This window comes from Corapipo altera, unplaced genomic scaffold (genome assembly GCF_003945725.1).
Source record: "Corapipo altera isolate COAL_440 unplaced genomic scaffold, ASM394572v1 55, whole genome shotgun sequence".
Taxonomy (NCBI): domain Eukaryota; kingdom Metazoa; phylum Chordata; class Aves; order Passeriformes; family Pipridae; genus Corapipo; species Corapipo altera.
In genome coordinates, this window is record NW_020884882.1 from 5,425,459 (window position 1) to 5,565,515 (window position 140,057).

The 140,057-nt window shown below is 47.8% G+C and overlaps 3 protein-coding genes and 1 long non-coding RNA gene across 11 annotated transcripts; 3 read left to right on the forward strand and 1 right to left on the reverse strand.

Moving 5' to 3' along the window:
* The first annotated feature begins 11,040 nt into the window (after positions 1 to 11,040).
* On the forward strand, positions 11,041 to 29,715 carry LOC113945878. The gene is made up of 3 exons (XR_003527210.1): positions 11,041 to 11,441; positions 14,389 to 14,450; positions 28,864 to 29,715. It is a non-coding gene; the product is annotated as an uncharacterized LOC113945878 (long non-coding RNA).
* Positions 29,716 to 29,991: 276 nt separating this feature from the next.
* FLNB (filamin B) lies at positions 29,992 to 101,821 on the forward strand. Of its 4 annotated transcripts, XM_027640559.1 has the most exons (46): positions 29,992 to 30,481; positions 54,246 to 54,494; positions 55,497 to 55,594; positions 56,481 to 56,628; positions 59,060 to 59,178; positions 59,934 to 60,011; positions 60,777 to 60,939; positions 62,211 to 62,408; positions 64,102 to 64,239; positions 65,425 to 65,551; positions 66,109 to 66,245; positions 66,627 to 66,820; positions 67,141 to 67,254; positions 67,771 to 67,914; positions 68,252 to 68,375; positions 68,639 to 68,799; positions 69,389 to 69,479; positions 69,732 to 69,901; positions 72,090 to 72,207; positions 72,913 to 73,175; positions 73,780 to 74,377; positions 74,605 to 74,778; positions 75,174 to 75,336; positions 75,731 to 75,891; positions 76,588 to 76,755; positions 78,266 to 78,389; positions 78,659 to 78,815; positions 80,362 to 80,551; positions 82,412 to 82,659; positions 84,414 to 84,488; positions 85,203 to 85,305; positions 86,194 to 86,334; positions 87,835 to 87,963; positions 88,453 to 88,626; positions 88,780 to 88,938; positions 89,313 to 89,516; positions 90,110 to 90,262; positions 90,575 to 90,697; positions 91,292 to 91,558; positions 92,003 to 92,140; positions 92,231 to 92,346; positions 94,168 to 94,300; positions 95,337 to 95,513; positions 97,911 to 98,129; positions 99,081 to 99,284; positions 100,019 to 101,821. In XM_027640559.1, exons 1-46 carry the CDS (start codon positions 30,133 to 30,135, stop codon positions 100,204 to 100,206), a joined length of 7,869 nt encoding a protein of 2,622 aa, XP_027496360.1. In that variant the 5' UTR covers positions 29,992 to 30,132; the 3' UTR covers positions 100,207 to 101,821. The 4 variants fall into 4 exon arrangements, with proteins under 4 accessions (XP_027496360.1, XP_027496362.1, XP_027496361.1 ...); XM_027640561.1 differs by lacking the exon at positions 97,911 to 98,129; XM_027640560.1 differs by lacking the exon at positions 84,414 to 84,488 and having other exon boundaries at positions 29,993 to 30,481.
* Positions 101,822 to 109,627: 7,806 nt separating this feature from the next.
* On the reverse strand, positions 109,628 to 116,874 carry DNASE1L3 (deoxyribonuclease 1 like 3). Its single transcript, XM_027640569.1, has 8 exons — positions 116,673 to 116,874; positions 115,154 to 115,242; positions 114,432 to 114,524; positions 114,024 to 114,136; positions 113,429 to 113,541; positions 112,911 to 113,068; positions 111,988 to 112,084; positions 109,628 to 111,771 (listed from the first exon to the last, which is right to left on the reverse strand). Exons 1-8 carry the CDS (start codon positions 116,802 to 116,804, stop codon positions 111,643 to 111,645), a joined length of 924 nt encoding a protein of 307 aa, XP_027496370.1. The 5' UTR covers positions 116,805 to 116,874; the 3' UTR covers positions 109,628 to 111,642.
* Positions 116,875 to 124,049: 7,175 nt separating this feature from the next.
* ABHD6 (abhydrolase domain containing 6) lies at positions 124,050 to 139,085 on the forward strand. Of its 5 annotated transcripts, none has more exons than XM_027640563.1 (11): positions 124,054 to 124,143; positions 125,405 to 125,513; positions 127,449 to 127,518; positions 129,237 to 129,384; positions 132,691 to 132,847; positions 133,258 to 133,371; positions 133,605 to 133,737; positions 135,032 to 135,189; positions 135,985 to 136,039; positions 136,496 to 136,596; positions 137,289 to 139,085. In XM_027640563.1, exons 4-11 carry the CDS (start codon positions 129,266 to 129,268, stop codon positions 137,463 to 137,465), a joined length of 1,014 nt encoding a protein of 337 aa, XP_027496364.1. In that variant the 5' UTR covers positions 124,054 to 124,143; positions 125,405 to 125,513; positions 127,449 to 127,518; positions 129,237 to 129,265; the 3' UTR covers positions 137,466 to 139,085. The 5 variants fall into 5 exon arrangements, with proteins under 5 accessions (XP_027496369.1, XP_027496364.1, XP_027496366.1 ...); XM_027640565.1 differs by having other exon boundaries at positions 124,094 to 124,143; positions 125,448 to 125,513; XM_027640568.1 differs by lacking the exon at positions 125,405 to 125,513 and having other exon boundaries at positions 124,050 to 124,143.
* Positions 139,086 to 140,057: the final 972 nt, after the last annotated feature.

Genomic DNA, 140,057 nt, shown 5'->3' on the forward strand with positions numbered 1-140,057 from the left:
GCGTGAGATCCTAGGAAATTAAGCTTTGCCATGCAATCTATTTTGCTGCAGTAGAATTAAATAATGTTTTCATTAGGAAGATGTGCTCAAGATTGCTTTAAAAAGTACTGATCCAGTTAAAGTGAGGGGGGTAAAGCAAAAAGAATAATCTAAGCTAACTGGTGCCATGCTAGACTCTTAATTTTTTTCCCTTTTTTTGGTGTCTTGCCCACTAGCACTTGTTTACCCACCAAAATAACTTGTCTATGAAGTTCGCTTTGTGCATCTTAACTGCTTTATGGAGGCAGCAGCATCTGGCAGGTAGGAATCGATCCTGTGTGCAGGAAAGGCTGGTTGATAGAGTGCCCTCAACATCAGGGGAGTTTAGGAGGGTCTGTGCTGTGATCTTGCCTTTTACCATGGCCCTGTGTTCCTGCAAGAACATAAAGCCCCAGGCAGAGGTTCAGAGAAACTCGCTGGAGGAGATGTGCAGGACATCTCCTCCAAGGCAGGAGCGTGCCAGTGTGATGGAGAGGGCAGGAAGGTGTCTTTTTGTGTGCAGCCCACAGCAGTGGGCTCACTGCAAGTCCACAGTGCTTCCAGGTTTGTTGGCATCTGTGTCTTTGTGGGAGTGGGCCCTGGGCCACATGTACTCCTTGTGCACTTGCAGAGCATCCTTCTACAAGTCAGGAGCAAAATAGGGAGAGCTGCCTCCCTTTTCTCTCTTGTTAAGGAAGGATTCTCAAGAAATGCTTTTCTTGGGAACAACAGGAAAGCTTGACTTAATTGCTGCTCTAAATATATGCCTATGGCCCCTGAAAGGCCCAGCAGGATATAAAGCCACCAGTTACCAGTTCTCATTTTGCCAGAACTTCAAAGTGTTTCCTTTTATGCAGTAATCTTAAAACTAGTCCAAGAAAACGCTCACGCGATTACTTAGATATTCCAGTTATGCCACCAATATGGAAACTTAAATTAGGATATTTTCCACAGGCAAAGCTTCCATTGTTAGTTAAACATGATGGTCTCCTTCTTGCTTGTGGGGAAGATACAACCTCCTCTCCATGGCCTGAGAAATGGTTGCAGCTCAAAGCTGAGCCAAGTGTGATGACTGAGGACTAAGAAAATGGTGCCTAAACCTAGTCACCTAAGTCCTATTCAGACTTTAAAAGCTTTTTAATCATAGATATATCCTTCTCTGGAAGAGAAGCTTCATGGACCAGCCAGTATTAATTTAATACACACTCTGTTATTTTAGTGTTTGAGATTACAGTTCCCATTGTTATCAGTCGTGCATTGTGTCCAGACTTTATCGGTAGAGATAAAAGCTCGTGTACCTCCATTGATTAAAAGTAAAATTATTCAGGCAGGGCCTGATCCTATCCCCTAAGTCTTAGTCACTTTTTGAAAGCATTGTGAGTTGTGGTTTCCCCTGTCTCTGCCCGTGTGGCCCGTGTGATCTGGCAATGCCTTTATTTTGTTAGTGAGGCCATTGCTCGGGCTTGATTCACGTGTACTCAACGAGCCCCAGCTGCTGTGCTCCAGAGGTTGTAACTGTATAATATCAATATGTTATAAAATTGAGAGGGACGTGGGGGTTTTTTGGTCAGGTTATTTTGGGACTTTCTTGGTAAGTGCAGTTATGGGGCAGGGTCTGACATATTTAATATTTGCTGCTGGAATGACCTCACAGTAGCACTTGACTTTGCGGTCAAGCCAAGGTAGGTTTGTCCCTTGGCTGCTGGGCCCGGGAGAGCCACAGCAGATGCACCAGGTCCTGGTCAGGAGGAAGTCCTGGAACACCAAACAACAGCCACCAGGGCCAGCAGAGACCTGTCCCACTTGAAGTGGTTTCAAGGACTGCGGGATGCATGGTCAGAAATGAAGAGATCATTCAAGGATGGTTTAGACGTAGAGAATTCCTCCTGGTTAAGCAAATATCCTGCTGAGTTTCTCCTGGAAAATAGTTCGACGTGTAAGGCTGTATCTTTTCCAGATTATAAGGGATGGGATGTAAAAGAGGAAAACTTGTAGTTCTCCAAACTTAGAAAGCATGTGGGCCTCAAACTCTTTTCCCAGTTGGAAAATTTGCTGTTAAGAAAAGGAAATAGATTTTTGTAAAGCAATATTTAATTCAAGCATTTGGCTAATTCTCCTGCTGCAACGTTTTTAAGTCAAAGTCTGATTCATTGATGTGAATCTGGAATGAAAGGGATTACGAGAGGAAGTAGACTCTGAAGTTAGAAAAGCTGGTTTCTTGTCCACTAAGCACTTTTTTCCTACTCATCAAATGTATATTTGACCTGTGTTTCTATTTTAAGTGTTGTAGGGAAACTTACTCCTACACGTCTGCCTTTGCTCTTTCTCTGCCCATTGTCATCAGCTCTGCCATGGGTGTGTTCCATTTTACTCTTGCAGAAAGGGATCCTGATCTTTCCACATTTGGAGAAGTTTCTGGACATGATGTTGTTGTACAGATGCTGGGAATTTATACATTTAGTCCATTAGGTTAGAGAATGGAAAACGGGTGGTTTGTTATTCTTATTACTCATTAAAAGCCTTTGTTACAGCAGCGCCCTGTTCACTCTGGGATGATCTGCAGTGGTGCTGGCGCTGGGGGAGCCGTGGCCAGTACCTTACTTTTGTTGTGTGTGGTCGTGTATCCTCTCAGGTGTGTGTTGTGTTCAGGATTCCTACAGGGATCTCTTTGGGGATCCATCTGAAAACTTTTATTTTGGCAGTAAGGGCAGTCTCCCTCTGTCCTTGCCTTGTCCCTGTTGTGTGTGTGACCCCCAGCTCCTGCTGTCCACCATCCCACTCCCTTCCAGCCTCCAAAGCCTTCCTTTTTCCCCATGTCAGTACTCCCATTCCTAGGTCTTGGAGACCTGGCAGCCATCAATGTAATGTCACTTAAAGCATCCCATAACATCATGAGTGGTGGCTGTGAGTGCTTTTCCTTGCTATGTCCATAAAGCAGCTACGAAGAGACTACTGGAGGAGGCAGGTCTGCATCCCACCCCGGCTCTGTTACTGTGGAGCTGTGATGGATTTACTGCTCCCATAAATGTAGCAGATGGCATTGCCAAACCCAGTGGTTTATCTGAGGCCACCCTTGTGCTCTGCAAAAGATAGCTCATCCTTGGAGGAAAGAATAATGGGGGGTTTCCCTGAGTTTGCAGTAATTACTTTGGGAGTAATTATGTTGCTCAAAAGAAAGAGAGCTGCTGCTTGGTTTGTGAGAAAACGGAGATAAGAACAAGGGGGGTTAAATGTGACAAGTCTTCAGGCAGACAAGGGTGGGGGCAGTGGGACACCAGCCCTGCCCCTACTCTGGAGAGCTCAGAGAACATTGGTGATGGGCCATGTTCACCTTGGGGCCAGTGATTAGCCAGGTGGGAGTTTCCCACTAGAATTGAGGATGTCCTGGGAGGTCTCCTGGAATAGGGAGAAAAGAGGGGGTTTTGGCAGTGCAAAGGACCTTCTTCATTTTTCTCCCAGTTTTCACGATGTAATTCATGCTTTGCTCTGTAAAGCACTGTGATATAGTTTGTATACATTATGTAAAATAAGTTGTATTCTATTACATTGAAGAAATACAAATATAAAATAAAGTCAAAGGATGGAGTAAAGTAGCTGTGTGGTAACTGGACCCCCAGTCCCCAGTTGCACTGTTTGTCCCCTTCCCTAGGACTGTGGTTGCAGGACTCTGTCATCCCTGGAATGATTTAGGAGTTTTCCACATGACGATACAATGTTAAATACAGACTGTCCCGGATGAAAAGGGAAGCACAGATCAAGTTCTGTCGCACATCACTCACCAGCAAAGCCTGTCTCCACGATCCCAGGCTCCCCTGCTGTTTGTGGCACTGAGCGACTCTTGTGTCTCAGGGATTTTCAGAAACAATTTTCAACTGTGCTTCAGCTTTTGAGGCTGGAAAAGCTCTATTACATCTCCAGGCACAACTGCTACGAGGGCCCTTTAGGGGTGCTACCTTGCACGTGGCAATTTGTAATCTAGGGAAAGCGAAACCCTGAATCTCCAGAGTTTGGCTGGAGGGAGGCTGGGAGGGCGGTGAGGAGGGCTGAGAGCACTTCACATGGGCAACTTGCTGTTCAGAAAGTGGAATCTGCCCAAAAATGCCAAGGTGAATATTTTATGGGAAAAAGATGTCGTTGTGAGCTGCCTGGCACCAGGGAGAGACCCTGCTTCTGCATGTCATCCCCGAGACGGGAGTTGCAGCCCGAACCCCCGTCACGTGTCGTGGGCCAGCCACCCTCCCAGCGCAGGCAGGAGGAAGAGCCATAAATCCCAGCGGCTCCTGAGCGCGGCTGACAGGGCGGAGGAGTCGGACTTTTGGCTCTGTGAGGGCTGCCAAGGAGGTCAGCACAGGGGGCTCCCAGCACAAATCCTTCTGCTCTGTGGGAATTTCCCTCTTGAGCAACTGCTGCACTTTTTAACCCGAAGATTAATGGAAGGGGCCGTGGAAAGGGCCAGAGTGCCGGGTATTAGTTCATTACTCTCCAAGCAAACATGCAGCCGGTGAGTCACCAGCGCTGCTTCCTGCACGCTGATGCTGTGCCTGGAGCTCTCCCAGAGCCGAGGGATCCGGCCCAGCCCTGCAAAGGCTGGGAACTCATGGGACCAGATCACCGCATGCTGCGACTGCGGGCTGCTAATGCTATAAAATGAAAACTAATCTAGATTAATTACACTGCACATGTTATTCATCTATAATCCTGCTGCTTGGCCTCTTTCCCTCCCAGCATAGCTGCCCATTGTTTTCTTTTCCTCTCTTAAAGTGTCTTTGACTTCCTTTCCATGTCTTCCAAGGGCTGGGAAGCTGAAGGTGCCCGCTCTACCCATTCTGCTGGGGCAGACCCCTATCTGAGTATGTGGAGGCATAAATAGCCAGTTGGAGCTGTCCTTTGGCTTTGGTGGGTCACCAGCTGCAGCAGTGGCTTGAGATGGCAGTGAGGTGCTGCAGCACAACGGGGTGGGTGTCTGGAAGTGCTCCTAGTCATAGAATCAAGGAATATCCTGCGTTGGAAGAGGCCCACAAGGATCATTGAGTCTAACTCCTGACCCTGCACAGGGCAACCTCAAGACACTAGAAGTGATGGTCCTGTAAGGGGATGCACACGTGATGTGTGTTCCATGATGTTACTCTGAAACAGAACATCCTGTCAAACCAGTTGTCTTCCTCACATGAAATATCTGCAAACTCAGGTGCAGTCCCAGACACAACATTCTGAGGAGAGCCAGCCCCTCACTGCACTGCAAAGGCCTGGAGGGAGAGAAGTAGAGCTGGGGCAAAATGCTGGAATTTTTCATTCCTGAAACACAGCTCTCACCTGCAGTGCTGCCCCATGGCCAGGGAAGAGAAGCTCCAACCTCAGGTCCAGGGCTGGAGGGCTGGGGGCAGGTGGCCCCAGCCGGCCAGGGGGCCCCTCCAGCTCATCCTCGACTGCAGGGTCCCAGCACAGGGTTTGTTTAGCAGCAGGTCAGGGGTTGAGCTCGGAGGGACCTGCAGCCATCGAGACTGAGCATCATCACCTGCTTGTGCAGCTGTAGAAGGCTGTTGTCTTTCCCACTGCTCTGCTTGGAACAGTCTCAGCTCTAGTAAATCTATTGCTGTGATAGGTGCTAGGAAATGAAAAGGTGTCAGTTCGACGGAGCAGTGTGTAGGATAAGATCTGGTTGCCGTCTGGTGCCTGTGGCAGCATTCCCAATGACTCAAGTGGGAGAAGCATCAAGACCCTGATCTCCTGAGATGATGAAGATCTAAGACTTGCTAAATCTGGACAAAATAAGCTGTACTTTTGTTTAGCTGTGAGTTGTTTCAGGCAAGAAGAGACTTTGAAAGAGTCTTACTACCTCACAAAGGATTGTTTCACTTTCATGTGATGCCAGTGGGATCAGCAGACGCTCTGGTGGGGTCCCAGAGTGAAGTGCTCAGAGGTCCCCAGCCCTCCCAGGAGCAGCAGTGGTTTATGGGCATCATTCAGATATTTTCCAAAATGTTCCGAACTATTTTCTCTTGCAGTCGCTTCCAGCAGGTGTCTTTAAGTGTGGTGACCATTCGTTCTTTTCCCAGCCCTTGTTTTTCTCCCCTTTTCACCTGTTTGAACACTGTTGCCACAGGGGAATGGATCAGGAGAGTTCGACCATTGGGCTGGATTTTTTTTTCTTTTTTTTTTCTTTTTTTTTTTTAACAACTGCATTTTTAAATGGCATGTTTATAAGTATGGACCTAGTTTTCAAAACAAAGTGCACCACTAACTTTGCAAACAGCTGTTGCAAAAGAGCCCAGACCAGAGACCTTTTGCATCTGTATCTCTGACTGTGTCCCTGCAAAAGTGGTGTGAGCACAGAGGGTTCCTGGGCTAAGTACAGGAGGGGCTCATGACTCTGTGGGGCAGTAAACAGCTGTGCTTTGAACTGTTGTTTTATCCCAATGTCCCCAGGCAAGCTGGGCCCTAACTTGAGCAGTCACTTGACTTGAAATTGGTGAAAATGCTGAACCCCTGGGGAGGACCCCCTTGGAGGCCAGGGACCCTCTTAGCAGGGAAGAGGATCCATGGTAGAAGAACTGACAGCACTGGGCAGTAGTTGGGGTTTTGAGGGACAACATGGAATGGATATCTTGGCATTACTGAATGCCAGAGATGTTCCCTGCCACCGATTGCAGAGAAGGTCTCTGCTTATCATCCCTTTGTGGGGTCAAGCTCTTCTACCAGCTCAGACGTGCCCAGCAACACTCTTCCTTGAAAAAATATGCAATTTCTTAAAGGGTTTGAATACAGTAACTTGGGGAATTGTTGTCTTGGTGAAATGGACCCTGTCCACATGTGAACCCCTTCCCCCTGCACCTGCTCCCCAGCGAGCCCCAGCCTGGGGAAGTCATGGCATTTACCAGCAAAACCAACACATCCTCAGGTATGTTTTCAGTGGCACTTTGTGCATCTGCTTTAAATTATAGCAAGGGGTCAGCTGTGTTTAAATGGACTCAGAGGTGAGACCAAAGAAATGAGGCTTAAAATTCAAAGCAATCCGACCTGCCCTGCCATGGTGTAATGGTCTGAGTAACGTGCTGGCCTGGAGCCACCTCCCTGACTCCTGGGAGAGATGCTTTAAAAGCTCCTCACATGGGCAGTTCAAATGATGTGCACATGGGGGGAAAAGAAAATAGTGTTTAATTGAAACTCTGCACATGTATATATGTTTTTAGGATAAACAAAACAGACTGGGCAAATATTTATTTCTGCCCCTACTGCTACAAAGCAAACTTTCCCACAGCTTTTGACAGAGATAATCTGGTTTTTAGCCATGATGGTGAATTTGTAACGACAAGTTTTCGTTCTGAATGTTTCAGGATTTCCTGATTGGTTCTCACGCAATTATTTTGATTAACAATGAGGTTTTCAGACCAACTTGAAAGGGTCTCGAAGGCTTAAGAATAACCTGGCTCTTGGTTATTCCTCTCACTGGGATTATTTTCTGCAGCTTTCTAACACTTGAATCAGATTCTTTGGAAATCAAAGAAAACTACATCTTAAAAATATTTCATATCTCCACCCCCTTCTGAGAAGGGTTTCTTTAAGTTTAGAAAAATGCTTGTACCCATACCAAAAAAAGAAAAACATAGGACTGTAATAGGGATGAAAACCAAATGTATTTTTTTTAATGAAAAGATGTATTTTTAATAAAAGAGATTAATGCCTTAGATGGTCATTTCTGTGAGAAGGCAACATCTGAAAACAGAGACTGAGAAGTATTTAGGGCATTTCTGATTAACAAAGAAATGAAACCTCATACTTGGAACCTCTGGATGTTTCTCTTTCATTTATAAACGTAGGAGGCAGCTTAAGGAATTAGGAAACATCCATTAGTGCTGTTTGCTCAGATATCATAGTTCTTATCATTTATATTTTTTACCCTTTTTTTAAGATGATGTGGAAATCTCAGACTACCTTTAGAGTCTGAATGCCAGCACATCCCCTCCTCACCACCTGTCTCTGTACAGGAAACAGCCCTCAGGAGTTCCCATTCCCGACAGAAAATGCCTTCAACAGCAAGTGTCCTTAAGTAAAAGGGATGTATAATGTGCTTGGACCCATTGTATCCTGGGCAGGGTCCAAATCAGCAGGGACTGCACCTCCTTGAGCTGCCTCCACAAATATCCACAGACCACCAGGCTCCGGCTCATGGACAAGTGAAAAATAGGAGCTCTGGCTTCTGCTCGCAGGAGATGCATGTGGGGTAACCCAACCACTCTGTTTTCAGCTGAGAAGTCACCTTTAATGCAACTGCTTAACTGACATCAAGAGGGGCTATGGCCAGGCTGGTCTGAGTGCTGGAGCTGCCCTGTGCTTCACGCTGTCCATCCCAGCACTGGCATTGCCATCCTTCAGAGAACCAGAGGGGAAGGTGGAAGGTTGGTATCAACCAGGTGAGCCTAAAATTTTACAATGTGAGACACCTGCTGGGACAGGTCTTGCATTCACCATACACGTCCTATATTAATTTGTCACCTTATAATAAATTAAGGATAATAGCGGCTTTAAGCATCATAGTGGCAGAACCCAGTGAGGACGGAGAAGAGTGGTTTGATACAAGCTGAGAAGCCTATAAATTTAAAAAAAAACCCAAACAAACAGTTTTTGCTTTCCCTGACAGTGAAACTTTCTGAGTTCAAGCAGTTACCCAACCAAACTGTCCAAGTTTAGCAAACACACCAGCTGAAGGTAAGTACGTAGCAGCGTATTTGCTTTCACACTGCAGAAAGTGGAAACATAAGCCATGTGTCTGATGTCATCTCCATACAGAGGGGTTTGAAACACTGGCTCCGGTCTGAAATACCATTACTTTTACAGTGGACTTTTGAAAAGTCTATTATTGCTGCTAGTATTATGTGTATGTATTTTAAAAGTAATTTCCCTGGACTCCAATAAAACGTTCTAACAGAGTTTTGTTCTCTAAACAATTTTAACCCTTGTTTTGCCTTTTGGGGAGTACTTTTGGCCCCCAGGCAATGCAGAAGAAAAATTGCTGGCTAAGTAACACCAGATGCAGGAGAGACTGCTGGCCACTAGAGAGCTCCCAGATGAGAAGGTCTTTCAGGCTGAAATACAAATATGTTTTGTAATGAAAGCAGAAACCCTTTTTTACTTTAGGGCACAGGGACCAGCCATGAAACACAGAAAGGTTTCTTGCTTGCACTGCAGCAAGAGGCATCATTATCCATAATTACACTTTTCATACTTGAAATCAAAAGCCCCAAAGCTGCTCTCCCTCCAGAGCAAGGTTTGGAAAATTATCTTAAATGCTGGTTTTGCTGATCTCAGGGATGAATGAAAAGCTGCTGCAGCCTATCAGTAAGGGTGTCTGCACAGGGATTATGTGTCAGCCACCATCTCGTGCGCCATTGATGGTGGAGCCCCAGGGATGCTGTGCCTCACCTGGAATTACAATGCTGCAGTCAGAGCCTCCTGCTCTGGGGAAAAGGGGCAGAGGGGCACCTCTCCCCTCCCTCTCCCTCACTCAGGCTCCTATTATTTGGGACAAAAGTCACCTTTTGTGTAACTCGTGGTGCCTGGGAACTGAAGGGGGCTGGCTGTGGCATGCACCAATGGTCCTTGGAGAATCACCTGGACAGGAAGAGGCTCTGATGGGGCACCCACTCTGGAGGGGCTGGCTGAGGGTCATCTGATTTATATGAGGCTAAAATGCATTGGATTGACTCAGAGGTCTCAGCAAAGCTCATGCCTGGGGAGCTCTCAAGTGGAGCCCAGACGCTGGGGGCAGGGTGGGACATGCTGGCATCAGAGCCATGAGTTACAGGAGTGTTTGTTTGCTCTGAGCACTTTGTCACCAGTGGTGAGGACCCATATGGATTCCTGTGGATGCACGGGCTGGTGCACTGGAGAGGCCATGGAGGCTGAGCAGGGGTGGGCAGCAGGCGGGCTCAGCACAGCGGGTGCCAGCGTGCCCGGGGCAGCGTGCACTGTGCCCACAGGGCACTGCAGAGCCCTTGGGTGCATTAGGGCCATTAGAAAACCTCCAGTGCAGCTTGGCCCTGCTGCCTGAAATGAAATGCTCCTGTCCCTGCCATGTGTGGCCTTCCCTGTGAGTCCCTGCAGCCTCCCCACCCAGCACATCCTCCTTCTTCAGAGGAGGCTGGTAAGTGTTCACACCTGCCCTGTTCCTGCAGCCAGGCAAGAGGGCAGCCCACATGTGGCAGCAGCTCGGAGAGCAGAGTTTTGTTTTGAGTCATGATTTCACACCTAACAAGTGGTGTTTGAAGAACCCTTGCAGAGAGCCAGACTTAGCTTAGTTTCCTGGGGGGCAGGAGCTTAAAAATTCCCATCTGCCAGCACTGAACAGGCTGCAGGGGACAGTGTGGTGGCTGAAGGTGAGAGTGAGCCTGCAGCTGGGGGTGGGGGGACAGAACACAGGCACTTGAAACGCAGGAAGTGTTTCCATTGCTAAACGGTCGGTGCAGCAGAGGAGTGCCGGAGGAACATGGAGGTCAGGACTGACATCATCATGTAAGCATTTTATGCATCTTTCTGGAAATAGCAGTATTTTGAGTCCCTGGTGGCTGGCCCTATGCATTATGGTAGTACCACGTGCAGGGGCCAGGGTTGATGCACAGGGAGCTGGAAACCCGGTGGCTTGCGAGGGCAAAACAGAGGCATCTTCTTCCCTCTGCTCTTGTTCAGGCATCTTGACAGCTGAACCTCAAAATCCCAACTCCAGGAACCCTTCTCTGATCAAAGCAAGGAGGTAGGTGGGTGCCCAGGCATGGGCATGGCCAGACTAGGGTTGTCTGGGGCTTCCTGGCAGCAGGCCTGGGGCTGGGATGTTTTAGGGCCGCTCCCCAGTGCGCCCTTGCAGATCTGGGTTTCTCCTCTGCCAGAAGTGATTTCCACCCCCTTCAATTTCCCAGGGGCTTGGTGAGAAAGGGAAGAAAGTACTGTCAAAGGTTTTCCCCTTCCCTTCCAAAGTGTAAGCCCTTGGGGTCCCTGGCAGGGATTTGGCAGCCACAGGAATGCGTGGGAATATGGGAGACTTCAGGACGAGGCTTAATGGGTGTAAGTCGTTAAGAGGAAAATCTCACCGAGGGCTTCTCTACATCTCACTCACCCCGAAGTCTCAGAGCAAAACTGTCTATGCCGACCCCCCACATCCTGGTTTGCCTCACGTGGGTGTCCTTGTTCTCAGCAGCCTGGGGCAAGGGTGTGCTCAGCGTCCCTGTCAAGGGACAAGCACAGTGCCACAGTATTTCCTGATATTTTGCCTTCCAGGGCGTGAAGGAGTTAAACTTTTCAGATGGAAAGCGAACTGAAGATCAGACCAGCAGCCTGGTGACCTCCCGCTGCTGGGACAGCAGCAGCTCTCAGCCAAGCCCGGCAGTTCCATCCATCCACCGGCTTGGTGGGGCCACGGGGAGCAGTGGACGGTAGGTGGGTGCGAGGGGCTGCGTGGTTGGGCACCATGTGGGACCTGCCCTCGGCTCCGGCAGGACCCCCGGGGCTGGGACTGGAGGGCGATGGCAGGGTGAGAGGGTCCGTGGGATGGAGGGAGCACCGGGAGGGCTGTCCCTGATCTGCTTTCAGAAAAGGGGTTGCTCAAAGTGAGCTTGTCCTGACACTGCCAGGGGAACTGTGATTTCTTGCCTTTTGGGACACCCAGTCGGCTGATACTGAGGGTTTTGGAACAGCATAGTTTTGTAACTGAACTGCTTGCATGCAGCAAGGGAGGATACTGTGGGTTTATTTCTCCCTGATGAGGAAGGAATGATGGCCACATTATTTAATCCTGTCCTCCTGTGATGATCAGCTATTTACCAATAAATGAAAAAATTGTTTTAGAGTTTCTAAACAATGAAAGATTTTGATATAAATGGAAATTGTGGACTTTTTTTCCCTTGCACTGAAAACACTGTGATCTGACTCTAAGTAGTGTCAGGCATAGCCTGTTAAGTCTGTGTTGTCTCCCTGGCTCTTCATTTTATTGAGCGATAGCAAAGACTCTCTGGTTCAAAGACACAGTGTCAGCATATTGTCAGTGTCAGCATCAGAATGTTTATTTTGCAGTAATAAAGTGGTATAGTCCTACCTAAGGATTTGCATAAACATTTATCATATTTATGTTATCAAATGTAATCATTTTGTGTCATAGAAACAATTCTTCTTGTTCAGAAATCATAGCTGAATCAAAAGTCATGATAATTTCTGGTGTAGAAACAAGGTTTACGCTTACTTAAAAGAAAACCAAGTAGAACCACAACCCTTTAAAATTAAAACTAAAGTAGTGTATCATTCCCTGCGCCACAAGAATATACTCAACCCTTACGGTGCTGTATGTTTTTCCTTAGAAAGAAACCAGAAAATGTATTTCCCTAAAATTTGAGGCTTTTTTTTTTTTAACTGAAATGCTCTTGAGATGGTGTCTGAAGGAGGTTGCCAGGTGGATGGCTGCTAAGCGGTAGTTTCTAACCAGGCAAATGGAACTGCAATCACCATGTTACAGAGTCAGAACAGCTCAAATTGCTCTTTACTGGCCTCCCAGTTGCTAGAACTCGATTCCCCCAAGGTACTTTCTGGCCAGAGATGAGGCTTTTGATTGCAGAAATGCAGATTTCCTGGTAATTGCACTTGATTTATTCTTCCGTATCACAGAGAACAAGCCAGTGTTATTCTTTGGAAGCATGAACACTTAAAAATGCTAACATGTAGGGAGAAAGAAAACAGCAATTTTTATTATCTTAACAACAGCCCATGAGAATGTGCTCTGCAGTGAGTGCAGCCTGTGAGTCCTCCTGCCTCAGCTCCAGCACCTTTCCTGGGGGCTGCCGGCACAGCCAGAGACCCCTCCACCGATTGGCCAAAAGCCCAGCAGGGGAAGCAATAATCCAAGTGGAAGGAAAGGAGGCTGTGGGATGTTAAGAGAGGAGCTCTGAAAAGTCATTAGTAGAAATGCAGTGGGAAGCCCCACTCCCGAGGGCACCCCAGAGACAGTCTGTGGCTGCTCAGCAAGGTCCATGGGGAATCTGAGGGCACCTCCTCTGGCCAGGCAGCATCTGTTGTAGGTGACACCAGATGGGGCCCTGGTGATTTGTTTCTTAGGACTGCTGGGAAGGGATGTTGGATGCTGTGGCTTTTGGCATGAGGCTCATGGGCTTAACACCTTCCTACAGTGGTGGGGTTTGCCCTGCAGACATCTCTGTCTGCCCCTTATTGTCCGTAACTGATGTCACAGAGAAAAATATCCATACGTGTATGGCAATTTGTCCGAGGGGAGCAGAACCTGCCCAGGCAGGTGGGGTTTATTCAGTAGGGCCTTAATGGTACTCCCATTCAAGTGGGTAATAAAACTCCCATTGATGTTTTTCATTTACTTATGACTTTCCATGGACTCTGGATTACCACTGCAGCCGTGCCCGGAGTGTGCGAGTGTGCGGGGGGTGCACAGCGCAGAGGAGTCTGCTGTATCCTGTTTTTGTAAAGGCTTTTCCTCTTAGTAGTTGTAGTGAAAACAAACATGGGAGAGAACAATGGGATTTTTTTTTCTGTTTTCCTCTACATTTTTAAATACAATAAAAAAGCCTATTAAAATTAAATAAAGCATGATAACAAAAAAAAGGGATTCCTATATGTTAACGAGGAAAATAAGTGTAACTACGTGAACAAAGGTCATTTGCCTTCTTGATGTCAGCCTGTATTTTTGCAGTTGAAATCCTATTCATTGAAAACCTTGTGAAAACAGGCACTGGTAGAGCAGAACAATGCCTGTGCCATAAAGCTGTTATCTGTAATGGAGGAGGGTCAGCTTCACACCCCAGAGAAACACCCTCGTGTGCTGCTGCAGCATTCTGCAGACTTCTGAATCGTCATCTCAGCGGGGAGCAAAGGGGAGTCCACAGAAAGGATTTCCTTTCTTCAGATAAACACAGAGATATTGTATTTGTTGTGTCTAAATTGTTTTGCTGTGGTCATATATGGATAGTTCTAGTTGCTGTAAAAATGGAAGTGATACTAAAATGTTAATTCTTTCTAGGAATTAGAAACTAGGAGTAAAACTTGGCATCACTGTTCATAGGACAAATGGAAACAGGGACTGGGATGAGGTATAATATCAAAGGTGGTGCAACCACCTTAAACTGTTCTTATTTAAATAACATGTGTTTTAGAGAAACATCTGACACTGATTCTTCCATATGAGAGGTGGAGGATCTACCATAAGAGATGGCTAAGGGTACAGTTAGTTGTTCACAAGGTCAAGTTGCTGCTATTTGAATATATATTTCTCTGTTGCATGGCTGCTTAGCTGCAGCTTTCTGCCATGAGTCCTTTTCCCCCAGGAAGTGGGAAACCCTCACCTCTGACATTGCTCTCTCCATGCAGGTGCTGCAGCTCGTGATCACTTCTCAGCAGCAGATCAGGCTCCTGAAGCCCTTCGCTACAAGGTGGGTTTCCTGTGTCATAGCCATCATCCTCCTTGCTGGTCTCCCTTTTCTCACTGTCCTTTCTGAGTGGCACATACCACATGAGGATGCACTTTTCCAGTGTGTTTCTATGGGATGAGATTATTCATGCCACTGACAAAGTCCAATATTCTTCTGACAGAGGAACTTGCACTTTACTTTTAGAAGAGAACACATCCAGGGCTCTCCAGATATCACAGACTTAGTTTCACTTTGTGTTTGGGTATCACCTGTTTATTAAATAATGGCCGCTTGTCACTGCTGCCTCGAGTGTGGCCATGTGTGGACACAAGATGGGGACATTTTCCAGGCCCCATCCGTCAGTGGGGAGGTGAGAAAGGCTGAGGACATACTGGTGGGACCAGATTTCATCCCAGTGTGTTTCGTTTCTGTTGAGATCAAAGTGCTTCGTGAAATCAATATGAATTTGAAGAGATTATGTTAAGAGTGGGAGAAAGGTGCAGTAATGTCAAAGTACCACATTCAGTGTTATTTGGGGTGTAAGATTTTGGATTTATTTTGAAACAATGTATCCTTTCGAGAATTGGTTTGCTTCTATTCTGTTCTAACACAAAATACAGTCAAAAAGAACAGTTTTGAAGTGCATGAAACTAAGGGGAGCAGCTTTTTGCCATCCTCCTCCTGAGAACTGTATGAACTGGGGCTTTGGCTCTGAGTCATAGTGATGCTAAATTTAAAAAGCCTTTCAAAGTAGGGCTCAGCCTTTCTCACAACTCTCTTCATAAGAAGCTCAATGTTGAAGCGATAATGTTCAGAACAAAGAACACTTAGGATAAACATTTAGCTTGTACTAAATAAATTACATTTGGTCTTACAGTCACGTTATTGGTGACAGCTTGTACAGCCTGCACCCTTCCCCTGTAATGCACCAGAGCGAAGCAAATATACATTGTTGGGAAAAATTCCTTGTCTTTTGTCGAAGAGCCCAACTGCTGTCAGCAAACATATTGTGGGAATATGAATCTGGAAACAAACAGATCATTAGAGGGTGAATTAAGGTTTTGTGATTTAATTCTAAACATATTGAGTGAGGGAACCAGAGATGTGCAATGCCAGAAAAACTACACACCAAAAGGGTTTTTTTCTTTAATGAAAGCTGGTATTTTTATTGAATACAAAGTGATTTGGGTGACAAAGATGGTTACATATGGAAAAAATGAATTTCTGCTTGTTCTGGAGAATTATGAAGGTCGCTTGATTAGAAATAACATTATGCCGATGCAAGTCTTACATTCTTTCCTTTGTAGAAAATATTCATCCATTTACAGAATTTTATTAACAGAGTACAGTAATTTTCCAATGTTAAAAGAGAATGTATATAGAGGACCTCTGCTTACAAAGAAAACAGTGACCTGGGCTTGTGCAGTCACATCTCTGGTTGGATTTCATCTGTGCTTTGCCCTGTTGCAACAGTAACAGGGTTGAGAAAATAAAACAACTTCCCTGATCAGAGGGTCCCTGGTGGGAAGAGCCTGAGCTGGGGTCATGGTACTGCCCAGCCTGCTCTGACTGCTGGAGCCACTTGGGTCAAGGATTGTCAGGAAGGCAGGGAGCCAGAGGAGCTCTTTGGAGGTCTCCTGAGAGGACTTAGAAATCATCTGTGGAATCCTAGAGGGCACAACTGTTCTCAGCCTTTTACAGAAATGCAGTCACAGCAGGGCAGGAGGAAGGGAGCCAGGCCCCATTCCTCAGCATGAAACCCTGCATCCCCTGGGATGGACTGTGACCAGGCTTGTCCCTCTTCTGGGCTTTGGCTCTTGGGACACATCTCAAAGCCCTCCCCCATGTCTGGACACATTACTGTGGAACGGATATCCCAATCTGCCTCTGCAGGGACAGCCGCAAGACAGTCTGTGCCCTTGTGTATTTTGGCAGATGCTGGAGCTTGCACTCTCAGGGAGAAGCTGCTTTGGTCTCTTCCCTTGCTATAGCCAGACAGCTACTGTCTTGGCCCTACTGCTATCCTAGTGGCAGCCTGAGCTTGCTCCACTGTGCTTGAGAGAAGGTTAGGGCAAGGAAGCAGCAGGACATCTCCACATCAGAGTGCCCCACCAAGCCCATGCAAACCTGGAAGCCTTCAAAGGCAGCTCCTCCTGTCTGGCACCTTTCCCTGGAGCACTTTCTTCAGGCAATAGCAGCTCTGCCATTAGGGGTTACATCTAATGATGGTCTGAGGTGGTCAACCTTGTTTACCCTCTAGCACATCCAAGCACATCCTGGTTTCCCTAAAATTCAAGGATTTGCTTCCTGCAGTGTTCAGAGTATCCCACCTGCTCAATTAACCCAAATACAAATAGGATATTAGAAAGTGGAGAAAAACATTCATTTCTGAAAGTCTTTGACAAGATAGCAAAACATTCCTCTTCCTCAGGAGCAGAAAGATGTTTTTATTGAAGTAAATCACCCTGGAAAGCTGGCTGCAGCCCCATGAGTTGCTTGTGGCTGGGGAGACCCTCCCTGGGGGGACAGAGGAGCTCAAACTTGGAGGTGGCTTCAGCTGCCCCTGCCTGCTACATGCCAGAGTCTTTCTCAGTGCCGTTAGCACATCTTCTCTTGCCTGGCCCTTCTGCTGTGCTGTTTGCAGTGTGGTCAGGCTCCCAGTTACTTCAATGCTGAGTTTTATACGCTGTTAATTTTATAGCGAGGCAGAGATTCATCAATACTTTCTGCTATTTCCTGACTTCTCTCACAACACTGGTTCAAACAAACCAAAAACCCCAGCCAGCTCTGTGAATCCAGCCCCAGTACTCAGGGTATAGTCATGGGGGATGCACAGAATGTTGCGATACTCATCCCAGGGTGAAGGAACGGCTTCTTGCTGCCCTTCATTTCCACCTGGGAGAGAGCACTGAGGCAGGGGCAGGCTGTGAGAACAAAGGAGCACTGCCTGGAGATGTTGGGCTGTCACAAGAAGATACCAGATGACAGTTTCAGAAAATATGCCCATCGGGATCTGAGGTTCAGAAGCGCTAATGGCAGAGATAGTGTGTTATTTATTGCAAACAGGCATTTGCAGTGGCCTCAAAGGTCTGGGTGTCTGACTGCCCTACTACATGTATCAAAACCCTTCTTAAGAGTTTCAGCCTCAAATTTAGCCTCCAAATCTAAATGGTGATGGTATCACATTCGCTTTTCATTTCTGTGTGGGCACTGTGCCCATGCAGTTACAACACAGCTGAGTCTGATTTTCGTATAGTTCATTGTTTACTTATGACTTACTATAAAGTTGAGCTTGTCTTATTTATGAGCAGCCATGAAGATATGGGATTTCATCCACTGGGTGATGACTCATTCATTGGGTTGGACTCTTTAGCTCTTAATACGTGACATATTTTGGACTATTGGACGAACAGCCATTTCTGCATGAGCCCAAATTAAATGAGGTGAATGGAAATAATTAGTTGTTTGTTTTTAAAATCATGTTTGTAGCTGGGTTTGTGCTGGTTCAGCTCCCAGCTCGTTCTACCAATGTACACAAGGGCAGGATGAGTTGCTATTTGGATATGGTGGAGGTGATGTACAGCATTTCAGAGTCAGATGTCTAAACATGTCAGGACTTACTTTGCTTTGTTTCTGTTGCACAGGGAAAGCTTTGTGGCACTGGAGCATTTGGTACTTTCTATGAACTTCAATGACTGCAACATTTCTTGTGCTGCTGCAAACAATTTGAGAAACTAATTTGTTAAATCACTCATAAAAATCTCGTGTTCTTTCTGTGATAATAAAGCTCCTCATCTGGAAAAAGAAATACAAATCCTCAGAAAAAGCAGCTCAGCAGGAGTGTACTTCAGCCACTCTTGTCTCGGGCATGCTCTCCCCTCCAGTGGGTGCGTCATGCCCCATGAGTTCACAGGAAGGATTCATGCACAGTCAGAAATATCACGCCTGGTAATGTTCAGCTATGTAAGGATAATCAAAAGTTTTTAAAACCTTTTCCCCCTCTTCCTGCCCTCGGTTCTGCGGAATGGGACTGGGACCATGGGAAATGTCGGAGTGACTTTGTCGCAGTGAGCGGTTGTTACGGCTTACAAGTTTTCACAGCCAGGAGCCCTGCCAGCAGAAATTTATGCCTCTATTTCAGCAGTAACGATCCTTCCCAGAGCTGTCGGCCGGCGGCCGGCTGGGAGGCTGCGGCGGGGCGTGTGGGGGACTCGCCATGACATAACCACATTCCTGAGGCATGAGGAGATACTCCCAGGCCTCGGCAGGGGCAGCACAGCCCCTTCCCTGCTTCCACCCCACTGCTGCAGTTCCCAAGACTTGGGGTGAGATCAAGTGAACCCGTCAGCTGCAATGGCTTTGGGTGATTTTGGGGCAGAGTGGCTGGAAAGTTGCCCATTGGAAAAGGCCTGGGGGTGCTTATCGATAGTGGCTGAACATGAGCCAGCGCATATCCAGATGGCCAAGAAGGCCAATGGCAACCTGGCCTGTATCAGCAATAGTGTGGCCAGCAGGACCAGGGCAGTGATTGTACCCCTGTATTCCTCGTGAGATACCTCAAATCCTGGGGTCAGTTTTGGGCCCCTTACTACAAGACACACATTGAGGTGTGTCCAGAGAAGGGCAATGGAGCTGGGGAAGGGGCTGGAGCACGAATTTGATGAGTGGCTGAGAGAGCTAAGGGGTGATGTCTCTGAGATTAACTCAGTTGATTAGAACATGGTGCTAATAACACCAAGGTTGTGGGTTTGATTCCTGTATGGGCCATTCAATCAATGTGGGTCCCTTCTAACCCAGAATATTCTGTGTTTGCCCAGGAGAAGAGGAAACTCGAGGGATCTTATGACTCTACAACTACTTGAAAGGAGGGTGTAGCCAGGTGGGGTCGGCCCCTTCTCCCATATTACAAGTGGAAACAGCCTCATGTTGCACCAGGGGAGGTTTAGATCGGATATTATGGAAAATTTCTTCACCAAAAGCACTATCAAGCACTGGAACGGGCTGTCCAGGGCCGTGGTGGAATCACTGTTCCTGGAGGAGTTTAAAAGACTTGTAGATGTGGCACTGAGGGACACGGGTTAGCGGTGCCTTGGCAGTGATGGGTTAATGGTGGGCCTTGGTGATATTAGAGGGCTTTTCCAACCTAAACGATTCTATGACTCTATGATTTCACCGCCGCATTTTTTTTTTGTTTGTTTGTTGGGTTTTTTTCCGGGGATTTTGATCAAATTAAACCTATCAAGGCGTTTCGCTGGGACTTGTCCGGCGACGGGAGCGGCGAGGCCGCCGTGAGGGCCGGGCGGGGCCGCCAGGGGGCAGCAGTGACAAGGGTTTGGGGGGGCGGTTCGTGCTTCGCGGCGGGGACGGAGCCGGGCTGTGCCCAGAGACCCTCGGGGTGTGCCCTCAGAGACCACGGACTGTGCCCAGAGACCCAAGAGTGTGCTCTCAGAGATCCCGGGCTGTGCCCAGAGAGGCCCCGGCTGTGCCCAGAGACCCAGGAGTGTGCTCTCAGAGACCCCGGGCTGTGCCCAGAGACCCCAGGGTGTGCCCACGGAGACCCCGGGCTGTGCCCACAGAGACCCTCGGGGTATGCCCTCAGAGACCACAGGCTGTGCCCAGAGACCCAGGAGTGTGCTCTCAGAGACCCCGGGCTGTGCCCAGAGACCCCGGGGTGTGCCCACAGAGACCCCGGGCCGTGCCCACAGAGACCCTCGGGGTATGCCCTCAGAGACCACAGGCTGTGCCCAGAGACGCAGGGGTGTGCCCTCAGACACCCCGGGCCGTGCCCTCAGACATCCCGGGCTGTGCCTACAGACGCCCTGGGCTGTGCCCCCAGAGACCCGGGGCTGTGCCCTCAAGGACCTTGGGCTGTGCCCGCAGGGACCCTCCCTGCCCTTTTCCACTTCATTAGTGAAACTGTCAGAGGGGCTGGATCTGCCAGGATCTGCCTGCCTGCCCCAGCCGCTGCCCTGCTGCCCTTACCCTTCTGGGCCCTGCTATAGACAAGGAAGCCATTTTCCACTTGCACTAAACTGGTTTGCAACCACTTCGTCACCCCCCAGCACTCCACTACTGGAAATTTGCTGCTGTCAAGGAACCTCAGAGGGCATTTCTGCTTTGCAGAAGGAAAATTTGCAGCTTCTACGAGAGCACAGAAAACACAGAAGACACTGCTGAGGCTGGCAAAGGAGCGGGAGGAAGGCTCCTGTAGGGCCAAACCAGCCTGTCATGGGACAGGGAATGGCTTGTCTGTCTGCATGGAGCTTCCAGGCCCTGGGCTGTGGCTGCACCACAGTACCTGTGCCAGCTGGGCACCAGCAGCACCCGTGTGTTAACAGCCAGATTGGCGCTTTCCTCACAAGAGTGAAGGCTGTCACTGCAGAATCTTCCCACTTGCTGCTCCCAGAGAGATGGAGATAACACAGGTGTGCTGGCATGTGCCCCACTTAGCCCCATGCTTTAAGACACAGTCATATCAGCTGCTTGCCAGCCAGTGATGGCTGTGCCAAAGGGACTAAAGTCCATGCAGAAAGAAGAAAGAATTTTACGTACGAAGTTTAACAAAAAGGAGATATATGCAGAAGACTGTTGCCATGCAGAAAGCAGAAGGGGGCTTCTTGTGGGTGCGCCTGGCCCTCCTGGTGTGTGTTGCAAGCTAGAAAGTGTTTCTGATCCCTAGAAGACCATCTCCCTCCCTAGGCTCAAGCCTCAAAGAAACCAAAGGCAAACAAGGGCCCTTGGAGGCACCTGGGCGGCCACCCTGCTGTGCCTGTGCAAACAGCCAGTGCCTCTGAGAGGGCAGCAGTGACAGCACAGAGCTTTGCAGGGCCCCTGCTTGGGCACGGGTGGTGTTGCAAATGCCAGGCTCCTGTGGGGCTCCCACAGAGAACGACTGGCCCCAGCTGGACTGGATCACCTTCATCCTGCTGCAACCCATGTTATCACCATGGCTGTAAAGATAAAACTACACACCTGAGGCTGTTGTATCTGTAACTCACTCTTCCCCCCCCCCCTTCTCTAACACCACTACTGCAGCAATGGGGCAGCTGGAACTAAGGCACAGTGTCCACCCTCAAAAAAGGGTCTCAAGCCATGCCCCAACCCTGCTCCCCTGTTCCATTTTGTTCTTGCTCGCTCTGATTAATAGGATTGGGCTTGGTAGGGCTCTGTTTTTACCCTCTGTGTCATATCAGACTCTTGGTTGGTGTTTTAACCTGTAGGGAAATGACAATGCTTACAAAGACAGGGTTCCTTGCTGCGAGCGCTGTACCAGATGGGTGATGTGAAGTGCAGTGCTAACTGCTGCAGTATGACTGAACTGCCCTTTGAAATACACTGTTCTTTCATTGAAAAGGATCTATTTTTACTTTTCGGTCCTTTCCAATCAGACAATGTGTAACTGGACTTGTTTCTGATGTTATCTCCCGTTTCAGATCTCTGTCAGGCACATGGAGCAAGGCACCAGCTGTCCAGCCTAGCTCCACCAGTAAGATGCCATCTTCTCCCAGTAGCATACCTTTTATTGCCTTTTTTTTTTCCTGGTGATTTTGGATCTGCTTTGCAAAATCGAGGAACCACCATTTCGACACAAGCAGGAACATGGGAATTGCAGGTTTTGCCCTACAAAATAAGGACTGAGTCAGAGCAGAGCCAGGATCCCCGCAGGGAAATCTCACATTTTTTTAGGAAATATTTACACCCAGAGAAGTTCCTAGGAATAGGTAAGGCACTGATTGTTCTGTGGCTATGGGTGATCTGCTCAGCTTTCTTCCTGCCCTGTTTTCTCCCATCTGGGAACTCCAGTTTCTCTGGACGAACCCCTGCCAAGCCACCCCTGGATACCCAGCTGCCTAGTTCCTGCTGGAAGCTGTGCCAGCACACACAGCCCAGGGTTTCCCAAGCTGCCACCTTCCTCCTGCCCACCCTGGAGTGGCATGTCCCATTTTTTCTGGGACAGTGGCAACACCCTGCCCTTTGCCCCCGGCTGGTGCTTCTTGCACCCGCACACCCGCCTCCGCCTTCCGTCCTCACAGGGTGTTGCTGGGCAGAGCTCAGCTGCAGGATATTGTTATGCTGCAGTATATTAACGGCAGAACTGACTAACAGCTACGCAGGGGGAACGGTGATTTGAGGCTGCTGACTGCTGGCCAGGTCCAAGTGCTTTTCTTCTACCCTTTATTATTCTTAATTCTCACTCATATCAATGTCATGCTGTCCACAGAGGCCTCTACCATTCCTTCTGCAACACATTCAAAATGTTAGCTTCCTTTCTAGTAGAGAAATGCCCCCAAATACACAGTCTTACATGTACAAGCATTTATGGAGGAAGTTAAATTCTCTAATTGCTTGGCTGGATCAAGCCCAGGCTGCTAGCACTCCACCAGGCTGAGCAGCAGAACAATGCACAGCCCTTGTGTCCTTATGCACCAGGCAAGGCTTATCAGCCCATGTAGGGGCTAATAAAGCAGCTTTCAAAACGAGTCAGTAGACTTAGGGCTTCTTATGCAAGATTTCTGTCTGGGAATATTTTACTGAGAAATGTTTAAAATAGAGAAAGGAGCGTGACTTCAGAAAGCAAATCCACTTAAAGTGCAACCAACTTTTTGAGTTGGTTGCTGCTCACCATGAGAACGCTGTGATGGGGATGGTGGCTGTAAGTACTGTGCAGCATCGTGCCTTTCCTCTGAAATAGCCGGGAAGTGCGTGTTTTCACTCACCCTGTGCCCTGGCATTCTCATCCGCACGGCTGCCGCATCCCGGGGCGTGTGCCAGGAGAACCGAACGACCTCCCCCTTTGGCTGCACATAGGTCAACAATTTTGTTTATGTCACGCAGAAGAGTTTTGGTTTGTTTAAAAAAATATAGGCTGTTGCCCTGGAAAGCGTTCCTTCCTACGCTACCTCCAGCTGTCCCAAGGAGGAGCTTGGCCGCTCCTCTGCAGTCAAACACAACTATTCATCTCCATCTCAGGTTAAAACAGCTCCTGAAGAGTAATTGGGGAACACTTGGAATTCTGTGCAGTTGATGAGCTCTGGCAGATGTGAGATGTTTAATTCTGATCTTACACTGCCACTCCTATGAATTCCAACACACAGAGTAAAAGCACAAGGAAAGAAATTCAAATCCTGAGAAAAATGGGTGTATCATCTTAGGAAGAGAGCTCTGGTTACTCTGAATGCAAACACAAGCAGTAGGTAAGGCTGGAAGTAAGCACAGAAATGTTTAATGAGGCCCGTGCCTGTGGTATCTGCTAGGGGCAGGAAGCTGTGATTAGCTGCACACTGGAGCATTGTGTGGGTTTGTATAGGATCTGACTTCCCAGGTCATGAAATCAGATCCTGAGTTATTTTAAAAATGAGCTGCTATTTCAAATTATTTTTCAACCTCGTGTTTGATATGTCAAGTCACATTTATTTGGGTAAGCTATGTTTCGCTCGGACACCCACAGAGCGACCATCGCCGCATTCCTGGTGCTCAGTGGGGGTTCTGGCTGAGAGCAGGCACTGCCTTGGGGATGTTTGCACTGCCAGGCATCGTCCTCAGGTACAAACACAACTTCTTTTGGATTTTGGAAAGATACATACTTATCCATGGCCGTGAGTGTATGTTTTTTCATTTAAAACCACCTTTACAAATTAGAAATTAAACACCCTGCAGCAGTTTATCAATCAGAAAAATAGATGAACCAAGAAAAATAGATGAACTTCACAGCATTTTCATGAGAACAAGCAGCAAGGGTATTTTGGACAAATAAATGAGGTGAATTCCTGCATGAGACACTCCCAGGGAATGCCCTGTCCTTGCTCTTCCAGTATGTGCTAAACGGATTTCAGTTTGGTTGTCTCCTCTGATTTCAGGATAGCAAAAAGCCTAAGCAGCCTTGCTCTTGGGCTGTTTACAGCCTGTGTCAAAAGCAGAGCTTTAAATTCCATCTGCAAGTCTCCCTGAAACCCAAAGCAAGAGCAGCACTGTAAGTTCTGGCAAAGCACCGTGTTTGCCAGATGGATGGCTGCTTTTGGCACCAGTTTCAGCTTCTGGATACATATATAATGCAACAAGACATATATAAACACATATATAATGCAGCAAGAACTCTGCACAGAAGAAAAATCCTACTCTTTCAGACACAGAGAGATGAAAAAATGCCCCAGACACAACTGCTACTACAAGCAACTGTTGCCTAAATAGACTTTCAAAAGATTAGTTTCAATACAAATTCCAGAGCAAGTCATATTTTTCAGCACATTTCTAAAGATTTCTCTACCTAAAGACATCCCTCTGTCCGATTCGGACCAAACTTTTGCTGCATACCCTCACATTGCTGTCTTCCCTGGGTAACAGAGGTAGGAGGAAAAAGAAGATGGAAAAACTCAGAACAAGTTGTATCAAATGCCCCAGCCAGTATTTGTATAATGCAGAGCTTCTTTGCCTTCCATATAGCTGAATAAGGAAAATGCAATCCATGACGCAATCCATGGGATTCATGCTTTGACTTGAATGGCTTGTCTCGGTTTTGCTTCGCTTGGTAGAGATCATGGTAACGAAAGGAGAGGCTTAATGACTGCCTCATCAATCGAGAAGAAACACCTCTATTGTCTTTCAGAACCCAGTAAATAGTGTAACGGGTGAAGAAAATGTGCAGAGTGTTTGGAAACCTCTGACGCGGCAGGCTGGGTGCTGCTCCCGGGGACCCGGCTGTGGTGCTGAGCCAGGAGCGGTGCTGCCAGCTGTGCGGCACTGCCATTTATGGTCACTTAGTCATGAAATCCCATCGCGTTACAGTGCCTGCGGCTTCTGAAAAAGCAAACCTTTAACTACTGTGAGCCTCAGCTGCTCTGTCTTTAGCGTTACTGGCTGGGTGCTGGGTTAGCGGATGAGCTGCCCCGCAGGCTGTGAGGATTAGCATCTGCACACTGGTTTGAATGTGGTACAATTTATTTTATGGCATTTGTTGTGCATGGCTTTTGTTTTAATGCACAATGCTGTCCTGTGTTTGGATAAGGCTATTATGTGCCAAAAAATTATAAATATTTAAAATCTCCTGATAAATTTCTAAAGCTACCCGGGTGCTATAGCACATGGCCCAGTTATCCTTTTTCCAAGCCAGTGCCCTGACAATTCCCAAGTTTTGTCAGCCCCAGGGTATGAACCCTCAGTGTGCTGTGGTTTTGACAGAAACCTTTGGAAAGGATGGAGGCATCTTGCTGGTTTTTCACCACACATTTCTGCTGAGACATGATGCATCTTCCAAGTCATTTGTATGGGGTTACTTGTAGTGTGGGGGAAAAATTCATTGTTCCTCGTGTATTAGCAGCTCCACTGAAATCTCTAAAAGATAACCTTTCTAGTTGCACAGATCCTCAGAGAGGTGATAACTGAACCACGATCTGCCAATGGCAGAGAAAAGCCCTTCCATCTGTGAAAACTCAGCCTGAATGCTCAGCCATGGCTGATTCTGCTCAGAGAAAACTGTGCAGATTGGGTTGATATTAATTCCGATTCTTGTCCTCTTACAATCAAAGCAGGCTGTTGCTGAACAATGCGTCAAGCAGAGAGCATGTACAACGTCCCAAATGGCCAGGATCTTTCATATATGGCCCATGACTTGGAAGAATCCAAGAACAAATCATCACATGAGACTGTGACAAGTTAATTACCCTGAAGCAGTCCCGACTTCATTAGTCACCCCATCTGCGCTGCCTGTCCACTGATGTCAGCGGGGGCCTGCTCCCCACACCCTTCTGCTTTTGCAAGCCAGGCTTCAACAGACCTTTCCTCAGTGAAAGAGCCAGAGTCAGGGCTGCCATTTCCCTCTGCTATTAGGATGCTCCAAAAAACGAATGGCAAATGTCCACTCTGGAGTCCCATGCTACAATCCCAGAGCCTCAGATGATATGATAAATAATCTGTGCTGAGATTAAATTTTTATTAAGGATTATCACAGATCCCAGTAAGAGCAGCAGCAGACCTGTAAAGGCCAACCAACTTTTATTTACCTTTACAGTTTAAACTATGCTCCTAATTTTTTTTACTCCTGCCAACAAAGCAACTTCCTGTAAATTCAGGGAGCCTAATGCCATATTCTGGTTTGAGAAACATTCTGAAGTGTCTTTTTGCTAAAAACAGAGCATGCAATAATTAATTGCCCTTGCAATTCATTCCCTTTGTTAAGGCTGTATTTTCAAACACAGCATATATTCTGAGCAGTTCCATGATAAAACTGTGAGTGTGTGGCAGTGGAAGCCCTCTGCTGCTGAATTAAACAGGGTCTTTTTAAACCCAGCCTTGCAGTGAATGACCATAGAGGAAGAGTATTTTTAAAACAGTGGAAAAAATTCATTGCTGTGTTTTTGCAAGTGCTTAAGCAGAACCAAAAAAGCAATGACAGTGTTCTTCCTTCCTTATATCTGCATCTAGTGAACAAAGGAAGAGTGGGATGGAAAGATCCTTGTCATAGAAGACAAATCAAATGAAAAAAGTATCCACTCCAGACTGCAGTGTTGAAATCTCCCTCCCTTTCTGCCTATATACATACATCCACACAAACATCTACTCATATAAATAAACATATAAGGTATTTCTGCAAGGCATACATTAGTTCATTTGTAATAATATACAGTACCGAGACGTTATTCCAGCAAGTACAGATTCATGGCTTAGCTTGTTTTTACTTCTCTGCCTCCTGATGAAACTTGAAACACAGGTTCACTTGTGTTAAAGTGTCTTCCAACTTCATTTGAAAGGAAATGCGGCTTTTCAGGTTGAATGTGACCCCAAGAAGAATTCGATCACAGAGCAGTACAGTCAGACTCTCTCATTGGTGGGTGAGGACAAGGCATTGATGCCCAGCACAGCAGTTGCTGCCACCACTGGGTATCACACTTGGGGCCTGGCAGGTCCCAGACAGGGCACCTCTCCTGATCTCAGACAGCCAGGCAGGTGATGGGGTGCACACAGGGGCTGCCTCTCTCCGCTGCCTGTCAACCAGAAATATTGATCAGACCATAGCTGTGAGGGTCGTCTGTGAGTGGAAAGGAAGGAAGGAAACAAGATATGTTCCTCAGAGCAGAAATTATTCTGCTTTTTTTCATTCTCTTCCCATAAAGCAGTCTTTGTTCCCAATAATCCTGAAAGCAATCAGGATGCAAAAGGCTGAATTCTGTTCAAAAGCCCTGTGATGTGCAGGGAAGGGCAGATGTGACATGGGCTGCTGTGACGTGGGCTGCTGCATCCAGACCACCAGTATCCCACCCACCTCATGCTGTCCCAAGCAGCAACAGTCCTGACTGTGCCACTGCCCTTCTCCGAAGGCTGGCAGGGTGAGCTGGGCTTGCATGTTTATGCCAGAACTTTGCTAGCACTTCACATCTGTTTTTGTGCCTTAGTGCTTCTGATGGGATGGATGGAAAGAAACTGCTGTCCCTATACGTGCACAGCATGTTGTTGCACAATACATAGGATGAAAATTTTCTTTGCTGAATCTATGGAAAAAATTACCTTTATTGAAAATTTTAACTAAATATTTAAGTTAAAAATAGAGGTCCTGATACTAATTCTGTCTTCTCCCTGTTTAATGTCTACTCACTTCTTTTCTTACAGAAAAAAAATGTCTGAAGCTTCCAATTTCAGTGTGGCATGGGCACAAAATGATATTAAAGAGTGTGCATTACTAGGTGTGGGAGTGGAAAGGAACAGAAATTAAAATGTTATAAGCAATCAGCTAATCCGGATGTGGAACGGTTGCTAAGGAGTCCCAACCCAGGCCAAAGTCAATAAGCAATTAGCACCAATTAAAGATGAAGTATAGGATGATGGGAGAAAAACCCTTGAGAAAAGACTCAGCTCCATGTTTCCAGGCTGCTTTCCCCTGGGCTGGACCAGCCTGTGCTGACAGCAGAGAGCTGCTCATAGAGGCACAGCCTGCCCTGGCTGCAGCATCTCTATGCCCTGTCCCTGGTTTTGCTCTGTAAAAACAATCCCTCAGTTCAAGTCAGTTTTTATTTGAATCCTTCCTGCTGCTTGGCTCAGTAATTTGAGGAAAGGGCAGTGGCTGCTGTGACATGAGATACACCTCAATATTTCAGTGTAATAAATCTGATCTCCAATATCTTTGATAGTTTTAAAACAGGAGGCAATGCTGGTTGGGGAACAATGGAAGTTTAGGCATAACTCTCACTTTACCTCACCTTCATATTTTCTTCTTTCTTATTTTATTGTCAACAAATGAAACTAATATAACTTAGTCTAGGGGAAGGACCTGTTAGATCACTGGAGAGAAACCACAGTGTCATGCTTTAGGGGATGCATTAGAATAAAACTCTTGAAAGAAAATAATTAGAAATCTGTATTCCAATTTTAGCTGAGAGTGGTTATAGTAATACAATTAAATTAGACTCTATTGACTATGTCTTAATGGATTTGTTTTCTCTGACAGAATCCTGCACTTTTCAGTGTGGCAGCCTTGATGTAAGTAGATACACACGTCGCTTGAATTCGTGGAGCAGCTCCTGGTAGCAAAGCCAAGACTGTAAGTGTGTGCAGGATCGGACCCCAAGGAGAGGGTGAGCGGGTGGGCACAGGCTTCCCTCGGGGCAGGGGCACGGAGGGACACCTCACCACAGCTTTCACTGCCCCAGTAAATGTCATGAGATGTCCCGGCGGCCTGCACAAACCCAGCATGTAGCAACGGCAGCTGGAGTGGTTCTGTTGACTCTGCTGTCGTTAAATGAGTCAGCGGCAGTCACAGTCTTGTAGGTCAGCAGGGAGTGGCGCGCCAGGAAATCAGTCACAAAAGTGGGGGAGAACCCCCAAGAATTCAAGTCTTAACTGACTGCTTTTAGAAGTTTTTATTTTCTTCAAATGGCCCACAGAATCGTGTGTGTCGGCACAGCGGTTGCTCTTCTTTCGCAGAACCGCATCTCGTGCGAGCACCCTCGGCCTCCCCTCGCCGGGAGTGTGCAGAATGGAATCCCCCCAGCCCAGAGCCCGGGATCCGCCGACCCCGGCGCTGGGTCACCCACCCACGGCTGCCTCTACCCCCGGCCGTCACCCGGCCGGCGGCCTGACCTGCCCGAGAGAGGCTGTGGTGGGGGTGCGCGCTCCTGGGGTCGGGGGCTGCGCTCCTGTTCCCACTGCGGGGCTTGGTTGTGTCTGTGGGGCGAGGGGGCTGTACCCCGGCCGGGCACTAGCGCCAGGCCAGCTGCGCTCCCGCCCGTGCCCCGGTGCCAGGGGGTCGCGCTCCCGCCCGTGCCGCGGTGCCGGTCGTGCAACGGTGCCCCGGGGCCGCCCCCCGACCCCGCCCGGCGCCTCGGCCAGGTGAGGGTCGGCGCAGCGGGGGCCCTGTTCCGCCAAAGGCTCTTCCAACCCAGCCCAACCCAGCCCACAGCCCAGCCCTGCCCGGCGCGGCGGGGCGCGGGAGGCTGATGCGGCCGAGGGCGTGCCGCTCCCGGCGGATAAAGCCGGGCGGCGGCGCGGGGCCGCGCAGAGCCGGGGAGCGGCGGTGCAGCGCGGAGCGGGCGGGCCGGGGCAGCGGGGGCGGCGGCAGCAGGAGGAGCGGTCGCAGCATCCAGCAGCGGGGCGGCCGCGGAGCGCCGCACTCCCTCACTCCTTCACTCCCTTCCCTCCCTCCCCGCAGGCGGGCGGGCGCGGCCGGGCGGGGCGCGGGCGGAGCGCAGCGGGCCGAGGAGGCGGAGCGGGGCCGGCCATGAGCACGCAGGCGCGGGGCCAGGGCGGGCGCAGAGCGGCCGATCCCGACGGCGAGATGCCGGCCACCGAGAAGGACCTGGCGGAGGACGCGCCGTGGAAGCGGATCCAGCAGAACACCTTTACCCGCTGGTGCAACGAGCACCTGCGCTGCGTCAACAAGCGCATCGGGAACCTGCAGCATGACCTGAGCGACGGGCTGCGGCTGATTGCGCTGCTGGAGGTGCTCAGCCAGAAGCGCATGTACCGCAAGTACCACCAGCGGCCCACTTTCCGCCAGATGCAGCTGGAGAACGTCTCGGTGGCCCTCGAGTTCCTGGAGCGGGAGAGCATCAAGCTGGTCTCCATCGGTGAGTGCGTCTCCGGCGGGCGGCTTTTGTTGTTTTCTCATTTTATTGTGGTTTTTTTTCCTGCGCCGGACCTTTGCCTGGGGAGCCGTGACGGGCTCAGGGTGGTGGGGGCTCGGAAGCTGAGGGGTTGCTGCAGCTTCTGTCCTTAAAGAGCTGCGTTTGCCGTGAGGTTGTCCCACAGCCCGGCTGTCGGGGCTGGCAGTGCTGTGTGTGCCGTGGGGCTGCACAGCCCGGCTGCCGGAGCTAGCAATGCGCTCCTGTGCTCCTCGGCGTCTCTCTTGGTCACTACTTCATAGGTGAGGCTTTGCTTTCTGGTCTTTCCTGAAGAAAGCCAGTGCTAGAGCATGTTCTCTCCTTGTGTAGCCAGTTTCCCCAGGCACTGACTCCTCCAGCAGCCCGGCAGGATACGGGACTGGGGCGATGCCTGCCTTAGCCGGGCGTACCTGGGCTCTGGCAGAGTGCTGGAGCCGGACTAATTGCGGAGATAGCTGCTGCCGTAGGTAGTACAGGAGAGTGAGGAGACTTTTCTTGCTCACCGCAGCCCAGTAGATGATGCCAGTGTTCAGATTAGCATTGATGCTTGCCTAAGCACAGTTGCAGCTTTTGAACAGGATTGCACTTTCTCCTCAATCTTTCTGCTGCGGTAGGTTAGGGTAGGAAATGTACAAGGAACCCTGCTGACCCCAGGCAATGGGTGCTCTGAGGTACCGCCACCCTGGCTGGCATGAGATTTGCCCGTCTGTGCCATACTGGTAGATAACTGGTGGCTTGCACAGGAAACGAAAGCTGCTGGCATGCACGTCAGATTTCAGATCCCTCAGGAATGCATGCGGTGACCGTTTTGGGAATAGCTCAGGTGTGGCCACAACGTAGTCTGTAAAGCAGTAGTTTGAATGCCTGAGAGATCTCTGGGAAGGAATGTGACTGTCTTTTCTAGCTCTTTGCCAGATAATTCTAACTACTACCTCCTGATGACTTTGGCCTCGATGAATTGCACAGCTGAGTTTGGGTGAGTGCAGCTCTGCTCAGTTGTCTAAAACTCTTGGCCAAGGTGAAAGCTGTTTCCCTTCAAAGGATTCAGCAACAATAACAAGAAAATAGAAACTTCTGCAGTTTTGGGGAGACCTACCCCCCTCTGGAAACCCGTGGCTAGGTGGAGTAGCTGGGTACTCTACTAATGTGTAAAAGCAGCTTTGGACAAGTAGAAGTGAGTACTGTTTGTGTCCCGAGTGGCTGATTATCCTCCCAGGGCAGAACAGTGAACGTACTTGCAGCTGGGAATGGAGCTGGTGCTAATTATTTACTTAGAGATGAATTCCCTTCTCACACGGTGGGGTTCGAGTTGCAGCTGCTGACTCCTGGGCTGAGCTTTTGCTAACATCAGAGCTCACCTTTCTGTGGCAGCTGCTGGACTGGCTCCTTACAGCCACAACACAAACACCAGGCCAGCGCTCCTCTCTTATTATATTGTTTACTCTAGAAGAATGTTGCTGCTCCAACTGCCTTCCTATTTGTCTGTGGGACTTCCCGACGGCTGCGGGTTTGGGAGATCAAGGTTAGTTCAGCCAGGTCTGGCTTCCAGTGACTTCCTTTCTAGAAACACTGCTGCAGCAGCACAGCTCCCTTACAGGATTAGGCTGCGCTGCAGGGTGGCTGTAATCATTTAAGACACATCTGATTGTTTTGCAGCTTACTTGCATTGTGTTGGCTATTAAAAAAAACCCAGAAACCTAAACAAACCCTGAGAAAACTTGAAACTTTGGCAGAATGGAATGATTGTGACTAGTAACACCTTTACCATGTCCCAGCCTCTGCATGAAGGGATATACAGCCCTATCCATGCTCTGCTACCTGTGCTGGAGCCAGGAGGTAGCACAGGAGCTCTACTGTGCAGTCCGTCCTGGATAAACTGAGCCAGTCCTGAAAAAACATCCTGAATGTCCTTTCCAAAATGATATTCCAAGTGAGCCTTGCAGTGGTCCATTGGGTTGAAGGGCTGAAGCTCTCAGCATCTTTCCTGCAGACACAGCATCTGCTGGGATCACTACCTGTTCCTGCTGTGATTATCCCTGCAGGTTCTGAAGAACTTGGAGCTTTCTTTTTGTTTCTACTGTTTAGTCTCTTTTGTATTGCTGAACAAAACCAGGACCATTGCAGGTCCTGGAGCTAAAGTGAAAAAAAGAAACCAGTAAAGGCTTTAGGTGGAGAACTTTTATGACCATGTTGGTGTTAGGGCCAACTCTGGGCCAAATCAACAGGGAAAACCTGACAGCTGTGCTTGCTGGATTTCTGGCATTAATAATGCCATCAGACCTCTGCTAAGTGGATGCAGTGCCTGTTCCAGTTATTATTTAACTTCCAGGAACATTTTGGAACCCATGTATTATGGCTCAGCTACTGCTGCTATACTACAACCACACTAAACCTTTTCAGTAGCAAGCTTTTGGCGTTCAATGTTTGTCTGTTTAAAATAAGTCTGCTTATACACAGAGAACTCGGTTTAATTTACGGTGTTTGACCACAATCCTTTCTGGATGCACATTAGCAGCCCAACCTCTCCTGCTCTTGTTACCCCTTGTTTAGTGTCTGCTCAGAGTCTTTTGGTAGTTTCAGGAAGCTTTTCTTCTAGGCATGAAGTTCCTTCAGTGCAAGTTTGACTGCACGTGTGATCTACTGTAAAAAAGGCCATGAAAGACATGGGTGCTTTGTGCCATCCAGCAAGGATGGGACTGAACACTGAAAAAGTTGCTCCTGGGGGCAGGTGACTTCATGGAACCTTCTACTCAACATGAGGTGGCTGCTGTGCTGCTGAAGTGCTAACAAATGTTAAGTCTAGCTTTTTTCCTTGTCTGCTAGACTGAGATAATTGCAGATTCCTGGGTGCTGAGTGGCATGTGGCATGACAGGCACTGAGAGTAGGATGCCAGGAATGTGGAGCACAAGGGCTTTGCTCTTGGCTGAAGGGGGTGATCGACTCCACAGATTGCTTAGCAGAGAAGGGAGAGGGGTGAAGCTTATTTGGCACTGAGCGTGTCCCTAGAAATCCTGATAACTGGCAGTAGGAGTCAACTGATTTAGCTTAGAAACAGAGGAGTTGGGTGTCTGAAGCCTAGCAAGAGGTTTTGAGCTGTGACCTCTGCCAAGTTACCCACAAGCTTGCAGCCAGCACGTCCTAGGTGTGTACTCTGATGCTGCTCAGTGCCTGTTGACAGTGTTCTCTTGGCTGCTGCTTGCCCAGCAGCCTCATGTCACTGGCAGAGGTGGGATGGGTGCCAAGCTGGTTTGTTCGATAAAACTGCAGTCTTGAGCTGCCAGAATCAGACTCATCAAACTGAAAAACGTGGTTTCTCTGCTAGATTGCACATTCACCAGGTAAGTGAGCTGATCTGGCTTGCCTTGCAACAGCAGGATGTCAAGTGGTGATGCAAGTAAGTGGATGGGCAGTGGCAGGTCTGCTGCCTTGGCTCTAGGATCTGGTACTGGCCTTGGCTACAGCTGTGTGGTTTGTTTTCAGGTTTGTCTTTGTGGTAGTCCTGAGAGCCATGGCAGTACCTGCAGGGAGTTGAGCTATGCCGGGAAGGCGATGGATGAGGAGACGATGGGGTTATAATCATGGTCTGTTGGTACTGTACTTGCCTCATGGATACTTTGGTGGTCTTGGCATGTCTCAGCTGCAGGAGTATTTCTGGAAGGGCTGACTCTGACCAAGCCTAACCTGTGTGCGGGGTGGGGTTTTGGTTAATGACCAAGTACTCGATGCACTCAGTGTGGTCTGTAGTGCAGACCTCCAGCATGCACTAGAAGTGAAAGTATCTTGACCTGTGAGTCTGAGTACCTTATGGAAATCTTGTTTTAGGAAAATGATTGAAAACCAACTTTCTTTCCTAGATTGTTGATACACTAAAGGATGATAAACCAAACTTTACATTTCTAGAGGAAAACTAGTGTCTCCTAAAACTTGGTGAATGTGTTGTCCTGTAACACCTAGAGCTAGGTCCTTGAAAACTGGAAGAAAAAAAAGGTGTTTTCAACCTGTGTATATTTAGGGACCCTTCTGTCTCACTCCATGTTCTATTAACACATCATAAGGAGGCAGTCAAAATACACTTGCATTTTGTCTGCCACTTATCTGTGACTTCCCTGGAGGCTGTTTTCTGGAAAATATCCAGTGTATCTTGGAAGCAGATTTGTGCTTCTTGGAAATGTGACACTTAATCCTTCCCCTTGAAAATAATTTTTGACGAGAGTCAAAAATTTTGACAAGACTGGCAGTGGACATCACTGCTGGAGACTGGAGGGGGCTTCAGTGGGTGCTTGGTCTCCTCAGGACCTTCTGTTTCAGTTAGACTGCTGGTCTAATGAAAAAGTGCCTTTGCCTGAAGTATTAGTTCCAAGTTACAGGAAACTTTAAGGTAGCTTACACTGGCTGTTCTTGCATTCTTTTACATGAGGGGAAACTTGTAAAGTGATCAAACTTCGGTAAAATTACTTGGGACCAGTTAGACTAATGTGCTAAACAGCTTTTTATTTAAGGCACTGAAAGCTATGCCAGCTATTCAAGAAGGACTGAAGTCTTAACTGCTCCACTTTCTAATGCCACGTCCTGTATTGACTTACATGGGGATGTTTAAATCTAAATGGGTTACGATAACTCTTTTCTAGCCTGCAACTGGAATCTAAGAAGGTGGTTAGCCCTGTGTGTGGCCGTGCTGCTATGTTGCCAGCATTGTTCTGTGTCTGCTTCAAGCAATGGGAAGTAAAACAATGGTCTCTGAATCCCCCAGGCTGCAGAGGAATTCTGTTTTCTCTCTGCCCCTCAGAAACAGACTTTGATGTGCAGCTAGTTTGGGCTCTGAACAAGGGTTTGCTGAGTTTAGACCACTAATGCATGCAAGCTCACCAGAGTGAGAGTGTGTTGCAGGTAATGCTGGTGTGAACAAACCTCTGCTGTACTGTGACACCAGGTCCCAGCTGCCAGCATCAGTTGGATCTGTGTTCCTTTACTGCCTGGCATGATAGTCAGCTCATGAATGTGGCACCTGACCTGTAAGTCGTTGCAGTAAAAGAGATGCAGAGCTCAGTGACCTGGGGTTTGGCTCTATTAGGGCTTGGTACAGTGTGCCTGAGGAGCCTGTCACAGTAGCTCTTGCTTACAGAGCATTAAGCCTGACTCTGGCTGTTGGTGAGATAGCCAGGCTTTCTGTAGAGAAACCTGTAGGTGCCTGTGGGTGGAAGTATGTGAGGATTGGTAGCTGCAGTCTGCTTGGATGTGGCAAGAAAAACAGAATCAGATATCAGACCAAGTGTGTCTCTTATGGAGGAAGGAAATGCTTTGTAGCTGAATGTTAACTGTTAGAGGAAGAATCCAAAAAAAATATATGAAGAAAAGGCTAGGGGAAGACACTGCCCACCCTTGTAAGGAGATCTGAGCAGTCTGCTACAGCCTTCAAGGTATGGCGCTGCTTTGTTTTGTTGCAGGTTGAATTAATCTTAATAGTGGTAGTGTTTGGGGAAATAAGCGTAGTAGTTTTCATGAAAATACTGTATCTGCGAAACTTGTGCTATCTGCTTCTGTATCTGTTCTTGACTGCTGTAGGGGTGTGTGTGTGGTAGAGGTGGATACTCACCCACCCTCTTGAAACCACCCACCGGGTGGGGTGAGTGAAGCTACCCTTGCTTTTCCTAGGAACTTGACCTCAGGTTCAGAGTTGTCAGCTGAGATTTGAGGTTCTGTGCAATGGGCTAAGTGACCTCTGCCTGTTGATTTGGATTAATGCAATGAAGCTCTAATGAGGTTTTTCCCCCAGGCCTTGCTTCTGGGGACTTGGTCCTGATTTTTTTCCCCACAAGGCAAAAGTTTTTGTAGCTTGCAATCTGCCTGTTTGTGTTCCTCCTGAGGAGGAACCAGTGCTCTGTAATCTAATAGGGAGGACTTTCTTCAAGGTCATCATTAGGAGATAAATCCTAGTCCTGTACTCAAAAGCTTTGCAGTAAGTGTATGTTGTGTCTTAACCAGATGGTTTTCTGGACTGTGATGTGGTCGCTAACCTGGCTGTTAGATTGGCTTTCTGTCCCTCCTGCAACTAACTTTGAGTTTTGAAGGTGTCTACATAGTGTCTGGTACATCATAGCGAGAATTGTATCTGCTGTGGTGAGCTTCGGCTTCAGCTGATGGATTGCAATTCCTTGTGTAAGCACCATTCTGCTGTAAGCAGTTAAGTCTAACATCTGTAGTGAGATGTATGCAATGTCTAGTTCCTACTGTGGTGGTACATGGCAACGGTAATACGACCACTGCAAGAATAAACCGGATTTTTCGTGTTAGTGAGAACAAGCTAGGCCACTTCAAACAGCAGCTGAACAAAGCTTTGCTCAAGTTCCTGGGGAAGCAAGGGTTGCCTGACACATCCTCCCTTGTGCTGAGTAATCCAGCAGACACTGCCCTGGGCTGCCTGAGGGTGGGCAGAGGGTGGAGTGGCTGAATCCTGTCTCCCCTGGTGTGATGGGTTGGGGTTGCTTGGACCACCTGCTGATACTGCCCTTGGAAGAAACCGTGTCTCTTTAAACTGTATGAAAAGAGTGGCCACATACAGCTACACTGTCTGGTTGCTAGTGAGATGCTTCCCCTGAGTCAGAGAGGTGATGGTCCTCCTTCCTTACAACCCGTAGAAGTAGACAACTAATCTAATGGGAAGGAATCAGTAAATACAGAAGGCAGTCTCTAACTTTATAAAGCATAAATTCAGCAGTTACCTTCAGAGTTAATTTCTCTGGGTCACTGAAATATAGCAAGTTTTACTGATCAGGCTGGTATGTTGGTAGTGGCAGAATTTTGCAAGAAAGGCCCCAGCCTGGATGACCAAAGGGACAAGCTGTTTTCATCTAACAGCAGCAGCAGGTTGGATGAACTCTTCTGCCAATGTTACCCAGTAACAGCACAAAAATCACTGTGGGCTGCAATGACATCATGGGCTGTGGCTCCTTCTCCGTTGCTTCAGGCCATGCCATAAATCATGACGCATTTATTTGTCAGTGCATTGAGTTACTCCAGCATGAGCTGGCCAGGCTGCGTGGCAGCACAGCTCCCAAACCATGGGTCCTCTGGGGGCGAGGTGGGCACAAGCTGCCATGCTGACACCCAGGCTGCCTGCTGAGAAGGACAAATTGGGCAAGGGCTGTCTCAGCAGCACGTCCCAGTGTCGCCCACGCTCATTGCTGCGGGTGGTGCTGGCATGGTGTGGGTGCTGTGCTGAGCAGCCAGGGAGAGGCTGTTAGCTGCCCTCTGCTCTCCCCATGCTGCTGGGGTGGCTCTTGCTGCCTCCTGCTTGCCTGGGTGGGGTGCAGGCACTTGTGACATTGACCACATCCCTCTGCACAGCCGCTCTGCTGCAGAGCAGCAGCTGAAAGCAGTGGAGCCACCCTTCCTGCTAGCCCATGGGCAATGTGCTTCCATCCGCTTTTTGTGCCGAAATCTGGGATTTCAGCTCTCTGTACTGAAACCTGTGCAATGAGCTCTGGGCTGAGCTGTTAAAAGCTGCTCTGAAATGCCAACTCCTGCGCTTTGCATGGGTGCTGTGAGCACATCTGGACCTGGGGGCTGCCCAAGCCTGACCTGGGAGTAGAATGCTGGTGGCTGCTCTCCTCCATGGCTTGCAGCCCACGGCAATTTTGGGCTATCCTGTATGCTTGTGGCTGCCTACTGCTTTTGATTAGTCTGTGGTTGCTCTTGGGAGGAGACAATGTATGTGTCTGTATTTCTGAGCCTATATGAAAGGGCACTCTCGTGGTTGGTGGGCCCAAAATCAGCTGTAGGTGGCAACTGGTGAGCTGTGTTGTATACACAGCTTTGAAAGTCTGCTCTGGAGCCCTGCAGCAGAAGGCAGGGCATACAGAGCTGTGCTGAGCAAACACTCATGATATGTGCATCTGAAGGTTATTCAAACACAGAAGAGGAAATACTATTCCCCTTGGCTAGATACTAACATGCTCTATCTATGCTTCCTTTAATTGGTGTAATTAACTGTTTTGCATTCCCTTTTCTCACAACAGCCTTGCAGTAGTAGGTGCAGCAGTTTTAGTGGACTTCCCATAGGCAAATACTGGCAAGCCAGGTCTTGGTTTAGGTCTTGGTGCTAAAACACTGACAGATACATCTTGGAGGTGAACTTTACCTTTTTGCAGATCCTCCCCTTGTTATAAAGTGAGTGATAGGAGCAGATTGCCCTGGTCTTGGACTGCAGAAGTGAAGAGCCTGAGCTGACGGGTGTGTGCAGGATTCTGCAATTGTCTTTGCATTTTTCTTACTGGGAACTGGCAGTATAACAAATACACCTTGTATCTGTCATAGTGTGAGACACAAATCTTGGATTAATCTGTCTGCTTTTGATCCTTGCTACAGAACAGGAAACGCTGGCTTGCTAAACAAAATTGGTGTCTAACTGTCGTTTTGATGGTGCAAGATATCAAGTGTTACCTCACCATCACAGCTAGACGGTGAATTTCTGCAGGGTTTCCTTTTCTCTGCAAGACTGTAAGTAATTCTGCTTGTCAGTCTTCCAAATAATCTGAAGCCCTGACACCTGTGAGCCTGCTCCAGCACCTGGGTACTCCTGCACAGCTACTGTTTGCTGGTGTCACTCCAGTTGCGGTGGCTCTCTGAGCAGTTGTTGCTTGCTCAAACATGGCTTGTTATCAAATTCCCTTGTGGGAGAAGAATTGGTGTCTGAGCAAACTTAACATACAGACTGTGGGAAGACTGGGGATGCTAATCATGTTGTTTCAGCTTTGTTCCGGCTGTTGATTAACAGTGTGGCTGCATGCAAATATCCGATAGCTCATGTAACCGCTGGAGCAAGATCAATGATCTAATTAAAAGTCAAATAGAAACAGCTTTAGTAGTCTCTGGGGATTATTTCTTTTGGTAACTCTTTTAGGCATGTGGTAAAAATGCTATGAAGAAGTAGAAACACTAGACTGGTGACTGCCAGGAAAATTTGTGGTAGTACTTGAGAGGGCAGTGACTTCCAGTGCCACAGCCCAGGCTCAGCAGTGCTGGACATTGCGGCTGTCATAAGTCAGGACATGTAGACTTTTAAAGTGGGACCATGGGATTCCCTATAGTCATGCCATCTTAATGCTCTCAATGCTTTGTGATCATGTAGCCCTGTGCTATCCTTGTGCTGGCTGAAGTGAGTTTATTGCTCTTAACAGAGGATGCAGCATATAGGCTGGACAACTGAGCAGCCACATCAAACATGGGTGGCCAAAGGGAGGAGGGTGACTTGTGACCACTCAGTGCAGCTGCTGTTGGAGAAGACCCTGACTGGCAAAGCTTGGCCGAATGTTGATAAACCAGCTCCTATAATAATAGTACTTCCCTGGCCTCACCTGAGTGCTGAGCAAGAGCAAGGATTGTCAGCTCCATCAAGTCACCAAAGACCAAGTGAGATGACCACTTGAGAGGCCACGAAGTCAGGCTGCCCAGGAGTGCCTGCAGATCCCCATGGCCCTGAGCTGCAGTGTACCCTGGGGCTCCCCAGAGCCATGCAGAAGCAGGCGCAGCTCCCAGGTAGCCAGTTATATTTTGTGCATCCAAAAAAGTTAGAAGAGCCTGAGATGGTCTTCCAGTGGTTCAGGCTCTCCCCAAAACCATGAGTGAAGAATCCCTGATTGCATTCAGCTCACAGCCACTGTACAGTGGGGCGGCTCAGCACTGCCCTTGGTGCTGTCACACCGGATGATCCGTGGCTGCTCAGTCAGCATTGCTGAGCATGCTAATGACTTGCAGACATCTGCAGTTATAGGGATAGGAGCATGTGGAACTCCAGGACAAGGGTATTGCAATGCCCTTGTCCCAGAGAATTAACCACATTGCCATCAGGATCCTCACCTGAGTATATCCCTGTGTCCTGATTTCTGGAAGGAAGAAGTTTGGAGCTGCTCTGTGAGGGTCATCTCATGGAGGTGGTTTGCTCTGCTGTGAAAGCAGTATGAGCAGCAGACTTCAGTGAGGAGCTGCTAGTTCAGGCCCTGGAAACAGTGGAAATGTCTGGCGTGTCCTGGGTGAAAAGCTCTGCTGAACAACATTGGACTCAACTAGGGAAGCCCCCTGAAGTTAGTGGCATAAAACCCTGCTTCAACAAATCCACTTGAAATTTTGCTGTGGTTTTGTAGCCTAGCTCGCAGTTCAGTGTTTAAGAGTGAAGAAATACTTCTTCTGATATAGATAAATAAGAAAACTATGTCCCTTTGACAAGTTTTAATTGCGAAGAGAAAAAATGAACTGCTTCATGCTAAGTGCTGCAGCTATTGGTCGAAAGCACTGCCTAAGGTAGAGGAAGCTCAAATATTTTAATTAACCAGCTTTATTACTTAAACATGGGCTCTAACAAGCTGCACAATATTTCTTACTCTACCTGTAAGAAAAGTAACTCAGGCTCCTGAAGCAGTACCTGGACAGCAAGAATATTCAAGCTCAAATGTAGAAGCTGAAAGAAGCAGCCCAGTATTCATCTAGGAGCAAGATAAACACCTATGGGCCTCTTGTTCTGTCTGGGTATAGGTAATAGCATGCTACTAAACATTTTTTCAATGCAGCATTGCTAACAAATGAGGTGACCTAATGCTGTACCAAACCTGGTAGGCAACTGGAAGAGGTATGGGAGATGAGGCGGAGCAGTGTAGCTTGCGATGTTACTGCAATTATTCCAACTCTAGAAAAATTGCCCCTAGAGCGAGTGCTTTATTTTTGTGTGCTGTGTTAAAAATGTGAAATACAATAGGCTTGCAAATGTGAACAATGTGAGACTGCAGATTAAAAATGAGATCTTGCAGCTGGTGAGGATTTGGGTAATTGCCTGCACCCTGCTTGGTCAGCATATGTGTGGTGGAGTGCTGTCCCTGAAGACTAGGGAGAGCTGCAAGCTTGTGAAGTTTGGAAAGACTCATGTGAAGCCTTTAGTTGGAAGATTTGAAGTCCAGCCTCTGGACAGGAAAGGGGGTATCCCTCTGAGTGCTGGCTAGTTTGGAAATGCTGTTAGCATCCAGAGCCTGTTACGGCTGAGCAGCTCCCAACAAAGTTGGATTAGGCTGATGGTGTCAAATGAGTGGAGCTGCTTCTGCCTCTTGCTAAGAGCAACCTGTGGGGGAATAGAGGGGGAGGATGGCCACTGAACAGAGCCCTTGCATGGCACAGGACCTACGGGGCAGGAGGGTAGCTCTGGGGGCTGGGGCCAGCCAGCCCATGGCAGCTGAGGTGAGACGAGGGGGTCCGCTGGACTACTCAGGGCGATGCAAAACCCCCACATTGGAAGCAAAGCTTTTCTGTGCAGTGACTGAGTGGGAGGAGGGGGTACATGGTCTCGTGAACTCACATTGCACAGCTGGGGCTAATGTGTGCTCAAGCTGTACCATTAATCCCATATGGTCCTCTTTAAGGTGCTTAGAGACCACCCGTGCAGACTGTGCCTCTGCAGATTCACCACCACTCTCCCGCTCATGAAAGCTCCTCTCAAAAGAGGTCTGTCTGATAGTGGCTGCCACCGTTGGATGAATTACCTGGGCCTCAAGCCAAGCGTCTATTCCTTATGTTAACGGCTTGTAGCTGAAACTGTATAAACACAGGGCTGTCGTGTGTGGGATGTTAAACACACAGGGCTGAAATCGCCACCGTGCAGGGGCCAGCCTTGTGTGATCTGCAGATGGAAGTGTGTTTACTGCTGGTTTGCATAAGTATACAAAAAGGTGTTCAAACAACTTCACTGTTTCCCCAGAAAGAGGGGAAAGCTTCCTCCTTCAAGAAGCGGCTGCACAACACTGAATATTTTTTTATTTAAGAATTTACATTCTAGGAAGAAAATTACCTTCTTCCTTCTTGCACAGGGATGGTCATGGTTTCCTGTGGAGGGAAGAATAGGTGTCTGTGTGTGAAAGCTCGTGAAGGGTTAAATCTATCTGGCTTACCCACAGAAACATTAAGACATCTTCATAGCGGTCTGAGAAAAGCAACAGTGCTTTCCTGGCCCATGCATGCGTTTGTAGTGACTGTGTCCTGAGCATCCTCACTTGATGTGTGGCTGCAGAAAGCAGCCTGGATGTGCAGATGTGTCACCCCCTCCTGATGGACCGTCCCATGGCAATGCTGTGGCAGTGGCTGCAGCTCTGAGGCAGGATGATGGCTGGTGTTAGTGAGTGCAGGCTTCTGGTGCTGTGTGTTTGTGTTAGGAGGGTGTGCTATGTCTGAATGTCAAAATGAACTGGTGAAATGGTTCAGATGTTGGAGGGGTGTCTCCAAAGCGGCTGTTCCTATCTGCAGTGGGGGTATGGCAGTTTGTTGTGGTTTAAACCCAGCCAGCAGCTCTGCCCTGTGCCACCACTCACGCCCCTCCGGTAGGATGGGGGAGAGAATTGAAAGAGTAGAAGTGAGAAAACTCATGGGTTGAGATGAAGACAGTTTAATAAGCAAAGCAAAACAAGGCATTCATTCACCACTTCCCATGGGTAGGCAGATGTTCAGCCATTCCCAGGAAAGCCAGGCTCCATCACACGTAGTGGTTACTGGGGAAGACAGGCAACATCATTCCAAACATCCGACCCTTCCTTCTTCTGGCTTTGTGCTGAGCGTGACTCCATATGGTATGGGATATCTCTGGTGTCAGTGGGGGTCTGCTCTCCCCTCCCAACTTCTTATGCACCCCCAGCCAACTTAACTGTTGGGGTGAGAGGTAGAAAATGCCTTGACTCTGTGTAGGTGCTGCTCAGCAGTAACGAAAACATCCCTGTGTTATCAGCACGGTTTTCAGCACAAATCCAAAACACATCCCCATACCAGCTACTGTGAAGAAAATTAACTCTAGCCCAGCCAAACCCAGCACAGGGAAGTGGTTGGACTGAGATAGCTGACCTGCTGATATATTCTGGAATAACTGTCATTAAGCTTCAGAGCACCTGTAACGTTGTACCTGGGTTTATATGCTTCAGAACAAGCCTGCATAGAGCAGTGCTGTTAGGTGCTCAGAATCAGAGACTATCAAAACTGAGACAAACCACAAATCTTTTGCATAGCTAAAGTAATTGACAGGGTGCTTTCTGATGTGTTACCAACCCCAGACCACAAAGTGTGCTCCAGTCCTGTGCTTTGGTGCTGCAGTGTGGAGATGGGTTGAGCTGTGCAGGGCTGCATGAATGGGGATTTCCTTTGAACAGCCCTGTGCACAGTGAATCACAGTCTCTACCGCAATTCTGGTTTCAAATGGAAAAACTGAATCTTAGTGTCTGTTGCGGCCAAGGATTTCCCCAAACAGTAATCACTTCTGATAATTTCTAATGTGTTGGTTTTGGCTTCAGAAAGTCCATCCATTGCAGCTTTTGTGCCCGGTGTCTGTTGCACATAAGATGTTAGACAGCCCTATCTGAATGGGCTCATTTATCTGAGCAAGATTTTACATGCTGTTTCATATAACTATCTTGACCTACTCCCAGTGTGAGTAAACACACTGTTAGCAACACAGGGGTCACTGCTGTCTGGAAACCTCTGGATTATTCATTGCTTCTTTGGTCTCACAGAGGCGTCTTTTTTTTTTTTGTCCCCCCCAGCTGTATCTCTTGCAACTTTTTCATCTCCAGTGCATTCTGGTGGCTGAGGGTGGACCTTCCCTTTGTCCTCTGCACCGAAGCTTGGTAACCTTCCTTCAGTAATGTGAGATAAGGCAAAGTGCTAATGGCTTGTCACCTAATGCTTCTGCCAGCCCCTGGGAGGCCTTTGCAAGAACTAGACCTTGGTGAGACCTGAAGTAACTTGTGAGATTTAGGATTACCTTAATCCTGCTGAGATGGTTACAGCACTCTCACACTTCAGAGACAATTCGTTGCTTCGTTGTGTCACTTGTCGAATTCTGACTCTACAGTTGTTTTTATCAGTTCAGCCTTGCTGATCAAGAGTTGGCTTTCTAGTTATGTAAGCACGATGTGTTATGAGGAGGTACTTTTTTGTTTGCATGCCTGAATGAAATAATAACCTTGAGTTGATCAGACTCCTAGACAAGTATTTCATGTGAGGCTTAGACAATTCTGCATTTGACTAAAATTTTAATGTCTTATTTAAAGTGAAACTAATTTCCTGTGAATTGACCAGTGGTGTTGCCGACTAAAGTGTAGCTGCCCACTGATGGGAAGGTGAAGCCTTCCTGTGTCATGGCAGCAAATGTACTGACCCATGGGGAGCACAGACCTTGTGGAGGATCATTCCCCTTTCACTCCTGTCTCATGCCTAGAGAAGGGATGTGTAGTTTGTGTCGAATCACTTGGTTTCAAAAGCTGAGCCAAGTGTTTCTCAACAGAGTGTGTCAAAGGCAGGAGGATCCCTTTTCTTCCCCATCCCTCCATCATTTAACAGAAATCCACTCTCTGGCATGTTTGAGCCCCACTGCAGGGACTTTCCTTCCTGACCCATTCCTGGATGATTAATTGGCACTTGAGTGCCTTGTGTTACCCTGTCCTCACTGCTTTCTGGAATTTCCCTTCTCCAGGCTGTGACCCTGGGGCGGTGTTGGTTGTGTGTCTGTGTGAGTGCTATCCTATCCTGCAGCCTTTCTTACAACCCCATCCCACTGTGCCAGGTGCTGTCTGGGGCCTTTCCCAATCCACTTGTTGTCCAAGAGGTTGATGCAGTGGGTCTTGGCATGATGCCAGCCATGCTGTCCTGGAGGATGGGGGTCTTCTGCATCACCCTGAGCCCCTGGGGAGCAGGAATGTCCCTTGTGGGCTCAGGCTCTCTTGGCACAGCAAAGCATGAAGGGTCTGCTGTCCTGCCACACAACTGCCACTCATTCGTCACTGGAAATGCGGATCTTTGCCATCGAGGGGATTGAACATCAACTGCTGGTTCAGTGCCGGTGCAGGGCGCTTCCACCGCCCGCCCCTGGCATAGGCAAGTGGGAGCCGCGGTGTCTCAGCCGCTCCTGGGGCCGGCAGCAGCACCGAGGGGCGTTGGGATGAGCTCAGCAGTGGGGAATGCGCTTTGCTGGGTGCAGGGACTGTGCTCGCGGGGCCCATTGTCGGTGGTTTTGGCAATGATGCCATGGCCGGCGTCGTGCCGAGGCAGGCCCGGAGCGCGCTGTGCTGCCAGCCGTGTGCTGGGCAGGAGCTGCAGGTGAGGTGTGGGGGTTCCTGGCGATGTGTCCTGCCCCACGGCCGCCGGCACTTGGCCATGCTGGTTCACGAGCTGAGCCGGGTTTTGGGGTCAGTGTGGCGGTGGTGTGCTGGCAGGCTGCCCCGCCAAGCTGGCGAGGGGCTGGTTGGCTGTGGACAAAGCAGCACTCATGGCAACTTGCTGCTGTACAAAGGCTGAACATTCAGGCTCCCTCTTCCCCCGCCCCCCACCTTCCCCCAAATAAGAATCTCAAATAATTAGCACAGCATTCCTGTGTGCCAGCTTGACTGGGTATCTCTGCTGCGGTCCTGCATCTGTGAGTGGGGACCTGCTTGGCAGGGAGCAGCTGAGTCTGAAATAACCAGTGTGAATGGCAGTTTTTATTCTTCTCTGTTGCATCCCTGCTCACTGCTAATCCCATCCCAGCAGCACGCAGGCAGTGCGGAGCCCTCCTGGTGCTCACAGGGGAGATGCTCCCTAGGACCACTCATGGCAAAGGTTGGACATGCACTAACACCTGCCTGCAACTCTTCCTGAACATGAGAGTAACGCATTTACCTTCTCGTATTGTAACTTGGTATATGTCTCTTATGGCAGCAGAAACCTTAGGTGTGTTCAGATTGAAAGTATTAAGGAATTTGATCATCAGCCACCCGCAGTTTGACTTTTTTCCCCACCCACCCTAACAGTTCCTAACTTTGAAATTCTTGACTTCTCTTTCCCACCCCCTTGGGTGATTTGAGTTTCTCTTGGAGAAGCTGGATTGGTTTCTGTTGCTGTTACATTGCTGGCTTAAACTTGTTTTGTGTTATGCCTTTCTCTTCTGGATGTGAGACATGAGTGGTCTCTGGGTACCTATTACGAAGTTGGGCAGAGCTATTTTAATCTGTGTTTTGCTTCTGTGAGCTCCACTGTTTGATTATTTTTATTCTTTACTATATTAAAAGTCTGTATGATTTTTTTTTCTTGTGAAACCTACACTGAAAGGACTGGATTTGAACTTATTTTTTCAGTTTTCAGTTCCACCTCATGAGATCCTTTCCAGAGGCCCAACATGCACCAGTAGACAGTACAGGGTGATAGATGCAACAGTGGCCTGAAGTTCTCTGACATAAGTAGTTTCAAATCCGGTTAAAGTAAAAACTATTTTAGTAGTTTAAAACCTCTGAATTGTAATGTTTAATGTTTCGAATCCTTAAATGTGTCTCTCAAAGACATCTTTTTTTTTTTTTTTTTTTTTTTTAAATAACCAGACACCCTGGTAAGCATAGAGGAAAATGGTTTCCATCTCCTTGTAAAAAAATAAAAACCCAAATTTTTTTTCCATCCTTCTGTCTGTGCCCAGATCATCACTCTGTTACTATTCTTACAGCCCTCCAGTGAAAAGTCATTCCTCCTCTGGAAAACCTACCTTGTAAAAAGCTTAGTGGGTCTCTAAGTGTACATGGTGTATCACTTAGGCTTCCTGAAGATACACTTCCTCAGGTGACAGAGTCCCTGAAGCTGAGTGCTGGCTGCGCCTCCACACAGGGCAGGAGTAGAGCTGGGAGCAGATGAGCTGAAAGCCCACAGGTATTCAGGTAATCACAGGTAAGCTGGATGCTGAGGACCAGCTCTCCTAGGGGTCATAGCACCAGCTGCACACGCTGCTGAGAAGCAGAGGTGCAATGAGGCTGGAGCATGTGGCTGTTAGAGGCTGGCAGGTTACAGCCAGGAACCCACAGAACCAGCCCAAGTTCCACCAGCCTGGTGCCAGCTCTGGGCAGGAGGCACAGCTGTGCTTCTGGGGGGTGAGGGCTGCACGTGGCTGGGCAACAAGCGATGGGCTGAGCCCTGGGGAGCTGAGAGGTGGACCTGGGCTTAAGGGTCACTGGAGGAAATGGTTGCAGTACGTTCTCAAAGCACAGAGGAACCCCTGTAATTGATTTAAAGACATATTATCCCTACAGAGGATGTCACTAATGTCTTTAGCAGGCACAGTAAGCCTGTGAACACATACTGTATGCTTCAGCAAAGAATTTCTTTAGGCAACTTGCTCAGCTCCCTCTCATCTGTGTACTTCTGTTTGGCATGCAGGAGCCAGGTTTCTGAAGAACTCCGTTCAATGTGGAGTTTTCTTTGTTCTGGAAGATTAAGCCCTAATGAGTCCTTAATTTTTCATTCCCCCAACTGCTATAGTTGTTTAACTATATGTATAACTATATGTAAGGTGAGAATAATTAAAGGTAGGGAAATGCTCAAGACTTAGACACCAAGGGTTAAAATTCTTACAGTCTCTACATAAATGATCCATAATTGAGATGAACTTTGTGTGCTATACAAAGTTCCTTCCATGTCTGAAAATAAGGATAAGGGCTGCTGGTAATACTGCTCCTTTGTTTTGTTTTAAGGACCATGCATCTTGGATTCTCCCCGTAGAACAAAAATTAAAGTAGGGAAGACATAAAAATTGAAGAGGGTGACCTCTTTTTAGAGAAGCTGGATGAAAAGATCAGTACTGGTTGTGGTTTAACCTCCACATGTGAAAATCAACAGGAAAGCTTCTGAGATGACTTTGCTGAGACAGTGAACAGGCTGTGTTGACTGCAGCCTCAGCCAAACACTATTTAAATAAAATAAAATTCACTACTCAAAAGTTACTCTTTCAGTCCTTCATTTGTTTTGCAAGACTTCCACAGTCTGTATGACTAGCTCGACTTAGTAAGGAAGCTGTCTGCTTCAGTAGCTTATCTTGTTTCCACTAATTGTCCAACAGAGAATGACTTGCAGCTCTGCTGTGGGGCAGAGTTTAAGGAACACTGCTGTAGTTTGGGTAGTGCTTAATCTGAACGCAGAGCAGACTTGCACATGAACAAAAAATACCAGTCACAAACTTGTTTGTAACACTGGTTTTGGTTTGGATTATTTATTTTTTTTTTAATTGTAGAATTATAGACCTAATGAAAGTCATATAATTCAAGAGCCGTGTGCTCCAGGTAGAGTTTAGGGATCTCTACTGGAGCAAACAAATGTGCAAATCTCAAACCAATGCCAGGTTTCAGTTCTGGCACTTGCTCCTGGGGCAGCTGCAAGCACTAATGTGGAGGACCCAGCACTGGCAGTTTTCCACTTGGTAGGTTGGGTTGGGAAGTTTTTTGTGGCCCAAGCCACAAAAATGACACACATTTGTCTCAAAGTGGTCACGTTGCTGGCTCAGACTAGTCATGCTGCTGGCTGAAGCCATGGCACTTTAACATCTTTCTTTGTGCTTTGAGAAGTGTGATTTTAAGAGTCCAAGTGTAACATATCGTATTAATATTTAGTATAGAGCAACAATTATAAATCAGTTTGAGCAGTTGAAACTTGGTTCCTTTTCAAGACTTGAGACTGGTGGTATGTACTGCTGGCCTATGGAATTGCCATAATCCATTTTTTGGGCTGGTTGCCACTTAATTAATAGGATAATAAAAGGGTAAGAATTACAATCTAGACTTAGAGGTGTGATGGGGGAAGAAAATGAGCTCTGGTTGAGTCTGTTTTCCTCTTCACCCTACCAGGCAGCCACTTAAATCCTAATAGCTGACTAGGAAGCAGGATACTTCTACATAAAACTTAATGTTGTAGGCTATATATAGGCTTTTTTTTTTTTTTTTTTTGTGGATAGTTTTTTTAAGAAGAATGAGTGCTCTCTTGTTCAATGCTGGTGTTGATTCTGCAGAACAGCTTAAATTTGGCTGGCAGGTTTTCCCCAGCAGTCAGCATGTCAAGATGTATCCCGATAGCAGGACCTCGGCAGTGGGCTGACAGCAGCCCTTCCCTGCAGAGGCTCCTGCCTGCCTGCAGCTGAACGGGGGCTGTGTCTGGTGTGATGCCTGCTGCTATTTTGTTGACCTTGGATTGCCATCGGGTACTTTTAGAGGAGGAAAGCAAGTTGCAGTTGGAGAGTTGAAGCTAAAATGCACGTTGAACAGTGTAAGTGGGAATAAAGGTTTGTGTTAAATCCAAACTTGAGCGTTTCTGCTTTTTCTGCTTCTTGCTGGTTCAGGACAGCATGTCTAGCCATGAGGACTTGCAGAATTCTGAAAGTGTTCACCTTACAGCATTCAAAATATCAGAGTCCACAGCAGAGGGTCAGGAGGACTTGCATGTAACACCACCAAATTTCTTAGTTCTAATGGAAAAAAAACCCAACAAACCAAAAGAAAAAAAACCAAAACAAAACCAAAAAACAACAACAGCACAAAAAAACCCTCTCCAAACCCTTCACCCACTGGCTCTTCTAGATGGCACCTCTAAAGTTGTCTGTTTCCGGTTGAGCCAAAGTCCTCCCAGTTGCTGATCTGAGGCAGGCAAGACATCCTGTGGCATGGGTTCCTGCTTCGTGCCTGGGCTTCCAGAAAAAAGGTGTTTTTAGAAAGCAGAAGTCCAGTGGCTGTCATCATGTATGAGTCAGCTGTGCAGGGACTTTGATCTCCAAAGCACACATCTCCTACCGGGAACAGGGGAACAGTGTGCTCTGGCACGCCTGTAAGTGCATCTTGCAGATGTTAACATAAGCACTGTGACGTGAATAAAGCAAATTATGCAGATGACCACGCTTTCTCCAAAAAAGGTTATATTGAATCTGTCTACAATGATGCTGTAAAGAGTAGGTTCAGCCCCATTAAATTATCTTGGCGGATGAGGTGTGACAGCTCAGTTCCTCCGAGCCCCGGGAAGGTGGGAGCTGCGTGGAGAGGGCTCCTTTAATCTGCAGAAACTCAGAGTAAACACTCTCTCCGTTTCAGCAGAAAGCAGGCGATTTGTTCCCATCCACCTAACTCAATGAAGCTGAAAGCCAAATGCAGCTGGGAGTGGTAGAGGTGAATTGTCAAGGGGCCAGGCTGCTGCCCTGTGGTTCTGAAACACTGACCACAAGTGTACATCCCTATGTTGTAAATTTAGTATGAACTTCAGAGGAGCAATTGAGAAACATGGCTTTGAAGGCTCTGTAAAGTATTGATTGTACGAGAAATAGGTATGCTTAAAAGTAATTTTCCTAGTAGGAAAGCAGTGGTGCAAGTCTGCTTTTTATGTAATCCATTTTCCAATCTGGAATGGCCAGAAAGTGTCTTGAATAAACCATGAAATAGGGGGGAATTCAGTGGAAAGCCAGCTGAGCTGGGGTACACAGCAATGCCTGCAGTAATGATTGTTGGTCTTAAGTGTCATTGGAAACATTTTTTTCCACCTTGGCGGTATTGCACTAGCAATGTGCACTCAGAGCTGGTGAGGGATGCCTGCAAATTTGGTGTTACTAAAAGTGTTCTCAGGGCCAGCTCTGTGCTCCCTGTGCAGGACCTGTGAACTGATGCGTGTCTTCCTGGATGTCACTTACATCTTAAAGCCCAAGAGACCTCGAGGAGAATGCACTGAATATTTTTAGTCAGTTAATGAAAAAGGCAGCACTAATGTGGAAGCTTTTCTAGGGAGGCTGAATGCTCAGGTGGAGTTAAGATTTACAGCAGTGCTTGGAAGCCAAGTCTGCTTTGAGCTGAACTTTAGTCTTCTCTTGAGTGTGGAAGGTCCTTTTATATTGTGATAGAGATTGTGCTCCAGCGTTGAGCTGCTGGTGAGGTCCCCCATAGCTGGGAGCGGGGTGCCTGCGGTAAGGGCATGTGGGCAGCTCTGCTGGGTGCTGATAAGGTCTCCTGTCCTGCCCATGAGTTCTTCTCCCTCCCTTCTCCCCACCCCAAATGAAAGCAGACAAGCCCTCTTGAAAGCAGGCTTGGAAAAAATTACGTCATGAGATCCCTATGCCTGTCAGGAAGCCGGGAGGCTGTAGAGCTTGCTAACTTGCTAACAAAGTGCAGTCGTGGCGATGGCATCAGCCCCAGAGAGGAAGAGCCGTCCCATTCCTGCGGTGACCTTTTCCTGTCATCAGGGCAACAGCTCTGTGCCCGGCCTCTCTGGAAGAGGCTGATGAGATGTGATATTCTTGCTGTCAAATGTGAAGCTGTTTTCTGTACAGGCTGCTTTTTCCTAGGTCAAGGACCACAGCCCAGCTGTGCCTATGGGTGGTGGAGGAAGCTCTGAGCATGCAGCTGGTTGCTGCAGTAACCACAGTGCATCCACATATAGACATTATTTATGTGCTATAAATATAGAATCATAGAATCAGCCGGTTAGAAAAGACCTTTGAGATCATCAGGTCCAACCCTTGATCCACTACCACTGCAATTAGTAGACCATGGCACTAAGTGACCACAGCACTCATCTTAAAAACCTCCAGGGATGGAGAATCCACCACTTATCTGGGCAGCCCATTCCAATGCCTGATTACCCTCTCTGTAAAAAATTTCTTCCTAATATCTAACCTAAACCTCCCCTGGCAGAGCTTAAGACCATGCCCCCTTTGTCTTACTGATAGTTGCCGGGGAGAAGAGACCAACCCTCACCTGGCTACAATGTCCTTTCAGGTAGTTGAAAGGAGCCATTCTTTATCTTGAGTTGTATGTGTGTGTCAATATAAATCTGAAACCAAAGCTTGGCCAGTGTTATGCTCCAGCAACACAGTGTGCCAGGGGGTGGGATGGAGGGGCTGCAGGCACAGGGAGCAAGTGGACAGTGGGGCCTTGCTCCAGCAGTCTGGTGTAAGGGAACATCTTCCCGCCACTGAGCAGTTTGCAGCTCAGCTGGAAAGGGGATGGAAATGGGTGACAGCAAGGACTCTTTAGTTGTCACTAGGAGACACACTGCTTACATGATGTAGACTTTTACCTTGGAACCTGTAATTAAAACTCAGTAGGGCTTAATCACCTCGTAGCTATCTATTGTGCATCTCGGACTGGATGTACAATTAGCAGTGAGCAGGCAAGTGGCAGACACTTATCATAATCCTGTAAGATTATTGGATTTCTTTAACATCAGTTTTGACTACAACTAAAATTGGAATAGAAACCAGACAGTAACTATCCAGTAAGTCCAATCACCATGCAAGGTCTGAAGTTACAGTATTATCTGTTCAGGACATACCGCTCTGTTGTGAAACCATGTAAATATTAACTGCTTTGCCTGAGCATTGGGTTAAAGGGAACATGCTGGTGCTTAATGTTCTTGGTCACTATTCTGTATAATCACTTGTTTTGAAAGTCAGTAGATCTTTTTGTATTGATAAGTTGGTACTGGGTTGCTGCTGTGATCTCTGTACCTGAAGAGGAGCAGGTAAGACATGCCCAGTGGGTGTTGGGCACTGGGAGGATTCTACCTGTTAGCACTCTGGATTTGAACTGGAGGATGCAATCTCACTGCTGAACACTTTTACTTTTCTAGCTAGGACTCTTGAAATAGCCCTGTACAATTATTCTGGTGGCACGAGAGGGGGTTTATACAGCTGTAGTTGTCTTTACTCTAACATCTGCTCCAGGAGCTGGAGAACAGACAAAAGTTTCCAGGTAACTTGTAACTTCTGTTGACTAATAAGGGATTTCTATAACAATTTTCACTGAAATGGAGGAAAAAACAGAAAAATGCTGTGCTATAACATGCTACTGTGAATGAAAGGAACTGTCAGGCTGAGGGAATCCCGAAACATTACCGAAGAATTCTGGTTCTGGTGAAAACGTGGAAAAACTGGAGCTATTACAAGTGTAATGCAACCTGAGTAGCAACTACAAACTCAAAGGGAGGGAGGGTATCCAGTCTGTGACTCATTAAAGCCAAAGTAATTAGCACAACTATTTGCAAAACTGTAGTGGTCACTTCACAAGGCCGAACTGATGCAGAAAAGTATCCTGCCCCTGCAGACAGGTGCTTACTGATCTTGATACCCAGCAGCCTTAGACTTAGCTCCATGGTGTGTCTTACAGCAGAGCTGCAGCATGTGGTGATAAATTTTTGCTAGGCTCGAGTGTGACATGGAAAAGCCAGAGCTGGCCTTTCTTTTCTGTAACTCTGAATTTGTAGCATAAATGGATGACTTCTTGTGCAGGCAGGAAAGCGATGGTGCAAAGGATCCTCTGTGGACCTCCACTGCCTGCTTTGCTGGTTGTACAGAGGTCTTGATATATCTGGACTTTGTTCTAATTCCAAGCTCTGTCTTTGCTTGTCTTCATTATATAGCACTTCTTTTTCTACCATTTTTAATGCAAATTGTTGATATGTGTGGGGAGACATGTTTCTGTATATAAATGCTGTTTCCTAAATGGTGCTTTCAGGTATGCCCTGGGCTATTTCACCCTGTTGGGGTGCTGTTCTTGTGAACTCCATCACATGCTGTTTGGCCTTTTTCATAAGATACAAATACTATTGGAAAATACGGTACTTACCATCCAAATCCAAAATACTGGAGACTTTAAACTGCCGGTTCTCCTAAGCTAGGATTGTAAAGCTGAAGGGCAAGTCATACCACCCTTGGAGAGCGCTGGTCTCTCAAGATAGCTGGAGAGCACTGAGTACTTTGACTCTTTTCTTTCCTTCCCCTCCCATCTAATGCAGTGTGGGAAGAATGGTGTCTCTGCCTGAACAAGTGCCTGCAGTGGCCTGGGTCAGTTCTCTTGTCCTCGATTATTTGGGCATGGGTGCAGGTACACTGTTTTAAAAACACACCTCTTTCCTTTAGGATGGCAAATAATCAGTTGTATGTCTTTTGTCTTTCAGATAGTAAAGCCATAGTTGATGGAAACTTGAAGTTGATCCTTGGCCTGATATGGACCCTTATCCTGCACTATTCCATTTCTATGCCAGTGTGGGAGGATGAAGGTGATGATGATGCAAAGAAGCAGACTCCTAAGCAGAGGCTGCTGGGCTGGATCCAGAACAAAATTCCTTACTTGCCAATCACAAACTTCAATCAGAACTGGCAGGATGGCAAAGCACTGGGTGCTCTTGTTGACAGCTGTGCTCCAGGTAAGTCCTTTGCTCTGCTGGTCAATGTTTTCCTTGCTTGTTGTCCTTGTGGCTGCTCTTCTTATGGGTGGAGGTTTTCACTGCTGATCAGGAGACAGGAATAAGGCTTTTAAGAAAACCCAAGTCCAAAGAGGCCAACTGTGGGAAGCAGCAAGTTGTAAACTACTTGGCCAAGAGAAATTCTGGCCTGCAGCAGAGTGTGTGATTGCATTATGGGAGGCACCACGTCTGAGCTTTGTATTGGGTGCAGGGGACAAAGGCACAAGTGCTGGCTCCTAAATGGAAGAAAGGCTTGTTCCCACGGCAAGTGCCAGCAACCTTTCAACTTCAGGGTGCAGTGGGAGGCTTCATGTGTTCTCCTGAAATAGGATTGCAGAGGGAGCATTGAGCAGCCAGAAGCTGCACACTACCTGAAACTTGTGTTTAGCAAGCTGAGGCTAAACCGCTTACGGCAAATAATGGGATGAAGTGTGAAATAGGCAGTTTCCTCACCTTCTCGTAGAACAACCTTGCTAGTGGGATTGCTGGTGCTCATCTAATGCAGTCTGGGATGCTGTGGCAAGTGGCTGAAATTTTCTCTACCAAATTTGCTGCAGGAGAGCCAGTGAAACATAAAAGATGCTTAGATGTATTTGTACTGAATTTAGAGTGGTATCTTGCACAGGTTGCCCAGAGAGGTGGTAGATGCCCCATCCTTGGAAATGTTCAAAGTCTGGTTGGACAGGCTGCTGTTGAAGCATTGCTGCTCATTGCATGAGGGCTGGTCTAGATGACCTTTAAAGGTTCCTTCCAGCCTAAACCATTCTATGACTGTGCTGATTGTTGTCTCAGAGGTGTTTCAGTGAACAGCATATGCTTGTCTTGTTTTGGTTACTTCTGCAAAGCTCTGAATGTCTTTCTACATAACAGTGTAATACAAGTGACTGTGGAGTTCGTACTTGGTTTCTTCAGCTAGAGAAGCTCCTTTGCAGATAACATCTAACAAATGAAATGTGCTTGCAGGCTTGTGCCCTGACTGGGAAACCTGGGACCCGAAGAAACCCGTTGACAATGCTCGGGAAGCCATGCAGCAGGCAGATGACTGGCTGGGTGTGCCACAGGTAAGGCCACCAAGACATGGGCTGCCTGTAAGGGCACATGGATGGCTTTGTCCTTGTGACTGGCTTGAGTTTAAATTGAGGAAAGCAGGTAGGGCTGCTTGGACATTTAAAAAAGTTACAGTTAACTCTTGAAATTGCCTGACAAAGGGCAAACTGTAATGAAACACACTATTACATTTCAGAGCTCTGGCTGTAAGATTTTGTGTAGGTGTCTCTGCTAAGGACAGCTGCTGTTGCAACATGTGGTGTAGGGGGAAAGTGCCCGTGTGGTGGTGCCTGTTCTGTTAGTCTATGGAGTGAATTTGTTTTGAATTCCACAGAAGAAAAACTTACTGGTTTAGGAAATCACCTGCAAAGAAGATGTTCAAACAGAAAACAATGTATTTACAAACTGGATTATTTTCATGCTGATAAAGTTGGACAGAACTGCTGAAGTCTCTGAAGCTGTGAGAGCAGCTTGTGTTGTGGAAGCAAGAGAAGAGACTAGTCACAAGTTTTACTTTGGAGCACTGCAGTTCAGAGCTGTAGCATACAGGATTATGAATTATTAATTTTTTCAGTATCAATTATCCCCATGTCCCTTTTCAAGGGGAACATAACTACCATTGTCTTGCCTTGATACCATCAAACTGGTTGCAGTCTCATGAGAACCCCTAATAATCAAGGCACAAAAAGCCCCCAGGCCACACTGGGACCATAACGAGCTTCTTGATTTTCTTTCCATGAGATAATAAAGGATGTTGTGTGTATCAAAGGAAAGTAAATGTAAGAAATCACATTAGCATGTGGGAGTTTTGAAATCTCAGACTGTGTCATAGCTCTGTTTCTGTGTTGACATGCAGTAACCAAGCACTGGTACAATATACTTAATTGCACTGTCTTTCAGGTTATTACCCCTGAAGAAATTATCCACCCTGATGTAGATGAGCACTCTGTGATGACTTACCTGTCCCAGTTCCCCAAAGCCAAGCTGAAACCAGGAGCTCCTTTAAAACCCAAACTGAATCCAAAGAAAGCAAGGGCTTATGGCAGAGGTAAGGACTTGGTGAGCTGAAGCTGTATGGAGCATGTAACTCTTCAGAAAGCTGGGTGGGGTTTTCTGCTTATGTTGAACTCCAGACCTACTGTAACTGACTTCAAAGTTTCACTTGTATACTCTTGGTGTGGTGCCTGGTTTCAGAAATATATGGATATAGTCCAAAAGACACTCCTAGTTCTAACATGTAAATTCCCCAAAGTCTCTGAACCTGTTCTGCAAGCTGCCAGCCTCCCATCCACAGCTGGAAGAAGTAGCATGATATGGGGCTAAAAGAACCTTAGTGTGAAATTCAAGCTAGCAGCATGGCTGCTGCCTATTGATGATGTAGCAGTGAATACTTCTTGTGATAAAGCACTCCTTTAAAGAGGAATCATCAGTTCTGTGTCTCTCTTATCCTAACACTTACCCTACTTGGGGTTGATGTCCTTTGTTAGTGCCTTCCACAGCAAACCACAATACATAGAAACATTTTTCAGGCCCCAAATGTGTAAATGACTGATCAACCTGCCTCCATCTGTCAAGTCTCGCTTTAGTAATGTTCTTATTCTTTCAAAAACTGGAATTACTCTATTGTACTCGTGCATGTGATGCTCTGAAGCCATTGTAATGGAAATTATGAAGGGTGAGTGGCTCTTCTTGGAAGATTGATGTTTTTCTGAAGTTAATTGCCAAAACAGTCAGGAAATATAAATGACCATTCTGACTGCTACCATATGTCAGCACTGAAAGGTGACTCTGGAAGCAAGGGGCTCACTAGCAAGCTGGGCAGGGTCTTTGGGCAGATGAGGAGAAGGTTTACATGCTTCCAGAAAAAGGTGACTGTTGTGTGTGAAGTGGGTCAGTCTTAGCTTTTTTTATTACCATTTTTCCATGTAAGTTGCTCATAACCTCCCAATATGAGCCTTAGCTGTAGCACAGCCCCCTGGATGCTGCAGTGGTTTGGTTTGCACTGAGGGCAGCTCTGCGTAGGCCTGATGTGAAATGAGCCCGCAGATGGGAGGTACGGAGTCATGCAGATCATCAGTGGTGCACTATGAGTTCTCATTTAACCAGCCAAAGCAGACCTCTGATAAGAGAGTAAAATCTAGAAGATGAAATGTTGGCCAAGAAAGTGTTGTGACTAATGCTGTCCTGGCTGAAGCTTTCTTAGGAGGACAAGCAATCCTCCTTGTGCTCGCAGAAGGAGGGATACATAACTTGAATACCATATCTCGTGCTTGTGGGGTGGACTGAAGATATGCAGAGTGAATTTATAGCTGTTTAAGCTATAAGACTTCATAAGACTGAAGAGTGAAATTATAGCTGTTTAGGCTAGATGATAATCTAGGGCTTACTTTGAGAGGTTGAATATGTCAATTGTTAACACCTTATCAGAATGCTCAGATTTCCTAGTAAAAACATGATCTTCCTTGCACTGCTCTCAAGTTATTGTTTTCTGAAGATAAACAAGTTCAGGAATTCTGTTGTTCACAACCACTTCCTTTATAATCTATCAGACGTTGCACTTTCCACTAATTGTGCTATGGAGCAGTAGTGCCCACGGTTTTATGAATAAGCCAAGGAGCAATTCCCTTGGACGGAAGGGTATATGTGTTTGGGCTAGTCTGGAACCAGCAATTTTGGGAAGTTCTTCCACCCACTCAGTCTGACACCACCATGACAGATGTCATGACCTGGGACTATGGGAGATGATGAAACCCTGCTGGTAAATGCATGCTGTAGCAGGCCCTGTGCTGAGGGATAGGAAACTGATTAAAAGTAAAGTGGAAACCTCACCGAATAGCAGGATTTTCTTGGTTTAAAGAAGTTCCTGCATGCCATTTGCAGTGCTCACTCTGACAAAGTCTGAGCAGCTTTCAAAGAATAGTAAATATCTGAGCAGTGTCTGCTGTTGGGTTCTGAAGATGGGACAGTACAGGTAAAAATTGTCTTGTTTAAGTAAGTCTTGGTTCTAGGGTAATACCTTTACCGAAAGGCTTCCCAAAATTTTTTTCCTGCCTCTCTAGTTTCCCTTCCTGTGGTGCAGCACATTTCAGCATTTAGCTGGATGAAGTAGAGCAACTCCTAAAGAGCAGCTAATGCACATACCCCACTTGCTATTGGCATCAGACAGGCACTTGCCAGCAGTGGGGACGACCCTCAGAACGTGTCAGGGTAACCTGAATCCAGATACCAGACTCTGGTCCAGGTTCCAGACTCTGTCAGAGATCCTAAGATGAGTTTAGTGCCAATGATTCAACCAATTTTTAAAAATGCTTGTATGATAAGAGTAGACCTTATTATGAGCATGATGCTCTGGGCAGTGGGGAAGCTGGTGCTGGGAACTAGCATGGGAGAATGGGTTGGACAGCTTTTTGGTAGCATTCAAAACTGTCTTTTGAGTTTTGTGGCAGCAGCTAATGTGCTGTTCTGTGTCTTTCTCCCAGGGATTGAGCCTCATGGGAACATGGTGAAGCAGCCTGCCATCTTCACAGTGGACACCATCAGTGCTGGACAGGGTGACCTGATGGTTTTCATAGAAGATCCAGAAGGAAACAGAGAGGAGGTATGTATGTTAAATGTTTTTTACGGAAAAGTAAAGTTGGTGTGCATGGTGAAGTTTTTGCAGTAACCTTCATCTTTCACAAGTGAGGTCTTAACAGATAAGTCATCTAAAAAGAAGTTACGAAATACAATATATCAAAAGTGCAAGAAGCCTCAAGCCTTTCCTAATTGCCTTACTGGATGAACTTGGAAAAAAAGTCGCTATCTGCAACTAAGCAACACAACTCCAGTGTCCAGTAGTTGCAGTGCTTTAGCTTGACTGGCCAAGTACACTCTGACCTGCTTTTAGATAACACAGATCACTAAATCACTGTCTGCCCTTACTCATTCTGCAAGAATGGCTAAAGCAGCTATTTAGGTGCCATGAATCATTTTGAGTTCAAATACTGGTTTTAATGTTTATAGAAATTCTCATCCAAATGCTCCACTTGATCATGTTACAACATTCCAGAAAAATACAGCTGTACATTGGACTTAATGTCTCCTCAGTTTTGGCCTGCCTCAGTAGAGCAATTAACAGCGAGGGAAAGGACTGGGGTGGGGAGAAGGTGGCTTACTTCCTCTCATGTAAAGAAAAAACCAATGGGATGTTTTTCCATGTGAGAAGAGGAGGTAGCAAGGATCCCTGCTCCCACAGCAACAAGTCTCTAACACTGCTGACTCTGGAAATAGTTTGCAGTATAAAGTGCTACTCAGAAAAGTCTTCAGCTGGCATGCGTAGGCACAGCTCAGTGATGGATGTGTTTTCTCTCCTAGGCGAAGATAACACCGTCCAGTGACAAAAACAAGACCTATTCAGTCCAGTATGTTCCAAGGGTTACTGGGCCTCACAAGGTGGGTTGTGTGTCGATAACCGATGTTCTCTTGCTAAAGATGCTGCTCTGCTGGTTGTTAATGTGAGCCCCTGAGGGCTGCGTGTTCACTGACAGCTAATAGCCACTCTGTGCATCCTGAAGAAAAGGAAAACTGGTGTGGCCTTAATTCTCCATCTGGGCTTTTGGGCTGCTCCCTTCTCAAAGGGGAAAGAAGTGTGTGTTGGGAGAAAGTGCATGTGTGACCTTGGCTCTCCTCTCACATGTGGTCACTTCATGCAACTCATGAAGCCAGTTTTGTGTGTTGTCACAGAGATGCAGATGAAAATACCAGGTTGTTTCTTTGGTGATGGTACTGTACACTGTAGGGGTTTTACAGAGAGGGTTCCCCACCCAGCTCTGTCCCCAGATACCCACAGAAGCAGGTTTACGATGGGTGATCCTGTTGCTTTGACACTTACCATAGTGGCTGGTTCCCACAACCAGCCTGAAAAAATAAATGGAATTTCTGCTTCCACTTTATTGCTTGGTGGAAATCTGCTACTTATTGGCACATCTCGATTCAAGTATCCCCACAGGTGTGGCTGACTCTGTGAGTAGCACTTTAAGGTGGCCAGCAGGTGCACTGCATGGACAGGATGAAGGCTGTGGGATGGATGGTCTCTCACCTCTGAGGCAAAGACTCTCTGTGCAGGAATGCGGGTGTTTGACCCTGCACTTGGTCTCACGGCGGTGATGCTGAGCTCTGCCTCTGCCCAGTGGGTCTGAGCTGATACTCTGTTTGTAGGTTTTAGTCCTGTTTGCCGGGCAACACATCTCGAAGAGCCCGTTTGAAGTGAATGTTGACAAAGCCCAGGGAGATGCAAGCAAAGTGACAGCAAAGGGACCAGGACTGGAGGCAACAGGGAACATTGCCAACAAGCCTACCTACTTTGACCTCTACACAGCAGGTAAGCAGGATGAAGGAGGATGGAAATCCTGCAGTTTCCTCAAATGTCAGAACCTAAGGCCTTGGAGAAATAAAAAAACTGAAAAGTGGATGAGGATTTGTAGCCTCATCTAGTTCAGACGCGAAATAACAACCAGGCAGCTCTCAAGGCTTCAGCTGTGTATGAAATGTTTGATGTGTGGAGCTGAGCTGGGGCAAGAGGGGACTAAGCCTTACCCAGAAATTTGCCATGAATTTGCTAGATGGCAGCAAGCAAGTTCCTGGCTGATTTCTTTCCTCAACTCATTTTAAAAAGGAATGTGACAGGTTGGACATAAATGCGAAGGATAAACTGTGAGCAAACTGTAAATGCATAGTGTGTTCTGTATTTAGCTCTGTAGAAAGAACTGGCTGCAGTGCTACTTCGAGTTCATACTTCAATGACTAACTGGTGTCAACCTCTATTGTAATTATTAGAGGGCTTCTATCTTCATTAGGGCATCTCCATCACGTTGCTTGCTGTCTGCTATTAGGCCAATGCCATAGCCTAGAGGAATGAGTCAATAAGATGCTACAAATGCTAATTCATTTAGAACAATGTGAAACTACTTAGGGCAGTTACTTGTAGCATTTAAACACCGAAATATGCTGAGTAGCATATTTTACATTGCCTTCTGCCTGAGGGAGCTTAGGAATAAAATTAAATGCGTTATAGTGAGGGGAAGTATTATGTTCAGCCTCTAATTGGGAGAGGGAGTGGTCTGAATCATGTAAAGACATGTCTGGCCTCTGAAAGTGTATAGAAAACTGTTTTATGATGAGTTGTATGATGAGTTGAATAAAATGAGAGAAGAGCAGGTGTCTGAACACAAGTGAATACGTCCGGCAGAGAAGGATCCTTGTCCAGACCAGCATGCACATGGTCCAGTCTCTTAATCTAAACCACTTCAAAGCTTGAGAGATTGGTTGCTGATCTGTGATAGAGCTGTTACAGCATGGTAGCCATAGGATAACCAGGCAGTATGTATATTAAGTACCATAATACTGTTGTGAAACCCTGTGGCTGGAGCAGCAGAGCCCTTATCAGTCTGTCTTCCTGGAGATGCCACCATCCTGTCTTGCCCTCCCCACTGGAATGTTTGGTTACTGTCAGCAAAAGCTGAACATAGAGGCTGTGCCTGGAAATGGCAGCAGAGCATGGCTGGCTCAGCCCAGACAGCTGGCAGTGGTGCAAAACACAGTGCCTGTTGCTGTGGGGAAGCTGAGGCTCAGGTGGACTTGTTTCCTTTGCAGGTGCTGGTGTGGGTGATGTGAATGTGGAAGTGGAGGATCCTCAAGGGAGAAGCCTTGCTGAGGTTGTAGTAGAAGACAAAGGCAACCAAGTCTACCGTTGCACCTACAAACCTGTTCAAGCTGGTCCTCACATTGTCAAAGTGACTTTTGCCGGGGAGGCAATTCCCAAAACTCCTTGCACTGTTCTTGTTGGAGAGGGTATGTTTTTTAAAAATGCATTTGAATGTACATGGCCACTTTTCTCCTTGGATGTTATCACAGGATATGCTTGAATCTTGCCTTGTACATTCTCTGTACCTTTCAACATCTTGGTCCTGATTCAGTGGGTCACTGGGTATTCAAAGGGTAAACCAATGCACTCTAACAGTAATATGGCTTTTGTTGCTAGTTTCCTTTCTGCTTAGAATTCCAAATGTTAAGCTGACCTTTGTATTTTTTTTGAGTGATTTATGCAGCTATGCAGCGTCTTGCTGTTTTCCGCCTTCGTTCCTCAAATGACTATATTTACTGTTTTCCTCCTTAACTGACACCTAACTTGCTTTCTGTTCCATCCTTACGTGCTCCTACGCTTTTAGATCTCTGCTCATCTCTCCTGAGCTACCCTCCATTTGTGGAATTTTGGACTTCACTGCTAATGGCTTCATAGTTGGTAAGAGGTGTGCAGGATGCTCTGTCATGTTTGCTTTTTGTAAGCTTCTAGCCTGCAGCTTGTCCCAGCCAAAAGGGCTTTTGGTTTTGTTGGGGTTGGGGAGGAAAGTTGCAAGCGAACCAAAGCGGTGTGTGACCCAGTCAGTGAAACTGGCTTAACCACAAGCTGCCTGATGCAGCTGTGTAAGCTCTTTGCAAGCTGTTCCCGCTCCACGTCGGCCACGCTCCTGTGTGTTCCCACTGAGCTTTCAGAACTAGCAGATGGCACACGATCCTCGCTCACTCCGTCCGGTGTAGGACACTGAGTGGTGTTGGCTGCTGCAGGGGTGAGCTGTCGTAGTGAGGGAAAACCTAAGGAGTTGCTTGGCAGACTTGTGCTCCTGCTATAAGCACGACACGTTTTGGGAAAATGCATGTTCAGTTTACAGTGCTGGGAAACTGGTTATCTGTAAGTCTCTTCAAACCCTTCAGGTCTGTGGTGTTGAAGACCTCATGACAGCTGGGACTGTGTGACAAAAACTGTTCATAAGTGCATGGTGCTTACTTCTGTAGCCGCTCTACGGGCCTGGAGAAGCACTTGGAGTAAAGGAGCCAAGCATAAGCCTAAGCCATGTGTAACCTTCTGCCCCTACCCATGGCTGCTGCAGTCTGCAGAGGTCTTGGTGGCTTTGCTTCTTCGACAGTGTGAGCTGCGGCAAGCAGGGGGGGTTTGATGCAACATCTCTTAATGAAGCACATGCAAAACTCAACCTTGCTACTAGTAGTTATCCCAGTCATGTGCTTCTGAAAGACCAGCACAATAATACTGTTCAATGGGGCTTATCTGCAGAGGGAACCTTCCCCCCACAGTGCAGTGTGCCTCAACACAAAAGGCGTCAGGAAGGTTGTGTCTGTGGTGAATTATCTCTGTGTGATAGCTGTGTATAAGTCTTGTATTGATAACTTGCATAGAATTGGAAAGTAACAGGGCTTCAGTGTTTGCTGGAGTTCTAAAAAACAGCCCCTGTAGGGGGTCAGTGTTGCCTGGCTGCACTGACCACTACTGCCCAAAAGCCCTAAGGCATAGACAGGGACTGGGCAGACTCCTGTCTGTCTGCCTTAATGCTATAACCGTAAAGCTTGTGCTGAAAGCTAAGCTGTGGTTGCCCTGAGTCAACATTAAACTAAAGGTTGTTCCAAGCTGGTTAGGCTACCTGTATGTTGAGAATCAAAGACAGTATTAATGGCTGGGATTGCCTTGCAGCCTGCAATCCCAACGCATGCCGTGCCACTGGTCGAGGTCTGCAGCCCAAGGGCGTCCGCATGAGGGAAACGGCCGACTTCAAGGTTGATACGAGAGCAGCGGGGAGCGGAGACCTCGGAGTGACTATAAAGGGACCAAGTGAGTGTTGGGGTGAATCTGTGCTGTGGATGTGTTCTGGAGAAGACGGGAATCAAAACCTGGGAAAGGGAAGAGCGGTCAGGAGATGGTGTCCTGATGGAACTGATGGGATCTGTATCATAAAAAACCAAATTTCAGAAGGGTTTTCTGGTACTTTGTGTCTAGTGTGAAGGTTTTGACCTGCAGGGCTGGGTAAGACAACATCTGGTTTTAGTTCTTTCCATTTTCATGCATCAGTTAGCAAAATTGAGAAGACCCATGCATCTGCCTGCCATGGCCTCCGAACTTTATGGATGCTCACTGCATCTTCATCTGATTTGTGGGAGCAAGTCACACTCCAGAGTCTCTGGCAGGGTGAAAATTCTGCTCTCATAAAGCTGGGAATGGCTCAAAGCAGCACTCCTGGTGACACTGGCTGCTTGGGCACATGAGCAGAGGAGGAAAGGGAACCTTTAAGCTAACATGGAGACCATCTGCCAGGATCCATCCTCAGGTCCTTTGGTGTGTCCTGAGCTCTGGATGTGACCCTCTGCCTGGCAGGCTGGGATGATGGGAGCACAGTGGCTGCTGACTCTGAGGCTGCCAGCAGCAGTGGCTGTGCTGCTGCTTTCAGGGAGCTGCGGTGCCTGTGTGGTACTCGAGAGCCAGTCACCTCCCCCCAGCTGGGACTGCATTAAAAGGTGCATTGTATTGCCTTCACCTCCTCCACACACACAGAGCCCCGACTGTGCGGCTTTGTGCCGCTGGGGGGGAAAAAGGCAACAGATGTATCGATGTAAATTTTAGTGTGTTAAGCTTTTCTCCCTAAATTCTTCATCTTGAAGAAAATGAAAAGTAGGCATTCCCTGCATATTTGTGGTTACAAAGTCTGACAAATGTTAAGCTTTTTTGTTTTAACATATGACATGCATCATACTGCAGACTAAGAAAATAAAACACAAGGGAACCTATTAAGTCTGGTAACTTAAAATACTTTCTGCTGTATTTCTTCTGGAAGTGTTTGCTGTCTTTGTCCTAGAGGGCAGCTAGAACTAACTTCTCTTATAACCTGACCTTTTTTTTTTTTCTGGTGGAAGAAATTTATTCTTGCAAGCTAAAATAAATACTAGAAAACATGAACTTGTCTGAGTAATTGAAAGCAGGATGGAAGCTGTTAAGTTTAATGCTGAACTGATCTTTCAACAGAGGGCTTGGAGGAGTTGGTGAAACAAAAAGGCTTTATGGATGGTGTATATGCATTTGAATATTATCCAGCTACCCCAGGGAAGTATGTTGTCACGATTACATGGGGTGGGCACAACATCCCAAAAAGGTGAGTTAGAAGTAGCTTTTTGGGCATTTTTGTGCCCTTCAGTGGGTTATGTAGTTGGTGAGCATTTAAAGCAACACTGACCTTTGAAGAAACTGGGGGGACAAGTTAGTGGCAAATGGCTCTTGTAACAGTTTATCTACAGCCTGTTTTAGGGACGGAGCTGCTTATATTGAGAAAGTTCTGAAGGGTGATTTGCATCAGTCTTTCTGTACCCAAAATTGTGAATACAAAACCAGTAAAACTTGGTGGATCGTGCAGCTCAGACTTTACTATGCATTTTTGAAAGGATTTGTTATTTTAGTGTCCAGGGCTACAGCAAGCAGAGCAAGCCAAGTATATTTGACACTCAGGATTTGTGGTGCAAGATGTAAGCAAGCACATGATGGGTTGGATGACCTCTCTGCTAGAAAGACACTCTGCTGGGCACCGTGCCACCACATGGTAGCATCTATTAATTTGGAAAATCCAATGTAAAGCCTCATTAAAATGCCTGGGGAAAAACACAGATGCTATATTTGTCCTCATTTCTAATACTATGCTTTGTTTTTATCTTGTAGCCCCTTTGAAGTTCAAGTGGGTCATGAAGCCGGTCCTCAGAAAGTGCGAGCCTGGGGGCCAGGGCTGCATGAGGGAATTGTGGGCAAATCGGCTGACTTCGTGGTCGAGTCCATTGGCACAGAAGTTGGCTCTCTTGGTTTGTTACTTTACTTACTTTGTCTGTAATATTTGTATATTGCAACGCTAGCAAAGAACTCATGAGAAACAATAGCTTTCCCAACAGTAAAAAACCCCAGGTCTCTAAGATGTTCTGGTCTAAACACAAACATCTATCAGAGTACCAAAGGAAGTCCTAGAGACAGGAATGTGTGTTTAAGGGGTGTGTGTGTTAGTCTGTTTTTGTGGGATGAAATTCGAAAGGGAATGATGGATGATGGATTATCTCCCATATTGCTGAAGAAGGGTGGTGGAGAGATCAGGCATGGTTATAGCTGACAAAAAGCTATTTGTGGAAGTGTTGTTAAATTGGCAGCCACCGCAAACCTAACGTGAGGAACCTACTTGTTCCTTTTTTCAGGCTTTGCAATAGAAGGCCCTTCTCAGGCTAAAATTGAGTGTGATGACAAGAATGATGGCTCATGTGATGTGAAGTATTGGCCCAAAGAGCCCGGTGAATATGCTGTGCACATCATGTGTGATGATGAGGACATAAAAGACAGCCCTTACATGGCCTTCATCCGACCGGCTTCAGGAGACTTCAACTCGGATAAGGTGGTGTATGAGAGTTCACCTGTGGCATAGCATGTCTTTGATGTAACTACAGTAGAGATGTTTCTGAAGGATTCTAGTAGCAGACTTGACTGTTAAGCTGCCTCTGCTTAAAGCTCTGAATCTGCCAAGCTCCAACCAGATACTGCCCAGCTTTTTCTAATAACACTGTTGTGGTTTTGATTTAATGTAATGGAAACTTGCTGAAGTAGTATCCTGTGCTTCATGGGTTTTGTGGAGGGGGCAGGTCTTTTATAAATATATCACTTAGTTTTGCTTCTCCTTCTGAACTGCAAACTAATAGTCTTGAGGTGCTTTTTTAGGTGAAGGCCTATGGCCCAGGCCTGGAGAGGACTGGCTGTATAGTGAACAATCCTGCTGAGTTCACAGTTGAAACCAAGGACGCTGGGAAAGCACCTCTGAAGATGTATGCACAGGTAAAAAACCAAAGGCAGCTGTGTGAAACTTCAACAAAAGGACTTTAATACTGTTGAGAAAAGTGCCTTAAGTATTTCTACTCGCTTACACACCACTTAACTCTGGGCATGTGTAATTCACTCAGAGTTCCATGCTTTGATCTGTGTAATGTAGTCAGGCAACAACCTAACTCAAGACAAGGTGACTTCTCTGTGGTGTATGAAAAACATGGCTTTGCTTCCTTACTTTAGAGTCTCCTCAGCAAAGCAAGGTGTAATTTCCTGGAGTTGTCATTTGAAAGCACTGAAGTGTCTCTGAGCCTGTGAATTTCATATGTGTTGGTGGATTGTGTAATGAATGAGTGAGTGTTAGATGAGAAAGACTTACAGGAGTGTAAATTGCATGTTTCTTCACTGTTTCTGAGCTGCAGTTCTGGGGAAAAAAACCTGACATATTTTGGAACAGTCTTAGGCTGTTCAAACTGTGCAAACATTTTTGAAGTACCTGAACCTTCTGCTTGTATTACTGCTTTTTAGGATGGAGAAGGAAACCCTATTGATATCCAGATAAAGAGCAAGCCTGATGGTGTGTTTGCCTGCTCATATGTGCCAGTTAAACCAATCAAACATACAATTTCTGTTGTCTGGGGAGGAGCCAATGTGCCCAACAGCCCATTTAGGGTAAGTTCAGAGATGGATGGTACTTAGTTCTAGCCAAGTAAGACATTTGTGCTCACAACTAATTGCTCATACAACTAGGATGATAAAACCCTTCTGTGAACTTCAAGGAGGTGTGCCCTTCTGCTCTGCTTTTAGAAATCTATCCCCGTGAATAAATCTTTGTTTTCACAAGCTTGTATGGTGGAGGTCTCCTGTCAGCCCAGCTGCTGCCTGGGGGATTTGGGGCAATTCACTTGGTCCTGTTTTCCTGTAGCCTCTGTCCAAGCAATGCTCTGACTCAGCTGTGATCTGGAGCATGACACAGATATGTGATTCTGACTCTTGTGAATCTGTGTAGGTCCTTATAGGTCAAGGGAGTCATCCTCAGAAAGTGAAAGTGTTCGGACCTGGTGTGGAGAGAACTGGCCTGAAAGCAAACGAGCCAACTCATTTCACTGTGGACTGCACGGATGCAGGAGAAGGTAAAGGCAGGCTGGGCTGTTGCTGGGATATCAGACCCACAGGTACCACACACAGAAGAGAGGGGATTATATAATGTTCTATCTGGTTTTCCTTGTTTAGTGGAAAAACCTTGGGAAGCAGAACATTGCAGTGAATTGTGATCTGATCTGTTGCATCAGTTAACATGGTGACTTGAACAGCTCCTGGGAATGGGAATGATCTGGCCATTTGGCTGGCAGTGCCTGGGCTATCTGGTAGTAAAACCTCCGTTTGCTTTTCCTAGGTGATGTCAGTGTTGGAATTAAGTGTGATGCTCGTGTGGTCAGTGATGAGGAAGAGGACATAGATTTTGACATCATCCACAATGCTAATGATACGTTCACAGTGAAATACGCCCCACCTGCTGCAGGGCGCTACACCATTAAAGTACTTTTTGCAGGAGAGGTTTGTAATCTTCATTTTGCAGCCTGATGTTTCTAGAATCTGTTAATCTGCTCTTTGATCACCAAGCACGTGCCAGTTCACAGCTGGCTGCGGCAGTTCACAGCTGGCCCTTCCATGTCAGCTCATATGCACTTTGTCTGATCACTGTTTCTACAACAGTGTAAAAAAACTAAAACTTCTTTTGTAATACTTGGATGTACACAAATGAGAGGGGTTGGCTGGGGACATTGAAGTTCAAGTGTCTGTGTTGGATTGGCAATACTGAGTGTGGTCTCAGTGATGGGACAAAGCTGCTTTCTAAGGGATAAAAAACCTAAGTTACTCTCCAAGGAAAATGGGGGGGAAAGTTTTCCTTAAAAATAAAAAAGGGCCAGAATAAACCCACGACAGGCCCCTACAAACTATCCAGCTGTTAACTTTGTGCTAGACTTTCAATGATACCACTCAGTAAACAGAGTGTTTGAGTGAGGCAAAATTCTACTCAAAATGGTACTGGAAATGGAGCAAAATTATCTTAAAATTACTATCTGTCTGATTTTGGCTACTGAAGAGTGACCTGTTTATGTTTAGAGCTGTGTTTCTGTTGCAGGAAATTCCTGCCAGCCCATTTAGAGTTAAAGTGGACCCCTCGCATGATGCCAGCAAAGTGAAAGCTGAAGGACCTGGGCTGAACAAAACTGGTGAGAGTTGGGTTAATGCTGTATGGTCAGCACTGGACCATGAGGGGCTGTCATAGGGTAGCCATTGCCTGGCTGAGCATTGCTGGGATGCAGCAATGCAGTCCTGGATACAGCAGGGTGGGGTGCCAGGCAATTGGAAATGACACCTTTCCCTTGGCACTTTGCTTGACTGGTCTTTATTGGTACTGAGCTTCTAGAGAAGAGTTTCTGTGTGTGACCTCTGCATAAATTAGAATTAACATTTTTCTTCAGGTGTGGAAAATGGCAAGCCAACTCACTTCACTGTGTTCACCAAGGGAGCTGGAAAAGCACCACTGGATGTGCAGTTCAGCAGCCCAGTGCCGGGAGAGGCGGTGGTGGATCTGGATGTCATTGACAACTATGACTATTCCCACACTGTTAGGTACACTCCCATACAGCAGGTAGGTCTGACTCATGTAGCAGTACAAGAGTAAGAGCTCATGTTGCTAATAGTGCAGTGACTGCCCTTCATGGTATCTGTGCACAGACGAACAAGCAAGAAAGGCTTGCCAGGGTGTCCTGTTCCCCAGGATCCCTAAAGCCTGCAGCACAATAAGGATTGGAAAGCAATAATGCAGTTTTCTGGTGTAGCTATTGATAGATTGCCACTGTTTTCTTTTCTGGGGAAAAGAGAGCGATTGAAGCATTAACATACAGCTCACATCATCATTCCATACGTTATCAGTTGAAGAGGAAAGATGGCAAACCTTTCCAGACTCTGAAACAGAACTGGCTGCTATCCCAGCTGCTCTGGGCTGCTGTGGTCCTGCAGAGCTAAGGTTGTGGTGTGCTACCTCTCAGCAAGCTGCTGATGTCAAAGGAACTGAAGGGCAAACCAGAGCAGGGATAAAAAGAAGAGAGTCTGGGTCATGCTGTGCCAGTTCCCAGTAGGAAACTGAACAAGTTGTTGCTGAGGAGGGAAGCTGGGCTGCAGATTAAATGCATCCAAAGTATGTGTCTGCATTTAAGGCTTGCCTTTAAGTTGGAAAAAATTGAGTCTGACTCGTTTGGTTCAGAGGCCGATGATTCCTTAGCAACATCATTGAAGAGCTGAAAGTAGAAGCTACTAATAACTAGAAGTATTTTTCCTCGTGCTGTGCTTGTGTGTTTGTAAAGGGCCACTAAACTCCAGAATGCGTGAATCTCATATTATTCTGAAGACGTGGACGCTGTGGTGCTGAGATCAAAGTGTTCTGCTGTTCTTGTTCTGCTGAACAGCCAAATGAACTACTCATCTGCACCAGCTTTCTTGAATGGAGCTATGTAAAAGGGGACCGATAAGGAGGACTGCAGTATTATTTAGCTGATAATGCTGAATTAGCATTCTTGGAAGCACCATAGAACTAGCATTTGTTTTTGGATAAAGCAGTTGCATGAGCTCAGGAGGTGGCTGGCATGCCTGTTTGGAGAGGCCTTGGCCTGTTCGGTCAGGGCTGGTATGCAGAAGGGAACAGTCATCTCTACTTCATGCATGTGTTTGTGAGTAGCACCAGATTGCTATGTTTCACCTGAAAAGCAGTGTTGAAACAAGCCAGGATGCCTAAACCAGGTTTCCTACTTGGTCTTCCATCTGGAGAAGTGCCTTGGGTCATGGAGGAACTGTGGACTTATAGGAGATACTTGCAGATCACAGTGGCAGGAAAGCAATGGTTAAACGAAGGAGATGAAAATAGAATGCTCAGTAATTAGAGTAGCCTTGTTGTCCCTCCAGGCTGTGAGCACATAGGTCATTCCTGACCCTGTCTTTCTCAGGTTCCTAAGCAGTAACTTACGAATGAGACTCTGGAGTCTTCAGAATAGGGGAAGGATGGACTAGGTTGTTAAATTCCTGAGGGGCTGTGTCACTGCAGAGGAGCCTTGGTTAAATGCTGTTTACTCGGCCTTATCTATCTCGCGGTGTTGCTACAGCTACCCGGGTGCATGTTTTCTAAAAACAACCAAGAATAATCATGGAAGCTATTCACTAGCTTGCATTAAACATCCATAATTATTTCACTTGGGAGCCGAACCAGCCAAGAATGAAAAGTAAGCAAACAGTGAATATAGCTAAAATATGGACTGCGGTAGGAGAGAATAAAAGGAGCACACATCGTGGGCTGGAGCTTGCCATGGCTGTGCAGTGTTCCAGCCAAAATACACAAGAGCATTAATCTTTCTGACTTGTAGATCTTAAACCCCCGGTATTTCAGATGCTGTAATAATACGTCCTCTTTGCAGTCTTGGCTTTGACCAGGCCTCTTCACGCAGTGGAAGGAGATACCTGGTCTGGAGCACTGGGACATTCATTCATCTGTCGGTTCTGAGCGCTGGGAGGGTGGGAGCCAGCCTGTGCTGGAGCCTTTGCCAGGCTGCTTGAATATAATCTAATTAACTGTTGGAAAGATCTGTCTCTTTCTCTCTTCCTGTATTAGATAAAAACCATTTAATACTTTGAAGGGCTGCAGTGGTTTAGAGCTTTAGTATCCATAAATCAATAAGTTTGGCTGTGGCTGGCTAAAATGGATTAGGTGAAGTGGTTATGTACTGTTTGGGTGTTAGTGTGTCTGTATGAAGTGAGGAACTGAGCTAACTTAGAAATTTTCCAACTAGGGTCCAATGAAGGTTTCGGTAACTTACGGCGGTGATCCCATCCCTAAAAGCCCTTTCACTGTGGGCGTTGCTGCTCCGCTAGACCTAAGCAAAGTTAAAGTCAATGGACTCGAAAACAGTAAGTACCTGTGGGCTGGAAGCCCCATAGCCTGCCTCTGAAGTGTCTCCTGAATCTGGGTGATTGCCAACATGTACTGCTGCAACAGGAGTGGGCAAAGCAATCTTCTTTTAAACTTGTTACAGTTGGGAATCAAGCAGCTCCAACTTCATAGCTTGGCCACTCTGACTTAGCTGGTTCTCTTGAGGACAGAATTTCATTTGAGACTTTTATTTCTTTTCCCCCCAAAGATTACATAGCAATGTGGACATGTGTTGTGGTTTGGTCCTTTGTGGTGAACAGAGCTGGACTCTTTACCCAGCTGGGCACCCACTGATGAAATCTGTTTTCTTCAGGGCTAGATGGCTGTTTGTTCAAATGTATGAAACTGGTGCAGTGCATAGTGTCATTTATAGTGTCTTTTTGTTTTCCAAAAGTGGAAGAACTTAAGACTGTGAAACATTGTTGCTTTCCTGAAATGAGCCTGATACTGTCAGACCATGTCTTACACACACTTGTTACTCCCTGTAACTTTGTAACTCCAATTAACCACAGCATTTGTTTATTTTTTTGTTTGGCTTTGGGAGGTTTTTATGACTGCAGAGGGATGCAGACTGCCCAGGGCTCTGCCAGTGCCTGCTCCCTCAGTGGTATGTGCATGGGAGATTTCTTGGACCACTGTCTGATGTTAAGTAAGTAATGTAATATGGGTTTTGTCTTTTTCAGGAGTGGAAGTAGGGAAGGATCAGGAATTTGTAATTGATACCAAAGGAGCTGGTGGGCAAGGTAAACTGGATGTTAATATTTCCAGTCCTATGAGAAAAGCTGTACCATGTCTGGTGGAACCGGTTCTGGGTAAGGAGTGCAGCACTGCAAAATACATCCCACGGGAAGAAGGACTGTATGTGGTGGATGTGAGTTATGATGGCAACCCAATCCCAGGGAGCCCCTATACTGTGGAGGCCACGCTACCTCCAGACCCCTCCAAGGTAAGTGCATGGTTCAGGGTTGTGACAGCAACTGATAGATGAAAACTGAATTGTGAGCTATTGCGTGAGACTTGGCTTGGTTTTGGCCAAACCAGACCCAGGAACATCTTTACTCAGAGTGCTCAGTCAGTCCTTTTGCAGCCTCCATGACTCATTAAAGTCATTCCTGTAAGACTGTATTTGAATAAGAACATTGAATTAATCAAGAATACTGCAAGCATCCTGCATAGTGTGGCAAAGAAAAGTATTGCTCCTAATTTGATAGAAGTTGGCCTGATGAGAATCTCTACTGTATTAAGATGATTTTTTCTAAGGACATGTATTTCAAGAAAAAAATGTGTACAGCCATCAAATATTTTTACGTTTCTGCCTTTTATATCCCACGGCTATATAAAAACAATTATGGTGACAGTATAAATATCCTTGCCTAGAAACCCCTAGAAACTTTACAGTAAAACTGGGATGAATGGCAAAGGAAACATTGCTTTCTGTATATTTTTAAGAGCTTGTTAATCGAGTCCCACATACAAACAACTCTAACAAGGCAATCTTCTGGCAATTATATGGAAAAGGCAGTTTAACTCAACTGCATATTCTCTTCTAGGTAAAAGCTCATGGTCCAGGTCTTCGAGGGGGCCTCGTTGGAAAACCAGCCCAATTTACAATAGATACCAAAGGGGCAGGAACTGGAGGTTTGGGTTTGACAGTAGAAGGCCCATGTGAAGCTAAAATCGAATGCTCGGACAACGGTGATGGAACCTGCTCTGTCTCCTACCTGCCCATGAAGCCTGGAGAGTACTTTGTAAACATCCTCTTTGAAGAAGTTCACATTCCCGGCTCACCCTTTAAGGCAGACATAGAAATGCCATTTGATGTCTCTAAAGTCATTGCCACAGGCCCAGGTCTGGAGCGTGGTAAAGTAGGTGAGGCAGGGCTGCTGAATGTCGACTGCACAGAAGCAGGTCCCGGGGACCTGCGGGTGGACATGGTGTCAGATACGGGTTCCAAAGCCGAGGTCCAGATCGATGATAACAAGGATGGGACCTACGTTGTTACGTACGTGCCGCTCTCGGCCGGCATGTACACAATCAAGATGAGATACGGAGGAGAGCAAGTGCCTAAATTCCCAGCCCGGGTCAAAGTGGAGCCAGCTGTGGACACAAGCAGAGTTAAAGTGTTTGGACCAGGAGTGGAAGGAAAAGGTGAGAATAACTGTTGTTATCAGAATTTGTAGGACTTGCAGTTGTTTATGAGTGTTCTGGACCCTGAAAGCTGTAAAAACCTTGCATGTTTCCATGGTGACCCTAGGAAGGACTGGGGAATCTCATTATGTTCCCAAACAAGTTGTTTATCAAGCTGCTTCACCAAATGTTTGGTTGTTGGAAATATATGCAGTTCATGAAGTGACTCTTGAAAACGTTTCCTGCAGATGTCTTCCGAGAAGCTACAACTGAGTTCACTGTGGATGCTCGACCTCTAACGAAGGCCGGTGGTGACCACATCAGGACACAGATCACGAGCCCGTCCGGCTCCCCCGCAGACTGTCTCATCCAAGACAATGCTGATGGAACATATTCAGTAGAGTACACGCCGTTTGAAAAGGGTAACCTCTGGGTTTGGGTTGTTTGTTTTGTTTTTTTTTTTTTTACTTGAAAGGGGAAAACCAAGAGCAAGGCTCTTCTGCCACTTTCATTTGGCAAACTGCTGAGGTCTGCCAGTAACTTGCTGGCATCTTAGCAAGAGTTTAACCAGTAGAGGAGCTAATTCTACAGGAAGCAGCTCTATTTTAACTTGAAGAACTGACTTTTGTGGTAACTTGGCTTCAGAAGGACAGTGTAGATAGTGTCTCTAGTTATGAAACACTAGCAAAGTCTTGTGAAATGCAGAAGGAAACTCTTACCCGTATACCGACATTTAGGTCTGTAGCATCTTGTAGAAGTGATGTTAAGTGATGAGTGTATTTAGGGAATTCAGAACATGTTTTCCTCCTCTTAACAGGTCCGCACACAGTCAGCGTAACGTACGATGATGTACCTGTGCCAAACAGCCCCTTCAGAGTGAATGTGACAGAGGGCTGCCATCCATCACGTGTGAAGGCACAAGGACCTGGACTCACAGAGGCTTTCACAAATCAGCCAAACCCCTTTTCGGTTGTCACCAGGTGACTGAACCTGTTTGATCTTCAAGGAATGTCTGAGGGAGGGAGGAATGTAGTGATGTGTGCAATGCAGGATGCTAAACTCAGTACAAATATTTATAAAGAGGCCAAGCTGTGTCCATCTGGTAACTGTGTGCGCTACCTCATCATCTGCTGAGCACTCTGCCCTGCAGACATTAGACATTAGGGGTCAATAGTTGTTGAGGATAAAATTCTAGGAAAATGTGAGTGAGGTAGTGCTGAACAGCTTTCCATGCCAGTGCACACTGAAGGCTGGACATCAGAAGTCAGGTTACTGCATTTCCAAAAAGGATGAAAATGCAGCCAGAGCATGTGAAAGCTGCAAAGCTGCTGTTTGAAGCAGTTAATTCTAACACTGTGTGTTTCTGTCTTGCAGAGGGGCAGGAATTGGTGGCCTTGGAATAACTGTTGAGGGACCTTCAGAATCTAAAATTAGCTGTAAAGATAACAAAGATGGGAGCTGCAGTGCCGAGTATATTCCTTATGTTCCAGGAGATTACGATGTTAACATCACGTATGGGGGAGAACATATTCCTGGTAAGAGCTCTTGCTCAATGGCTGTCAGAAGAGGGAAGAAGCCAAGCTGAGGGCTTAATGCATTGGCTGCATATCCCTTATTCAGGCATAAAAAGCAGTGGCATTTGCTCGAGTGGGTACAGATGAATGGGACAGGGAAAGGGACACTAACCCTTGACAAATAACTGGTTTTATGCACAAGTGGTGTATAAGACTTCAGGTCATGAAAATAACCCTTTGGTATTTGGATGTTTTCAAGATCCTGTTCTGCAATAAGAGGGTCAGCCTGTCATGGGGATTATATTAAACTCTGTGTTTACCTGTGCATGCATTTGCACTGGATGTTTCCTGTTGGTCCCATTCTCTTTGTTGACGTACTGAACTTGGTAAAATATGAAGGAAACAAGTGCCTGCATGATGCTTCATTTGCACTTCTGGTTTCTTTCATGTTTATTTTTTTTTTCCTGAGGTGAGAGGAGTAGAGGGTTCACAACTGAATTGTTGAATAAACAGTGAAAATGTAGAAGCACCATCCTTATGCTTCTGGCTTTTGCAGAAGCAAAGGAGCAATGTGGAGGCTGTGGGGTTGTCACTCATGCCTGTGGCTGAATGATAGTAATAAAAAAGCCCAAGGAAAAGTAGGAAAAAAGACCTTTTTCAATTTGTTCTCTGTAACTGTTAACTCTGGTGTTTAACACTTGCTGTGTCAACTTCCAGGCAGTCCTTTCAAGGTTCCTGTAAAGGATGTTGTGGATCCCAGCAAGGTGAAGATAGCAGGACCAGGTCTGGGAACAGCTGTTCGAGCTAAAATCCCACAGTCTTTCACTGTAGATGCCAGCAAGGCAGGAGTAGCACCCCTCGAGGTGGTGGTGACAGGACCCAGAGGTAAGAACTGAAGTACTCCATCTGACTGTGGCCCCTTCTCTGTGTTTGGGTTGGTAACATGGCCCTGCTTGCAAAGATGGTGATGCCACTTGAATGAGCATTTCTCTCTGTTCCTGTTCATCTGTGAACAGGATAGCTGACCCTTGTGTCATGCTGTGAAAGGAGAACTGTGTCATAGGTAGTGCTGCTGTGGACAGTGCCTTTGATGGCTTTAACTTAATCTTCAGAGGGGGAGAAGTGATGTGAGTAACCATCACTGGTGAACATTTGTGGCTTAGTTTTAGACATAAAGAAGTAAATCCAAAGTCTAATATGAAGTGCCTTGGGAAACCTGTGTAACTGGGTTGCAGAAGTCTCTGAATCACGGTGGAACTGCTCAGTGGTGCCCAGAGAGCAACATGGCCCTCGAGTGACAGCATTAGTGATGTTTGCATTAACCTAGAAAGTTGTGTCTCAGTGGCACAGTATCTTGGCAGTGAGTACCTGTTGGCTGCAAGTCTCACCTTGTTAGGAGGCAAGAGCTGCTTCCCCGTTGGAGTGTCAGGTCCCTTTGTGCAGGTGCCCCTCAGGTAACACTCATTTAATTTTAGCGGATGAGACGAGTTCCGAGGGATGGCGTTCCCCATTGAAAGCAATTTCGGATTTCTTTAAAGGTGGTCCAAAGGGTGACACTGAGACAGGTTTGAACTCTCACTAGCTACTGGCAATTTTGGCTGTCGGAAATCCAACTGGCAACAGCAAGAATCATCTGGAGGAGGGAGTGGGAAGCAACGGTGTTGCTTTTAGGCTTTGCATGGCAACTATATAGGTTTCTTTTGTGCTTGCTTTACTGCTAATCCTTCCTCTGTTTTAAAGCCAACTTGTAATTGTAGACTGCTTTGTGTGTTGATCTGAACTGATATGTCGCGTAATCTGTTGTAGATTTAGCTTAATGCAAATTGAAATAATTGATCCTGCTTTCTTAGGACTCTGGCAGCTTGCAGGGCGGTCCTGCCTAGGCAGCAAGCCTGCCTTTCCAAACTCCTGATTGTGAAAGACTGGATTGGTGAATGCTACACACCAACTGGCTTTAGGGCTCAATTCTGTGCAGTGAATCCCAGTAACAGTGTGTAATCTTATAAATGACGGTTCAGACAATTATAACTATTACTCATTTTCTGTCTTGAAAGATCTTCCATGCATTGTTAGCAATTGCTCTTGACCTGGACTGTACAGAAAGGCAGAGATTTCTCCGGTTTTTCATGCTAGCTTTTGTTTAGAGAGAGAAGATGGGAGCCCAGAGAGTGGTGGATAACAAATCTATTACAAGTCAATGGCTTTGAATACAAAATGAGGGAAACTGATCACTGATCCATGCCTGTTGCCTTCCTTCAAAAAAATAAAAAAATTTAAATTTAGCTTGTTGCAAACTGTAAATGAGCAGTGCATCTTGGAGCTTTGTGCAGTAAATGGCTGGTGAGGAACTGGGTTTTGACAGTGCAACTGAGAAAAGCATATGGTGTTTTTTTAGGAGTTGTGGGGCCCGTTAATGTGGTAGACAATGGAGATGGCACCCACACGGTGGTGTACACCCCTATGCAGGAGGGACCCTACCTGATCTCTGTCAAATATGCTGATGAAGATATTCCTCGAAGGTAAGGTGGTGAGATAAGCTTTGGAGAACTGAAGATTTAATGATCCAGTTGTGCTCTCCCAGCACATGAGCACCGTTTAAGGACTAGCTGTGCTCCTTTCTACTTAACCAGTGCAGCTCCTTGCACGACTTCTGGGTTCAGTGGTGGTTTCAGCCTGCTGCACCTACAGCAGATGCCGCTGGGGAGGTGTGTTTGCACCTCAGTGTGTGCTGCAGCAGCTACCAACCATTGACTGGGGAGGAGGGGGCAATAATGGTTTTCTCTTTAAGTCCCTTCAAGGTGAAGGTGCTTCCTACATATGATGCCAGTAAGGTGACAGCGAGTGGACCAGGTCTCAGTTCCTATGGCATTCTAGCCAGCCTGCCTGTGGAGTTCGCTGTGGATGCTAAGGATGCTGGGCAGGGACTTCTGGCTGTACAGATCACTGTAAGTAACTACAAAACCATGCAGGACTGGAAACGTGTTGTTCCAGGTGGGCAGGAGTCTCTCCCATCAGAACTGTCCACAGCTTTACCCTGACATACCCAGTGTCCTGGAGACTGGGCTGCTGGCTGGACCCTAAAGTCTGGTACAAGAAAGTCTTGCACCCTGTTTGTGAAGCTCTCGAGACTGCTTTTATGAAACTTCTGTCTTAAAATCATTAGCCATGCTATATTTGGCTCTTGTTTAACCTTACACTCTGCAAATGCCCAAAATGAGATAAACAGTTTCTTGTAAGATTATGAAAATACTGGCATTTGAAATGGAGACAGCCTTCTAGAAGTGCAGTTCAGCAAGGCCATGAGATAACATCCATGCTGAGCATGACATTATGATAAATTAAAACACAAGTCTCCCTCAAGGTTGCCAGAAGTCATAAGCTGCTTAAGGAGATACTGCAGGAATGTTTTTATTTGGCTTTGTTATTGCTCTTCCTGAAGTTTCTGGTGCCTGGACTCTGTGGCCTCACAGAAAGGTCTCTGGTTAGTGGACCATAAAGCACATAGCTCAGCTCTGGCATGCCTAGGTCATGGCATGACTGGTTGTACTGGCCCTCCTGCATTCTTGCTCCTGTGCTGTCTCAATGTCTGTTCAGGTGCAGCAAAGCAGTTGCCATTATTCTGGCATGCATGTGTGGCCTTAAAGGATCCAAAATACTTATCAGAGATCCCAGCCTGACTGTGGCTTTGAAAATCAAGTTCCACAAGCCCTGCATGGTGGAAATGCATAGGTGATCCTCCTGGCAACATTTGTTTGCTTCTTGTTCTGAGCTGTTGAATGTCAAATGTTTCACAAGCCTTCCTGAAAGAAGTAAGCTCTTCTGTGCTGTACCGAAATCTCAAGTCCTTTACAGGCTTGTACTGTACCCCAGGCAGTCTTAAGTCATAAAATACAAAATGGAGTCAACATGTGGGTTCCCTGTAAGCAGGCTTGGAAGACTTTCTAAAATACTTTGTGTTTTGCAGCTGGTGAGAAATGGTAGTTGAAGTGACTGCATAGACCTACTTTTAACTGTAGACTTTGCAGTGTGCCAGCAGCTGGATGCCTCATGCAGGAGACAGCAGACTCCAGTAATGCTTCCCCCTGCCCTCAGACCTTTCAGGGAGCAGCTGCCTGAGGCTACCCAGTGCTTACTCAGGATGGAGCTGCACGGTCTGGCTCCCCGTCTCTGCCTCAGGGACCTGGGAAGCATTCTTCATTTCCAGCAGTGATATAACAGTGAAGCCTGAAACTTCTTACAGTTATCTTATAAACGTTCTTGTATCAAACAAAGGGTAGTTGATGATAGCACCAATTGTTTTATAGTGGTCTGATACCTTTCTACTCCCATTGATCTATTGCTGGTACTAGTCTTTGAGTGAAATATATTTAAACCTCAAAAAGCTGCAGTTCTGTATCTGTTTAAGACTATATAAATATATATCTGTTACCTTACTAAAGGAATTCAAAACTAACTTCATAGTGCATAAATCTTCTGGTGTGCATTCCTCAGGACCAAGAGGGCAAACCCAAGAGAGTGGACATTCATGACAACAAGGATGGCACTTACACAGTCACCTATGTCCCCGACAAAACGGGCCGCTACACGATTGGTGTTAAGTATGGTGGAGATGATATCCCATCCTCTCCCTATCGGATCCGGGCATCTCCATCTGGGGATGCCAGCAAGTGTTTGGCCACAGGTGAGTGTTTGGCCCCTCTCTGTTGCAGTTGTTTGTGCTGGGTGTAAAGGTGCCTTCTGAGCATGGTGCAGTTGATGTAATGGGTGTAGAAGACATGCTAGAGACTTCTGTAATCTGGCTGCTCTTACAAGAAAGGGTTTTCCTAAAGACAAAGAAGTGTCCGCCCTGCGGGTGAGCAGAAATCTCTTGCAGTCTCTAGCAAAATCTGTCCAACTGCCTGGGCTGTCATAAACAGCCAGATGCAACCGAAGTCTGATGCTTATTTTGGCATAGATAAATCCTGCTGAGAACTGCAGTAAGGTTGATTTAAAAATAACACATCTGTGTGTGTGTCCACTGCATCATGCTTCTTTCACTGTGAATGTTGCAAGAAGCTTTTCATTCCAAGCAAGAACAAAATTAATTCTGAGGATGTAAGTAGCATGTGCTTCTATGTTAGCAAATCCTGCTCAGGTTGGGTGTTATTAGTGGAGGTTTCTGCTACTTTTCTGTCTGGTCAAGGTTAACCAGGGTCTGAACAGGCTCTTGGGAAGGGCGAGTGCAAGGGGGAGAACCTAAAGATAAGACATTGCTATGACTCAGAAAATCATTGCCTCAAAAATCAATGCCTTGGTGTAGGGGGAGGACTCCAAATTTGTTGCTGCAGGAGCACCCTTATGGCTTTGTCCCTCACTTGTTCTCGGGATGGATGTTCATCGCATGGCTTTGGGCTGGTCACTGCAGCATGGTACCACCTCCCAGGAGGTTGTGGCAGGGAGCAGAAGTGGCAGGAACTACAAGAATGCCACTGATTTTAGAACAAAGAAATAAACTAGGCAAGGCCAAATTGAACAGGGAAACTTAATCTGTTGTAGATCTGTGAGAGAGTCTAGGCATTGTGCTGGACCTGGCCGTTGTGCAGTTAGAGTGCACCTGATGCCCTTCCAGGAGCTGGCTGCTAGTAGTCTTAAACAGAACTACATTCCTGACACAATGGGGAAAAAAAGAGAGGAATTCCCTTTACTTCACAAAAAAGATACCTTAATGGGTGAATCTGATACTCTTCCAAGTAATAAAAGTCACTACCTATTCAAAGTAACTGAACTGGAGATTACTGTTCAGATGCCAGCTAAAATTTTCCCTTTCCAAGAAGTGCTTCTGATTCTGTGCTGTAAAGCTGAAATACAATCGCTGTAGGTAGGAGTAGATGCTGGAATAGTGCCAAGGTATTAAACCAGCAGGTTCATTGCCACTTGAAAAGGAGCTGTTTACCTAGTAACAAGTGCCGGTCAGAAGCAGGAATGTTCAATACATAGTGCAAATAAGACATAATGGTTCTCATTTAAACACAGTGTTCTTCAAGCTGGATCTGATAGCTACAATTTGGGCATTGTTGCATGATTTTCTTTTTTTTGGATGTGTGGCAGAACAGTGGAAAATCGTTTGTGGTTAATGGTGGAGGAAACATGGCCGTGGCTGCTACTGTGTCCTTTTATAGCTGCTTATACAGGGAGGTTTATGTTAAAGCAGTGCAGCTGAGTTGCTGGCTGGGCAGAATAAAATGCCTTTGGCTCTGCATAAAGGAGTATGATGATAAGAGTATGGGTTAAGGCATTGCTTTCTTCAAACTTAGCTTTTTTCCCCTCTGTTCTCATCCAGCCTCTCTGATTGCAGAGGAGGAGGAAAGCTAGTAGCCAGCTCTTGCATGCCACTGTGCTGACCAATTTTGTAAATGTCCCTTGTCATACATCTGCTCCCAAAACCACATCTGTAGGTCCCTGGGACCAGCATCTTGGTGCCGTGCTCCCCAGGCGCCTTGCAGGCAGCCTTCCTGGGAAAACTGTCCTCTGAATGCTTTCTGTAATGAAAATTGCCTTGTAGGTCCTGGAATTGCACCCACTGTGAAGACTGGTGAGGAGGTTGGTTTCGTGGTAGACGCCAAATCAGCAGGGAAGGGAAAAGTGACGTGCACCGTCCTCACGCCAGATGGGACAGAAGCTGAAGCAGATGTTGTTGAAAATGAGGACGGGACTTACGATATCTTCTACACTGCCGCCAAACCAGGAACCTATGTGATTTATGTCCGCTTTGGTGGGGTGGACATTCCCAACAGCCCTTTCACCGTCATGGTAAGCCAGCTCTGCTCCAAAAGTACCTCCCACTCGGATTCCTGCTGCCATGTTTTATTTAGTGATAGGTTTAACTCTGTGTGTAAATGTTTGCTCAGACGTTTATTAGGCTAGCAGGAACTAATGAATCCTTGTTACTTGCAGAGCTTATTTTGAGCAGGCAATACGGTTAAGTGAAGCGGGATAGAAGCCATCAGAGGATGAAGACTTGGCTTCTCTGAAGAAATTTGTTTTTCATTTCCTGACCGTGTAGTTCTTTTTCTAAATGATGTAAGGGTGGTTGTAATCAGCTTCTACAACTAATTACTTTAGCCATTGTCAGATACAAAGCTCTGCTTTCTCTGTCTCTTGCTCTTTATTAAGTTGACCCCAAAATAAGGAATGGTCTGCTGACAGATCCCAGGGAAGTAGACTGTTAGCTCACACTTTAAAATTATTTGCAAGTGCTAGTTAAACTGTTATAGCCAAATTCCTCCTCTTTCTAACGATCTTCCTTCCAATGTGCAGTACGTCAGCACATTTAGCAAACAAAACCCCAGCCCCCTGAGAAGCAGACTAGGTGCCTCTCAGGGCTCACAGAAGCTCTTCATGTGAAGAACAGCTCTCCATGTTGGCAAAACAATTCCTGGTCTTGTAATCTCAACCAAAGCAGCCTCTGGTGCATGTCAGTCTGTGAAACCACAGGATGGTACTTGTGCTGAGTGTGGATGGAGCTCACGAGTCCTTGGGGCTGGGTCGTCCTGCCTGTCACCCTGGCAGATCGCTATGGGTGTCTGAAGATTTCCTTGAGAAAAGTGACTCCCTTGGTCTCTGCTCAAAGGTTGCCACAGGAAATGCCTCACGAGGTCAGAGAGCCTACTCCCAGCCAGCCAGAATTCCCACTTCCTAGCTGACTGATAGAGTACATGTTTGACTTGGGTGTCTCAGCTGGGAACACAGAACACTGGAACAGCAGCATTTCTGTTTTGCGTTGGTTTTCTTAGTGGAGTCTTTCCAAGCAGAAGTTTCCAGCGGGTTATTTCATTAGTGGGGGGTTGCAGTGGTGTGAACGGGCAGGAGGGGCTGGGGTGGCTGAGCCCGAGGGAGCTGCCAAGGGAGTGTGGGTATCAGCCCCAACCACTCCAGTCAGATTAATGGGGAAGATGGGAATTTGCAAGTCATTCTCTTGGCATGCCTGGTGAGAAGAGCGGCTGCACCAGTGGAAAACACATTCCATGTCTTGACAACGCTGTCCCAGCTATGAATCAGAAGAATGGCTTTGCAGCTATGGCTGGATGTGGGCTGGGTCATTCACCCCAAGTGCATGAGCTAGAGCAACCTTCCCACGGCAGCCCGCTCCCCTGCCTCCCAGCTGCACACCATGCTGCGCAGCACTCAGGGACTTACAGCTTAGGTTGAAACCTTTCCCTTCCCTCCCTGCATCAATCCCATAAAAAAGCAACTTGGATACTCAGTTCTGTCAGGGTGCAGGCACAGCTTTCAACTTCCCTTCAAGCACTCAACAGTGGCATGTACTGGCCTTGTCCCTTTGCTGGTGGCTTCCCCCAGTGCCCAATGCCTGCAGATAAGGGCAGTTTCCCAGCTTCCCTGACTGGATCCAGGTCTTTGCTGTGGTGAGAGGACTGGGAGGGCTACACAGTGGGAGGAAGATGTTGAACTAGAAAGAAGTGTGTGTTCTGAACTGTGAAAGGTGGAAATGCCTCCATGCCAGAATAACACCTAATAACGCCTAACCTGCCTCTACCCCTGCCCAGGCTGTAGATGCAGATGATGTCGCCGCACGGTCACAGGAGCCAGTGGGCGCTTCCCCTCCTGGATTCCGCCCTTGGGTACACAATTTTTACATTTTTCAGCTGCTTTTCCCCATCTGTGTTCCATTTCAGATGACAGCCTGCTTCTTGGGACTGCTTGATCGCTCTGGTCATTGTGTTCATTCTTTCTGTTTCATCAATTGTTCTTGGGATCCAGACTTTGTTTTTTCTTTACTGCTTGAAGGGAGTCTCCAAATAAACTCTCATTTAAACACGAAGAGGATCACTGCACCCACAGCTTCCACTTCTGAAATGTCTACTGTTGGCAAAAGCACCCTGAATGTACTGCTTTGTTTTCCCAGTAAAATCACAGTGTCTTGAGTTCACAGTCACATTGTGAAACTTGTTTCTTTTGTCCATGTTGTGTTGCAATTACTGTGCCCCATTTAAAAATCACTTTCTCTTCCAGGCCTTAAGCAACTAAATCCTTTCAGATGGAGCCACTTTGGGTCTTTTGTGTGCTACATTGTCTTCCATCCCTTTGTGTTCCATTTATATATCTAACTTTTTTCCAGCATGTCTTCCATCTGCACCGTGTTTGATTTGCTCTGCTCTGCAGCGTGGTGTTGTGAAGGAGAGCTTGGCCGGACACTGCTCTGGTTGAGCCCAGTCCTTGGCTGGCTGCAATAATCACCGCACACTCTCTTCTGCTTGTGCTCACAGGGGAGTTGCTCAGTGCTCATTTGGCTCCACCACCCTTTTTGAAGTGACTCGTCTTTTTGCTTCCTTTAGGTTACAGAAGAAGCTTATGTCCCAGTTGGAGACATGAATGGCATGGGATTCAGGCCCTTTGATTTGGTTATCCCGTTTGCTGTAAGGAAAGGAGAAATAACAGGTACCTGGAGTGCCTCTCAGGGTGGTTTATGATTTTTGTTAGTGTGTTTATCCATTTGCAGCTATCAGTCTGGGTGGTCCAGACCACAGCATGTGGGGGAGGTTTGTATCCTGCCAGCAACTTAGTTGTTTAATTTCACATCAAGTGGTACCCGCTGAGGGATGAGTAGGATACACCCTGCCAATGGTTTGAGTTAAGTGAGGGGGTTCTTAGTGCTGCCATGGTTTTCAGTGCTAGGCTGTGAGCTCCTGCACTGTAGGGTCTGTTGCTACTTTTTCCCTTCCGGAACAGCTACATGCATCCTTGATAAGCTCCATTATTTCTTTTGAGCAGATGCTGCAAAACAGTTAATCCTGCAATCCTGTTACATACCTTCTCCAAAGTAGGCAACCCCTCTTCCACAGCTCTGACAGCTGAGAGCATCACCCAGTAGCACCCTGGTTGCACTAAGTTCCTACACACAAAGGCTGTGTCCCCTCTGCCCTCTAGCTCAGCAATCCTACCCCAAACCCTGCCCTGTCTCAGCTTGAAGGAACAGTTGGTCTTTCCTTTTCAAAAGAGCAGGAGATGGAGCATCTTGCTACAAAGTAATTCAGTGCCTTTTCTGGGGCTTGCTGTGGAAAGCTTAGTGGCTGCAGCAAACAGCCCTGCCTGTAGTTTGTAAGGTCACAGGACTGTTTGCCAGATGTCTACCACTGTGCTGTATTCATGTAGCTTAAGTAGAAAACATGTCTGGTTAGTGTTCCCATTAGTCTCCTATTTGTGCCTGTGGGTAAGGCATTTAACAATTTAAAATGCTTGTTTAAAATGGCTAGACAATTCTCTGTGGGTGGGAGAGGGGAAACAGGCAGCTTCTCCTTCTGTAACTCCCATGGTGGCCTTTTGTAGGTGAAGTACACATGCCCTCTGGAAAGACGGATACGCCAGATATCGTAGATAACAAAGACGGCACAGTTACAGTGAAATATGCTCCTACTGAGGTCGGGCTGCATGAAATGCACATAAAGTACATGGGAAAGCACATCCCAGGTGAGTCTGACAAAGCAGGTGATGCAAATCCGAGTGCAGGGTCCTGCTGATGCATCTCCTCCCTGATGAGGTTCTATAGCTGAGTTGTACACACTGTAGTAGGAACCGCCTGGGTTGTCTCATTATTCAGCAGCACTTCCTCTGCAAGCAGTCCAGAGAGAACTAAAGCAAAGGAGTAAGTGCTGGCACATGTGAGCTTCCATTGTGGTTTAATAGTACCAGCCAGGCTTAAAATGGATTTTGGTTTTGGGAACTAGCTTTTGTGGCATTTTATTATGAAGAAGAAACATGCAATTTTCTAACTTCCATTTTTTCTGCCATGGTGCTCAGCAAAACTAGTGGTTACAGTGTGTGTTTATCCTTAAAACTGCATTGGCAAAAGATCTCCAATTGGTGGGGAGGACTGAGTGGCTAAAACACTATAGTTACTGTTTCCATCTCACTGCAGTAAAATAAAACACACATGCACACTATGCTGTAATCTTTCTTTCTTCCTGGCTGCTTCTTAACAAACAGAAACCACTGCCTTTCATTCCCTTTCTTTTCTTTTGTCCTTGCTTCACCAGCTCCCCAGTGGAAGCTCTGCCTTGCCTGGAGGCTGCAGCTGCCTTGCAGTTCTCCGGACATGCCGGCTGTGGGGGCTGGGGGAAAGGGGCAGATCTGTAGGAAGATGTGTAGACATGAGACAAAATACCTTCAGCACTGTCTGAGCGGGGCTACTGGTTCTGTTGGTGTACAGAAACACAGGATAACTTTGGCTGAAGCAGGGAGCTTGATGATGTGGTGCATGGTGCTACTTCAGCCTCTTCAGCGCTTGTATGGGTATAGAACCTTGTGATGAACTCTTGGATGTATTAATTCAGTAAGACCAATACCCTGCACCAGGACAGAGGATGATGTTGCCTTCTTGAAGGCTGTCATGAATCAAATCTGCTGCTGTCTCAGCTGCAAAATTTAACTTTGGACTGAAGAGCTATTTGTGCCTTCTTTCGAAGCCATTATTGGCTGTTGGTGACTGTACTTTTTGTTCTTGTGCACCAGCTTAGCTAATCTGAGGCTGGCAAACACGTTTTTGGATACCCTTCAAATTTGCTGGTTCAGGTTCATTGAGTCAGACAATGTGCTGTGCTAGTTCCTAATTCTGAGCTACCAAAATTCAGAATCTCTGCCTGAACTGAAAGCCTGCTTCTGAGTCATGTTCTGATTTAATGCGCTAAAAATAAACTTGCAATGAACAAGACCATTTACAACATCATTGAAACTTATTTTTGGTAATTTGAGGAACACTTTTTCATGACTGAATGTGGAACAAATTGTGAAGAAGTACAATTTGAGGGTGGAAGGGGAGGCTTATTTGATTTTTAAATGCATTACAATCACATAAAGGTTTTTCAGATACCAAGTAGTGAGAAGGACATTGAAGAACGTTGTTATCAGTTCTTGTAGTCCAGGCCACTCATCCTTAAAAGTGCCTATTTTGGTTGTTTTTTTTTCCTTTAGAGAGCCCTCTGCAGTTCTATGTGAATTACCCCAACAGTGGCAGTGTGTCTGCATATGGGCCTGGCCTCATTTACGGGGTTGCCAATAAACCAGCAACTTTCACCATTGTCACGGAAGATGCAGGAGAGGGTAAGTCTGTCCTTTAAACCCATCCTACCCTAAACTAGGAACTTCTTGGTGGTGTAATGCACACTGGTGGTAATTTCCATTCCTGTGTCCAACTATGAACCTCTGATATGATACAAATGACTTGTGCAAATATCAGGCTGTAACTTGCAGTAAAAGCTGTTTTATTACCGCTTCCCAAGAGCAGTAGATGTATCTAGATGTATCCTGTGGTACAGGGTGCAAATGGTTTGTTTAATTAAAAATAAACTGAAGGCAGCTTAAATCTAGTGGGTGATGACTGGGTGTGGAATCACTGTTAGGTAAATCTAACAGACTGAATAGAGCTGTGGCCTTAGTGGATTGGCCTGACCTGGTTTTGCTGCTGTCCTTTGAAAACACACATCTTAAGTTGCATTTTAAGTACCAAGTATTGATCTTTCTCATTGGACCAAGTCTTTGGACTTGATGTGCACAAAGATTTACAGAAGTGCCATTCTCCTTGTTTCCTAGGTGGGCTGGACTTGGCTATTGAAGGACCTTCAAAAGCAGAGATCAGCTGCATTGATAACAAAGATGGGACGTGCACAGTCACATACCTGCCTACTCTGCCTGGGAACTACAGCATCCTGGTCAAGTACAATGACAAACACATTCCAGGCAGCCCATTCACAGCTAAGATCACAGGTATAAAGTTGAGACTTTGGGAAGCACTTCATATTAAAAGTTAACGTCTGATAGCATGGGGGACCTGGTTTGTGGCAGGAATTTGAAGTCCTCTGACTTGTTCTGCACTTAACCTTGTAAAGTTTTGTGACTTGTTTCTGTTTATGTATTCAGATGATAACAGAAGACGGTCTCAGGTTAAGCTTGGTTCTGCTGCTGACTTTATGTTGGACATCAATGAGACTGATCTCAGTCTCCTAACAGCCAGCATTAAAGCCCCATCTGGTCGTGATGAGCCTTGTCTTCTGAAGAGGCTGCCCAATAACCACATTGGTAAGCTCTGAGAGATTATTAGGGGTAGCCTTTGCTCCAATTTGCTTTGGCATGTAAAATCACTGACTTCTCTGCTCCTTCCCAGGACAGTCTTGTCAAACCAAGTGGTTGATAGTGTTTGGTACAGTTCCCCAAAGACAGAAGAGTGTGAAGAATGACCTTGTCTTAGGTTGCATGTGACATGTCAGGTTGCAATTGAAGTGGGTTTTGTCAGCATATATGAATGGCTTTGTGGTCCACTTGAGAGCAACACTTCAACATGTGTGAAGAGAGCGCTCTTCCAGTATTTCATTTCTTGGTGTGATTAAGGCATTTAAATCAAGTATAACATGAATAAAACCTGAAAAAATAAGTCATATTTCTCTGCTTCATAGGCATCTCATTCATTCCACGGGAAGTAGGAGAACATCTGGTTAGCATCAAGAAAAACGGGAGCCATGTACCAAACAGCCCTGTAACAATCATGGTGGTCCAGTCTGAGATCGGGGATGCCAGACGGGCAAGAGTTTTTGGACGTGGCTTGGTAGAAGGACGAACCTTTGAAATGTGTGACTTCATTGTAGACACAAGAGACGCAGGTCAGTTCCATGGCAAAGGGGACTGTGAGATGCTGTGAGATACATACCCACTCTACATGAGAGCATTGCCCCCTCATGTGTGATCACCAGCTGCTAATAGTGTGTTAAAGATGCATGGTCATTGTCAGTTATTAACTACAGACAACACTATTAACTTAGAATACACTTTGCATGGTCCTGGCTGATGTCTTCGGTTACAGCCAGCAGGGACTGTCACTGGGGCACTGATAAAAGTTTTTCATTTGATGGTGCTGGTTCTAGTATCATTTGGTAGAATGGAAGGGAAACAAAGAAGGAAATGAGGAAGATATTTCCCTGTTGGTTTAATGTGGAGCCTTGGATAACCTTTTAGCTTTGAAGATAACTTTTCAATATTAACAAAATAAAAGGGATATGGTCAGAGGATTTTAGGAGCTGAATGCATGCTGTGCCTTCAATATCTGACTGATTAGGAGTACAGAAATGTCATTAAGGCATCATGCAATTCCTGTGTGCCCATTATGATACAATCCTACTGCTATGAGTTTAAACTATTTAATGTCAGGTTTAGAGTAGAGCTATGGAAATCCGAGGCTAACTTATGTGTATTGTAGGTTATGGTGGGATCTCACTGGCAGTTGAAGGACCCAGCAAGGTAGAGATCCAAACTGAAGATCTAGAAGATGGAACTTGCAAAGTGTCCTATTTTCCAACTGTACCTGGCGTGTACATTGTGTCCACTAAATTTGCAGATGAACATATTCCAGGTAAGCAAAAGTGTTGGGAAAATTTTTGGTTAGTACAACTGAAGTCCTACCTAGCTGACCAGTCCCTGGAACTGTGGGTGGGCTGTGTGATCTGGCTTGCACCGTAAGTCCCAAAGATTCGAGGGGGTCCTCCTCAAGCAGCAAGCATCAGAAACTGTTCTGCTTCCATGGGTGTATTTATTTCACTTGGACCTGACTGTTGGCTGTAAAACTTCCCCTGTGATCCCCTACAAGTCAGAGGAAACTTTCACTTGACCCCTCAATGCAGTGTGTAATGCGCAGAGGAGGAATGACTTGCTGTTGTACTTACAGGCAGCCCATTCAGTGTGAAGATAAGTGGTGAAGGAAGAGTTAAGGAGAGCATCACACGAACAAGACGGGCTCCCTCTGTTGCAACAGTAGGAAGCGTATGTGATCTGAACCTAAAAATCCCAGGTAAGCAGCAACATCCTTATCCCCAAAACCACAACTTGCACTTGTGTAGCTTGGGTGCACCTGAAGCAGAAATACAAACTTCAGTGTTGTGAAGACATCCTCATATTAAGATAGTTTTGGGAAGAAACACCGGTAGTGTGTCTCTTTGAATGGTTAAAAATAAACATGACCATGGTCAACATATGGAGAAATAAATACCAGAGAGGCCTTAATTTAATTTACTGTGTGTGCAGCAGGCTGGGGAATGGGCTGCACAGCTCACCTTGGCTCCAGGGGTTTAAGATCATCATGTAAGCTGTTAAATGTTTGTATTGCCGTCTGGAAACTGTGAATCACGTAGGCCAGGCTTAGCTGGCTGCACTTTTCCAGCCACTTAATCTGCCTCCGTAGAGGGAGCTTAACTGGGAAGCTGTAACTGGCTGGGCTTGCTGCTTGGCAGCACACACCTGCCTGAGCATACGAATGGGCACCTATGTACCTCTTCTGTCATTTGTGCTGTGTAATCACTTCAGCTCAGGTCCTGCTTCCAAAAACAAAATACTAAAACCCCTTGTAGCTTTCTAATCTGCATGTTTTTTATTCTCTTCATGTTAGAAATTGACTGTAGAGATATGGAAGCACAGGTAACTAGTCCCTCTGGGAGAAACTTCAATGCTGAAATTTCAGAGGTTGACAAAAACACCTACTGCGTCAGCTTTGTGCCACAAGAAATGGGAGTCCACACTGTGGATGTCAAATACAGAGGGCAGCCGGTGCCAGGCAGCCCCTTCCAGTTCACTGTGGGGCCACTGGGCGAGGGAGGAGCCCATAAAGTGAGAGCTGGAGGCCCGGGGCTCGAGCGTGGAGAGACAGGTGTTCCAGGTGAGTCCTCTGTTCTCACTGGGCTCCAGTGTGTGCTGTGTGCAGCTCTGCAGTGCAGGGTTTTGGTTTCTGTTGGCCTCTTCTCTGAGAGTTTGAGCAGAGCTTGGTGTAACACTGTGGGGTTGCCCCAAGCCAGGGGTGGCCAGTGGAGAAACATGGAGAAATAATATTGTTGTGTCATGTGAATGGAAAAGTCTGGAAATCCACATTTTGGAAACTGACTGCTCTCACAGGGTGAACTCAAGGTTGTAAGTTGTGTTATACCGGGCTGATAGGCTAATTCAAGGCTAATAGGAGCCTTCTGGAGAAACTGCTGAGCAGTATGTCCCAGGTTGACAGGACAATGATGATACATTTAAGTATGAGATACTGCACAGTCTGTTAGGAAGAAGTTGCAACCCAGCAGCAGCAAACTTAGTCTTGTGTGCTCGTATGCTTCAACAGCTGAGTTTAGTATATGGACACGGGAAGCTGGAGCTGGAGGACTATCTATTGCTGTAGAAGGCCCAAGTAAAGCAGAAATCACCTTTGATGACCATAAAGATGGATCATGTGGTGCATCATACATAGTTCAAGAGCCAGGTATGTACCGAGACCAGATCATAGGGAAACAACATTGAATGTGACTTTCAAAGAAAGTAAGGACACTCATTGCTTCTTTTCTCCCTGCAGGCAACTATGAGGTGTCCATAAAGTTCAATGATGAGCACATTCCTGAAAGCCCCTACCTGGTTCCTGTCATCGCCCCCTCCGATGATGCTCGCAGGCTCACTGTCACTAGTCTTCAGGTGAGACATAAGGAAACATCTCTACAACTTACCACACAGACTGATTTCGTCCTTGTTCTCCAAGACCAAAATGGTTGTCATTTCTTCTTAGTAAAAGTCTTGCCTTGGTTGGTGCTTGTTTTCAAGCTCAGCTTGCAGCCAGAGAGGTTTTTGGCAGCTGGCCCACCTCTGGCGAGCCAGAATTCAAAGGCAGAAGGCTCAACTGAGTGTATTACAGATAATGACACTTGGGAATTAGGAACAAGAGGCTACAGAAATACCATTGGAGGAGTTAAAAAGTGTTTCCCACCCCATTAGCTAGGGGAGGGCAAAGGAGAACTGAAACATGGAAGTGAACTGCCAGTGATCATGCTGGCACTGACTTCCTTGGTTGGCCCACAGAAGAGCAGCTGGGTTTCCAGGGGTAGTGTAGGGCTGTGCAGCTGGGATGTCACTGCAGCCTGGCTGGGCAGACAGAGGGGGCCCCATGGTGAGGTTGGTGAGGTTGGGGTGCAGATTTGCTCTGGCTGATGTCATGAAACCACACAATCGCAGCTCACGTGATTCATGAGCGGTAGCGAATCTCAGAGTGAGTCACAGCTTTGTAGCTGGTCTGGGATCATCTGCTAAACTCACCATGTCATTTGTGTGTGTGTGTGGTTACAGGCATTAAAATACAAGTAACATTAAAGGCCTGACTAAAATCTCCAAAGCCAGAAGCTTGGATGTGAGACTGAGAATCTGTGTCTAAATATACTGTACCTCAGTCCTCAGTGAGTGGTGATTAGTACTTCAGTTGAGGCTTTTTTTTCAGCTATGGTTTTTTGGCTAACCCAGCTGTGGTTCCCAGGAGTTTACCTAGGCTGCAGGACTTCTCCACCTCGGCTGTAAAAATGAACCATGACAGCCTGATCCAATAGTATCTCTTCTAACCAGGAGTTACAAGGGCGTTAATTAGTCACTGTGGTATTGATGTTTACCTTGTGTTTCATTTAAAGACTCTTTGACAGGAATACTCACTTCAGTTAAGTCCTGGAGAGGCAGATAAAGCTGAGTATTTGGTAACGGAGTGCATTGTGCAGCATCAGCCTCCACTAAACCCACATCAGGGACTTGTTTATACGTTGTACCTCAGTTCTACTCAGTTGCATTTATTTTCCTCTTCAGGATTTAGTTGAAAACAAAATCAGGTAAAGTATGTTAAACATGAGATGTTACTGGTAGATAGCTTCATGTGCTGTGCTGGTTGAGGACCATTGCAACTCAGATGTGGAGCTGCTTTGCCTTCGACCGACGGCCTGACAGCACCACAACATCTGGTTTCATGTTTTAAATTGCTTTCTCATGTTTAAGACATCTTGTGGTGGCGTTCTAAATGCAGCCTCTTGTGGCAAATATAAACATGCATATTACTCTTTCAGACAACTGGATTATCAGAGGCTTTTCCCTGAATGAATCTGGAATGAGTGAATGGGTTGTGAAAATGGAGCTATAGCTTAAGCATCTTTTAAATCAAGTGCCTGAATACTGAGGACTGACCTCAGCGATAACGGGTGACTAGTCTTGTAAGCCTGCCTCTCTTTGATGTGGCAGAGCCGTCAGGCTTCCAAAAACCCGTGGTACCGTGGGAGAAGTCAGCCTAGCCAGTGTGGGTGACTCCTGAATCAGCCACCCCCTAAGAGGCAAGAGAGCTGATTTGAGCGTTAATGCAAGTAACAACATTATGCCTTTTGTTGAAACCTAAAAAAACCCTCATGCTGAAGCGGTTATTTCCCTGCCACAAATCTTGTGCTGTCTGAAACAAGAAGTTTAAATTTGATAATCTGACTGTTGCATTCTCAGGAGTCTGGATTAAAAGTTAATCAGCCGGCATCCTTTGCTATAAGGCTGAACGGGGCAAAGGGCAAGATCGACGCTAAAGTCCACAGCCCCTCTGGAGCTGTCGAAGAGTGCCATGTGTCTGAGCTGGAGCCAGGTGAGCACAGCTTTATGGTGTCATAACCAACTGTCTGACCTCCAAAACATTTGCTGTCCCACAGCAAGGGAATTCAGTTTCTTTGGCTTGCGAACAGTGTACCCAAAGGATGAGCACCTTGCTTCAAAAATTACTTCTTGGTGTCAAGAGCTGTTCAGTCAGGGTTACGTCCATGCTTTTCCTAGATAGCAGATGAACTGACTGACCCCCATTTGTGTAACGTACAGACATTTAAGTCTTGGCCTGCCAGTGAAGGTACAGTGATATTAGTCATAAATGAAATATGATGTGGGAGAAATATGATGGGGAGAAGTTTATTTTTCAAAGCTATGCTTCCATCTTTGACTAATAGTTTATTTTTAACTTGCACTCACTCCTTCATATGAAATGTCAAGGAAGCTGACTATAAGCAAACACTACAGAAAGCTCAACACCTGTTTCAGCAATGAGCTTTTCTTTTTCACTTGAAGTCTCTATGAGTTATGGCCTGTACTATGGACAGACAGCAGCTGTCCAGCTGGGGGAGATCAGTCCCTCCTCTGAGTTAACACGCAATCAAAAATGTTAAATATCAGCAAATTGCTAAATTACTTCATTAGATAAAGGTGCTTGTGTCTGTGGTGTCAGAGCAGCATGCTCAGCCCACTGGTGAGATTTGGCTTGCTCTGACCAGCTGCTTTTCTTCTCTGCGCTGCTCCCTCAGCTGCTGACAGGTTGGGCTGTGATTCAGTTGTCATGTTTAGTGCACGAGTGAGGCAAATAACTCTAAAATTCACTCTGCAGACTAGATGACAGCTGAGATCAGGTCCCAGTAAACAAGGTGAAAATCCAATCTGTAACACCTCCCGCAATAAATACAGCATTTTCCTACTTAAATATGAGCTTAGCAGCTTGTGTAGCTGAGTTCACTAAACCTGGGACCAAAACATGTCAAAGCATTACAGAAGCTTGGGTTGGTAACCAGCTGGGTTTAATTGCTGGTTTACTGTTTGATTGTTATCTCTGATATGTCAGAAAAGCCACTTCTCTCTCACAGATAAGTACGCCGTTCGGTTCATCCCCCACGAGAACGGCATCCACTCCATCGACGTGAAGTTCAACGGGAGCCACGTGGTGGGCAGCCCGTTCAAAGTGCGTGTGGGCGAGCCCGGGCAGGCGGGCAATCCCACGCTGGTCACGGCCTACGGATCCGGCCTGGAGAGCGGCACCACGGGTAACCCTCCTCTTACAGCTCCGATACAGACCTGTTTGCACTTGGTTTTGAGGCATACGCAGAAGTTGTTCCTAGGCATATTTTTACATGACTTTGCCTGCTAAGGCAGCTGAACTAACCCACATTCTCTGCTGACCTGAGCACAGGCTAATTTTGCTTTCTAGCATGCTCCTCATGTCTTATAACCATCACTTACAAGTCTGCAGGCTATACTGAGCCTTAACAACCTTAAAACTTGTGTAAATCAGCAGCTGCAGCGTGCGTTCAGTGGAACTGCTGCTTAGCAGCTGGGCTAACTCTGCCAGTTAGCTGAGCTCCACCTCGGTGGTCCCTTGGAGCTCTGGAGATGCTCTGGCTCCCTTCCACGCATGAACACAGTGTCTGAGTTGGCTGTCTAGTGGAAGAAATCTTGTTTAACTTGTGTGCCCCTGTTAATTAAATAGGTACCAGGGTGTACCCTGTTACCTTCCCTTCAGTGCTTGCAGCTCTAAGAAATTTCAAGTTAAATGTAGTATGATGTGTGAACCCTGGGGAGAACAGTGGATTGTTGTGTTGGCTGTGTGCTTCAGATGCAGCATGAACAGTCTCTTCTCGGAAATCTGACACCCCGGTGTCTGCTGCGGTTTCCTCATCTGATAGTTCTCAACTCAAGAATGTAGAGTTTAGGGTTTGTTTTTTCATTTCTATGATTGGTGGCCTTAGTAAGAAAGTATGAAAACATTCCAGGATATGTACATTGATTTATTTAATTGTGTGCTTGCTCAGGCCACACACACAGGTGAATAGCAGAGTAAAACTGATTATTTTTCTTTCCTTTTGTTATGCAAGGGAATAGCTAGTTCCTCTTATCCCATCTACTGCTGTGTCTTGTGGATTCCATTTCATTACCTTTTTTCTCCCTGGGAAAAAAAATACTGCAGTTATTCAGTTAAAGCTTCTGGTGTTCTGGAGAAACCAAGCAGTTGGTTTTGGAAACATGCGGATACACCACATAAAATAAAGATCCAGCCTGTGCTGCTTTAATAGGTGGAAACAAAAGCACTCATTAATACTTAGCCACTGATGCATCAGGGACAGGGGAATTTTTCTCCATCTATAAAGGTGCTTGGGGTTGTTTTAAATCTAAATAGACTGTTTAACTTCAGTAAAGTTACTCTGTGCCCCGTTGTTGAATCCTGGCTGCTGCCAAAGGCCCGGTGGTGCCCTGGGAGCTGCCGAGCAGCGTTTCTGAACAATGACCCAGTGTAGGGGTTTCAATAGCCAGTGGCTGAGCACCTGAACCATCCCCCAGGAGGGCTGCGTGCCTGCAGCCTGCAACAATGCGAGCCTTCATCTGGGGCACAGGGAAAAACAGTGACTCTGGAGCAAGAAGTCTTAGTGAGCAGCTGTGCAGGTTGCTGGCTTTGGGAATTAACTTCCTTCCAGTGGAGCGGGGCATTGCAGGTTGATGCCTGACCTCCTGGGCAGACAGTTCCAGGGACATGGGTTGCTGGAGCACTGTAAGATGGCACAATCGTCTGTGGGAACTGGGCTCTTCCAGCATTGCGACACAGCAGCCTCTTGTGTGGAGAGGCTACAAACTTCTCCCTAGTTTATTCCCATGTCTGCATGCTTCTGTCGCAGCAGCAGTAAACTTTCCCATGGCCATCCTGATTTTGAGTGAGCTCGAGCACTTTATTCCTTCTCAGCAGTGTCTCATGCTACAGCCCAAAGATCATAAATATTTTAAGCCAGAGTTTGACAGTAAATTATTTGGGGGCTGAAAGCCTTATTTAATTTTTTCTTGTGTCGTTGGCATTGTGTCATTGGCTTAGTATTAGCAGCAATAATTCAGCTGTGTTAACCAGATGCTGTAATTAAACAAGCTTTTGTTTCCACAAACTGCTTGGAGTGCTGTTGCCAAGCAGTTCAGACACCCATCTCCTCCAGGAGATCTCCTGCCCCTTGTCTCTCCTGCTTTCCTGTAGGCTCTTCAGTGCTGATTTGTGGTCCAGGCAGCTCTGAGCTCTCCGAATTTATACATGCTGGAGCTGTGTTAGTGTGGGCTCTGACACCCAAGAGAAAGGCTCTTGCTTTCTCTCTAAGCCAGTTTTTTGATGGTGAATTACTTCCATTTCAGTCCTGAAGGGCTCTCATGACCCCTTGTCCCACACAGTCACATAACCCAAGCCGAGAAGGGAGCAGGATGAAGCCGGGGAGACTTCCAGGGGTGCAGAGCCCCTGGCTGGGACTTGCCTGTGAGAGGATGTGGGGCGGGGGGATGTGGTGTCCCTCCCTGCCTGCAGCCTTGGGCAGCCTGGTCTTGCACCGAATTACCCCTTCCTATTTAATGACTGAGGCTGCATGTGTAACATGGGTGTGAGGAAGAGTGTGTCTTACTGTGCTACATCTTTCTAGGACTGCAGTCGGAGTTTTTCATTAACACGACCAAGGCTGGTCCAGGTACCCTCTCTGTTACAATTGAAGGGCCATCAAAGGTGAAAATGGACTGCCAGGAAACTCCAGAAGGTTACAAAGTCATGTACACACCCATGGCTCCAGGAAACTATTTAATTGGAGTTAAATATGGTGGACCTAACCACATAGTGGGCAGCCCCTTCAAGGCAAAGGTTACAGGTAAAAAGCTAACCAGTACTTACTGTGTGCCTGAAGCAGCTCGTGTCATTCAGCAAATACGTCCCTCTTGAGACAGTGGCATTCTGGTCTAGATGCCCAAAAGCATGAGAAGAAAAACGTTCCTCCCTATCACCTCCAAAGCCTAGATGAGGGCTCTCATCTAGGAGCAGCTATAAGAGCAACAGTCATGGAGCTTACCAGCTTGACTCAGTGGTGGGCCGTAAAAAAGCTTCATGGGGGAATATTAAATCCTGATCTAGCGTCAGGGTGTTGCACTGGCAGTAGGGAAATATGACTTATTTACCCATTTTCCCCACAAAGCCTGAAACCTGCTTGCCTGTGGCATAAGTGATGCCTCTCTTGGTCTGATTTTGGTGCAGGTGTCACCTAACCAAACATCGCTAGCATCTGGGAGGCTTTTAGATGATGTGAGGAAGGCTGGTTTAGGAAGCTTGTTTTCTCTTCACCACTGTGTTTAAGCACAGGCTGGAGCTCATCTCTGCTGCTGCCCCTGAGCTAGTGAACCCTCTCCTGGTGCCCAAAGTGCAGGGATGTTCTTGGGAGAGGGCGGCAGGGACTGCACTTCCTCAGGCTGGGACACGCTCTGCTTTCAAAATGGGTTATTGCAAAATTGCACCTGCTTTTCTGCCAACTCAAGTTTAATTTTTGCCATTTGGTGATTGGAGCACAATTAACTCTTCTTAAGCCAGCTTTGCTTAATGAATCCTGAAGTTCCTGTGGTCCTTCAACCACTTGAGGGCTCTGGGATGGGATCGCTGCCAGTGGTGCTGGAAAATGTCAGCTTAAAAACCCAAGTAGGAAATTGCTCCTCTTCAAAAATGCATTTTGGATGCAGAATGCATGCTAGTCATTAGGAGGGTTTCGAAACCTCCTTGTGAATGCCTTTCAGATGGGGAGAATCTGAATGTCAGAAATCTTCTCTGTTTCCAGGACAGCGACTGGTTAGCCCAGGCAGTGCCAACGAAACTTCTTCCATCCTGGTAGAGTCGGTGACAAGGTCATCCACTGAAACTTGCTATAGCGCCATTCCCAAATCCACCTCGGATGCTAGCAAAGTGATTTCCCGTGGAGCAGGACTCTCAAAGGCTTTTGTGGGTCAGAAAAGTTCTTTCTCTGTGGACTGCAGCAAAGCAGGTATGGATGCAGAATCCAGCTGGATGTTCACGGTGGGTGGTTTAGCTGGGCTGGTTTTTCCTCTAAACCAACTTGCAGAGTTAAAATTCAGAGCTTGAGGTGTTGATCTGATTCTAAAGAAAAACTCTAAATACTACACTGTATTCACTGAGTCAGTCCTAATATAGAGTCTGTAAAGATGCCAGTTCCTCTCCAAATGACTTCATCTGAGCCAGGTGCACCCGAAAGAACCACAGGGTTATGGCATGAGAACAAACAGGTTGCTGAACTTAAGCAACCCTTGTGGTGCATTGTAGCATTTAATGCACAGTGTTCCCATTTGCCTTGAGCACTGATCAGCATCATCAGCATCATCATCCAGGAGCTCTGTGGAGGGTGGATTACAGGCCAGCTGTGTTCACTGGCCCCTGCTATTAACTTCTGATGAAGTACTTGTAAAGCAGTGCCAGCTCGTTTTCACAGGCAGCATTGATGTCTCCTGTGCTCTAGTTAGTTAGATAGTGGTACCCTATCAGATCTGGCAAAATGCTCAAATAAACCCTTGCCTCTATGAGGTTGAAAGCTTTTTAAAATAAAATTCCTTCTTATACCAAATTAGCTGAGCCATACCTCAGACTACCACTCTGTGAATTGAAATAACAAAATCCATGTGTTACAGAGCCAGTATATTAAGGGACAACCATGCTGGCTTATTTAAGCTCAAGGAATGTTGACAGTCTGTTATTTTGCTGTAGGTTCCAATATGCTGTTGGTCGGTGTCCACGGACCCACAATACCGTGCGAAGAGGTGTCCATCAAGCATTTGGGCAGCCATCAGTACAACGTCACTTACGTCGTCAAGGAGAGGGGTGACTATGTCCTGGCAGTGAAATGGGGTGACGAGCACATCCCCGGGAGTCCCTTCCATGTCACCGTTCCATAAACAGTGCCAGAATTGGCCTCTGTGTTTGCAGTCCAGATGCAGAGTTATCCTGGGTGCAGTCCTGTTGCAAAATGCAGTATCTAGATACACACGGCTCACATTTCAATACAGTCAGATGTAGACTCTGTAACTATTTTGTACAAGCATTTCACTTCTATCCTACTTACCAACCTGATGTCAATCTATTTAATATCCTCCTCAAATTGTACCTTTGCAGTACTGTCCGGGTCACTTTTAATGTTCGGAGAATCGTATGGATGACTAGACACTAATTTCCCTTGCGGATGTTAAAGACTTTGGATGTTAATTGAAAACTGGAATTTGTCTTTGTAATTGGGTATCTTAACTACTGATTTTATTTGACTGGAGACTTTACATTTTAGTTATGGAATATGACTTGGGCTGTCCCCAGTTCAAATTCTTTTCTGTAAAGAAATGAGGTAAAACTGGTACTATAATAGGTGCCTTTCTATACTTGATCAATTTTAACGCTTAACATTATAAAAAGCTACTATAAGTGGCTTTACCACTCAAATTTAAAATGTTTCTGAAAATGCTCTGCTAGTGGTTTACATTTAGAAAAAGTTTATCTTTTACAGAAAACCAAAAGCAGATTGAAATCGACTTCCTGGAAGCTTTCAGCCTTTCTATATTAACGCTTTGTAACTCTAGACAGGTAGCTTTTTGTCCATGATGCTAGCAATGCGTTTTTTAATTAGCTTGGGATTCTGGTGATGTTTCTGTAACTTTACAGGTAACTCCCCACACTCTTTTTATTTAAGAACAAGCCCCTGGATTGGCTGTGTTAAGTAAATCCCCTAAACTTGCTGAGCCAGGGATAGTTCTCGCCTGTGTGACCCACAGCTGCTGCAGGACAGAGCACATGGTGTGTTGGGATGATGACCAGCAGTTTCCCTGGAGGCCACGGGCCTGGGGAGTAGTTGAGATGGTGCAAAGAAACCAGCCTAGGAAGGGGACCCACAGCTGCAGTGGGGTGTGGGGAGGGAGGGAGGGAGGGTGTGTGAACCTACCAGTAATAGCAGTACAAATAATAGCAATAGTACCATGAACAGACCCATCTTTGGTCCAAGGTGGTTTTTTGTGTCTCAGTCCAAGGACATGCCTGAAGCACACACGTCTTCTGAAATCCCCTTTGTGCTGCAACAGGCATTGCTGAGGAGGGTCAGGGAGTGGAAACTTCCTTATAACTTGTCTGTTTGTCCCGGATTGCTCCACGCTCCTTCCCAAGTGTATATCTGAATTGCTGTCAGCTGCTGGGGCTTTAGTAGACTCTCCTAATGAGCTTTAACTCTGCGACTACGAGAAGGTAGGATTTGTTGAAATGTCACTGTCCCTTGGGAGAAGTTCATGCTTATGGTTCTGTAGTTACATGTGGATGCACTACTCTCCAGCACAGTCATTGGGAAAATAAAGGAACATTGAGGGTTTTTTTACTGTGCTTTTTTTTGTGCCTTAATGTGAAATGCTCACTACATTGTAAAGTAGGAATTTAAAACAAAATAAACTGGAATAAAAATACAGGATTGTAAAATTGTATGTTATAACTTATTAAATAGAAATGTTTGCTTCATTAAAATGTGCATGTTAAAAACAATATTGGATTCCTTTCATATGTAGTCAGTAAAGTTCAAACTGAAACTACACCACATAGCAGCTTCAGGCAGACCGGATAGCCCATGGGCCCTGCAGGTAGCCATGAAAATTTGGCTACCTCAGTGCTGTTCTTTTTTTTTTTTAACTCTAAACCCCTTTATTTTCCTTAAAACAAAATGCCAGAAGTTTAAGCCACAGCATAAACACCCTATGCCTCTTTGCCCCTCCGCAGAGCCCAGGCACGGGGGCAGTGGAGCTGGCACTGGTGTGTCCCTTGAGCTGCCAGCTGGGTTATCAGTCTGATCCCAGGGCACTCCAGTGGCACCCCCTGTTCCTCCAGGCTCCCTGGGGTTGTTTGCAGAAGGTGTCTCCCTGCACCTGGGACCGGCAGCTCCGGCACAGGGCCATGGAAACCAGCAGATGTTTTCCCAAACACACTCCTGAAAGCCCCAGTGAAACCTGAGATGCAGTGGCTGCCAAGGACTTTCCTGCCCCAGGTTTATCAGATTATTTCCTTTTTATAGTTAACTGTGTTTCATTAGCCTTGTGCTACGTCAGCATGAACCTCCTATTTAATGTTTTTAAACAAAACAAAATAACCTGGATACAGCTGTGGGGTGAGTAAACCTTAGGAGCGTCTCACCTGTGTAACCCCTATGTCCCAGTCACCCTGCCCTTGTCTGGCCTTCTCTTGGCTGTTACCCCTTGTCTGGGTTTAATGACAGTGGCTGAAATTAGTGGGGGTTGTCTGTCAAGTTGAGGGACACTGGTTGGTACCGTGGCAGGGTTTTCCTTCAGCAAAAGCTGACCTCTGCTTCAAGTGACCAACTCTGCCTTGCGTGGGCACTGACAGCTGTGGTGGAGTGTCCATAAAAATTACCTTGCTAAGGAGAGCAAGTACCCAGTCGTGGTGATGAGAAGAGCTTCTGGTGTAACTTGGCTGTGTTGATCTTTGGCAACAACATTCAGCCACCTCCAGCAGCTCTGGCAGCTGAGGACTGACTTTGTCTTGGGCACAGAGTGGTGCTTTGGGGGACATTCTGCTCTGCTTTTGGTCTCTGGCACCTGGAAGGTTTCTGTGTGCAGTGCCCACCTTAGCAGGCAGCTATGGGGCTGGAGTGTTGGTGTACTGGGTTACTGGTGTCCCAGTGCCTCCTGCTGGGTAGCCTTGCAATGGTACAAGATGCACTTTCTTCATTATAGGCAGAGGACTGGTAGTACTTTTTTGCCTTTAGCTGTGGAAGTGTTTTTCTGCCACTTCGGTTGAACTTAAGTTCTTTTTTGTTGTTTATAGTCTCTCCTTGGTGCAGGTTTATAGCAGGGTTTTGCCACCTAGTGCCTGTGAGTCCCACTGGGAACTCATCCATCCCTCTTCAACTGGCCCAAACTGTCCTGTGAGTGCTCTGCTGGATCTGGCAGTGCCCTCGGTGGCCACCTGGACGCCCTGGTGGCCACTGAGTCAGGCATGGCCACATAGGAAAACACTGGGACGCTCTGTACCTCCGGGAGGTTCACTGGATGTTTTGGTGGGTGGTGGAAGGTAAGTCCCTGGGGCACACCAGTTCCCATGGGATGGTCACTCTCCTGAGCATTCTATTTCCCTGCCTGTTGTCAGTGGGGTTTGATGCACTTGTACATCCCAATGGGCAGAGAGAAGGGGTCTTTAGAGATGCTGTCCTGGAGCTCCTCACAACTTGCACACTCAGACTGTCCTTCACTCCCTGTCTGCCCTGTAGTGGTCCCTGACCCTGTGCTGTGCTTGTTCCTGCCATACCCTGGGGTCTCACCTGCATTTGCTGCCCCTGGCCACCTCCTTTGGTTTGGGGAGCTTTGGAGTTCCCTCTTCAGACCCCTCTGGGTGTCCCTGCTTACCTCCATGTCTCTGCAGCCAGCATGGCAAATATCTTGTATACTAGGGTGTGCTCAAAACTGAGAATTACATTTCATCTTGTGCAGCTGTGAGTATCTATAACAAATTAAATATATGTATTTAAATAATTTAAATAGCTTTGGGGTTAAATAATTACTATTAATTAACTTATTCTAATAATTTAAAATATTCCAATGCTTATTCTAATAATTAAAATTATTTAATCTTTTTATTGCTTCAAATTAATAACTGAATTATTTTATATGTGTATATATAAAGATAATCTAGTATAATTAATTTTTCTGGAAACATTACTGCAGTGCTCAGTCTCCAGGCCTGGGACTGTGCAGAGCACTTTGTGTGTTCAAGCTGCATTGCCCTTCACTCCCCAAAAAGCCCTGAGCTGCTCCGAGTCTCTTGGGTGCATTAGCAACGCGGGCACTGGGGCTGTTGCTCAGCAGAGCTCTGGCTTTGGTCAGATTATGCAAACCCTGTAATTAGTTTTCCCTCTAATTGTCTGTGGAAAGTGAGATTGTGAAATTTCCAATCCAGAAACTGCTTTTTTCTCTACTCACTTTTAACTTCTACGTGTATTTGTTTTAAACTGATTTGATTTTATTTTTCAGTTTGTTTTTTTTTTGCCCCATATTGAAATGTACTTGCAGGGCAGACAATGCACCTTTCTTACCTACAAAAAAAAGGGAGCAAACTGCGTATAAATCACCTTTAAAAGCCTGTCCAAGGTGGCTATGTATAAACAGACATCACTTGACAGAAACTGGGATCGAGTTGCACGAAACTTAACTCAGGGAATGGCATGATGCTTTTTTACACAGTGTTTTTTGTTTGTTTGAGGAGAGACTCTTTCCAAACCATTTGTTATTATGACAGCTGGCTGTGCCATGCTCTCCCATGAGCCAAATGAAACTGGTTGTCCAGTTTGGCCTCTGCCAGGTCAGGGACAGCTCTGGACCCATTGGCATGCAAGGGATGGGGTCTTGCAAAGCTGCTGGCAGCATCCTCAGGTGTTTATTCTGTGCTCTGTGCCAGCTGGCTTGGAGGAACTTCTTTTTTAAATTATTTTTCTTATTTTTCACATCTCCTGTCCACATCCAGAGTAGCACAAAGGAGTGTTTGGAATTTTGCTGCTGACAGCAGTGGTGCAGGGCTCCCAGCCCTGCTGTATTGCGGCAGGCTGGGAGCAAACCCACCTGGTACCTGAACCTTTAGGCATCCCAAACTCCTGTAAGCAAAGGTTTGTTTTTAAAAGTAATCTTCCTCTATGTTACAGCAACTTAGAGACGCTCCCATTCCCATCCTCCCTGCCACTGTGAGATGCCACATCTTCACAGCTCCATCCAAGCTGGAAGAGCAGCAGGAAGGGAGACAGCAATTTCTTCCTCCACAGTAATGGTTAATATTCCCAGGTCCCTTTCGCTGAAGGTTATCAAAACAGCCCCGCTGCCAGTCCCCCCTCTTGTGCTGGGCTGTTTCCCCAGGGCCTCCTGGGAAAACGCTTTTAAATGGCTTTTCAGAATTTCTCAGACTTTCAGAGTTAATTTTCATGGTTGTGAATTTATATTGCACACTTAGAAAAAACACTGCCACTAAATCAGGGTGGATTTATAACTCCTGTCGCTATTAATTTGACTGAAATTTAAAGCACATTCTTTATATAACATGAATGAAAGGCTAGTATTTATGATTTTTTTTTTAAATTAATAGGAAAATATGATTTAGCAGGATCCAGAGGTATGTTTGACAGCTCTTTCCTGCGCTGAGCTGCCTTTCTGCAAGACCTTGATACTGCAAATATTTACATCCCTGCTGAGCTGGAAGCCTGTGAGTCCTTCGGGCCCCATGGAGGAGCTGGCCCTGCCAGGGAGGTATTTCTTTCTGACAGAAGTATCCAGCTAGGGTGTTTTGTTTGGGGGGTGGGATTTTGCATCTGGCTTCCCCCAAAAATGGTTGGGGTTAGGCCCTCCTCCCAGTAGAGAGGCACAAAAAGCGGTCATGTCTCAATGCCGGCATTTGCAGAGCTTTTCAGGGAAGGTTTCTGGTTACTTTGCCAATATGAAAATTAATTCCTATAAATCTGTCTCCTGTCTAACAGAAAATTGCCCCTGCAAACACTGACAGTTGAGACATTATATTTAAAATGACACACAAACTATTTAACCTTGTTTTTTTCACCAGCTGAAAACCAGCCTGCAGAGAAAGGGCGCTTGTGGTTATTATATACAAGGTGAGAGTGCAGAGGTTGTGTCCCTGAACTCTTGGGATGATGGAGAGGAGCGTGGGCTAAACCCAGCTCAGGGGGGTTTAGGTTGGATATTAGGAAAGCATTTTTCACCCAGAGGATAGTTGGGCACTGGAACAGGCTCCTCAGGGAAGTGGTCACAGCATCAAGCCTGACAGAGTTCACAAACCCTTTGGGCAATGCTCTCAGGCATGTGGTCTGATTTTTGTCCTGTGCAAGGCCAGGAGTTGGACTTCAATGATCCTTGTGGGTCCCTTCCAACTCAGGATATTCTGTGATTCTGGCACTGGAGAAGGGTTGGTAGCATCTGTGGCAGAGAAGGGATGGTGGTGCTGGTGGCCAGAACGGCCTCACATCTTCCCCAAAACCAGGTACAAACCACCGAAGAGCAGAAGCCCAGTCACTGTAAGACATCCCGAGGGGCTGGGCAGGCAGGAAAGGCTGTGGCTGCTGCTGGACCAAGCCAGCTGCCCTGATGCTCCTGATGCAGATATGGCAGGGACACCAAGGGGGCCCTGGGGCAGATGTGTCCTGTAAGCTCCCAGCACCAGGTCCTGGGAGCCACTGCCTACAAGCAGGGCTGCCTTGTGAAAGTCATCGCAGCATGTTCCCAGTTAAATAACCCTGGGCAATGAATAACCAGCCCTGGAGCCAAGGAAGTGCTCCCTTTTTGTTGCAAAACTCATTTATAGACACGGTGGGCTCAGGGATGGGGGTCAGCCACGGGCTCTCTGCAGTGAGTGGAGCGGTCTGTATGGAGGCACAAGGGGGGATGCAGATCCACGAGCTCCCAGTTAAGTGTGAAATCGGCTTCCTCGGCGTGGCTGGGTTTGCTGGCCGTGCTGAGGGGGTCTGGGTGTGAATTTCACGGGAATTCTCCCAGACACTGGGACTTAGAGCAATGCCACCAGAGGGGGCTCTAGTAATACTTAATGTGTGCGTGACTCCACATGGTGGGGAGTGGGCAGGCGCCCTGAAGCAGGGAAAAAACACCTTATTCTGGGCAAGGGGGTGACGGAGGTTTGCAAATGCTTTTAAAGACCCATAGGTAGAGGGGGGGAGGGGGGAAAAGTGATTTTTCAAATTATTTTCCTTTTGAATAAAGGCACGAGAAGGATGACTACTGTCCTCACCTCCTGCTCTCCATCTCCCTAGCTTGCTTGGCAGAGAAAAGCCCCGCCCAGGGACCACTGAGCTCTGGGCTACAGGGGAACCGAAAAGGCTCCCACTGGGTTGCCCAGGGACGCCTTGCTCCCCTCCTAGTCCTTTTCTGTGGCAGATGCTCAGTCAGTGAGTGGCCAAGTCCAGCCTGGGGCACCAAGTGCTCCCCACGATCCCTCCAGAGGCTGAGGGAGCCATGAAGCAGCTGGGCTTGGACCAACTGCTGGTTTTAGCAATCCCACACTGGTAGGCTCTTTGATTTTTCTGCCTTTGATTTTGCTATCAGTGCTACCGGCCCCGCTGTGCATCAGCACAACACAGCCTTTCTAGGGCTGCAGCTCAGTTGTTTGCTGCACATCTGTACGTGGCCAAACATCTGTTCACATGTACATCTGGGAAGGGTCTGGGGCACACATCTTATGAGGAGCAGCTGAGGGAGCTGGGGGGTTTTAGCCTGGAGAAAAGGAAGTTTGGGGAGGACCTTATTACTCTACAGCTCCCTGAAAAGAGGGTGCAGACAGGTAGGAGCTGGTCTCTTCTCCCATGTAGCAAGTGACAGGACTACAGGAAAGGGCCTCAAGTTGCACCAGGGGAGGTTTAGATTGGATATTGGAGAAAATATTTCACAGGAAGGACTGTCAAGCATTGTCACAGGCTGCCTAGGGACGTGGTGGAATCACTGTCCCTGGAAGCATTCAAAAAACAGGATGTGGTGCTTAGGAACATGGGTTAGTGGTGGCCTTGGCAGTGCTGGGTTAACAGGTGGACTCGATGATCTTAAAGGTCTTTTCCATCCAAAACTCTTTGGTTCTGTGATCTGTATGTCCAGACACGGGATGTATATGTGTCCCAGCCCAAACACCATCAGTGGTGGCCTTGGCACCTCCTTCTCTTCACCCATCGCCCGTGTGGTGGGGAAGAAGCAGGAGCTCTGGTGGGTGTTTAGGCTTGAGTTGCTCATGTCTGTGTGCATTCATGCACAGACTTTCAGGAAAGCAAAACAAATGTGGATGTAAACTGAAACAAGAGAGGCTGTGTGGATATTGCTGGGCCAAAGAGCTTAAGAACTGGGTTCACTTACCATGGTGCAGAAAAGGGACGACCCCTGGTCCAGCTGACCCCTATCCTTCAGTTTGTTAAACAGCACATCCCAGCATGTTTGCTTGATGATGGTTTATATATAATTTTTTAATGTTCCCCTAATGCTGCAGGTTCAGTCACGGTGCCTGATCCATCAGTCTGTGTTGGGGGATGTACAGACCCTGAACGAACAAGCCAGGATCCCGTGGGGTCTTGTACCAGCTCTCCTGTGTGCTCATTGCTGCCAGTAGCTCAAAGGAGGCAAAAGGAGGTAGGCAGAGCCTTGCTCAGGGCCAAAAGGTCTCTTGTCCTGTGGACAAGGAAGAGAGGTATTGGGGCTCTCTCTGTGGATTAGTGGGGAGCAGTGCCAAGACCAGGAAGAGGACATGAGCCCTCTTCAGGTGAAAGTGCAGATGGACAAACCAAGATAGCAGAGATGATGGAGGCTGTAGAGAAGTGGCAGTCCTGCCTTGGGCTGCTGCTGTGGGTTCTGGGGTTTTCCCTGCTAAGGAACTCACACCCCCAGGGCAGTAAAAACCATCTTTGTGTGGGTTTCTGCAGGGTGAGGAGCAGCCCAGGCTCTGTCCTGGGAGCAGGGCAGCAGGGACTTTCTGTGGGCTAGGAGAGGTCTCTCTGTGGGGCAGTGGAGACCTTGGGTCTGCAGGAATTGAGGATGTCTCCAGCATTGGAGAAGGGCTTCCCAAGACCCAAACCTGAGGGATCTCAGCACTTTTTGCTGAGCTGAACCCTGTCTGCTCTGTGTTCTTGCCTGGCCAGGGCTGTTGGGGTGAAAACAGAATTTTCAGTTTCTGAAAAGCCTCTTTGTTTCTCTCCCATGATCTGAGACCTGGCTTGCATGAGACAAAGTCTTTCCAGGAATTTTGGATTCACAGTGTAAAACTTCTGTTTGATCATAAATTAAGCTCAAGAAGCCTCATTCATCAAAAAGAGAACCTTTGTTCTGGCTGCAGAATATATTGAGGCTCCTGCAGGCTGGAACAACTTGAAAACCCCTTTGCAGTTGGAACAGCTGGGTAGTGATCCCCAGTGAGGAAAATCTAGAGATGACATGAACTGTTAAACATTTTAGGATGTAATTATAATATGTCTAATGAATGTATGGAATAAACACAAGAATATCTATAGAGACTGTGCTGACAGTAGGAGCTTTGGACACCTCCCAACCCCTATCAAACATTACAATCTGAGTGCAGATGCTGTCTCTCTGCTGTGAATTCCACAAAACTGTGTCCCAGCTCTCCATGGGGGAGCATAATTTTGTATTAAGCTGTCTCTCTGTTGGTCAAATGCTCAGCATCTCTGCAACAGCAGCCTGATGTGATTTAACACCAGCTGACACCTCAGCCCCACAGCCGCTCACTCGCTCCCCACAGGTGGGACAGGGAGGAGAATCGGAAGAGCAGAACTGAGAAAACTTGTAGGTTGAGAAAAATACAGTTTAATAAGCAAAGCAAAACAAGGCATTCATTCACTGCCTTCCCATGGGCGGGCAGGTGTTCAGCCATTCCCAGGAAATCTGGGCTCCATCACATGTAATGGTTACTTGGGAAGACAAACACCATTACTATGAACGTCCTCTTGTTCCTTCTTCTTCCCCAAGCTTTGTGTGCTGAGTGTGTCTCCATATGGCATGGAATATCCCTTGTGTCAGTGGTGGTCTGCTGTCTCCTCCCAAATTTTTGTGCACCCCGAACCAACTCACTGGTGGGGTGAGTGGCAGAAAATGCCTTGACTCTGTGTAAAGTGCTGCTCAGCAGTAACGAAAACATCCCTGTCTTATCAACCTGGTTTTTAGCACAAATCCAAAACACAGCTCCATCCATCTACTATCCCAGTCAAACCTGGCTCACAGCTCCAAAGCAACAGGCACTGACATCACTCCCAAGGCTGCTCTCTGGCTACATCTCTTATCTTCAAAGGCTGGGTAAAGGACTGTATTCAATATTGCAAATAAGGACAAATATTTTCAGTAAAACTTAGTCAGAATTGCATCTTTTTCATGACTGAATGTGCCCATTATGGCTTTCCTGGAGCGTGATTTATTCCTTTGTGCACTGTTCCTTTCTGAAAGCCAAGAGACAGAAGGGACTTACGTAGGAGCAAGACATGAGGCCAGAGACTCAGGCTGACTTCAGCCTTCACATGAGCCATCACTGCTGTCAGCCAGACAGTGGCATCTCTGTAAAAATCTCAGTGTAAATATTTGTTCTAAATCAGACTCTTTCCTTTGCCTTGACTGCAGTATAATCGAGGGAGCTTATGAAATGCTGTATGATTTCAAATTAATTGCTACTGAAAGTTGGAGGATTTGTTGTCTGCCTTGCACACACACCCCTGGGATCATTTTCTCTTGATTTAGTTTCTTTCTTCAAATTCATTTCTCACTGAACAGTTTCACAAAGGCCAAACTGTTTTCCTCCTCACAAAGCCCCTCTTGCTTTCTTGCCCTCCCTGCCCCTTCAGCAGGCAAGCCAGGGCTCATTGATGAAGGCAGATGAATATTTGCCTCTACTAACAGTTGGATTATTCCCACTTTTCGGATGCCATCTGTGTGACAGGGTTTGGTTTGCACTAAATACAGCCTGTGGGCTGAGCTAGGAAAACAGATTGCTGCACCACTACGTTAAATAATCGTCATTAAAATCTGGTTCATTGGAGGACTTCAAGCTGCATTGGAGAGGGGTTTTTTTGGAGGGGGGGATGCAGTTCACTTCCATGTCAGGATGCTGAAATCAGATTTTAATGTGAATTTTATGACAGTTGGCAGCAGAGTCACCTAGGATCCACAGGATGTCTCAGGTTTGCAGGTGGGCAGGCAGGGGTGAGAACCACCAGCTTCCTGCTGCTCTGGGCTGAGGGAGTGCAGAAAAGGGGCCCTTGCTGCTCTGTCTTTAATGTCTGTCTTTCCCCAAGCCTTCAATGCTGCGAGCAGTTTCAAACCCCCATCGAGAAATACTCTAAATTCAGCAACATCCTTCATTGCAAACCACCAGGGCACAGACTCCTGCTGGCTGCAGCTCTGAGGCACACACACACACACACACAAGATGCAGAAAGCCCTTTTAATTCTTCTGCCCCTGCAGAGGAGTGGCAGAGCTCCATAGCCCACAGGAATGTGTGGAGATCCCTGCCCTTCAGGTGTTGCAGGTAAAGCACACAGAAGTATTTTACCCTTGCAGTAGCTCCTTACATTTGCAACAGGTACAGTAAGTATAGTGTGCTGCTTCTAGCTGGTTTATTTCTGCATACAGAAAATAAGAAAATAACCTGAAGGTTTATTTTGCCTTCTCACCCAAAATATTTGAACTTTAACAAAATATTTGGGAGTGGTGGGGGGTGTTCCACTTGCTGTGAGTATATTTACACCAGTCTTCTACAAGATCTGTTGGCATTCGTGTATTTCCACGCCATGGATGAGGGCTCAGCATGATCATCCTCTTGTCTGGCGGCTCTTCCTTGGCCTCCTCTTCCTTGAAAACTTTGATCTCAGCCAGTTGAAGAAGCCACCTTTTGCTTTTAACTCAAACTCTATCGGGAAATGGTCACTCACTCCCAGCGCCTGCAAGACAAGGGCACAGAGGGTTGGGAGCGGACACTCCTGCTCTCTCCAAGCCCTGTCCTGGATATGGGGAGGTGCAACGCAAGCACTGCATTAGTTTGGGAAGATGCAGCAGTTTTATGGCCAGGACCATGTTCAGAACTGCCTGGACACTGCTGGCTCTGCACTCCTGTGTTAGCCCTTGCCCCGCTGCTGCAGAGGCTGTGCTGTACCTACCTGCTCCTCAGTCATCTGAAAGTCCTTCTGGAAATCAAAGATGTTGGCAGAGTGTGGCACGACAGCCTGGATGAGCTTCTGTCCACTGACTACGATCCTGCAAGGATCAAGGGAATGGGGTGCTGTGATGAGGTGCCTGAGCAGCAGCAGCCACACTGCCCTGCTGTATAGTTTGTCCTTACCCACGGGCTTCCAACCCAGAGATGCCAGCTCCTTTAGGTGCCTCCTTGGCAGCGAGGCATCTAAATATCTTGGCATGCATTGCTCTTGGAAGCCAATGTCAAATGGCTTCTGTCTAAACCCACCTAACAGTGCTGGGAAGTTGAAAGCCCTGCTTTAGATGCAAAACACACCAATGACTGGAGTCTCAGTGAAGTCCTCCTTAGATCCAGAAGCTCATTCTGCAAGAGGAGTCTGGGCTCTAACAGCTGATGTATCTTTTGTCCCTGCTGAGGGAACTGTAGTGGCAGCAGGACTTGCCACATGCCAGAGGAAGGTGAGGTGTCCCCTCCCCAGGCAGAACCTGGCTTTGGATTTGTCAATCCAAATTACAAATGGAAGAGCCAAAGTCATGGTGCAAAGCTGGCACAGAACAGGCAGCAGCACCTTCCTCCAGGTGTCTGCAGGGCTCCCTGCAGATGAGAAGTGCTGCTGAATGGCCTGACATCTATCCCCACCTGAGCCACAGCAAGAGCTGGTTCTTGCTTGAAATTCTGCCTGTTCTCCAAACCTACTCACCAACAGCTCTGCAAAGTGCTTTGTGCTCCTGACTAGAAGCATTTGGATCACATTTCCCCTGGACACTGTTTTATCTTTGATGGCCTCATGTCCATTTGTTTACTCTGTCCGTTACTGACATCTTTTGATATATTTTTTCACTCAGAGAATCATAACCAGTGATTGGTTTGGCAGTGGCCCTTTACCTGTCATATGGGCAGCTTGTGCTGCTCTTCACCGTCGTGTCATTTTTGTCACCAATTAGCCAGATGAATTCAGAGTAAGTCCTCAGCCGGATGTTCTTCCACTGCTTTTGGGGAACATAGCTACATCCAGCATTGAAATCTCCCATGAAGATGAAGTTCTGGAAGGTAGGAGGTTTTTCAAAAGTTACCATGAGGACAGCTCTTCAAAAGAAGACTGACAAGGACTTTTAAGGTCCATGGATGCTCCCAGTAGCCATAACAGCTCTAACAGCAGCCACTCTCTGAGTGCAGTGGGACTTCTCCTTTCTGTGGGCACACCAGGACATGCTGATAACAATTTTATTGGGAGATCAAGTTTACTGTATTAAATATGGAGAATTCAGTGAAAATACATCAAAGAGATACTCAAAACCTGGGTCTCATTATCAATGGATTTAAGGTTATCAGGTGTGAATAGTGAATAGCCTGCCAGGTGACTCTACCAAAGCCCTGCTAGTAACACAGATGTAGCAACCAACCTCGGTTTTCCAGCGCTGTTTGACATCTAAATACACATCATAGAGCTCATCAATCTCCCGCACTGCAGTGTCTGGTGTGGTGTGCAGAGGGATTATAGCAAACTCATTGACAGCTTAAAAACAAGGCAGAAGAACAGAAAAAATGTAATGGTTAAACAGAGAATCAGTCACAAAGAAACAGAGACTGACTTGGAAGCAAAGGTGTTTTTTTTTCTGAGGAAGAAACAGTTTCTGTTCCGACTGTGGACCAGGGGCAGTCTCTGTGTGGTTGCACAGTGTCCCCCTCCAGGCACTCAGCTGAGCCTGAGATGCTGTGCCAGTGCAGGCAAACCCTGATCCAGCACCCATGGCAATAGCTGCTCCCACGGCCGTGCCAGAGGCAGGGAGTGCATCCACCAACCCACTGTCTGCGGCAGCAGAGACTTTCCTGGGGTTGTGGCCTTTCCCAGAAAGGCAAAATGCTGCCCTTGGAAGGAAAAGCAGCATGGGGTCTGGGTGTGGCCCCTTGAGCCTTCCCCTGACATGCCCGGGGTCCAGCCAGTGTTGCCTTGATGACTCACCAGTGGGACAATGACACGTTTCTGAAACATCTCACCGGTTTTTGGAGACTGGAACCAGATGACAAAGGGCTCCCTGGAGAAGACATCCTCATCCCCAGGCTGGGTGTCAGGGTACTGGTAGGTTTGTTTCACTGATACCAGATGTTGCCTGCAGCAGAATGGACAGGATGGGGGATGTCACACTTGTGGCTCGCTGGGACTTGTCTAACACTGACTCCATGCTTGGACTCAGACCCTGGGCCTTGGTCTGGGACAGATACAGCAGTGCTGGTGGCTGTGTCTGGGATGATCCCCACACCCAGGCACAGCCCATCCCACTCACACAGCCTGCACATCTCCAGCTCCCTCAGAGCAAAGCCACCGCCATGTCCAGCCTGTCTCTGTGGGACTGTGACCCAGAGGGCAGGATGAGGGCTGACTTGTTGGCAAGGGGCCTCACTCACCTGTAGATGAAGGCATACTGCTCCTTGTAGCTATTCCTTCCCAGCCTCTGGCTGGCAATGCACCTGTATTCCTCCTTTGGCTCCTTCAGCTGACTGAAAGGAAAGTGGTGTTCCTGAGTTCATTTCTGCACTCAAAAGTGGTTGAGAGGGAGGTAATTTTGCCTGTGCCCAAGGGTGTGGGACGTTGCCAGCCTGACCTCAGAGGCAGGTTGGTAAAGACACTAAGCCCTTCTCAGGAGCTGGACCCTTTCTCCAGCGCTGGCTCTTCATTCAACCTTCTCCCTGCTCATTGCAGCCTCTGTCTCTCCTTCAGCTGGGTCTCACATCCAGCCAGCCAAACGCTGCTGTTTCGTCTGGACTGTCACTCCAGGCTCTCAATCCCTAATCTAAAGCAATTCCCAGCCCTGCAGGAGGGTGGCTGTCCTGCTGCAGCACCAGCCTGGGGAGGGCATTTCCCCTCTCTTCTTTTTTCCTTTGGGAATTAATCTGTAGCAAATTGAATCTAACTTGGTTATACTGATTTAAAAATGTGTTCTACAGTGATCTGGAGCTGGCTTTGCCCCTGTCCCTCAGTGAGACTGCCAGAGCCTGGTCCTTCCTTGACACTGGGAAAGAGCCCAAATCCTAAGATTTTGCCACCCAGTAGGGTGGCACTGAGCAGAGCACAGGCTCTTGCCAAGCATCTTTCCCAATATTTGCCCATTTGCCCTTGTCCACCCTACCTGGTGAGCTTCTCCACTAGGAGAGGACAAACACGGTTCTTGTTGTCCTTTATTTCCATCAGCAACATGATGTCACAGCGAGAAATGATCTGCAAGGGGAAGGAGCAGGAGGAAGTTCACACGTGGTGGGTTTTGGAGGATTAGGAAGGGGTTAGAAAGAAGTGGCTACTGCTGTGGGGGAAGTCCTTTGTGGAAGAAGTGGCACTCAGCCTGGGAACATGGGAGGGGAGCAGTGGCTGGAGCGAAGCTCTTCTGCTTTCCGAGCAGCTGCACACCCCAGAACAAGCTGGGAGAGGAAACTTGGGAGCAGAGTGGTTTCAAATTTAGTGAAAAACTTCTGCACGTGCCCCTGAGGAGGAAGTGTGGAGGGGAAGGGGCAGCAAGAGCCACTGCTGTGAGCCTGATCCCCCCCTGCCACTGCTGGGGGGCTGCCCCTGCCCACCCCCCTTTCCCTATGGTCAGCATTCACCTGTCCCAGTCTGTTGTACACCCTTTGAAATAGCACCTGGAGCCCAAAGCAACCTCCTCTCTGAAAACAGGGCTGCACAGCTCAGAGGGACAGCAGGGCTCAGCTCCTGCAGCTGCTGTTGGGATTCCCCACGGGAAAGCCCAGTTCACACTCAGCCCAGCATGGTCAGAGGCTTCTCTCTGCCCCTGGTTTCATTGTTCTTTAAACTTTGTGGGTGATTTCTGTCAGGAAAAAAGTGCCCCTTTCCTCCCCCTGAAACTTACCCATAATTACCTAAATTACCCATAATTTAGTAGATATTGCCCACAGTGATGACAGTACAGGAAGAACGGTCTGCAAATGCAAAGCCCACGCAAACCCCTCTTCTCTGGCAGTTTGCAATCAAAAGTATTAAAACCCAAGTACGTGGTGCCATTCCTTGGTGGTGCCATTCAGGGCACACAGCCATCCCACTAATGCTGAGCACCACGTTCTCCCTTACTGTGGCATCTTGGAGGGCACTTGCAAAAGCTACGAGTCTAAAATGTGGTTCTTTTGTAAGGCAGAGTTATCTTCAGCTGCTGCAGAGGCAGCCTGATGGTGAGGGTTTGCTCACGTAAATTAGCAATTGGGCTTTTCGGATTTGTACCAGACTCTAATATGACAGATACTCTCTGCTGTCCTGAGAATAGGTTTAATTAGACAAGAATATTTCAGAATGATTAGCACATAAGGAAAGCAAATAATGTATCAGAAAACAAAGCTCTGTGGATTCGAAGTGAAAATTACTTTTACTGAGCACTGAGGTTTTCCTCCTTTCCTAACTCCATTTTCCAAAGGAAACAGCAAATGTTGTTTCTGTTATATTCTCACGCAGGCTAAAATAACAGCAAACATCCTATTCAACCACAGGCTGATTTTTACTTTCAGAGTACAATTTTTTTAAAATTATGCACTCATTTTTTCACTTGAAAAGAAAAATAAAGTGAAAGATAAATAAAGTTCAAGATTCCACAGCTAAGAACCCCCCAGAAAACTCAATGTCTGTCTCATCCAAGCAAACGAACGTACCTTTACCACGGCATCAACGACTTCAGGTCTGGCTATTTTAGTTTCTCCAAAAGACCTCACATTGAAGGAGCAAAGTTTTAGGCTCAGAGATGGGTTGAAATTGAAGAGTGAAAGTAAGAAGAGGAGCAACATCTTGAGGGACTTGGGCAAAATGAGTTGTTGCGAGTGTGCCTATAAATATGTGTGTGTGTGTGGTTATGCACCCGTCCCTCTGCAGCTGGTTGGGAGGTCAGATTGAGCAGTCAGCTGTATCCATCACAACCAGGAATCACCATTTCCTCCTTTCCCTCATTTCCATCTCCCAGCACAGAGCAGCATGGAGACTTTGAACTTCTGCCTGGGGGGAAAAGTGGCTCTGTTGAGCCAACCTCCCTGTCCTGGCAGAGCAACTGCTCCACTGGAACGCAGAATCCCTCCCCACAGAGAGATACCCCTTGTGGGATGCCTGCCATGATTGAGCACTAGCTGGGACCACTCCAGGCAGTGCTGGGCCAGGACCAGGCTCCCTGGGCCAGTCCAGGCCAGAGGCCAAGACCAGGAGATGGATGGGGTAGGTGGTGAAAGGGTCTGGGAAGCAGCAGGAGTTTCTGGAGAGCACCAGAAGCCCCATTGGAAGGGGCTGCAGGGCAGCCATGGGAAGATACGTGATGCCCCAGCACTGTCCTTCGAACTCCTGGCCAGGTGTTCCCAGCACAGCAGTCTTGGTTTGTGCACATGGGTCTGGCTTGTGCTGTGTGGTGGAAAGGCAGACATGAGTTTGGCTAAAACAGCACTTGAGTGAGGATGCTGCAGGTGGGATGGCTCGGTCACCTGAAGTGGCTTTTGCAGGGAAATCATCCCCCTGCCCTCCCTTAATCCTCTGCCACATGTCAGCCCTCAGACAGAGACACATTTGTTGGCCCCCAATCAAGTATAATGGCAGGAGGTATAACAAGAGGTCAAGCTAAATGACATCTTTAAGCATCTTAGATTTTTCTCCCCATGCTTACAGGGTGCTTTCATATCCTCCTTCCTTTCTCTGGGAACAGCCACAAAGCCTGTCTGCACCCCACTGCCCTGCTCACACAGCCAGCCATGTAGGTCTGATCCAGAGGCACCAGCACACAGTTCCCAACACTGTCTGAACCAACTGAACAGGCTCAGATGGAGCTGGCACAAAATGCAGTTCATGGAGGGGCTCCCAAAGATGCAGCACAGCTGAAAGCAGTGGGATCCAGGTCTTGCTGGGGAGGCAGCTGCAGCTCTCCAGGGAGTGTGCTGCAGATGTTGGAATGGGCACCACAAATCTGTTTTGGCCAGACAGGGATTTGGAGCACTGGTTGCTAGCAAGGGACACGCCACTGTGCTGCCCCAGTGTTTGCTACCCAACCCAGCTACTGGAGAAGAGGGCATGTGACCCTCCAAAATAACAGAGCTTGGGCGCTGCTTCCTCTCTGAGGGGTCTCCAGTGAGCAGGGCAGGACAGGCTCTGGAGAAAACTAATAAAGAAGGAGGGAAAATGAAGGTCTTGGGCCTTGTAAATCTCCCACCTGACCTTCCTGAAAGCACAGCCTGAGCTAAGGGCTTGCGACAGCAGCTGCAGCCTCGGGGTCAGAGTCATCAAAACCCGCAGCTGACCCCAAAATGAGGCTTGCTTTGGCTATCCTGGCATCAAAGAGTAAATGTTTGTTGTGGTGCCCATGAAGGCTCTGACCCTGAACCACGCCTATCAGTGCCGTGTTTGTCCCCAGGGCCCCTGGCTTATCAGCCTCCCCTTGCCCCTCCACCTCAGGCATTATCAGGGGGACAGGCAGCAACCAGGTGACCTGTTTGGGGGGACACTGGGAGCTCACATTCCTTTCTGCACTGCTTTATCTCCCTGTTTACTGCACTTCCTTTGCTCCTTATCAGACCAGAAAACAACCTCGATGGTGCATGAACATTGACAGTTCAGGCCTGCCCTGCTCTTGCACAAGAGGGTGAAGCTGCTGATGAAACCAACATAGATTGGGGTTTCTGTCCCTACATGGAATGATGTCAGGTGAGCAGGACCTGTGGGACATTCCTTAATAAAGCCCCTCCTCAGCCTCTCCCTCCTCCCAGGGGAGAGGCAGGTGATGAGACAGAAGGCAATGCCAAAGCCAGTTTCGGCAAGAGCTCAGAGCAGTGAGTAGGTGCTGCCCAGGGCCCTTCAGCCAAGCTTTGCTGACAGCCCCTACAGGGCGTGGGGGCTGTGGCTGCTGTGTTGCTACCCCTGGAGCAGCAGTTCAGCCCTCCATCTTCTTTCTGCTCCCAAGAAGGTGCTGTGGGATGGATGGTAGGATGTGCCCCTGTGTAAGTGCCTGCTTAGAGTTCCCATGGGACAGTGGGGTACGAGGGTCTGGCAGTGATGTGGGGGTTCCTCCTCTCCCTTCAGGCACAGACTCTTCCTTTAGGTCACGGTCCTGGCTGCCCTTCGGTCACCTGCAAAATGGTTTTTCCTGGCAGAGATGGACTGAGAGGATCTCTGAGGTTTCCTGTGCCTTTCTGTGAGGGTTGCAGGCAGACACTGTGGGATGAGCCCACATTCCCTCCTGCTCTGGCAGAGGAAGCCTATTCTGGGCTTGGAGCACTGCATGACTCACGGGGTGTTCCGTGGGGGGGAGCACCTATGGGGTATGAGTTCACCCTGGGACTGTGCTGAAGCTTCATTTCTCCTCTGTGGGCAAGACGTGGTGTCTGTGCTGGTCAGGGGTTTGATACTGCTGGGGTCACCAGTGCTGCTGTGTCCTTTCTACAAAGGGTGCAAAGGCTGGCCCAGTCTGCCTGAGCCCTGGTCTGTTGGGGTGCCCCTGCTGCTCCACTAAACAACCCCACTAGCCTGTCCCCCCGAAGGGGAGCACGTGGCTCCAGGGAAGCACAGGCAGAACAGGCAGAGGTGATGCTGGGTGCAAGGGGGCAGTGTGGGGACGAGCACTGTCACACTGGTTCTCTCCAAGTGCCACCACAGCTCTGTTTTCCACAGCTGGGCTTCCCCTTCCACATACCAGCCTTTAAGGTGTTTTGTGTTTCTTGATTTTTACCATTTTTATCCAAATTGCAGCTCTGTCTACATCTGCTGTGGTGACAGGAGGACCAGAAAGGACCAACCCCAAAGCCACCATCATCATCATGAAAGTAGGTTCTTTGAGGCAAATGAAATGACCTTTGGTTTCTTGGTGACCTCATCACAACCATGAGGCAGAGTATTTTATCTCAGTCTCCTGGAATTTCAAGTTAATAAGTAGCAAAGCACTTGGGCCATTTCGTATTTCTAAAGCTCATAGCTGGGCTGCAGACCAAATATGGTCATTTGGGAAGCGGCTTCAGTGCCAGTGTAATGGCAGTAAGAGTCCTGGAATGACCGTCTGGAATTTTCGAGTAATGGAGGGTAAAAGCATTTGGTGTGCAAGATACATAGAATGTTTTGAATCAATTCTTTGATGCTTAATTTTTATTTATAATTCTGGAAGGTACATGTTCTATTTAATTACTGTTAGGGCATAATTCCTTTGCTGATCCAGGACTCTGATAGGGTTTTCTTTTTCAGCTTCACACGTCAGTATTGTTCAACTAGTGGCTTGAAGCGTGACAGCCTGCCTGCTATAAGGCAGTGCAAGGAAAAATGCCTCATCATGTTTTCAGTTTCTTGAATGAAGCCGTTTAGCTGAGCTGTAGGGCAGCACATGGTAATCTGAAATACAGGCTTTGATGCGTGACAAGGAGATGAGGCTTTGAAGTTATCCCTCCAGAAAGATATTGCAGCCACCAAATAAGCAGGTTTTGTGACATTAAGTACACCCGCATTGTTAGCAGTGAAAGATGTAATTAAAATGTGTGTAATATATGCATTAACTTTCAGCAGAGTTAAGAAAGTATTATTTAAAGCTATTAAATGGAAAGTAGGTCTAGCTTTGTGATGTTTTAAAAGGTGGGAACTTGTGTTTGTCCCAGGTTGTGCAACAAAGCCACTGAAGAGTGACAGGGCAGCTGCTGAAAGCAGTGCCCAGAGGAGTTATTTACCCCTGTGCTCACTGGAAGTTGCTGTTTGCAAACTGGAGCGATCCAAGATCTTATCCCTGTCCTGGGGGGTGAATTTTGGTAGCTGTATGTTATTAGTCTCACACTGCTTTGGGCATGGCAAGGTCCCATGGTGGGCTCTGGGGCACCCAGCTGCCCCGGCACTCTCCTGTGCCCACAGTCCCCTGGGGATTGCTCATGGCATCGTGCCACAGAGCCACCACCACGTGAGTGGAAATACATGGGGACTTGTCACCCTGGGAAGATGATTCACCTCACCAGAGCAGCGTGCCGTCACTTGTTATGATTACAAACAGCCTCACCATGTGCCCTGGGGATCCATCACGCAGCAGTGGGAAATAATATGGAAACTTTTCATCTGGTGGAGCAATGCTGCTTCTCAGCTTGGTGAGGCAGAAGCTGGAGTTCTCCATAGCTACCCTGGCCTGAATCCAACCAGACCTTCCACCCTCCTATGGAAAACAAGACTGTTTACATGAAAGTCTCGTTTACTGGTTTCTGCCATGGGACAGCTAATTCTGATTATTTTTAATTTTTTTTATCCTGTGGTTGCTCTGATATAGGGAGGCATTTTGTTTCTAACTGGATCATAAGTCATTGTTGTGGTCATCCTACATCCTGCTCACAGCACCAAGGTTGTGCTCTTGTGCTGGTGGAAAGCCCAGCTTCTGACCCTGGCATTGGGAATGAGTAATTTTCCTCTGAGGGCCAGGAGAGCTGGCACTGGGCTCCAAAATGCCAGCAGCCTTGAGGGGTGACGCAGGGGTGACTTGATCCTCACCAGCTGCCACATGTGTGTGATGAGCTGTGTCTGTGGGCTGAGAGGAGAAACAAAATTCATGGGGCAGGTCAGTGCAGGCACTGGCCTTTAATTTTGGCTTGCCACAGTGCAGCTACCCCAAACATGGCCTCACGGGGTCCTAAGGAGGTGCTCAGGGAGCTGCTGGGTCTCCCCTTGAAGCTCATCTGCTCCCTGCGGGGACAGGGAGCCCAGCTGTGCCCTGTGCTCTCCTCACAGCCCCCCATGGCATCCGGAGAGCCCAAGGTCTCCTCCATTTTGCTGGGACAGAGAATCAGCCCCTGCCTGGCAAAGTCACCAGAGCACTGCAAACTGCCTCACCAGGGCTGTGACCTGCTGAAGCTGTGGTCTCAGGAGAGCCCTGATGATCCCTCCTTTCCCTGTCACCAGTGAAGGAGTCTCCCAATGACTCTTCCCTGTGGCTGCATGCTGAGATTGCAAGAGCAGATTCCCTGGTTGGCTCATGCCATGTTTCAACATAAAACCACTGCATGTCTCTGCTTTGGTTTCTCTATTTTAAGAGCCATAATTCGCCATGACTATCTCCAGGGACTTCCCACCAGGTGGCCTGGAATAGCCATGGTGTGGGTAATCCATCCCTGGAGTGAGTCAGTGCTGCCCTGCACGTGTCCCACGAGAGCCTTTGGCCAGGCACGAGAAAGCTGAACAAACAAATACGACAGTAAACAATGTTTGGAGGCTTGTGAAGTACCTCCCATGTCCGATTAGGTCACTTTAGCGGAAGCTCAACTTTGTTTTGCCCAGCTTGACTGGGAAGCTCTTTAAAGAAAACCCAAAGCAGGCTGTGCCTCACCTTCACCAGGCCACCTAAACCCCTTGATTTTAGTTATAAATCTCTTCTAACAGCTCATGTTATCAAAAGCTTATGGTTATCACAGTAAACTCTGACCTGGAAAGCCATTTACACCAGTTATCTCATCTCTCCCAGCCGGCCAGAACAAAGGGACATCCTTTATCAAAGCACAGGTGGGGTGAGGACTTGACCCAATTTGCATTTACTCAGGAGCTGATCTCATTTCCAATTTAATTAAGTTTTCTCATATTTTTTGGCATATCCTAAAGGTATGCACCAGCCTGATATATGACCCAAGGGGAATGAATGTAAATTGCTTATAGCAAAAGGATTCGGGTGGCAGTTTTAAGAAAAAAACAGAGTAGATTTTAAATGCAGGTTGAAATGCAGCTCCTGAGAGCAAGCAGTGTCATCTGTTGGGAAGAGAGAGCAGGTAACAGGCTTGTAACCTAAATGGCAGACTTACTCTTATACGGGAAATAGGACTTTTATCAGTGGGATGCTCTGATTTTAACCTTTGTGTCCTTTCCACAGGAAACAGGGCAGATCTCCGTGCTCTCTGATCACAGCCCACACCAGGACCTGGGAAGGGGGCAGCTGTTCCCCATTCTCGTGTTTGCTCCCAGGCCTTGTGCAAGGGGACTGTGAGGTCTCTCTGTGGGGTGCAGCACTGCATTCCCCTTCATATCTCCCTGGCAGTCCTATTGCATCCCCTTTATCTCCCTGTTGTAACCCCTGTTGTATCCGCCCTTGTATCTTCTTGTTGTAACCCTGTTGCTGCCATTATCAAATTCCCTTTTTTATCCCTGTTGCATCTCCATGGCAACTCCATTGTATAACTTCTGTAATCTCATTGGATCTTCCTTGAATCCCTGCTGTGTGTCCCTTGCATACCCCCATACATCCTTGTTGTATCCCTGTTGTAACTGCATATCCCACTGTACCCCCTGCACACCCTAAACCAACTACAGCCCTCCCTTGCACCCCCATTGAAGTCCCATCACATCTCTCTGTTGCCACTCTGTATCCCCCCCTTTGCACCTCATTGTAGCCCCTCTTCCATCCCTCTTATACCCCTATTTTATATCCCACCTTGCATCCCAGTTATGTACCACATGCATTCCCACTGCAGTCCAGTTGCATCCCCCCTGCCACCCCACTGAATTCCTGTCACATCTCCCATTACAGCTCCACTGCATCCCCTCACTGCGCCCCCCTTTCCACCCCTGTTCCCTCCCATGGAAGCCTCATTACTTCTCCCCTTGTGCTCCTTCTGCAGCTTCACTGCACCCTCCCCTTGCACCTCCACTGCCGTCCCTTCACACCCCCCCCCGCTGTAGCCACCTCGTAGCCCGTGTTCACCCCTATTATACCCCATCTGCAGCCCCCCATTGCAGCCTCCCTTCCATCCCTGTGGCAATCCTCCTTGTACCCTCATGGAAGTCCCATTACATTCCCCACTTGTACCCCCACTACGGTCCTATTTCATCCTTCCTTGAGCTTCCATTGACGTCCCTTTACACGCCCCCACTGTAGCCACCTTTCAGCCTTTGAGTACCCCCGTCGTAGCCCCAAAGCCGCCCTATTGCATCCCCCCCTTGCGCCGCGTTGTAGCCCTCCCTTTCCCCCCTATTTCATGCCCCTTTCACCCCGGCTGTATCCCGCCTATCCCCCCTCGGCATCCCGCCCCGCGGAGCCGCATCCCCGCCTCTCGCTGCGCCCCGCGGAGCCGCACCGGCGCGGGGGGAGGGCGCAGCGGAGCCGCCGCGTTTCACCGCTCGGCGCTGCCATTACGGCTCGGCTCGGCTCGGCACGGCACGGTGAGAGGCGGGGGGGCGGGATGCGGGGCTGACAGTAGCAATGACAGAACCGGGGGGCGACCGAGGGGGCACCCGTTCCGGCGTGCGGGTCTCCCCGCTCCCAACCCTGGCATCGCTGGCGGTGGGCTGGAGAGCGGGAGCAAAGCCAAAATGCAAGGAATAATTTCAAATGTATATATTTAAAGATTTAATTAATTTGTCTTTAAATTCTCCCCCTCCCCAACAATTAATCATCTGATGGCACGGGGGTTGGAACAAGATGATCTTTAAGGCCCCTTCCAACCCAAACCGTTCTATGATACTATACGATTCTGTGGTCTCGGCTGCTGCTGTTTGGAGGATGCTGTCATTTGGCTGGAGGAGGATGCTTTGTGAGGGGGGGAGGAACTTTGTGCTGTGAGAAGGGCCCCTGGATGTGGCCCTCGGATACCCCTACCCCATCCCTCCACAACTCTTTCCTACCCCCTCTTCGCCAGGAGAGGGCTGAGTCCGGGCGCACTCGTGACATCGGATGTGCCGTGCATGCTCCGCTGCGTGCGTGTGCGGCAGGATGAGGATGGCGACGGGGTCCGGAAGAAGGATGGGCACGTTATGAATTTCGAAAACAGCAGCTGGCTGGCAGCACAGCCTGCTTCGGTCGTGCTTTTCATCCACCTTGTCCCCAGGCTGGCTGGCAGTGACACTGAGAGCTCGTCCCTGCATGTTCCCAGCCTGTGGTGAAGCAGCAGAGTCGGGGGTCAGCCCGGACTTTCCAGCTCATGTTTGAGCCATGTTGCACAGATACAAATGGATCAGAGATGCATGTTTTGTGAAATGGTGCTGCAGAAATAATGACCTCATTTCTGCCATCTATAAATAAATGAAGGTGAAAGGGCGCATTTCCTACTCTCGGCTCTCTCCGGAGGCTGGATTAAGATTGAGAGCTGTCTGGCTGACAGACAGAGATCCTTCACTAATAGATATTAAACTACAACTTCACTGTGATTGGCATCTAAAGGATCACCCAGCAAACTACACCACTGGGGAATCGTAATATTAGTTATGTCATCATTTATGGTCAATATGAATTTCTGGCTGCTGAGGATGCCAAGGGTAAGGCAGTTTCCAAGGGAAAAGCGTCACTTGCATGTTTTGGGTTTTTCTTCTTACATGGTTAGTGGTGTGAGTCGAGGTTTCTGGGGGCCTCAGCCACTGAGGTCCCTCAAAGCTCCCTGTTTCTGCAGTGGGATCTTACAATTGGTTGATATTTTTTCCTTTTCAGATCTTAAAAGAAAAATTAACATATACCTAAATGTGCTGCTTAGATTTCAGCTATTCGGCGATTTAACTCTGTTGTCGATCAGACACAGACTGCTCTGGGTGCAGGTGGGGTAAGTAAAACCCTGGGTGCGGGGCAGTCCCAATGAGCACAGCCCAAGACAACCTTTGTGCTTGAATGTTGGCATGTCTGGTCAGTGAGGGCACATGTGTCATTCCTGTGTTGTGAAATCCCTCCCTGGCCTTGCTCAGGGCTGCCACTCTCCTCTTCCAACCCAGCACCTCCGCCTTGGGATGGTTTTTGTGCTGCTGCTGCTGCTTCTGCATCCTATGTGGGGCTTGGAAAAAATCAATAGATACACCTGAGCTGCACTATTGGGTCTTCTCCAGCCTCCCTGGTATGAGCCACTGAGCTCGAAAGAGAAAAAATACTTTTGTCCCATGGCCCTGGGGACTGTCGACAACATGCGACCCACAGCCCCCTCCTGCCTGGCCCCTCTGTTTGAAGGTGATGAGGCTCCTGTTTGAATTTGGCACAGGGTAGGAAGTAAGTGGAGATGTAGAGCATCTGTCCCAGGACCATCCCATTACCTGGGGTGCCTTTTTTGGGGAGTCCTCCCAGACTGAAGGCTGCAGAGGTTAGTGACTGTCATTCAGCTGCCAGTGTGGGAACCAGTGCTCCTGGTTTGGCATCCTGTGCCCTGCCAGGTGCACAACACACTTGACATTATCACCAGGTGATCTATTACTGCCATGATCATATGTCACTTATCAGAGTTGCCTAATTGATGTTTGCAAATTAATTTATGAAATACGTGGAGATCCTTCTGAGAAGCAGTAGCAACACTCGAGGCCACTTGCTGTGACTCTTGGTCACAGGGCACCTCAAGGTGATGGATGAGCTGTGATCTGAAGACTTCCAGCTGTTACCAGGGAGCTCGCCTTTATTTTTAAGTCCACAGTGTCTCTAGCTGGTAGCAAAGGACCGGTGCAGCACGAACGGTGATCATCCCCTGGGCACGGCACCATTGCAGGGGGCTGGCACTGTGGGTGCTGTCACGAGGCATTGGGAAGCCGGTGTCCCTGCAGCACTGCTGGGTGCAGAGGTGGCTTTATGGGGCTGGGGTTGCTAGGGGCTGTGGTGATGGTGTGGCTGCCCCTGAGTGCATAGCTGGGCCTGCTGGCATTTTCGTTCCCGCTGCCTCCATCGGAGGTAGCCATGGAGATCAGTGGCGATGCTCTGCCCACGCGGAAGGAGGCTCAGCAGCATCCTCGCCCCCGGGCACCCGTGGCCAGCAGGGGCCCCGAGCGGGGCTCGCTGGGTGCGCGGGGCCGGCATTGGGCGTCGGGGCTCACGTGGAGAGCGGTGTCTGGCGTGGCCCTGCCGAAATGCTCCGGCTCGGTGGGGACGGGAGCCCCTCGGGATGCCCCTGGCCCTGTGGCCATGGCAAGGGCGGGAAGGGGGGCGTCTCTCAGGGGTTTTCTGGCTCCCGTGCTGGGTGGCTCCGGTGCTCCCACTGATCCTCCAGCGTGAATGTGCAGGGCCAAAATCTGCCTGCTAGTTCAGGTCAGCATTTTTCCTGCCTCTCCAGTAATTTCCTGCGGCTGCGCCGCGCTTCAGCCAGTCTCACTCAGGGAAGGGGGGGGCACGGAGGGTGCTTGGAAAAGTACCTCTAAGACGAAGAGGAAGGGGAAGAGAAGCTGCTTAGCGGGCTTTGTTCTAATAGCAGTAATCACCTGAAGGGCGACCATGAGCCCACGCCGCCGGGTCCGCGCAGCCCTGGCCCTCCCCGCCGCACCGCCCCGGCCCCGCTTCCTCCCCGATGGCCGCCTGCACTTTGCTCCTGCTTGGCACAAGTGCACTCGACTGGCTTTATTGTATCCACCATTACATAAATGGGGGAAAGGTTAGTCAGAAGGTGAATATGAGGCGTCTTGAAGGGAAGCCGGCGACTTAAATACCCCGAACTCGCCGGGCTGCCGAGCCTGAAGGGCGGAGAAAAAGCAGGACTGCGATTTTGACCTTGTTTTTTTCCCTCTTCTGACAGTTTGTTCAGACACTGCCGCTGCCCACAGCGAGCAGGACTTGTGCCGAGAGGAGGAGGGGAACTCTGCAAGGTAAGCCGGGCTTTTTAAAGGTTGTCGGCTTCTTGTGTTGCTTTCTAAAAGCGGTGGTGGAGGTGGAGGCAGAGGTGGCGACCCCGCGCCAGGGAGCACAGGGATTCCCACCGCCCCCGCTTTTCCTGCCTGCAGCATTCTCTCGTTACGGGTCACCACTGGGAACAATGGCGATTTTCTGTGCTTAATTTCTGCCCTGTTTTAGTGATGTAGCGAAAGGCAGCGAGCGCTCAGGAGTGGGCTCCCCGGCAGCCCTGCTCCCACGGACAAGTTTATCGGTTTCACGGTGTGTTTATTTATGAATAAGCCGTGCTGAGATCAAGGATCTTTTTTCAAAATGTTAATTAAACGAATAACGGCGTGTTGTTGTGGTTTGAAGACGGAAGTGAGGTTTAGCTTTGTTAAGGAAGTGACTGGTGTGGAAATATTTACAGTCTTCCTCGAATTTCAGTTATTCCTATTTTCCCTGGGGGAAGAGGGCAAATCTGGCTGATGCTTCAGAGGTTCTGTAACCCGTTTCTCTTGGTCGAGTGGAACGTGGGGGTTCGATGAGGTCCAGTGTGACGGTGTCTGGGGGTGGGAGGCTGTGACTGTGGTGGTTCTCTTCCTGTTTCATGACATAACATGCCACATACCACCGGGAGTTTTGCAGGAAGCAAGGATAAATCTGCCTGTCCTGGCAGGGAGAAACGTGGGAGTGGTGATGGGGGGGGGGGGGGGGGGGGGGGTGGGAAAGCAGGCGTTGAGGATGTTTTGTTTTATCAATGTGGTACAGAAGTACCGAGGAAAGAGCGAGCCATGAGTTGCTTAGCAGGGGGAATCAGAGGAGATGAGTGTGTGGCAGCGTTTAATCTCTTAATGAGAAAAATATATCCCAGCTGCCTGCGGTGGGGAGAGTTCAGGGACAAGCATGGCATCGTGTGGGAGCTCGTCCTTGTACCCAGTGTCCTCTGCCTGCTGTCCCTGATATTTGTCTGAAGGATGCTGAGGAGCTGGGATAGGCATCTGTAATCCACATGAAGTGCAGAATGTGGGGCAGAAGCGAGGATGTGGGGGTGGGGATGGGGATAAATTTGTCTCAGATAAGGGTTGGTCACCAAAGAGTGCCCTGCCAAGTAGTTTCCTTCAGTTTCCGAGAACATTAATAGGCTCTGCTTCCTTGATTAGTTGGTGTCTGTGCAGAGCGATAAGGAGAGCTGGGCTCAACCCATCAATTCTAGGTCAGTGGTTGTGTGCTGGGGATTTGGGATTGGGCAGGGGGAGTGGAGAAGGAGCTGGACGCCTGTCTCCAAAAAAAATGTGGAGCCTGCCTTAAGCCAGCCCTGCCTGCACCCATCAGGGGGAAAAGGCTGCCTGCACTCATGGTGGGGGGAAAGGCTGCCTGCACCCATCGGAGGGCTGTGCTTCCTGTGTCTGCAAAGTGTCCCAAGGGCCATATTGTTACCTGTCACCTTCGACATGTTCCATGCCTGTTAGGAGGCTCATTGCCCTTTCGAGATGTGCTCTCCTGAGAGGATAACATTGCAATAATTAGATCCATTAAAGAGCCAGAAGAAATAATTGGGTTTTAAAACTTAAGAAGACTTTGCTGTGCTCCTAAGCAGTATCCTCTGCCTCTTGCAGAGCCGCTTTCCTCTTCCCCTGGCAGCAGAGTTCTCATTTAGCATTGACCTGTCATCGTTTCTGGGGGTTAACCTCTGATCCTTCCCTAAACGCAGGCAGGTGAGGCTGGGTGGTGAAGAGCAGCATGGACCTGGATGTGCTGAACATGTTTGTCATCGCCGGTGGCACCCTGGCTATCCCCATCCTGGCCTTTGTGGCCTCGTTCCTCCTGTGGCCCTCAGCACTTATCCGCATCTACTACTGGTGAGTTCCTGAGCCCGGCTGCTCTCCGTGTGGCACAGGGGTGGAATGGCTCCTGTTCCCAGTAGGGCCCCACACCCATGCACAGTGGTGTGCATGGAGGTGGATGTTGCTGTGTGTAGCTTTAAGCATCTCTGTAAGAAGAAAATGACGTTTTCTTATTGCATTTTTGCTGCTGAGGCTTACGTCTGACAGGGCTGCTCTGGCCCTTCATGTCCTAGGGCTTTGGCTGGACTGTGTCAAGGGGCTCTTGGCCAGGCTGCCACTGCAGTGCTAGCATGCAGGATCTCTCCAAACCTTTCTGGGTTGTTTCCTCTAAGGACAGGACTGTGGCTGAAAAAAGCACAGCCATTGTTGCCTGTGCCCCAGCCTGGCAGCTCTGGCAGTCTGGTGACCTCCCACCTCATCAGTGTGGCCACGGCGTGGGTGTCCCTGTGCTCACATGCTCCCTCCCTGCTCCGTAGGCAAGGGCTTTTCTCTCATAAGTAGTTACAGACAAGGCTTTTCTGATCCTCTCCTCTTCTTCTGGAATGGAGCATCAGAGAAGGTGGGATGATGCTTTTCCTTACACCCTTGCATCTTATCCTTTCTGATTACCAGAAGGCAGGCATTACATCCTTCAGTCCTCCTTTGTCCCTGGAAATCAGTGATAAGCACTCTGGCAGCTTTCCTCTCTAGGTTTGTTGCAGGGAAAAGCTGGAATAACTCCCTTCAGAAGTCAAGGCAGAGTCTCATCACCCAGCATGGAGCAGGCAGCAGCAGGCAGAGTGAGCAGAATAGGCAGAGCAGGCAGCGCATCAGGCTGTCCTCATGTGCTGCTGGCAGATGGTGGCTTCTGCAGTTCAGCTCATGAGGTGTTCCCAAATCCAAGTGACCTCCCGTGAAAGGAAGATGTTTGCCCACCGCAGCACTCGGATGAAGCCTGTTTCTAATGGCATTTTAATTAGCAGGCTTTTATTCACAGCATCTGAGGCTGAGAGAGGAGAGGGCATGGAATGAAAACACCAGGAATGGGATTGTTGCTCTGCAAAGGAGAGCAGGTGGTGTGACAGCCTTCTGTGTCACAGATGTCCAAGTGGTATCAGGTTTGGCAGTCAAAGTGGTTTTTCTCTTTGGATATATGAGCAGCTGCTGGACCCTGATGGGCTGAGATTCCAAGGAAGATCGCTGGAGAAACTGCTGCAGCAGACCTGCCCTGTGGTCAGGGCAAAGCCTTCTATGGCCACAAGCAGGAGTGGCAGGACAGGGCAAAGGAGGTGCAGGGACTGATGCTGGGAGCTTGGAGGAGCCGGCGTGAGAGGGAGGTAGAGAATCCTCTGCTGCTTTTGTTCTTTTTTGGTTACAGATCAGGAACCAGGTGAAAATGCACTGTGGGCAAGTTAGTCTGTGTTTGGCTGAAGGAGGGAGTGTGTGAGCAGGGATCAGAAGGGCTGTCTTCTTTTGAAGGGTATAGTGCCCCCATCTCTCTCTCTCCCAGCACTTCTGGCAGTATGGGCATCTTGCAGGAGTAACTGCAATGCCCTGTGTGTCATGAGCACCTCTTTTGTTAGGGACAGTGGGCAAGAAGGGTGGATTTGCTCTTTACTCTTCCTTTCTTATTGGCTTCCCTCTGAGTTGGCTTTTTTTTTGAGTGAAATCGTTGATTTTCCCCATCAGCAGAGGCAGGAGAGGGGCAGGCAGCATGCCATACTGCCCTCCCCTTCCAGCCCCATGCAGCTCCAGCCCTGCGGCGCTGCTCCTGGGAGATCCCTGGAAGGTCCCAGGGGATGCTCTTCCCTTCTCCCACAGTTCCCTGTCCCCTCCTCCTCCTCGCTGTTGGTCTGCAGTGTCCTCAGCTGGAGCAGTCAAGGGTCAGGCTGGGTCCCCCTCACCCCTGGTCTCACTGCTTTCCCTGCTGCTAATGCGCCTCCTTCCCTGGCATGATGTCCAGGGCTGCCCCACTGACCCGGCCTGGAGCCGCTCTGCCTGCACTGTGACAGGGGTTAATCAGTTTAGCCACTGCCACTAAGCGAGTTAACACCTTGTTGGGGGATCAGTTCAGCTTTGCACAGATTATTTTGCCTTCTGCTGAATTGATCCATTAGGATCAGTTGCTAAAAATGTTATCATCTTGCCCATCGGTAGTTCACGCCAGTGCTTTTGAGGCAAGGACTCTTAAGACACTTATTAGGGAGAAATTCACCTCTCCTTGTAGGACCAGCACTGAGCCAAGATGCTGCTTAAGTCCTACTAGCTCCCTCGAGAAAGGGATTATGCTAAAAGAGGATTTCACTATGCATAAGCTTTGAGTGGGCTGAGAGGTAGGACAGTCCAGAAGCGTTGGTGACCTTGTGCTTGTGTCTTAAATAAATTCTGGTACAACATATATTTTCCAGTGTCTTGGCCATCAGGAGTAGCCCAATAGTTGTCCTGACAAAGGTTCTGTTTGAGCACAGGGGAAATGCAGAGAAAGAGAGCCTGCTCTCTGTCTTGGGCCGCACGTACACATCATGTGTCCAAAGTGTCACCGATAATCTCTGTCCAGGTCTTTCTGGCTGGCAGTTTCACTGCATCCTCTGAGTTGCAAGAGTGTGCTGGCAGGAGCTGTCTGCCTCTGCTTTCAGAGGAACAGCCCTGGGGCAGCCTGGTATCTCCTAGGGTGCTAGACCCTGTAAAAGGATGGTCCCCTCTGGTCCTTTGTGTGTATATAAATACATTTCTAAGGGTTATGTAGCTGGTCCATAGGAACCAGGTTCTCCCTGGCTGGTGCTCCCAGGTGACATGGTTATTTTGGCTGGTGTGCTTGTCTGTGGGCTGATGTTCTCCCATTGATGCATGACTGTGTCCAAATAACTCTGTGACAGATCCACTTTACCAACCTGGAAGAACTGCCTCCCTTGGCCTGCCCACCCTGCGCGCTGCCTCGCTGTATGTGCTGCCCCTCCCTGGAGTCTCTCTCCTCAGACCAATCTTTGGGTGTTTTCAGTTTTACGATTGTCATTTTAGCCCATTTCCATTGCCAAATGAGTGAGTTAAGGCCTTTTTAAAAATTCTTTACAAGCAAAGTGTCCCCACAAGCCACTTGCAGTGCATCCATGAATAGCCAGCCACTAGTACTACACCTGTAAGGGATTGCATGTATGCACAGGATCTCGTCCAGGGACCAGATATTCAGGATTAATCCCAGTAGTCCCATGATGGCACCAGCATGACCCCAACCTAACTGGCCTTAGCAAGCCATCTGTGGCTGTGTTTGGATTGTCACCTAGCTTATATCATGGCTGGGCCCTGGTCTTGTCTCGCTCACTGGTGTTTTCTCCTCTTTTCCAGGTACTGGCGCCGAGCCTTGGGCATGCAGGTTAGATATGCAAACTACGATGACTATCAGTTTTGCTATTCCTATAGAGGAAGACCTGGATACCGACCGTCCATCCTGATGCTACATGGGTTCTCAGCCCACAAAGACATGTGGCTGTCCATAGTCAAGGTGGGACTCCACTATCACGTTGCTTCTTAGTGAGAATTGATGGCCCTGGTTTTGGGGGCAGTGTGGGGACCCAACGGTTGCATGCATGGGATGGGATGATTGTGGTAATGTGCTAGGAACACCCTCCTTACTCCATGCTCATTGCTTGTTGGATCCCTTCAATCCCTACAACATGCAGAGCTGCAGGGGAAGAGCAGTACACACCTGCTGCCTCCATGGGAAGCAAGTCTTGGCCGTGCTTTCTCATCGTGTCATCCCTGGTACATGAGCTGACTTACTCTGGTGCACAAGTAACTGGGGCTGCTAGGAGGGGAGCAACCCCACTGCTCCCACCTGTGGTCACCACTTTCCACCCCTGGGCTTTGCAGCAGTTTCCCTGCACCATAACCATCCCTGGCTTGTTTCTGCAGTTCCTGCCGAAGAACCTGCACTTGGTGTGTGTGGACATGCCCGGGCACGAGGGCACAACCCGCTCAGACTTGGACGACTACTCCATCAGTGGGCAAGCTAAGAGAATACACCAGGTAAAGCCCTAGCATTGCATTGCCTCTGCAGAGGAATGTGGGGACGTGGGGGACGTGACGGAGGTGGGGACGTGAGGGATGCTAAGTCCCGTGAGTCCTGCCTTGTTCAGCCCCGCTCCCTCCCCTCCCAGGCAGCCAGAGCCACCAGCCTCAAGCTTTTGAGTAGAATTTCTCTAATGACCCCACGCTGTTGTTTCCTCTCCCCTAACAACGCTCCTTCTGCTCCCTGCCAGTTCGTGGAGTGCATCAGGCTGAACAGAAGGCCCTTTCATCTGGTTGGCACTTCCATGGGGGGAAATGTTGCCGGCGTCTATGCTGCTCAGTACCCAGAAGACATTTGCAGCCTGACCCTAATCTGTCCTGCAGGTGGGCAAGGCAGGGGAGGTGAGACAGGGAGGGCAATCAGGAGCCAGTGCAAAAACCCAGGGCAGTGCTGGAGGTAGAAGAGGGGTTTAGTGCAAAGCATTTTGAAATAATTTGTATTTTCAGTTTGGAAATCTCTGGCAGGGCACGGGAGAAAATCACAGCCTTGTACTTGCTGCTCTTTTTCAGGGGTTTGGCGTTTGCCCCACTGTGCCTTGGTTAGAGATGAGACTAGGGCAAACAGGACAAGTCCTGCTCTGCAGGAAAATGCCTTTTCCCTTGGGATGGCAGGCATTTTACATGGCATATCTGCAGCTTCTCAGTTCTGGAGAGGGAACTGAGACTGCAACGGGAAAAGCCTTCCCAGGCTGGCCTCCTGAAAGCCCTGGTGTGCTGGAGGACTGGTTCTTTGGGAGCTGGAGAGCTCTGACCTCCCACCTTTGGGTTGTGTAAGTGGGAAAAGCACATCAGTGCTGGGCACAGGTCAGCGAGGTGTCCCTGTGCCTGCACAGCACTCTGCCATCCCCCCCATTCCCACCATCCCCTTCCTCCCCACCATTCTTTGGACAGGGGGCTCAGGAGAGCCTGGGCGTGACATGCTGCAGGAGGCACTGGGGGGAGGGAACTTCTCTGCTGGGGAGGGCTTTGCTGCATCCTAGTTGTTACAGCAGCTCCTTCCCCTCCCACGCCAGGAAAGCAGCTTCCAAACAAGAACTAAGGAATGAAGCAAAGCAAACGTTACCTAGTTACCGGGCTCTGGGGGCGTCAAGGTTCCTACTCCCCTCTGGGAGAGGTGTCAACTGACTCTCCGGCTGTTTCTTCATGTGAAACCTCTGTGTGGGGGCTGCAGCACAGCTCCCTCTGTGTGGGATTGTTGCCAGGGGATTTTTCCCTCAGTGGTGCATGCACATGAGGCTGCTGAAATTTTCTGTCCAACGCTGTGCAAGGCAGCCTAGGCATTAGTGTTTGCATCTGCTGACCACATAAAAATAGGTGCTATAGCTTTTACTGAAGTATTCCTGCATGTCTATAGGGGATACACCTTGTGTTGTGTCAGCCTATGGTGTTGGGGGTCCCTGGAGCAGGAGGGAGGTTGGGGTATCTCTGGGTGCATACTGAGGTTACTGAATGAACAGATATTTTCTTCCCCACTTTTTTATATTTTTTTTTAATGAGTGAGCAGGCAGGAAGCCAGAGGCAGGGATGAGGAAGGTCAGTACAGGGATATTTTGTTGCTTGGGCAGTTGGGGAGTCTCATCCGGGTTTCAGCTCATGCCCCCCTTCTCATTTCACCCAGGCCTGCCAAGTACCACCGACAGCAAGTTCATTAAGCAGCTCCGGGAGCTGCAGGAGTCCAAACGCATTGACAGGATCCCTTTAATCCCCTCAACGCCCGAGGAGATGGCGGATATGCTGAAGCTTTGCTCCTACGTTCGCTTCAAGGTGCCACAGCAGGTGAGAAGCCGATGCTGTGGTGGTGGGGAAAGGGGGCTTGGAGGTGGTGAGTGGGTTTGCTTCCCCCTGAGCCTACATGGTGGCAGCTGAGGTGGTGTGGAACTGGAGCTGCCATCCCTGCCATCACCCAGAGGAGACACCCCTGGCCCCACTCCCAGCACCTTTCCAGCACTTTCCCTTCAAACCTACTTTTCTGAGCTCCCTCTGGCAGCGCCCACTGGAATTCCTCCTGCCATGAAGGTTTTGGCAGCAGGCTGGGATGTAGAAGGGTTTTTTAGTAAATATGGCTGTCAGGAAGCATTAAATAACTAAGGCAGCTGTTGTCCGGAGTGGAGGGGGATTGTTTGCTGCTTTTTAAGTAAAAGCCATGGAAATGTTAATTGCCTCATTGTCAGGTGAGAGGAACTTGGCAAGGGGCTGGCTATTAGGCTCGGTTTCCTTAGGAAGTCTGGGATGAGTAGATTGGAGAGTAAGAAAAAATATAAGTGTATTCTTTTGGGGGTTTGGCAAAAGAATACAAAAAAGAAGAAAAGTGCAGTCATGGCTGAGGTGGCTGCTTGCCAGGGGGAGAAATTGGGTCTGCATCATAGAAGACAGAATTACTTGTTGCTGAAATACATGTTGCTTAAGTGTGGTTTCAACAGTCCCACATGCTTAGGAAGAAGCTCATGCTGGGGCCAGGCTTGTGCAGGGCATGTTGGGGTGTCAGGGGCTGTTCTGAGGTGCTCTCGAGCGTGCTTAGCCCTGTGTGAGGCATGTGTCCCCTCTAGCAGCTCTCTTCTGCTCTTCCTGCAGATCCTCCAGGGCCTCGTTGACGTTCGCATCCCACACAATGAATTTTACCGGAAACGTAAGTACATGGCAGCACCTCCTCACCAGGCTTTCCAACAGGCTCCCCAGGGTGTGGGGATGGGCTGTCCTCTGCCCCCATGTCCCCTGCACACTGCCTGGCCCCAGCACCCCTCTGCTGCCTTGCTGAGGGTGGGAGGGAGCGACATCATTAACAGATTTGGGGACACGCCTTGGTCGCTGCTAGCAATGTGCTGCCACCCCCACTGCCACCCCCACGGGTGATGGAGTCACTGGTTCACCCTCACTGTCCCATCTGGGTTAACAGTACCGATGAGGAGATGGTTTGGTGGAGGAGCCCGCTGCAGCTGGGCTTGGTGGCAGGGCAAGGACAGCCCGTCACCATTGCATGGGTTTCCCAGTGAGGGAACGCTGGCAGGACTGGCTCACAGGGGCCCCTTTGAGAACGGGAGGCAAAACATCTCATGTAGGACTGACTCTCCTCTTGCCCCACTAGTGTTTTTAGAAATCGCGGATGAAAAGTCCAGGCACTCCCTCCATGAGAACATGAGCAAGATCAAAGCACCGACGCAGGTCATCTGGGGAAAGCAGGACCAGGTATGCAGCCCCCTCCTCATCCCCCATGGACCATGTCTCCATCTCTGCCTGTGCCCTCCCATGGGGGCTGTGCTGCCAAGCTGTGCACTGCTCTGTGGGGAGCTGGCACTGTGTCCCTGTCCCTGGTGGCTTTGGGCATGGGGGCTTGGCAGGGTGATGGGCAGAAAGCTGACAGTCAGCTTCCCAGAGAGGGGAAATGGCAGAGCCAGGGCTGGGGAGGGCAGGGGGGCAGGTGGGTGGGTAGTTGCCAGCACCAAAGCTGGGAAGAGGAATAAAGTGTCAGCAAAGAGAGTTGTCCTAGCAACTGGGAAGAGATGTGCTGTTTGTGGGCAGGCTTCAAGACAAAGCTGTAGGGTTGGTTTCAGAAGCAGGAGTGGGAGGGAAGAAGTGGGAGAAAGCATGCTGCAGGCATGCAAAGTGCTCTATAAATGCAAGGATGCAAGTGTTTGCTTGCAATGATCCATTTGCACTGAGCTGACAGCCAAAAAAACATCCAAGAGAGTTCCCTGCTGCATGCTGAGACTGGCACCAAGCAGTCTCCTTTCCCTGTCCCCAGGCAGGGTGCTGGCATCACAAGGACTCTGTCTGCATCTCTGCTCAGCATCTTAACTGGACTTGCAAAGGCAGCTCCAGCAGGGTTTCTATGGTGTCCAGCAAACCCCAGCTCTGACTGTTTTTCCCCTGCCATGCAGGTCCTGGATGTTTCTGGCGCCAGTGTTTTAGCAAATGCAATCCCGGACTGCCACGTGTACATCCTGGAGAACTGTGGGCACTCAGTGGTGGTGGAGCGTCCCCGCAAGACGGCCAACCTCATCCTGGAGTTCCTGGCGCTGCTGCACAGCATAGACAACAACAAGAAGCAGGCGTGAGCATGGCAGGGAGCTGAGTGCCCATGCCGGGTCTGTTAAATTGTAAAGTACTGCAGATTTGATAAGTTCTCAGGGATCTTGTACAAATCGGAGTCAATGTGCCAAAGTCCCTGAGGAAGGCAGAATCACTGATACCTAAACCTATAGCACCACTGGCACAGTGACCTAGGGGTCATTGAGCAACCTCCATAGATACAGAAATGGAAGCAGAGTATTTCCCTTTTCTACTTAAAGTAGAAATGAGCTGAAATCACCCAGCGCTCCTCACACAGCCGCCCATCTTACCCGGGTTACCAGCACGTAGTTATCCATGACATTTACCTAAACTATATATGAAGTGTAGGAAGGAGGGAGCATCCTGGACTGAGACTTACAGTATTTCTACTCCTTAGAGTCCGTCGTGTTGCATGCTGCCGTGCTGTAAGAGAGCCCCCCAGTGCTCCAGGCGTCTGCTTGAGTGCTCTCTGTGTAGCTCCTTAACTCGTGATTTATGCAGAAAACAACAGAAAACTTCACGTGTGGAAGTCCAATGACTGTATGTGCAAAAATGTTTACACTCCGAGTGGGTTTTTCTAAATCCCTGAATAGCTCCTGTGTACATGTAATGCCTTAATGTTGCCCAGGGTGCGGCGTCCGCGCACAGCCCGCCTTGCCCAGGGATGGTTCTCCCTGAGGATGAACATAGCCAGTGGAAATGGGGTGCAGATGGCAGCCTTGCCACCGCTGTGTGAACCAGAGGGATGGAAACGGCCCGGGGTGATTCAGTCCCTGGGCCCGAGTCAGCAATAAGCCCGTGGGCGAATTCTTGTCTCAGTTCCTCTATCACATCGCGCTGCTGAACACCTTGATGTAAATAACGATTTTCTTTATGAATTCTGTGAATTCTGCAAAAGCCAATGTCACCAGGACAGGCGTGAGGGGTGGGAGCGGGCTGCGTGTGTGGCGGGTGCAGGGGATATGGGCTCCTGGGCTCGCTGGGCAGCGAGGATGGAGTCAGCTCGCCCCCGAGGCACTGGGTAGTGGTGTGGAAAGGTACAGTGTGCTTTTGATGATTATGACTCCTGATCAAGTGAAATTATAGGTAGAAACAGGCAACTCTCCAGGTGCGGTCCCTCACTGCCTACCGCAGGGACAGGGCACTGGTCCTGGCCACGGGCAGGACCAGCGGGTGCTGGAGGGCAAGGCAGTGCGTGGTGCCCTCAAAGGCAAAGCAGCAGGTGGCTGTCACCCCTGGGTCACCCCCAGCCCTCCTCAGGGGTTGACAGCAGGTGCTGCTTGAGCCCCCCCAGACTGGGTATGCAGGCTTGCGGTGCTGACAGCCATCTGCGCGACGGCTTCCCGAGGTACCCCCATCTGTACATATATCTGAAACTCCTCGCCAGCTTCTCTGCTCTTTTTAAGAGAAGAAACATTGTTCTTTTAGAAAATTAGAAATTTGCTGTTAATTGCTTGGTTATTGTTTCTACTACAGGAGTTGATTTAAAAAAAAAAAAAAAAATTGATGATAGTTTTATGTGGTGAAAGCCAGAAAAACTTGTTGGGTATCTATATGGTTTCTCATGCCACAGATTGCTGTATGCAAAGGATTTATATGGCTATTAAAATCTAGTGATTTAAGGAGTCCACAGTGCCATGACTATTTTTTCCTTTGAGGAGGAAGGGGGTTGTGGTGTGGGATGATACACAGCACAGGGGCCTTGCTCTGCTGCTTCTTTCCTCCACACATTTCTGTGGTTTTGGCTCAAGGAATATTCGGTAACAGAAAGAGAGATGATGAAGACCAGGAAGGCTCAAGTCTCATCTCTTCAAAGACAATACCAATTTTCTTTTTTTCTTTTTATTAAGACGAGATAGTGACAAACGCTCAGGAAGGAAAATAAAACCTCAAGGGGCAGGGTAGTTGGGTTTTAAGCACCAAGATTCCTCTTAAAACTCTTGCAAGCGTGTTAAATACCAATTTCAGCTGTAATTACAAGTCTTACTGAATTCATACACTGTGCTAGTGATAGCCTGACATCGATATCCAGGCGAATGTATTTGTGTTTCTCCTTTCCCCAGGGGCCTCTCAAGGCCTGGCAGCTGCTTTTTTGACAGAGGAGCTGCAGGGAGGGCTGAGGAGCATCCTCCTGGCACCTCATTCCCCTGCCCCTGCCCTGCCACTGCTCCACTGCTGCAGTGATGCACAGGTCAAGGTGACCCTATTAATGACCACAGCGCAGGGGTGTGAGGGAGCTTCTCTCCCCCAGAGGAGAGGGGGCTGTATGAGAGGGGGCTCTGGCTACTGATCCGAAGCTCACTTCAGCTGCACAGTTAAGGGCAGCTGCTGTTCGTTCTGGCTCTGGCCATGTCTGTGCCCAGGGTGGCCCCACAGTAGCAGCTGAGCCCACTGAGGAGAAGCAGGGAGGGAAGCTGCCTGCACCTGCAAACACACCTGGCTGCTGTTCCCATTAACCCTCCTTTCCTGCTGGGAACCAGAAAATCCCCACACCAGGCAAGGGTTGCTCCCCTGTTTTCAGCTGCTGCCCCCTTGGCACTGAGCCTCCAGTGAGTCCTGGCCACCCTACAAGTAAAGCTGTGTGTCTGGACTGTGCT

What these genes read in the sequence shown, in the direction of transcription:
- ABHD6 (XM_027640568.1), top strand. Translation starts at nt 129,266, where the DNA reads ATGGACCTGGATGTGCTGAACATGTTTGTCATCGCCGGTGGCACCCTG. An exon ending in CTTATCCGCATCTACTACTG is followed by an intron (nt 129,385 to 132,690) that starts GTGAGTTCCTGA and finishes CCTCTTTTCCAG; the next exon opens with GTACTGGCGCCGAGCCTTGG. An exon ending in TGTGGCTGTCCATAGTCAAG is followed by an intron (nt 132,848 to 133,257) that starts GTGGGACTCCAC and finishes TTGTTTCTGCAG; the next exon opens with TTCCTGCCGAAGAACCTGCA.
- DNASE1L3 (XM_027640569.1), bottom strand. Translation starts at nt 116,804, where the DNA reads ATGTTGCTCCTCTTCTTACTTTCACTCTTCAATTTCAACCCATCTCTG. An exon ending in CAGTATGCCTTCATCTACAG is followed by an intron (nt 114,137 to 114,431) that starts GTGAGTGAGGCC and finishes ATTCTGCTGCAG; the next exon opens with GCAACATCTGGTATCAGTGA. An exon ending in TTCAGATGACTGAGGAGCAG is followed by an intron (nt 111,772 to 111,987) that starts GTAGGTACAGCA and finishes CTTGTCTTGCAG; the next exon opens with GCGCTGGGAGTGAGTGACCA.
- FLNB (XM_027640559.1), top strand. Translation starts at nt 30,133, where the DNA reads ATGAGCACGCAGGCGCGGGGCCAGGGCGGGCGCAGAGCGGCCGATCCC. An exon ending in TGCCCAACAGCCCATTTAGG is followed by an intron (nt 67,915 to 68,251) that starts GTAAGTTCAGAG and finishes GAATCTGTGTAG; the next exon opens with GTCCTTATAGGTCAAGGGAG. An exon ending in CAGCAAGTGTTTGGCCACAG is followed by an intron (nt 80,552 to 82,411) that starts GTGAGTGTTTGG and finishes ATTGCCTTGTAG; the next exon opens with GTCCTGGAATTGCACCCACT.